General features: G+C 43.6%; 4 protein-coding genes across 6 annotated transcripts; 1 reads left to right on the top strand and 3 right to left on the bottom strand.

Moving 5' to 3' along the window:
• Nucleotides 1–13,003: 13,003 nt before the first annotated feature.
• PITX1 (paired like homeodomain 1) lies at nt 13,004–24,618 on the top strand. The gene is made up of 4 exons (XM_079143859.1): nt 13,004–13,047; nt 18,397–18,633; nt 20,904–21,136; nt 23,070–24,618. The coding sequence occupies exons 2-4, from the start codon at nt 18,465–18,467 to the stop codon at nt 23,610–23,612; spliced, it is 945 nt and encodes a 314-aa protein (XP_078999985.1). The 5' UTR covers nt 13,004–13,047; nt 18,397–18,464; the 3' UTR covers nt 23,613–24,618.
• Nucleotides 24,619–39,469: 14,851 nt separating this feature from the next.
• CATSPER3 (cation channel sperm associated 3) lies at nt 39,470–49,483 on the bottom strand. Its single transcript, XM_079145339.1, has 7 exons — nt 49,056–49,483; nt 44,291–44,473; nt 43,496–43,636; nt 43,027–43,146; nt 42,055–42,209; nt 41,000–41,105; nt 39,470–39,556 (listed from the first exon to the last, which is right to left on the bottom strand). Exons 1-6 carry the CDS (start codon nt 49,248–49,250, stop codon nt 41,003–41,005), a joined length of 897 nt encoding a protein of 298 aa, XP_079001465.1. The 5' UTR covers nt 49,251–49,483; the 3' UTR covers nt 39,470–39,556; nt 41,000–41,002.
• A 31,449-nt stretch (nt 49,484–80,932) lies between these two features.
• PCBD2 (pterin-4 alpha-carbinolamine dehydratase 2) lies at nt 80,933–127,378 on the bottom strand. Of its 3 annotated transcripts, XM_079145345.1 has the most exons (5): nt 126,225–127,358; nt 122,792–122,923; nt 102,885–102,951; nt 82,322–82,402; nt 80,933–81,172 (listed from the first exon to the last, which is right to left on the bottom strand). In XM_079145345.1, the coding sequence occupies exons 1-5, from the start codon at nt 126,375–126,377 to the stop codon at nt 81,147–81,149; spliced, it is 459 nt and encodes a 152-aa protein (XP_079001471.1). In that variant the 5' UTR covers nt 126,378–127,358; the 3' UTR covers nt 80,933–81,146. The 3 variants fall into 3 exon arrangements, with proteins under 3 accessions (XP_079001471.1, XP_079001470.1, XP_079001472.1); XM_079145344.1 differs by lacking the exon at nt 102,885–102,951 and having other exon boundaries at nt 126,225–126,990; XM_079145346.1 differs by lacking the exons at nt 80,933–81,172; nt 82,322–82,402 and adding an exon at nt 99,608–99,933 and having other exon boundaries at nt 126,225–127,378.
• Nucleotides 127,379–129,486: 2,108 nt separating this feature from the next.
• Nucleotides 129,487–143,726, bottom strand: TXNDC15 (thioredoxin domain containing 15). The gene is given in 6 exon segments (XM_079145338.1): nt 129,487–130,196; nt 131,930–132,060; nt 134,177–134,340; nt 136,709–137,196; nt 143,481–143,621; nt 143,624–143,726. Coding segments are annotated over 6 exon segments (1,209 nt in total). The 5' UTR covers nt 143,712–143,726; the 3' UTR covers nt 129,487–129,999.
• Nucleotides 143,727–144,179: the final 453 nt, after the last annotated feature.

The raw sequence follows: 144,179 nt of genomic DNA, 5'->3' as shown, positions 1-144,179 counted from the left end.
ATGCACTCTGACCACCCGGTCATTCACCTTCCAAATCTGGGACCCTCTCAGCCATGGCCCAGAGTCCCCAGTGCCTCTCACCTCTTAGGGGTTTGCCTATGCAGCCACAAGCCTCCCACCTGGCAGGAACCCAAACAACCCCCGCCCCAGGAAGTGGGACAGAGGCCAGGGGAAGTACCTCACTCTGCTTTATCTCATGATTATGAAGCTTGGGCTTGACAGGTGGGGAGGCTCAGGCGGGAGGACTAGGGTCTTGAGGGCTGTGTTTAGATTATGTCCCATGACCCTCTTTGAAAATGAATGAGATGAAACTCATAAGGAAAATCCTGTGAAGAATGGAAGGGGCAAAGAGTGAACACAGCTGTTTTGTGGTCAACAGAGGCCCCTGACAAGCTATATGACCCCAGGCATCCAGCACCTATGAGTATCCTTCCCCTTATCTGTAAAATGGGAATAATTCACTTTGCCCAAAGAGTCATTACAAAGATTAGAGACAATGGGAACCATTACAGCCTTTTGAATCCTGAAACATGCTCCACAAGCAGAAGGGATTGTGGTCGTTACATTTATAAGGCTGTGCTTCTTCCACCCAGCAGAGAAGCAAGGGGTCCCAGTTTCTGCTCCTGGTTACACTTCTGCTTCACTCTCAGACTTCATGGAAGGGCAACCTGCCGCCCCTGAGGCATCACTGGAATAATGAGAGACTTGAACAAAGCAATCTCTCTGAAGTCCCTTCAGTTCTGATGCCCTGTGACATGGGTTAACTACCAAGGCCAGCCCACGGCAAAGCATGCTCTCCCCAGCTCAACCTCTTCCCCCCACCCCATCAATACCATGGGAGTTGGGAGGATGCAGGCAGGACCAGGGTCAAGGAGATCACCATCACTCACCTTTGGGAGCCTCAACCCTACCTGGGGATGCAGGACCCCCCTGTTTCCACTTCTCATCCCTGCTGGCATCCAGGAGAAGGGAGACAAAGGTCACCCTGCTGAGTGTCTGGACCATCTCTTTACCAACCCTGTACCTGGAGGAAGCAAAAGAGCAAAGCAGCAGCGCCTGTGCTGGGAAGGAGAGGCAAAAGACATTTATAAATGACCCTCTTAGCTGTTTACGAGACACCTTCTGAGAGAAAGCAGAGGAGGAGAAATAAACTTGAAGTAGGGAGCCCTGGCGGGCGTCCGCGATGCACTTTGATAAGCCAGCTGCGCCAGCATTTCTTCTCCAGTTTTTATGGCCAACTTTACAGCCCTATGTTTGGGACTCTTTATCAGGGGCCGGAAGGAGAGAGTGAGCAAGATCCAAGGCAAAGAGCCTTCCCCAGCAACTGTGTGAGCAGATACCACCTCATCTGGAGATCAAGATAACCTGAGTCCCTCCCAGTGCAGGCAGACACTCCAGACACCCAGATCTGGAGCGGACAAGACATTCCTGAGTACGGCAGTAAATGTGCAGTTCCAGGCCCTCCTGAGACCCTAACCCAGCTGCAGTCACATGAAAATAAAAGCAGGGCTGGGACTGGGACTGAGGTGCTCCCAAGACCCAGCAGCCCACATCAGGGCATTCTGGATCCCTTAACCCAAAACCCAGTGAAGTCGGGCAGCATATCTCAGGGCTCCTTCAGCAGAGTCAAGTGCTCCTTGTTGGACCTGGGATGGCATCCAGGTTGCAGCTAGGGCTCTGTCACCCTGAATTAGCCAGCATTGTGTCGTGGTTAAAAAACATGGGGGAGAAGGGCAGGAGGCCTCATCAAGCAATCTTGGTCAGAATCCCAGTTCATCCCCTTGCTGCGTGATGCAGTAACTCCCTCTGAGCCTTCCTTTTCTGTAAAATGGCCCATGCAAAAAGTCTCTCACCTTGCAGAATGGAACGCACAGAAGGAGTTCAACAAACAGGAGCAAGCTTCTTACTGGGCAAAAGTAGTTAAGATGCCAGATTGGCTGTGTCCTTTCATATCAGTCTCATATCAGGGTCCCTAACCCTTGCCCTATATGTGTGATAAACCTTACTGAGCTCCTTTTATGGGCTCCTGTGCTGGGGGGAAGCATTCAGATTTGGAAAAGGGCATAGTCCTGACCCCCAAGGAGCTCATAACAAACCCACAGATGCGGGATACACTCAGTGCAAAACTCTGGACTGGGCCAACAGAGCACAAGAATAGATAGGATTGTGGTTAGGGGAGGAATGCCAGAGAAGAGGGGTCTCCCCAGAAGAGGCTGAGCTTGGAACAGGAGTAAGAGCATGCACAAAGAAGCAGAAAGAAGTTATGCCCTACAGAGTCTGGTACAGAGTCCATTAGTGAGCCCAGTGGTGGGAGGCACAGGTGGCTGGGCAGGGCAGCAGAGAGTGAGCAGGAACATGGACTGGAATCCAATTAGCAAAGGTCTTGAATGCAAGCTGAGCAGCCCCAGGCTGGTGCTGAAGGTACCGAAGGTGCAGAACATGGAGTCCAGGGCCAGGAAAGGGAGACATCACTTCAGAATGTTTTAGGGGAACTCTTTTTGGATGGAAGGGAAGAGCTCCTGGGAGACCCCACAAGAGAAGCAGGTGAGGAGGCCAGAGCTGGGGCTCCCTCACGATCACCTGCTTCAGCGTAAAGCCAGGCAGCCGCTGCAGCAGGATCCCCAAGAACTGTCTGCACTCTAGTATGGACACTTCTCTCCGACAACCAAGAGGCCAGAGCCGGGCTCCACAGGTCTCCAGTAGCACAGCCATTCTGTGCCTGACGACTGGACGCAGGCACCTACCGCTGGGCAACCCACAGGAAAAGGCTGAAGGAGGCGGCAGCACACCAGCGCTGGGCCTCTGCTCCTCTGAGGTCCTGGTCGTCCCCATGCGGCTGAGAACACTTTCGAGGCAGCGTCTACACATCTTCTCCCTCCCTCCCAGGCACAGATCGGCCCTGCTATCCCATTCTCCCGTCAGACAGATGGACAGCCCAGCCGCTAGTCTGTGTGTCCCACAGGAGGCAGCTCCGGAAGGCTCAGGGCGACTCCCATAGGGCTCCGTGCTCAGCAGCCCCTCATCTCTGCCTCCCATGCCCGCCAGAGCCCCGCACTCTCCTTCCTTCCCCGGGGTTCCCACAGCAGCTTCTGTTGTGCTGTGCAGACATGCCCTCTGCCTCCTAAGCAGAACCCAAAACTGGCTTTTTATTGATTTTAAGATTTTTTTCCGTAACGTTTTACTTTCAAATAATATAGACTCTCAGAAACTTCCAAGAGAGCTCAGACGGGTTCACCCACCCGCCCTCTATATTCCCCCAGTAGTTACATCTTATGTTATTAATACAATATCAAAACTAGGAAGTTGACATTGGTTTAAAGTGTGCACATAGTTTTGTGTCATTTCATCACGTATGTGAGCTCATGAAATTGAAAATGAACTAGCCTGTCTACACAAAAATCTCCCTCCCACTACCCTTGCGGTCACATCAACCGACTTTCCTCCCCCCATCCCTAACTCCGGGCAACCACTAGCCAGCTTCCCATATGTAAATTTTTGTCATTTTGCTGGGGGTATATCTCAATGACAGAACATGTGCTTAGCATGCTTGAAACCCTGGATTGGATCTCAGTACCAAGGAAAATCATTTTTGTGTGTGTCATTTTGAAGATGTTATATAAATAGACCATTCAGTATGTGATCTTTGAGATTGACTGTTTTCATTCAACATGCGATTCAGCCAGAAGGAAGCAAAAAGTCACTCCTTTTTATTGCTGAGGGTATGGATGTACCACAGTTTAACCATTCACCTGTTATAATAGGACACTTTAGGATTTCCAGTCTTTTGCTATTCCAAACAAAGCTGCTACAAAAATTCACGTACATGTTGAGAAGCCAACACTTGCCCCATTTTAAAATGTTCAACACATCTCTTCAAAATGTCACTTTTTAAAGTAGTTCATGTTTATGATATAATCAAATTTACTTATATATACCCATTTCCTCCCAAAGGGTCTTGAAACAGGTTTTTTTGTTTGTTTGTTCTAAGTCCACACAATATATTTTTTAAAATCACATCCAGATTAAGCATTAGCCAGGTGTAGTGGCACAGCAACTCAGGAGGCTGAGGCAGGAGGATTACAAGTTTGAGGCCAGTCTTAGCAATTTACCAAAATCCTGTCTCAAAATTAAAAGTAAAAAGGGCTGGAGATGTAACTCAGTGGTCAAGCATCCCTAGGTTCAATCCCCAGTACTAGAGAAAGAGAGAGAGAGAGAGAGAGAGAGAGAGAGAGAGAGAGGTTTAGCATCAGACATGCTAGTCAAACCATCCACATCTGTGCAAAGAAGTGGGCAGGAGTAATGGGAATTTTGCTTCCCTCCTTCTACTTTCCTGCCAGAAGACCTCATCCCGGGCCCCGCAGGGAGTAAAGACAAAACAGAAATGTGAACTGGAAGCACAGAACCCAGAAATTTGGACCCACGACCCAACAGAAAGCTCCACAAAGGCCAAGGCCTGTATTTCTCTATCCTCCAGGACAGGAGGGAAATTACTAATTTTCCTGTGAAGCATTTCACTACGCCCTTGTAGCCCAGCTATCCCCAAGTCCCTTCTTCCCCTCCTACAGGATGGGGTATGGATGGCTGAAGAGGACTTCCCTATACCACACCAGAGACCAAGATGGAACTCTGACCAGATGGGAGCCCCATGAGGTTGCTGAGTGAAAGAAATGTGTATGACCTTGGATGAGTCCTTGCCCTCTTAGGCACCGAGGTCCTCAGCCCGTCTCTGAAGTGAGACACACAGCCAGAGCATCTGGTGACTGTTCCACAATAACTCCAGGTGGGCCTACAACAGAGTTCTGGATGGGAGAGAGCACTGTAACTTCCTCTACCAGGCCTCCTGACCTCCTTTCCCCTTCCTGAGCCTGTGACGTAAACTCCTCGAAGTGGGCTGGATGCAGGGGACGCAGTATCTCTAAGCAAGCGTGGAGAGATGGAGCAAAGGCCTGGCAGCACAGACTACCTCTCCATTGTGGATACCAGGATCCAGAGTCTGGGCTCTAGGTGCCTCTTCTTGGGGTGGGGTGAGATCCCAACCCTGCTAAGTAGGCCAGGAGTAAAGACAGAGATTGGGCCTTCCCCATTCCCTGCCGGGGACCTCCTTTTCAAGTCCAGAGGGGAAAGTCAGGGGCTCCTGTAGAGTTCCACCAGCCCTCACCCAGACCTGCTCAGCTCCCTCTTGCACTGTCCCACTTCAGTGGGAAGCATCCTTGGTGACTCTCTGGTGCCTGGAGGACTCTTTGTCCTGGCATTCTGAGCCCTCTGGTCTTTCAGTCTAACTCCCATCAGCACTCTGGGCTCTGTCCACTGAGCTAGGTCCCCAACCCTCCCACATCCTCACCTCCATGAGGTTGCCTCTTGGGCTCTCTGCTCAACATCATTTGTGTCTGCTCTGAGCAAGGCTCACCAGAGACCCAGTGCAGAAGCCACCTCCTGTAAGACACCCTCTCTGGTCCCCAGGTTCACCATGCCTCTCCTGAGATTCACAGTAATCCCTTCTTTGGGGTAGGGGATTCTGGCCAAGTCTGAGAAGCCCATATTATGGTGGAAAAAACTGAGGCCCAAGTGGGAGGTATCTTGTCTTGCCACCCTCCACCTCTTCTGTCCCCCCTCCTTTGAAGAAGTGGGTGGCCATATTTGTTTGCACTATGGGCAGAGTAAAAGAGATGTCATCCCTGCCCAGTTTAGATGGGGAGGTATTGGGGGGGTCCTCTCAGCCTGAGTATATCCAGGTGTCACAAGCTCCTGGGCCCCAGTGCCAGATCAGTTCTGCCTCTTGGAAGCTTTGCCAATGTTGGCTTTATCAATACTTCCTAGTTCCTAGAGGAAGAAAGATCTGGGGATGGACAGGTCACACTGACATCCCAGGCTACCCACACCCCCTCAGACGACCCAGCACCCAAGGGCCCCCAGGGAGATACAACTCAGAGGACAGAAAGTTGCCACTAGCCTGGTCCAGGTTCTGAACAGCTGGTCCAGAGCACACAGGAGAGAATAGTGGCATGCTTCCACAGAGGCTAGCCCAGGGACAAGGTCCCATGGAGCCTTCAGGCCCAGGCCACGCCTCCTTCCTCTCTATTTATGGCCCCTTGGAGGCTGCTTTCCCCTTTGTTCTGCCAAACAAGCTCACTCCTGACTTCCAAGTCAGACAGGGACTTGGCAAACATTTGTCAAGACTCGTCCCCTCACCTTGTGTTTGTCTACTCAGCAGAGATCTGGGCTCTGTGCACAGACGAGCTTCGCCTCTAAGGCTCAACAGGAGCCCCCATTCTTGGTGGCCCAGACCCCAGATATGCAAGGTGGAAGCCTCTCTACCCACCACAAGTCCAGCTTCCCTCCACCTTGCTCAAACACCATCATTGTCCCTCGGGATCAGGCACCTCCCCTAAGACAAGAATTACATCCATGCTGTCATTCAGACAGCTACTCCCATGTGGTGGTGAGTTTAAGCATGTTTTGGAGGGGGAAAGAGGGGAGCCTGTAAAGACTCAAGGTCTGTGGGGGCTGAGTATGAGTTAGACCCCAACAGGAGGAGCAGGAAAGGGAGGCAGGAGCACCTCACAACTGACTTACACCCCATCCTACAGGGGAGGGGCTGATTCCACCTAGTCAGTCAGGTCAATGTGCCCTGATCTTCACTGTTGGGCAGGCAGACAGCCCCCAGAAAGGCAGGTACTCTTAGGAGATGCCAGACCCTGATTTCATAGGCAGCACCAGGGAGGAGACAGAGAAACCTGTGCCAGAAGGAGACCTCAGAGAGTAGAGAAGTTGAGAGGGGTGGGTCTGGATCTCAGTTCACCTGTGTCAGTAGTGGGTACACAGTGGGGAGTCTGCTCACCTGCAGGCCATCATGTGGCTACCTCCAACTCCACAGCCCAAGGCAGGAGGGAGGAGACGGCTGGGGCAGAGTCCAAGTAGAGCTCTACATTTGCTTTGAGAACTTAAAGAGTGGACACACAGGAAGACGTTAGCCAAGGCCTGGCACCTGGGTACTCAATCTATGGGAGCTGATATTATTAATACTATTATTTGGGATCTTGGGCCAGTCACTGGGCCTCTCCAAGTTTGAGTTCTTTATCTGGAAAATGGGCTGATTATTGGTTCTGATGAGGAAATGGCCCAATACAAAGAGTCCAGCGTAGATTACCACATAGATGGCATTCAAAATACCAACCCCTCTGTATAAAAGCAGGTTGTAGGATCAGGCAGTCAGGCAGGTGCTAGCCACCAGTTTTCTCTTCTGTGGAAGAGTCCCACCCCTAGGAGTAGAGGCCTAAGCTGGGTATCTGAAGTCCCTTACCAAGAACCCCAGGGCACCTCACCCATCAGAGGTAACTGCCAGCACACACCCTCCCAGCATGAATATTTATTTAGGATTTGCAGAGAAGAGAAAAACACAGAGTACTTCAAAATACTCTGTAGAGGAAAAAGGTGCACAAAACCCTGGCCTGAACATAACACATGATCTACAAAGGTTGCTCCCGAGGAGCATGTGAGTCTGTGGCTGAGGGCCAGTCCTCCACATATGGTCATCCCTATACGTCACAGCCCTGCAAGGCAAGAACTCAGCATCCCACATTGACCGGCTGAAAAAAACAAAGCTCACAATGCTAAGAGGGCAGAATTGGAATTGACACCCAGTCTGATTCACAATGAGCCTTCAGTACCAGGAAGAATCTGGACCAGACATGAACATACAGAGCATCATAGGTCCCCAGATTCTGTCCCAGGTAGGCCTGAGTAGTGTAGTCAGAGTGCTGTTGTACACAGTCAGGGCAGAACCCCAAACCAACCTCACAACTCCACAAAAAAATACAACCCATCTGTCCACAGGGACATCAGCCCATGGACCCCCAGGAACCACAACAGTAACTTGGAACCACCAGCCCTGTGCCTCCAGGATTCCCAGGCTGAAGGGGAACAGCCCCACAACACTGAGGAAACATAAATATTTCAAGAGTAGCTCCCTCCCAGTCAGTCTCCAATCATGTTTTCAATTGTCATGAAACAATTCAGAATTTCCAACTCAGGGCTAATAGGCTGCCATCAGCCAGTCAGCCAGTGCAGGCAGGGATAATTATTTTAAAAGCTTCCAACAGGACTGTTCACCCATATTAGCTCCCCAAATTGTCTGTCTGCAGTAGTGACTGTGCCCCTGCAGGCCCCAAGCACCCATGCAGCAAGCAGACACCTGGAAATCTACTGAGGCACTGGCCACAGAGCCAGATGGTTAAAGCAAGGTCCTCCCAGGGAGCAGCCCCAGAAAGATAGGGGCCCCTTAACTTCTCACCTCCGTATTTCTATGCCAAGCTCTCGTCTCCTGTACTCACGGTAGATGAATGGACAGGCAGATGGACTGAAGGAGAAACAGAAGGACAGTTGGAGTGGCAAAGTGAATGACATGCAACAATCTGCTCCTGTTTCACCTCATCTTGCACTCTCTAGACAGTGTGATCTCTTGAAAATATAAATCTGACCAGATCTCTCACTGTTTCAGTCCTCCCCTATTCTTCTTTGCCTTCAGGATAACACTGCCCCATCCCCAAAACAAGGATTATGAAGCTCTGTGGCATCTGTTTCCCACTTAATTCTCCAACTTCCTCTTCCCCCTTGCTCTGCTTTGCCACCTGTCCCCAGTAGTCAAGTGGCTATTACATAGCCATACTGACTTCCTTTTAGATTGTCATGTGAACCACAGTTTCTCCCACCTCAGAGCCTTTGCACATGTTATTTTCTTTCTCTTTTTGGGGGTGGGGAGGCAGGTACTAGGGATTGAACCCAGGGGTGCTTAATCACTGAGCTACATCTCTAGCCCTTTTTATTTTTTGATTTTGAGACAGGTCTCACTAAGTTTCATAGGCCCTCACTAAATTACTGAGGCTGGCTTTGAACTCTCCATCCTCCTGTCTCAGCCTCCCAAGTTGCTGGGATTATAGGCATGCACCACCACGCCCAGTGCACATGCTGTGTTCTAGGGAGGGGAGCCTAGGAGGATAGACAAACTGTTCCATGCAACTCCCTGCAACACCAAGCTGCAGATCTGCTCTCCAGCATTGAATTCCAAAAACAGTTGTTGATTTATGTGTCAGCTTCCTCTGCTCAACGCAAATGAGCAGGAACTGTTTGTTGCTGCAATCTCAGGCACAAAATATATTCTTTCTAAATTTTTGCTGACCTGAGAGAGGCCAATCTAGGAGGGTTCCAGTCCAGGACTCCTTCCTCTATTTCATACAGATACTCACAGGACTGAAATATATATATATATATATATATATATATATATATATATATATATATATATATTTAATAGCATTATATATTTTTTTAATCCCTAAATGACCTCATTTTGCTTTGGCTGCTAGAAATCTGAGTGCAATAGACTAATGATTAAACACACTAATATCTTACCTGATCCTCAAGGTTCTTATCCAATCTTATAGTCTCCAACTCCACCCTTCTCATAGATCAAAAAGGGAGCACAAAAATGTCCCCCCATCCTTGCTCTGTGGACCCAACCCTACAGGTAGTCACCAGACTCTGATCCTTCTGAGACTTTATGGTAACCTTCCATCTATCCCCACAGATGGGTGCGGGAATAATTCTGATGGGTTTCAGATTCCCCCCATCACTTTGGAGTGGAATCCCTACCCAGACCATCAGCAGCCTCCCCAGTACCTCCACAGGGCAGGGATTTCTTTGGAAATCATCTCCTTCCCTGCCACCAGCTCAGAGAACTTGTTCCAAGTAGCAGCTAGGATTCTTGGAGGAAGGTGGCAAGTATTCATTCCCATAGTGGGAACTCTTCACACCTTTTTGGTGGGAGGACTCCCTGACCTTGGCCAACCATATCTTGAGCCACTCTTCCCCCATAAAGTGATTGGTTCAAGAATGGGCATGTAACCTGCACCCAGCCAATCAACTTCACCAAACCCTCTTACATATTGTAGGGAGGGTCCTATAATTGGCAAGAGAGGATATATCCTGCTCTCAAGGAGCTAACAGCTGGTAGAAGCAATAGATTTTAATCAATAATTACACAAATATTAATTTCAATACTATTAAAGTAAGAACTACAAAGGAAAAGAGGACTCTCTGTACTTTTACCAAATATTGAGATAAATATTGCTTGAAGAATTGGTATAGCTTTCTACACAATCATGGCTAAAGACATTTTGCCTATTATGTTCAGTGTAGATCATGTAACAAATTCATCTCAGAATTGAGAAGAAAAACTTCTTTCAGAGGTAGCATGCCAGTTTGGAAAAAGAGACAAAGTAACTGTGCCAGCTAATTCTTCTGAACCCTTCTGATTAGGCCCCTGCAAGTTCAAAGCTAAATTGATCCTTAGGAAGGGGGACTATTACTGCCCTTCCTGGTGGATCAGCCCAACCTTCCTTTCTCTGTTCCTCATCCTTCTGCCTTCAAAAGAGAAATACATGTACTCCAAAATGTCAAAATCTATAGGGCAATTATAAACCCTTCCTTTTTGAAGAAAGAAAAATAAGATCATAAAAGGTATGTTTTGGCCCATCCCAGTTCACCAAGAACTTCCGGGGCTTCCAAGCTCTGGTCAGGCCCCACCCCACCAGCCTGCTCAGTTTTCCTGGGCCAAAACTTCTTAGTGGCTAAATTAGTGTAGGGGCAGTTCTACTAAATCAGAAAGGAGTCTGCTTTTGCCTGACTCAACCTGCTTGACTATGCAGGGGAAGGAAAAAACAAAAATAAGAGCAAAGCAACCTGGCAAATGTCACCATTAGCATTCAGTCCCTCTGCACACAGGATTCCTGGTCAAGCCTCAGACCTTCATCATTTCATCCATCTTTCAGGAAATGGGAGCTATTATTCTCCCATTTCACTGGTAGGGAAGCTGAGGCTGAGAGCCCTTCCATGACTTAACCAGTCACATAGCTAGTAAACACACACACACACACACACACACAAGACAAGATTCCAACTCTGGTCTCTGGTGTTAGAGTCAGCATTTTGACCACCATAGGTACTGCCTGGGAACAAGGACATACAGAGAATCTCACACACTGCCCAGTGACCCCCTGGAACAAAATCAGGAATGCAAGAATAGGAGGGTGCAACTTCCTGCCACAGACACCTGAGTGAATGCCACCCCAGTTAGGTGTCTGTCTGTGACTCCATAGTAAGGTTGCATTTATGGCTGAAGATGTTGGGCACTTGTGGTGCGTGAAGGTGGCAGAAGACAGGGTCAGAAGCCTCTGAGCTCAGCAACTCTAAAGGAAAACTCTGCCAACAGGCCATTTTCACACATAAAACAGCCATAGGAGATGTGGGGGAGGGGAAGACTGGAATCCCTACAGCGCAGGCTCCAAGTCAAAAGATGGCTTTTCATCCAGGCAGACCCCAGTCCAGGTCTGCAAGCAGCAGCTTTGGAGACTCCCCTCTTAGCCCTCAAGACTCTGTAAGCACCTTAGCTCCTCATACCCACCAGAGAGGGGCTCCTGCTGATGAGGGTCAAAGGGATGGTTGTGGAGAACCCCCTTTCCCACCAAAGGCCCGGCAGGGTACAGGGGCCATTTCGCAGGGCCTTAACACCAAGGCCTCAACGAGCCTAGGTCGGCCTGGCTTCCGGCTTTGGAGGTTGGGGCAGGGGTCCCGGGTGTCTGCGTTCAGGGCCAGGCGGCCCTGGAGGCACCAACCAGCAGGGCGCCTGTGCGGGCGAAGGGTTCCGGCCTAGCCCGCAGCACTGTGCGCGAGAATCAGGCAGGTAGGCGCCGCCGGTGACTACACCTCATGAAACATTAATGCCTGTTCGCCGCGCTGCCATCTCCCGCACCTTGTACCTAAGCGGCTGCCCCGGACCCCGCGACCGTCAGCGGGCAGGACACAGCCCGATTTGCCTTCCCATCCCACTGCCTCCAACAGCTGCTGGCTCAATCTGGGCACTTGGGGAAGCAGCAATAGTTTTAACCAATTGGTTTTCCCTAGTAGGCTTCAAGCGCAAGGTTATCCGGCCACGGAGCACTGCCCAGGCACACTGTGGGCTGCGGGTGTGTGTGAAGGGCAAGCTCTCAGTTCCACTCAGTTCTGCCCATCTCCCAACAGCCGTCATCCAGGGACAGGCTTGCGGGGCCGCGGGGCTACATGGGTCGAGGCCTCCCACTTTGCCAGCCTGGAGCAGGAAGACAGTTGGAGCGTGTTCAGGCGCTGGGGCTGGACAAGGGGTTCGCAAAAGTGTCTTTCCTGGTGGGGTCGGTCTCCCCTTTCCTCTGATGTCCAGCGTTTGAGGGGAGTGACGGAAGGAATTCCCCAAGCACGGTAAGTCGGGCGGTCGCTCCTCCCCAGCTCACCCCACCCCTACCCTGGGGTCGATCCTCAATCCTCCATGGCTGCCAAGTTCTGCGCAGCGGACTCTGCCTGCCAACAAGCAAGACCAGCTCCCACCCGCAGGCTGAGCAGAAAGGAGGAAAGGTAGAATCTAAAACCCCGGCTTGATGGTCACCTGGCAAGACCCCGGGAAACGCCCGCCAGATCCCGACTAAACGAAAATCAGGCTCGGCCGCTTATGTGCAAGGTGGGAAACTGAGCCCAAAGAGAGAAAGCGTGCTGGTCCAGGCTGGGACCCGCAGCGGCTTCGTCTGCCTGCCGCTGGCCCCTCCCAGCACACGCAGTCCCGGGGAGCGCTCCCGGGACTCGGGCTGGCCTCCAGTTGCGCGGACCTTAACCTGCGCGGGGAGGGAGGCCGGGGCCCCTAACCCGTGGGACTGCACGCCGCCCCCTCCCAGCCGGTTCAGGCGAACGCCTAGCTTCCCCTCCCCCCCCCTTCCCGCCTCCCCGGCCCGTGTCCCCGCCTTTCCCGCGGGCGACGGGCGGCGGCGGCGGCGGGAGGAGCGGATCCAACCGAGGCAACCCCGACCTTGAGCGCTGGGATGTAGCGAACCAGCGGGGATCGAAGCAGTTCACAGAGCCAGAGTCAGAGCTGGATCAGGAGCCACCGCCGAGCCGAAACCTGCACCAGAGTCCGCGGAGGGCGAGCCCGGAGCCGACGAGCAGCAGATCCAGTGCTGCCCGGGTGGGGTAAGAGACTTTGGGTTAGAGGCGCGGGGTCTCCGCGATGGAGGGGCGCCGAGAGATAATGGCCAAGTCCTGAGCTGTTTGCTCCGGGCGTGTGTGGGGTCCCGCCAGCTGAGCGGGACAGCGCAACGCGTGTAAGGTCAGGCGCCATCGAGGCAGAGCGTGGAGCTCGTTCCTGAGCCCAGTGCATGCCGTCACTGAATGTTATCTCACCTGATCTGTGGCCCACTCTGTGCCTCGACCTCAGGCACCCCAAGAAGGCAGCAGCCTCAGGGGCGCGGGTTCTGGCCCCGCGAAGGTGCAGCCCTGGAAGCCCCTCGCGGCAGCGCGGGATGCAGGGGGCTTCTGGGAGAAAGCCGCAGGCGAGAGGGGCGCCCGGTTGCGCCCAGAGATGGGGGCGCCACCACGAGTGGAAACGTTGGCCCCTTTGGACGGCCCTGGATTTTGGCCGTAGCTTCGTGTCAAGAGGGTATTTTTCCTAAACGAAACCGCTTCATTCGTTCGTTCGTTCGGGCAGCAATATCGCAGAAAAGCAGCAGACCTCGGCCAGAGCCCCTGCTCTCTTCATCCCGGACCCCGATGTTCTGCCGCCGCACTCCGAGGTGCCCCCAACCTATGGCGGCCTGCCCTCGCTGGCACAGGCTAAGCTTTTCCTTCCGCTGAGAGAATACTCAAGTCCTCTTCGCAAAGTCCAATAAAGACGTTTCCGCGGCTATCTCTCGGGTTTGGTTGGTGACGCAGGGTCCCTGAGCACACAGCCGCTTCTCTAGAACCGGGTCTCCAAATTTTGAAATTGACTAGTCTCAAATTTTGAGATGATTATGTTGTGGCAAGGCCAGGGCCCCGAGGCCCAGGTCGTAGAAATGGGAGCCCCTGGTTAAAATTCGGGTTCCAAGATTTTCCCACTTTAGGAATCCCCTGAATCTAAAAGATATTTGAGCCCACTTTTCTGACAGAGTAAGGCTTGGATATTCTCTTGGCATCCCAGTGACTTCAGAGTCACCAGGGTCAGAGAGAGGAAACCCCAGGTTGCTGTCCACTTGGTGGAGGATGCAGGTCTAGAGTTACCCCCCAGGTCTAGGGTAAGGGCCAAAGCTACAAGCAGCAGGCAGAGCATGGGAGAGGACAAGGTTGCCCATGCCCTTTCCCCAGGTTGCTTTGGGCCTTCCATCTTTGCCAGGGAAAAGCTGAGGGGGCTTAGGCTTGGAGACCAGGCTGCCTGGACTCTAGGATACAGAGGGGAAACCAAGAGAGTCTCAGAGTGTCCTCTCCCCAGGAAAGCAGCTGCTGGGAAGAAAAGGCTGTGGGACAGCAAAAGCTGGCTCTTTGCTCCCTGGTTATGTGACTAGCCACTGCCACTTTCAAAGCCTTCCCTTCCCCTCAGCTCAGTCATTCTCTAGAACTGAGACAGCATTTCGTGGACAGGAGAGCCGTGGGCCCTACCAGTAGGGAGACTTCTTGTATTTCCTTCATTTCATTGTGCCTCTCTGGTAGTCATCCTACCAAATACATCCTAGCTCTCACCCAGGACAACTTGGGGGACCCCATTTGGCAGGAAGCTTCAGAACTGGGTCCTAAGAAGCCTAAAGAATCCCAAGGAAGCGTTCTGGACTAGGAGAGCACTCCCCATTCCTTTCCCCCCACCCCGGAAATTGCTTGTGTTAAAAAAAAAATAGCTTTTATTGGGACAGGGGTATTAGATCAGGCAGAGGAGGTAGGTGGTCCCCACTGCACTCCAAAACTGGGTTTTCTAGTTTGAACTTCTCGGAAGCCTAAGAGGCTTAGGACTGGAATGTCCCAGAGAGTCAGGGATGGCCCTGGGGGCAAGCCATGGCACATTCTTTCCTTTTTCCTAAAATCCCTTGATTCTGGGAGCAAGGATTAGAGCAAGGTACCCCTGTGAGTGGGCAGAAGGACACCCCCCCATGAGGGCCCTCCAACCACCCTTCCCAAATTAAGTTATTAAACCGCTCTTGGGCCCAGAATCTGTTTTGAGTCAGCCTAGCTTCAGAAGGGTTCCCTGTGGTGACTACATCAAACCCCTACAACAGCTCAGGCCCCTTTGCTCAACTCATCCAGGACCTTAATCCCCAAATATCTTGAAAATCACAAAATTGTTGCAAGCTCTATGTGGCTAGAAAGAAATGGGGGAATAGGGCACATGGTCCCAGCTCCTCTCCTCATGCCCATCCCAACATCAAGTGAGCTGGAGACTGAAGCAGTGAGCAGAGTCCCATGTCTGACAGAGTCCCATGAGGCACAGTACAGGTCAAGCCATGCCTGAGGTGACACAGCAAAGTTGGGGGGCATCGATTCTCTGTTCCCAAAAGATTGCTACCTCCTGTTTGTGTTGGGGGGGAGGGGTCTGTGAGTGTGCCAGAAGCTCCTACACAAGTAGGACAGTAAGCCACGGGAGACTGTAGCTGGGAAAGAACCAAAAGTTTGTCTTGGTCCCTTCTCTAACTAATCAGACCACAGCCTCCTTTCAACCAGTCCCTTCCTTCTCCCTTGATCATTCAATACTGAACACCCTACAGACTCCTTAGCCTCAGCCTCTCTTTGGAGCTAAGGGTCAGCTAAGTAGTTGGGCTCAGGCATCACTCAAAAGGGTCTGAGGGTGTTTCCATCCACAAAGGTGGCATCAAAATCTTCAAATAAAGGGAATTTGTGTCTGCCTGGAGCAATGTCAAGGGCCTGGGTCCAGAAGGGCATGCACCAGGTACTCAATAACTGCATTAAATGCACCAATAGTGAAGGATGCACATCCTGGACTGAGCAGTTGTAGGTGCAGAGTCACAAAACAGTCCACATCCACAGAGGGCCTCATAGTCCCCAGAAACAGACCATTCATTTCTATGTCCCCACCCACATATGCACTGTGCTTCCCACCTAGGCCCATTTTGTGGGCTTAGAACACACCTATCCAACAGCAGCCAGCTTTCATGCCAAAGAGCACATAGTGTGTGTGTCCATGTATACAGAGCATACCTACCTGGAAGTGAAGTAGGGATGTGAACGTGCACACTCCCATGCCTGTGTGCATCCAGGTTGTCCTACAGGGTAAAGCAGACACATGGAGGACTGTGTGTGAAGGGGCACTCCCTAGCATGCTGCAGCACCTGGATGTCTCCTTGAAAGGTGGTGTCCACAGCTTAAGGAGACTCAGCCAAGGAATGTGGTAAAAGATAGAGCGGAGGGCGACAACTCTGCAGTTATGCTTCCCATGTCCTTCTTCCCCTGACCAAGGCTAATTTCATCCTGGGGGTCTTATAAGAGGAAGACCACAGTCATTGGACCTTCCCCTCCTCTTGGAAAGCATCCTCCCTCCCTCCTCACACTCAGACCCTGCTCCCTGTGTCATAGACACCCAGTGAGAACGGACCAGGCCCTAAGGCACTGGACCCTCTCTCCACAGCTCAGAAGGGGAAACTTGAGCTGAGGGTGAGGGAGTGGGAGGCATGCCTGACTCCACCCTTCATGCCTGTCCTTGCCCCCACAATCTTCATCAAGGAGCTCAGTCTGGGTGCCTCCCTCTGATGAGGGAGGGGTGGGGGAAAACTCAAAGGGAGAGCCTTTGGAGGACCCTGATGTTGACACCTGGACAGTCAGTCCAAGCAGAGACCCAAAGAGATCAGGATGTCCTGGGTTCTGGGATGAGGGTGCTGGGCCCCAAGAGTAGGGAAATGTTTCTCCCCCAGGCGACTCTCCTCTCTACCACACTGCCCCTCCAGTTACTAGGTCTAATGGAACTGGTGGGCAGGTGAGGAACAGAAGTATCTGGGGGCTGGCTGTGGCCAGAGAAGCAGGTCAGGGCCATGCCCTGCTGCCCCAGTTGCAGCCTGTTTGCTCAAGATGCTGAGGTCTCAGGGCCAGTTAACAATTGTTGAGCAAAATCCTTCAACAAACTTCACTTAAGTGGGAGGACTAAAGAAGGGGATCACTCTTGGGAGCTGGGGTGGGGGGGGGGAGTGTCTTTGCCTGTGCCAGCCAGGGCCCCCTGGAGCCACAGTTTAGCTACCACCGTGTGGGAAAGAATCTGGAAGAGAAGGCTTCCTGCGCTGCCCGCCCAGCGTTGGAAGACAGCAGTCACCTGGCCTACCAGGCCTGTGCCTGAAGTCCTGGGAAGCCAGAGCACAGGCCCCAAGCGCCAGGGCAACGCTACCCTGAAGGATGACAGAGGCTGCCAAGGCCAACCCCCTGGCTGCCAAGGCCAGGGCTTGGCCGTTGAAGGTGCAAAATAAGGGGAGAGGTAGAAAAGGCAATGGAGCCTGGCTGAGCTCTTGGGGTCTCCCGCTGCACTCGCCAGCGGCCTAGAGCCAACAGAAACGTTTCGTCTGATTAGAAGCCATCATTTCTATCCCAATCCCGGAAAATTGACTGCGGTGCAGAGAGGGAGGCCTGAGAAGCAGCCTTAGGGGAGAGGGTCCAAGCTAATTAGGAGGCAGCATCCGGGGGCCCATTAGAGCGCAAGCGGCTGTCACTCAGCCGGGCCGAGTTCCCTGGAGAAGAGGCCGGGGAAGGAGGGGCCGGCGGCCCCTCGACGAGGACACCGCTGGGAGCTGCCGGAACGGGCCCCGGGCTCTGCCCCCGCCCTGGCGCTGGCTCCAAGGCGCCCGCTCTGCGCGATCCTGCTCCTCGAACATTCACTCATCCTGGGCAGTTCCTGCCAGCGGTTGGGGACTTCGAGGCAGCCCAGACAGGAGTTGGCTCTGAGCGAAACAAGTCATTTGGGGCCCGAGGTGGGCACGAGCCGCGCGGGACTTGCAGACCAGATGCGTTTCTTTTGTAAGGCCGAGGGAGAACTCGGTGTGTCACCGGGGAAGGAGGGAGAGGCGCGGTGAGGCCGCGGGGGGCGGGGAGGCGGCGGGAAGGTGGCTGCGGAGGGGGAGGGCGCGGGCGAGGCAGGGAGGGAGGGAGGGCGGCAGAGAGGGCGCGGCGGCGCGGGCGGCTCGGGGCTGGATTCCGCCCGCGCTCCCTAGCTAGCTCGTTCGCTCGCTCCCTCCCTCCCCAGCCCCCTCCCACCCAGGCCCACCCCACCCACCACCCCTGGCGCAGGGACTGCTGGAACCTGGCGGTGCACACTGTCGCTTTAAGACTGACTCTGCCGGCGCCGTCCGGAGCCTTAGAAACCGGCCCCGGATCGGGAGCCGGAGCCGGGGCCGGGCGGGCGGCTGAGGCCCGAGCGGCGGGAGCACAGTGCGGAGCGCAGAGTTAGGCGCTCGGTCGCAAAAATCCGCCGCTGCCCGCCCGGCCCCGCTGTCCCGGGCGGTCCATGGAGCGGGCGCGGCGTCGCTGCCTGCGCGGGCAGCCCTGGGGGGCAACAGCTTAGGAGCCGTGCTCTTGTCCTCGCAGGTCGCAGCCAGGGCGGCCGGGCGAGCCCAGCCCCGGCTCCTGGAGCGCCCGCCAGGGTCCCCACCTCCATGGACGCCTTCAAGGGGGGCATGAGCCTGGAACGGCTGCCGGAGGGGCTCCGGCCGCCACCGCCGCCGCCACATGACATGGGGCCCGCCTTCCACCTGGCCCGCGCCGCTGACCCCCGCGAGCCGCTCGAGAACTCAGCCAGCGAGTCGTCTGACACAGAGCTGCCAGGTAAGCGCGGTTCCCCGCGCCGCGCGCACTGATCCTACCCGGGCGCGGGGAGCAAGGCCTGGTTCCCCGCGGCACAGCCAGATTCTCTCTCCGCCCCATGAGGGTTAAAGAGCTTTCTTTTTCCCGGTGTTGACCTGAAGGTGAAGGTGGAAATTTACACACACACGCATACACGCACACACACTAAGGCACTTTCACGCGGTTCCCACGCGCCAAGAGATGGGCAGAGATATGAGCCTATAACCAGGGGGTTGGAGTGACAACCCCTGTTGATCTCGGGCAAATAGAACAGGGAGAGAAAAAGTTGGGTTTGCGCAAGTGAGCGCTGAAATGCCGCGGGGACTAAGGAAGAGAAGCAGATCGAAGGGAATGGGACTGACGGGCGAAAGAAATTGCCCACAGAGACCGAGAGGTGGGCAGGCACCCTGACAGACAGGGTGATGCAGATTGAGAGGGACAGACCCAAGAGAAGGGGCGGGCGATCCGAACAAACTGAGAGGAGGAGGCAACGTCAAGTCAAAGGAAGAGACAGAGGACTGCGAAGACCAGCCGGCCAAGGGGCGCGGTCATACCCCCGGCAGGGTCAACCAAACCCGGAGAGAGGGATCATGGCCCACGTGGGCGGCCAGAGCTCGGGGCCACTAGGCTGTCCAGCCGAGCTCCCTTCTCAGCTCCGGCATGTATCCCACTGGGCTGTCCATTTGTCCGAGAGCTTGGGCTTTTCCCCCAGACGCGAGCTGATCCGCGAGTGGGTGGCACGGACAGTAGTGCGGCAAATCCCCGGCCAGTCCCAGCTGCCGGACTCTAGGAGCTACTCCCGCGCTCGTGATTCCAACTCTGCGTCGCCGCCGTGCTCCCGGCTCGCCACTCCCCAAGCTGTGGGTGCCTCTTCGGCCTTCATTTCTTAAACCACCGCTTAAGTGTTTCTCTTCGCGTTTTAAATATCTATTTGTTTCTGTTTTGCATCTCTAAGTAACTTTCCCTGAGCGGTTCTGTTTGCTTGGTTAAAAAACAATCAACGCTGGACTGTACTTCTGCTTTCAAAAGTTTAAAGCGCGGTGTTTGGTTGGTTTTTATTTTAAAAATCATAGAACCGTAGATTGATTTTTAAGAAACTAAATCTAGGAAGATGAATTAACAATTTTAACTATTTTTATTTGGAAAAAATTAATATACTAGATGTGTCTCTCTGGAATTTAAAATATCAACAAACAGCATTATTCTTGGAGAGCTTTTAAAAAGCCAGTCCAAAATGGCGCATTTCTCCTAGATTTTCTCTAAATCCATAGGCAGTGTGTTATTTGAGGAATTTAAATTATCTAACTATAATGTGTTTCTCTGGGATTTAAAATTTATGTCTACGAGGATGTTTATGGGAAGGGGTTCAAAATTTATCTACAATAATACATGGATTTTTTTAAATGCCAGAGAAATAAATGTCTGAGTTTATACACGTACAGCTTTGTATTTAGTATTTAGTTAGAGGTGTTTAGACGAAGATTTGATTCTTAATTTACGCTTGCTGTGTGTTTTCTACCTGCCGATTTTTTTAGGGTTTTGTTGTTGTTGTTGTTGTTGTTGTTTGTTTGTTTTGGCGACCCTTTCTGTGGTTTTTAGGCAGAGAGCTATGAAATTTTCTGAACTTCTGTGTTTTGTTTTTAAATTATTTTTCTTTACATTTCAACTTTTCTGTCACTGCATGTGTTTTGTGTAGATCTAAAGAAAGAGAGGCTAAAGCCTGAGATCACCTAGATAGAGGGGTTTTCCAGGCCTTGGGACGGAGGCCTACAAGTAAGGCCGAGAACTCGAGTTTGTTGGGACTTCACACAGCTTTGGGGAGAAAAAAATGGAGGGGTTTCAGTCCACCACCTGGTTCATGCCCCACCGACACGCTAGCTTCAGCCTGGAAGATCTGATCCTAGTTCCGAAAAGCAGAGACTCCCTCAGATTTAGACCCCCAAGCACCCGGTAAAAACAGTGTATGTTTGCCGGTGACAGCTGCAGCAGGAGCTGCAAGTAAGTGGAGCTGCGGGAGCAGGCCCTGCCAGCCAGGAACCCAGGCCCACGGCCCTGGCTCATGGGTTGTTCTCCACACGCCAGACCAGAGGTGCCTACTGCAGACCAGCTCCCAGCAGGCTCTTGCCAATGGGGACAATTCCCAGGGCCCCTGGCGGGAGGGAGGGCTGACGGCCGGCGCTTCGGTGGAACCGGGACAGGGTGCAACAGGGCTTAAGCCCGAGGTGACCCGCGCCCGTTCCTGCCTGCTGCAGAGAAGGAGCGCGGCGGGGAGCCCAAGGGGCCGGAGGACAGTGGCGCGGGCGGCGCGGGCTGCGGCGGCGCGGAGGACCCAGCCAAGAAGAAGAAGCAGCGGCGGCAACGTACGCACTTCACAAGCCAGCAGTTGCAAGAGCTGGAGGCCACGTTCCAGAGAAACCGCTACCCCGACATGAGCATGAGGGAGGAGATCGCGGTGTGGACCAACCTCACCGAGCCCCGTGTGCGGGTGAGCTCAGCGCCCGCGTCTAAGGGTACCAGTTCAGAGGGCTCCCGCCTGCCTCAGCCATAGCCCTCGGAAACTTAGACTGCACTCACACTTTCCCTCATGCCTGCTCCCTCTCTCCCTCCACTTATGACCCCCCCCCCCCAACCCTGGGTCCCGGTTACTGGCATCTGCTAGGCCCCTAGGTTGATCCTCTGGCTGCTGCTGCTGTTTCCCAATTCTTATCTGACCCTCTGGCTCTACGAGCCCCATCTCAGAGACCTGTAGCCCCAAGGGGAGGGACTCTTCCATGTTGAGGGTCTAGGATTCACTTCAGTGTTAAGGGATATCCTAGGCCAGAGATTAAGCAGAGGATTCCCTATGATTGGGGACATCAGGAGCTGCAGGGCCTTCCTCCGAAACCGAAAGGGAAAGGCAAATCCTGCCTCGCCGGCTGCCTCGAAGAGGCCTGAAAGGTGCCTGGGTTTGGGTTTCAAAACTTTTTGGAACAGTGGTCTCATCCCACACTTAACTTCTTCAAAATCTCAGGATAGTCTCCACCTTCCCCAGTCATTTACCAGGTCATGGCTGGACCTTGGCTTAATGCCCCTTTCTACTGTGGGCCTGGGGTCAAATGAGGGTGGCATGGCCCTCTCAGTCCTTTTGGGGGATGTAAGGTCTTGGGCCCAAACTTGACTGGATGCTTCCATGTCTCACTGATTCCCAGTAAGCTCAAGGTTTTCTGACCAGAGCAGCAAGAGAATCATTTCTTACCCTGGTGATCAAATATTTAATCAGATATTGGAAACGTCGCCCAAGCCAGACCAAAGTCCCACCTGACCCACAGAATCCCTGCTATAACCCCAATCCTCACCACTCCCCAGTCAGGCTGCCTAGGCCAGTAGGACTCTGGGTGAAGACACAGCAACTCAGTAATTCTGAATTTACTAATTCGGTCCAGGTTTATGGTGGGGACTGGTGTGGAATCAGGTAGTATCCATTCTGGGACCCGGGGAAAGCTCAGATGCAGGGTCCCCCCAGCCACTGATCTCTGGAAACTCAGTCCAGGAAATTCAGGCCGGGGACTGAACAAGGGTCAAGGAGGGCAGGGTACCTTCACGTGGTGAAGATCCTGAAGGACCTGACAGTTGGGAAATAAGGTCCTTACCAGTTTTTGCAGGATAAAGTGGAGGGGGAGATTAGAGAGAAACTAGTAAGCTAAAGGAAATTAAATATTTGTGGAGAAACATATTTGGCATATATTTAAGCAGTAGGAAAGAAATTAAATATTTAAGGGAGAAGCAAAAGGATCAAGTATTTAGGAAAAGAAAGAGTCATCTATTTAGGAGAAATAGTGAAGTTCAGATAGTTGGAAAGAGGAAAAAAACTAAATATTTGGAGAAGAATCAAAAGGATAAAAAAAAATGGGGGCTAAAGAAGAAAACAGACTGAGGGAGAAGAAAAAGGTTCAGATAGTGAGGTGGCCCGAACAAAAATAAACTTTGGGACAGAAATGAAAATTCAAATATTGCAACTAAAGATGAAAACAGACTATTTGAGTGATGAAAAATAGACCGGAAAGTTGAAGATGGAGAGTCACGTTTCAGGGAAGAAAAATATCTTTTGAATTTGAGGGAGAAGGGAAAGGATGGAATATTTAGATAGGGAGCCATTTGGGGAAGAATGCAAAAGGTGAGCCGGTTGAAAGAAGGATGGAAACGAATGTTTGTTCAAAGAGTGTATCTGAAGAAACGGTTTCATTTGGGAAAGAGGATAAAGATCCGAAAAAGGTAAAAAATAGTATTTTCTGGGGACAGGAAAGGAACCATTACAGAGGGAGAGAAGAAACGATATTCAGAAAGAAAGAAACGGGCGGAAAGCTCCGGGTGGCAGGGGTAGGGGTATGGGTCCTTCCTGCCCTCGACAGCCCTGACCCTTCTCCCGCCCCCTTCCCCAGGTCTGGTTCAAGAACCGGCGGGCCAAGTGGCGGAAGCGCGAGCGTAACCAGCAGCTGGACCTGTGCAAGGGCGGCTACGTGCCGCAATTCAGCGGCTTAGTGCAGCCCTACGAGGACGTGTACGCCGCCGGCTACTCCTACAACAACTGGGCTGCCAAGAGCCTGGCGCCAGCGCCGCTGTCCACCAAGAGCTTCACCTTCTTCAACTCCATGAGCCCGTTGTCGTCTCAGTCCATGTTCTCGGCACCCAGCTCCATCTCCTCCATGACCATGCCGTCCAGCATGGGCCCGGGCGCCGTGCCCGGCATGCCCAACTCGGGCCTCAACAACATCAACAACCTCACCGGCTCCTCGCTTAACTCGGCCATGTCACCGGGCGCCTGCCCATACGGCACACCCGCCTCGCCCTACAGCGTCTACCGGGACACGTGCAACTCGAGCTTAGCCAGCCTGCGGCTCAAGTCTAAGCAGCACTCGTCGTTCGGCTACGGCAGCCTGCAGGGCCCGGCCTCGGGCCTCAATGCGTGCCAGTACAACAGCTGACCGCCCAGCGGAGCCACGCTGGCCCGCGGCCGGCAAGGCGAGGCGCGGGGGCGGGCACCGAGGGCGCACGCAGGGCCACAACTCGCCGCGCCGCAGACCTCGCGTCTACGCGGACCCCTCCTTCCCACCTCCCCACCTCCAGGTTTGGTTTTGTGTTTGCTTTTCCGGATCCCACTCTGCCCTCAACAAAACAAAACTCAAAAAACAAAAAAAAACAAAAGACATGGGAGAAAAGTGCCGCGAAAAAAAAAATGGATGAGTTGCAATTTCCCTCGGGATGGCGCCGGTGGTGTGTGTTCGTTCCCACGGGCCCCAGCGGCCCACTCCGCGGAGGGGACGCGGCACCAGAAACGAGATCCGCGGCCCGGCAGCAGCGAGAGGACGCCCTTGTAGCCCGTATCCCCGCCTGAGCAGCGGCGCCTGCGAACTGGTTGTGCGGAGCCGGGACAGGCCTGGGATTCCCCGGCCCGGTACTAACCAAGATGCCACTCCTAGCTAGGTCCCGCCGAGCATAATTTAGCCCAAGCCGGATCCGAGTTGGAGCGGGCGTTGGGCTGGGAACGACACCCAGCCCGGGATCGGGCACTAGCCGTGGATTCGCACAGGCCCCGGTGCGTCCCCCAAGCCCTCGCCAGCCCGCGCTCCGGAGCCCTTTATTAAGGTCAAGGGGCCACAGCTGGCCTTGCGGACACGGCAGGGGTTGGGGTGGCTCGTGTCTGAGCACCCCTGCCCCAGCTTAGCCGCAGGCCCAGGTCCCCTGCTCCGTTCCCGGTCCAGGAGGTGGCCCCCTGTCCCGGAGAACAACCCCCCTCCTTTACCGCCCGCCGTGCAAGAGTCGAGCCGGAAGAGCGCGGGGCGCGGCCCCAGGGCCCTGCGCCCACTTTGCACACCCGCTCTCCGGCCCGCGCCCCTGTTTACAGCGTCCCTGTGTATGTCGGACTGACTGTATAGAATTATAAATCTGTCTATATCGACTTGTCCATGTACGTCTATTAAAACCATAGTACGAGCGTGCTAAGCACTGCCGAGCCCTGTGCTTCATTCGGCTGAAGAGGGAGGCAAACAGAAAGGGAACCACGCCACCCCGGGACCCATGGGTAGAAGGGAAGAACCGAGGCAACCCTCGCTAGGAGTGAGGGTGGTATGAAAATGGGACACTACCCCCATTTCCCCACCTCCGTTCCTGACCTGCTGTGCCAGGCGTTCTGGGTCCCCTCTTCTCGCTGCCCGAACCGCGAAGAGCTTAGTGTCTCGGCACAGCCCAGCCAGACAGCCCCTCCCTCCCTGGGCGCGAAATTGGGCAAGCTCTTCTCAAATTGTCCTTGGCTACCCTCGAGGCCCCTAGGATGTTATGGGGCCCTTGCCTACCCACCACGTCGGGGTAGGGGTCTCTGAAAGCCTCTTTAGGGCTAGGGTTGCCTTTTCTCCTGTGGGCCCTTCCTGGCTTCCCATACTTGGAACTGGGCCCTGGTTGTTTGGAGAGGCTGGATTGGCCAGAGTCTAGCCAGGGCCTCCTTCTGCCTTTCCCTCTAGCTCCCTAACACACCTAGATCCCATCAGGGGTGCTCAGTTGGGTAGGAAAAAGTGTCGGCCACTCAGGACTCACTTCTCATTCCCTTCTATCCCAACTTACGGGGGCTGCTGGCCGCCTCAGCCCTCCCCTGGCTTTTGGAAACTACTGAACAAGTCCAGCCTGTAAACTGCCTGTAAAATTCTGCTTCCCTTAAGTAAGTCACTTCTAATGGCAAAACAAAATGTTTGCAGCTGCAGTGGGGGAGGAAGGAGGGGTTGATAGTCTGCCTCAGAATCACCTTGTGATGAGGATTGGCACTGCCCTGGAGCTGGACTGAGGCAAGCCCTAGCTGGGATAGGGCACACCACAGGCTCAGTCATGAACTAAGAGCTGGAGAGCCCTACGCACACATTCTCAAACCAGGTCAACACTGACGGGAGGTCAAGAGTGTTATCCCTCTTACACATGGAATTGGGGTTCCATGAGACTTTGTGACCTGGCCAAGGTCACACAGAGCCAATAGGCCTTGAGATTCTAAAGCCAGATGTCTTTCCACTGCTCTTCTCACCTTCAGATGAGCGATGAAGAGAGGTTCTTCCTGGAGGATGGCCCAACCTGATGCTGTGGGCTTAAGAGTGTGGGGTTCTGTGATGGACAGGGCCAGATACACAGGCTGGAGGAGGAAGGTGGGGGAGGGAAGACTGGGGTAGGGGGCTGCAGCCTGACCCCTCCCCCAACAGTTCCAGCCCAGAACTCCGACCCTCACTCTCTGGAAACATAAACACAGACACATCTGGACTTGCAGTGCCTCCCCCAGCCCCACACATCTGCCAAGTCCTGGGGGCCCTGGTCTTAGATGAGGGCAGGAGGCAGGGGAGACCTAGGAGGAGGTAGAACTGGAAGAAAGGAAGTGGAAAGGAAATCTCTCCTGAAAGCCAGGCCCAGATCCAGGTGAGAGGGAACTATGCAGGGCTCTGGTGGAGTAGTATGGCTGTGGAGACACTGGCCAGAGAGCTGTGGACAGTGGAGGGCGAAGTAGCCCTAGAATGACCCCATGATCCATCATGGACCATGGCCATCCAGGTGAGTGGAAGGCCCTGCCTTGGCCCCAGCCAGTTGTTCTCACAGGCTGCTCTGTGGCTGGCGCAGTCCTTCAAGCTGCAGAGGTCTCTCTAGAGGGAGTAGGGAAGACAGGGGGCTCTGCAGGCCATGTCCTCTGGGGACATAAAAGCTGCTCTGCCTGAAGGAGATTGGGGAGGGGCTGTCATTCACTCACTCAACATTGACTGTGTTCCTGCTCTTGGTACCAGTGATCAGGCAGTGGAAAACAGACATGGTGCCTGCTCTCCTGGACTAGTAAACAAACACAAGTATACTGTAATTACAAACTGGGCTGAAGAAATAACAGTGCAGTGAGCAAAAATAAATGGGAATCCTGCCTTCAACAGGGTGGTCAGGCACAGCTGGGCCAGGGCCTTGTGCTAACTGTACACACCTCACCAATGAGCCTCTTGGCCTGCAAAAGAACCCTGTGAGGAAGGTCCTCATTATCCCCTTTCCCTGATATGACCTGAGGCTTAAAGATGTCAGGTCACTTGCCTAAGGTCACATAGCAAGAAGTGCTAGAACCAAATAATAAATAAAGATGAAGAAATAATGGAACCAATTCAAACCCAATCAGTGTCTACCCTCTGCATTGGCATGCCCCATGGCAACCATCATGGGCAAAAAGGGATGGTTTCTGACCTTGAAGAAATCCTTATAGGATCTCTTAGTCCCCAAGAAACAGGCAAAGCAGATTTTTCTTATCTGGTCCTGACACACAGAGCCCCAAAAAGGTGGCTACAGATTTAGAGAGGCCACAAGTCCCCAGGCACAGTGGGCACCAAAGGAAAGCAAGATCAGCCACTAAACACAACCCTAGGAGCACATAGTCACTGAGGGAAAAGGAATCAAGTGACCTCCCCTGGATTTATGGCCCCAATCAGGCTGCAGACCTCCTCCTGGAGCCTGGCTACCAGGGTTTTTTAGGGGAAGATCTGCACTGGAGGAGGCATCACCCAGAAAGACCAGGCCCCCAGCTAGCTCTGTGTTGCCCTTGAGCTGTCCTGGCTAAGCCTGCTGCCCACCCTAACCCCTGTCTCAGAGACAGCAGCCCAGGGGACTCAGTCACCAAGGGGCCAGTTTGGGAAATGAGATTGGGGTATTTTGATGCCACTAGCCCTCCCCATTTTCTGAACCAGTCACTGGACCCTGGCATCCATGGAACTTTGTCTTGGAATGCAAGAATTTGAGTTCTGGGCTGACTCTTAAGTTGCCATGGGCAAGAGACTTCATTAATATTTCTGAAACTTCCTTTACCTTTTCCACAAAAGCAAATAACAATTACCTCATCCTGTTGTTCAAAGAATTAATTGAAATGATAGAAGGTTTTAGTGGTAGTGCTGGCATGTAGAAAGCACTCAATAAATGGTTATTATTGATAGTATTACTATTATTGTTGTTATTATTAAAGTGAAATGTCCTGGTTCTTCTCCGGAGGACACCTTTCCCCCTTTCTGCATTAATAGAGATTCTCTGTGAAAGTTTCTCAACAGGGTCATATCTGAAAATGTCATTTGAGGCTCAACTGGATTTTTCTTCCTCCGGCTTCACTGGGTGTCATGTGAGTTATGATTGACAGTCCTGCTGACCAACCCTACCCCACCTTCTCCTACCCAACCCCAGGAGCCATACTGGTTTTGGGCCCTCAGAAACCTAGCCAGTTGTCCCAGAGTCCTGTTTTCCCACCATCCTCCATGGGCCAGCCCCTAGGAGATTCAGAGGAACCAGGCCCGATTCCTGCAGTCGTCTGGGACTACAGAAAGAGGCCAATCAGCCCAGTCAGTACTCAGAGATGAGTCACCAGAGTACTGGTGTACACTTGCCCCAGAATGCTCCTCTAAGGGCTCCTGACACTGGACTGAAGACACCTGGACACTTCTATATCATGTTATCAATTGCTAACAGCAGGCCCCTACAGAGCACCAGGCCCCATGCAAGCACTTTACAAGAATTATAGCACCCGTTTCTCACAGCAACCTCATGAAAGAGAGGCTCATTATCCTTATTTTTCACAGAAAGAAATTGAAGCTCAGAGGGAATTAATAACTTGCCCAAGATGGCCTAGCTAGTGAGGGGTAGAGTCAGAACTTAAACTGAGACCCCTGATCAGGGCCCAAGCTCCTACCCACTGCACTATATGCTACCCTGATGTGAATCACATTTACATTCAGACAGGAAAGGAAATTTAAAATTTTTAATTCACTACAAGAAGGCTGGCTCAACTGTGCTCTAGGAGAGAGAAAGAAAAGGTCCAGGCCCCAGGATTTGCCCTCCAAAGCTTAGGGCTGCATGACACTGCAGAGGGCATTGGCAGTGGAAGACTGAGGAAGCTCTGGTGAACCAAGGGCCCTGGAACATCACCCAGAATCTCGACCCACCTCAGTCAGTGTTACAGCTTCTCATTTCCTAGATGGATGTTTGGAGTAGTTGCCTCCCAGGAAAGGAAGCCCTCCCAGGCCTCCTCCCTGCCCCTGTGGGCCTGCCCCCTTACCCCTCTCACCATGGAAACCCCACTCTTCACAGTCCTGCACCACCTTTGCAGGCCCCTAGATCTTGCCTCTCTGAGGCTGGCATGGCCCAGCAGGTATCCAGCTATCAAGTAACTGCAGGGCACCCAGGAGAATGGCTTCCCCAGCCTAGTCAGTTGAAAGGGCTTTGAGTCTCTCAGACTGCTACAGAGGAACAGGTCAGGATGCAGGAAGCTGCATTTGGAGCAAGGTGGAGGGAGAAGACAGGAGGCACATGGAGGCACATGTCCCTGTGCTGTCCCTGCTCTGTACTTTACACATTTTATTTCTCATACCACCCTTATTTTGCAGATGGAGAAGGTGAGGCTCAGGGAGGTCCTGTAACCTGTCCAAAGGCACACGTGCCACTTTAAGGACTCAAACTCTAGCCTATCTGACCGCAGAAGCCATGGGATTAAGGATCCCCAGCACTGCCTCCTGGAGGTTGGTACTGGCAGCTGGGTAGGGTCGCTGCAGTCATGGAGAGCCAGCAAGGGGAACAGATGCAGACTGGAGCACTGCAGAAATGCTGGCACACTGTAGGCGCTCAATAAATATTAGCTGAGTAAAAAAATCGAGGGCTACTTCCCTCTCCTCCACGCTCCCCAAAACATCTCTCAACCCTTTCTCCCTCCCCTTTGCTTCTTTCTTCCTCCACTCACTCTTTCCCCCTCCTCCCTCTCAGCAGAGGCAGCTCTTGGCATTGCTTTTCAAAGTGTATCTGAACAATGGAAAATTAAACCACCCAATTCAAAATGGGTAAAGGACTTGTATAGACATTTCTCCAAAGAAGATATACAAATGAAAAGATGCTCAGCATCACTGTTTATCAGAGAAGTGCAAATCAAAACCACCATGAGATATCACCTCCTGCTCAGCTCTGTTTCATAAGGATGGCTATTATCAAAAGGGAAAAAAGCAGAAAATAATAAATATTGATGAGAATGTGGAATCCTTGTGCTTTGCGGATGGAAATGTAACATGGTCAGCTGCCAGGGAAAATGGTGTAATGATTCCTCAAAAAATTGAACACAGAATTGTCATATGACCCAGCAATTCAACTTCTGGGTGTATACTCTCATGAAAACAGGGATTTGAAGAGAGATTAGTGAACCCATGCTGACACAGTACCTAAAACATGTTTTTCACAATAGAAAAAGTAGAAGCAACCCTAGTGTTCATTAACAGGTGAATGGGTAAACAAAGTGTGCTGGATGCACTCCATGGAATATTATTCAGCCTGAAAAAGGAAGGAAATCCTGACCCATGATAAGATGACATTAGCCAGATATGAAATGACAAATACTATGATTCTACTTATATGAGGTACCTAGAATAAGCAAATTCATACAGTAGAATTGTGACTGCCAGGGATTGAGGGAAGGGGAATGGGGAAATAACAGTTTCACAGGTATAGGGTTTCAATTGGGAAAAATGAAAAAGTTCTGGAGATGGATGGTGGCAAATGTGGTACAACAGTGTGAATGTACTTAGTGCCACTGAACTATGCACATCGAAAGGTTAAAATGGTAAGTTTTATGTTGTGTATATATTACTACAAATTTTCTTTCAAAATGTCTCTGTTTACAAACCCATCTTTTCCAGAAGCATCTGAGGCTGGTACTCAGGACTCCTGGGGATGGGTCCACTACCAGAGCTGGCCCACTGCTTGTTGGCAAACCTTTCCCAACAGCTGTCCTACTGGCAGCCCCTTAAAAGCCCCAGCAAAGCTGACACCCACAGAGCCCTTGCTCTAGTTCTCCATCATTTCCCTACCCCCACCCCAGTACTGGGGATAGAACCCAGGAACGCTCTACCACAGAGCCACATCCCAGCCCTTTTTATTTTTTATTTTGAGATGAGTCTCACTAAGTTGCTTAGAGCCTCACTAAGCTGTTGAGGCTGGCCTTGAACTTTCGATCTTCCTGCCTCCGCCTCCCCAGTTGCTGGGATTACAGGCATGCGCCATCCAGAGGCCTCATTCTCCATCCGTTTAATGCAGTGCAGCAGTGGGAATCCATTAAAAACATTTCTTTTACTGAGTGTCGATTCAGAATGTATGACTTTTCTCTAAGTTTAGCATACAAGTAAAAGCTTTGCTATTGTATTTTTGAATGAGCTTCTCTTTCAAAATCTAAACAAGTGAACTACAAAATAGTTTATAAGCAGAGTCGTTTTTGTTCTTTCATATATATATACACACACAGAAATTTCTGAGTGTGTACAAAGTGTTAATACCAGCTACCTCTGGAAGAGGAAAATGAGGATTTTTTTTTTCACTTTCCCAAGTTTTTTGCACTTGCATTATATTTGTAACGAAAAATAAAATAATAAATCTATTCAAAATACGATAACCTGTGATCCACAGAACAGGAAGTGATCTGCTGCCCACAGTGTCCCTATCCTCCACCCAAAGTGTCAGTTATTACCCACCTGGGATGCATCAACTCCCTTTAGGAGTCAGCCTTGCCTGGGGAAGGCCAGTGTGACAGGTGTCAAATAAACCTATATAGATTTTTGCAGAAATGAAATTTTTGTTTTCAAATACATTCTTCTTTTAGCAGATGTCAAGCTTGGAGGTACTCTCTGCAAGGAGAACATGCAGAGAGAAGCATAATTTCTAATGATCTGATTACTAAGCAAAGGGAGCTCAGCCTTTGAGAAGGGCTGTTTCTTAAGAGGGAGTCCATCCCTCTCCCTTTTGTCCCTTAGTGCACGCCCTGCCCCACTATCCCCCCTCCAAGTCAGCAACCTATCCACACTCCTACCTGGCCTACACACACACACACACACACACAGTGCCTGCCAGCCAGCCTGATCATGGAATCTTTATTAAAGAGGTCCAAATTACCGAGGTTTTACTACACTACTAAAAATAGTCATGCTTACTTAGCCTGTTTAATAAGCACACCATTTCTAATTTTTCTGCCTGAGTAAACTGAAACATCATTCCAGAAATACATTTTTACTGCAACAAGAAGGCTTGCTTTTTTTCCTCTTCGTTCATACTGTTCTCCCTTTCTCCACTCCCACCTCTCTTCCTCTATCCATCTGTCCCCTGTGTCCCCCTCCACTCCTGACCCCTACCTTTTTTTTCTGTTTCAAACATAAAGGGGAAAGTAACAGTAATTTCAACTTGGCTTTCACGCAAAACGGACCAATTTTTTTAAGTGTTGGTAATTTGTTCTGAAAATGGATATAGGGAGTTGGACTGGAACAACTTTGAAGAATGGGGTTTTATGAGTGGAAAATGGGGCCTGAGCTTGGGGTGTGTGTGCTGCACCTCCCCTCCGTGCCTGGGATGGTGTGGCACGTGTGATAATCACAGCTAATAGCACCATTATTGCTATTATCACATTATATTATTATTAGTCATCAAAATCAGACAAAGCTTATTAACCCATTTAATTGAACCAGGGGTTTAATGTCCCACTGACTTCACGGAAAGTGCTTGGCAAACTTCAAGACATCACAGCCACAGCACGGCTGGCCACTTCACTGCCTGGGACCAACAAGGGTTTCCCCAGACTGTTCCCGCCTGTGGCCTATCTGGGAACATTCCAAGACACACTGGGTTGGATACTCATCCCCACCCAGACTCCAGCCTTTTCATGCACACCCATGCTCACTTGGACACGTGCACACACACACACACACACGATTTAATAAAGGCTACTTTACACAAAAGACCCCGGCCCACACACTGTATGGCCAAGGATCCCTCCTCCGTCCCCCAGGCTGGCATTCCCATTGAGTCATCCAGGCTGCTGTGAATGCAGACAGACACAATTCACCAAGAACCCCTGGTGCACCAGGCCCCCTCATCCTCACCCTCTAGACTCAGCAGTCCCTGGGGGCAGGAATGCCCCCTGAGCCAAGGCTGGTGGAGGGACTTAGAATAGGGTGGGGCCTCTTGGGAGTCAAGAGACCCAGATTCCAGTCCTGAGGGTGGGCTCTGCCCCATGGCGCGACTTTCCCTCACAGAGCCTGAGTCTCCTCTGTCAAACGGGTACTGGATCCATCTGCCTGCTTCTTGGGGTTTGCTGTCAGGGTTTAAAGATAACCTGGGGGTGACCAGTACATGTGGCTTTACAAAATTTTCTTCATCATCTTCCTGACCTTCTACTTCTGGAGAATTTCTGAGGACACTCCCTTGGCCAACGTGTCCAATCTCCCTCCCTCCAGATTTCATCACAGTTCATTTCATTCACAATGAGAATGAAACATCTCATTCTGTTTCCTTGGGGACAGTGGCACTCCTAGGGACACTGCATTATCCCAGGATCTTCCATGGGGGTCAAGAGCTACCACTTGGGTGAGATGGAATCACCATCCCTCCCTGAAGTCACCTGAGTCCTGCACTTCCACTAGCTGCTGCATTTCCACTTGGCTCTGGTCAGCAAGGCACAGGAAGGCCCCACCTTGACCCCACCCAGCCATCCCTACTGGGTAAGGGCCAGAGACTGGAAGATCGCAGATGTTAAGAGCATGAGCTTTGAAGATAGGGGAGCCTGGGTTCAACTCACAGCATCACCACTTAGTCACTGCCACATAACCTCTCTATAAAACAGGAATAAATGTGAAAAGGTATGTTGGTGTTTGGCACCATGCCTGTGACACGATAAACTCAAAATAAGCTCTGGAGCTCTTTGCTACCCATGTTCTCCCTCCCTCTATCAGGATTCTAAAGCTGGCTTGTCTCAGGCAGACTGGTCACTGGCATCCAGCTGCTAGGATATGACCTCTCAGTCCACAGCTTTCTCCAACTGATGCAGGGAGAAGAAATATCTATGGACAGAAGAATTAAAATCTGCTTTAAGGTAAGGGGGAAAGGTCAGATGTGAGAGTTTGAAAAAGAAGAACTCAAGGTGAATGGGAGCAATCTGGGACCGCTTCTCATTAGAGAGTTCTGGGACTAAGACTCTCGGGACAGGCCGGATTGGGATGGGTGCATAGGCACAGAGGTGAGACTGAGCCAGGCAAGGGGGAGCCCTGGGAGATACGGGGACACAGAATAGGGGAGATTGAAATGCTGTGCAAGACGGGATGGGGTGGCTCACGCCTATAATCCCAGCGGCTTGGGAAGCTGAGGCAGGAGGATTGTGAGTTCAAAACCAGCCTCAGCAACTTAGCAAGGCCCTAAGCAACTTGCTCTTGAAATAAAAAATATAAAAGGACTGGGGATGTGGCTCAGTGATTAAGTATCCCTGGGTTCAATCCCCAGTACAAAAAAAAATTTTTTTTAAAGAAATGCCATGTGAGGGAGATATGGCAAACTTCAGAGAGGCAGTGGGAATCAAACCTGACCAGGTCACCACCCTGCTTGCAGTCCTTCCATCCCTTGAAATTCAAACCACCCAGCACACAAGGTCCTCGGTGTCCTGCTCCAATCCACCCTGCCCTGCCATTTCCCGCCCCCCAGCACCGCCTCACTGCAAGCTGCAGCCTCACCAGCCTCCTGGCACTCCCCAAACCCTCTGCATGGTCCTGCCATCTTTCCATTGTGCAAATGGTTCCTTCCACCTGGAATGCCCTTCCCCCTGCCACAGGTACATACTCACCTGAATGTGCATGCACACATGCATTGCTTAACATTTTTTTTGAGTAAAACTGTATTGTTTTCCCTAATCATAAAAGACATATTCATTCTTAAAATTCAAAAATTTCAATGAAATGTGAGACCAAAAGTTAAGATCATCCAAATCACAATTGATATGTTCATAATTATCCTTCCAGATGTCCCTCAGCATAAACATGCATATGAGCACATCCTGGATGCTCACTCATGGTATCATAGATGTCATATCAGGGGTTGCTGTAGAAGCCACTTTTTCAGTCAATAAAATAGCATCTCTTTTTATAAATAAACTATTACTTCTGATAGTCATATGTATAGGATTTGTAATAATTCAGCCTGTTTTCTCACCAATGAGCATTTGGGTAATTCTGTGGGTTTTGTGTTTTTGTTTTTGTTTTTTTGTTTTGTTTTTTACGGTGCTGGGGATTGAACCCAGGGCCTTGTGCTTACAAGACAAGCACTCTACCAACTGAGCTACATCCCCAGCCCTAATTCTGTGTTTTCTTTCATCTTGTTTCTATTATAACCAGCCACAGTAGCCACAGTAAGCACCCTTATCCAGGTACTTCTGTGCATTTGTCACTGGGGCTCCTTAGAATAATTTCAAGAATTAGAACTGCTGAGCCCTAGAAATGCATACATAAAATCTAACCCATATGGCCTTTTGACAAGGCCACAACTTTCTGCATTGCCGGATGTGGACAAGGGTGCCCACTCTCCAGGCCCAGGCAGTACTAGGTTTTATTTATCATCTTTGTCACCTGAAAAGGGAAAAAAAAAAAAAAAAAAAAGAAAAGAAAAAAAAAAAAAATTCACTGCTACTTTTGTGCATGGTTTTATTTATTTATCCTTGTTGCTTTCTTTTTTTTAATTTTTTTTTTATAGATGGACACAATACCCCCATTTTATTTATTTATTTTTATGTGGTGCTGAGGACCAAACCCAGTGCCTCACAAGTGTGAGGCAAGCGCTCTACCACTGAGCCACAACCCCAGCCCCTTTGTTTTCTTTTTACTACAGATGGTGTCATATATATGCAGCTCTGCAACTGACTTTCCCACCTGACAATTCTTTCCTTCCTTTTCGACTTGCTCTTTCAAGGGTCAGGTAAAAAAACACTTGGCCAACAGCTTCTACCGCTCCAAGTGCCCCATCACTTGCCCTGCCAAGGAGTTATCAGTGGGTGCTGAGCTAGCTCCCCGTGATGCTGAGCTGCCCACGCCTGCTCAGCACGTCACTCCATGTGGGCCTGCAGTGAGGCCCTGGGAAAGGCCAGTCTAAGCCAAGCGCTCTCTCTGCCCAGGCTGTAATTTCCTGATTAGGTGCTGCAGTCACCACCCTTTCTGCACACACTGATTGCTTCCTGCCATCCTCTCAATCTCTAAGGTTCCCTGGACTTCCAGGGCCAGCAAACTTCAGAGCCTTGACCAGGCAGCAAGAAGGTTCCAAGGAACTGGCCAAACCAAGGCCATCTGAGCAGCCGCCTGCCTCCTCCCACAGTCAGGCCCTGCTCAGAAGGGAATTGTGGCTTGAACTTTAAAGTTCAAGAAGTAGCTTTAACAAGAAAGAAAAAGGTTGCTATGAGCCAGTGGAGCAGAGGGGTACATGTGTGGCCTGCATTCAAAAACTATCTCTTGTTTACAATTAAAAAATATATATAAAATAAAAAACTATCTCTGCCCTTTCATGGTGATCTTGGCCTCGTGAGTTTCTCTGAGTACCAGCTTACCCACCTACAAAACAGGAATAAGGATTCCTCATGAGATAGTTGCACTGCCTTACAGAAGAGAGGTTAGAGTCAAATGCATTTGGTTGGGAATCCTGGTTCTTACCCCTTAGTTGTGCAACCATGGGTAGATTACATCACCTCTTTGTACCTCAGTTTTGCCACCTCTTTAATGGGAATAAGGGCAATACCTAAGTGTTATTATGTGATTGAAATTGCTTGTGTGAATATATCTGATAAACAGAAATGCTGGAAAATCAGAAGGCAGTATTTCCACAGTCAATGCAGACAACTGGGCCAGGCATGGTGGTGCACTTCCATAATTCAAGCTACTCAGGAGGCTGAGGCAAGAGGATCAAATGTTCAAAGTCACCCCAGCACCACAAAAAAAAAAAAAAAAAGTTCAAAGTCAGCATGGAAAACTTATTGAGACTCTGTCTCAAAATAAAATTTTAAAAAGGGGTTGGGGGTGTAGATCAGTTATAGAGCACTTGCCTAGCATGTGCAAGCCCCAAGGTTCAATCCCTAGCACCACACACACACACACACACACACACACACACACAAAAGAAAAAAATTTAAAGAGAACGAGCTGTACCTTTGGAGTACTAGCTTGACCTCTGCTTAGGTTCTTCCTTCTCTGGTCCAGCATCAAGCTTTGAAGAGGTTTTTTTTTATCTTTTGCCCTAATCCCAAGCAATAAAGTCACCCTGGGGAGGGTGGGAGTCAGGAGCAGGGGCAGTCTCTGGATGCTGGCCTGTGGGTCAATGGGGCATCTCAGGTGTGAGACCCCCACTGGCCTGTAACTAGTCTACACAGGCTTCAGTCAATCCCCTAGGTTCCCAGAATTTCAGAATTTTAGATTTTTCATCCCCCTCTGGTCTCTTCCACACTCTCCTTTTGAGACTTCGATTTCTTTTTGCAAGAAGCCAATCACACTGGGTTCCACTCACCTCTAGAATACTTCACTTTCAAGGTCACTGGTGCAGGGGCTCAGTCCATGGTTTGTAAAGCCCTCTTAACATTTCCTGGTGTTAGCCTCAGAGATCTCTGTTATAAAGGGGCTTTCTCCCCACCAGTGCTGGGCATGAAACCCAGGGCCTTGTGCATGCTCAGCAAGTACTCCACCGCTGAGCTATTGCTCCAGGCCCAAGGGAGAGCTTGTATATAAACTAGATAAAATCCAGATCCCACATGGTCTATTCTGTTATTCATGGAATTCCATTTTTTAATGTGGCAACTTAAAGTAGTTTTTAAATAATTCCAATCATTACTTGCCTCTCCCAGAGAACATCAACAGGGATCCAATTCTTAGCCAACAAGGACACCGAAGAACCCCCTTTCTCCTCCAGGTCTCTCAGGCTAGTTGTGTTGAAGTTCCAGACTCCCAGCCCTCAGCTTTTGCCTCCTTCTTCCCTCCTCTGTCCCAGCTTCTCGATGAGCAGACTCATCAGGCCTGGTGGTCTGTCAGATTTCTCTCTGCTGGGATGGCTATCCTGATTCTCCACCATAGAGGAGATCCCAGGAGCTAGCCAAGGAAGAAAGAACAACCCATTTTTCTTGCACTCCAGTCTTGTGCTGTGCCATTCTCCTAAGGGCAGCGTCGCACAAGCCCCAAATAAAAGAGTTGGGGAAGGGGTGGCCAAGGGCTGACCAGACAAAGAGAAAATTCTCTGCAGGGAAAAGCAAAGATTCTCGCAAGTTGATATTTATCTTCCCCTACCTCACCCTGGCCTGTTTTCTGACCCTGCGACTAGAATCAGCCACAATAACCTCTCCTTTTTGAGAAGACTGATTAGGAATTCAAAATCATCTCTTTCAGAAACCTGCAGGAGCCTTGTGCAGTGGTGCACACCTGTAATTCCAGGACTCAGGAGGTTAAGGCAGGAGGATCACGAGTTCAAAGTCAGCCTCAGCAACTTAGGCCTAAGCAACTTAGTGAGACCCTGCCTCTGAATAAAATATTTTTAAAAGGACTGGGAATGTGACTCAGTGGTTAAGTACCCCTGGGTTCAAGCCCCAGTACCAAAAAAAAGGAAAGAAAGGATAATGGAGTAAGTCCATTTGGGGCCAGGAAAGAGCCTAAAATAGGTGGAGACTCTATTGAGAGTAAGACTTGACTTGTTGAAGGCACGTTTGGTCTAGCAGGCATCCTATCTTGCCCACATTTAAAGACAACATCAAGGTGTGAAGTTTCCTGTGTCTCAGTAACAGATTTCTAGGGATTATTGGAATAAACAGAAAGAACTTACATTCTCAGTCACTCCCTGGATTGCCACACTATAGAGACTGTTCTCTGTGGATGGGATTAACAAGTAGTTAAACACACACACACACGCACATAACCTGTCCGCTCTCCAAACACCTCCAGTCTTGGATTCCAGATCTTTCCCACAAGAGCTAGGAGAGGGTCTGGGCATGAGCAGGAGACTCAGACCAAGATCCCCTGCTTCCCTCTGCACCCCTCAAAAAGCCCCAAATGGGCAGTCTGGAAATGAACTAGTCACTGGGGACAGCTTGCTGGATTCCAGGACTGAGAGGTGAGGAGGAGGGTCCTGCTTCCCATAGCCAGGCCAGGCCAAGGAGAGCACTTCTGCCCCAAGCAAATCAATCGAAGGCCTTGGCCAAGCTTGTTTGAGTTGGTGAGAGCCCAAGTGGGAATTCCAATCTGCCAGTGTTTGCTCTGTTGGCCAATAGAGCCAAACAGAAATGCAGCTTTGGGACTTCATGCCAAATATCCATCAGTTTGTTCTGCCAGCAGTGCTGGGCCAGCCCCGGGCATGCCACCCACTCCCAGCTCTCTGCTCTCTGAAAGTCTTCTTTTCGTGCCCTTAGAGGTGGCTTGCCCTCTTATGATCCACAACCCAGTGGCCCATCCCCAGGGTCACCTTGCTAGACCCGGAACCCAGGTCTCCAGATTTGACATATAGCCTACCCATTCTGAACCAGTTCCATCTGGAAATCCACTCGCACCCCTCTGCAGGTCTCTGACCTCCACTTTTTCCCTTGGCTCCATCTTTTCCTCTCTGACACTTTACTGTTTGCCCCTTAGCCCCTGATGAGCACAGCCAACAGCAGCTGTCCCCAGCACAGGTAGAGGGAGCCAATGGTCAGGAAGCACCAATCATGAGTGGGCAACACCTTTGCTCACATTTTTACATCTGTTTTATTTGATCCTTGTAGCTAGTCAGTTTTATCTTCTCATTTCTCAGAGGAAATAGCTGAGGCTTCAAAAGACCAGACACCTCCCCCAAGGTCAACCAATTAAAGAAGCCAGATCTCCTGACTCTAAAGCCTTGGTACTTTCCACCTTACCCCTCTGAGGCAAATTTTTAAATCTCTTAGGGAAGCTCTTAGCCTGGAGTCATCCCCATGGTGGAAACCCAAGCTTCTCCCCCACCTACCTCAGGCCCAACTCTCAGGTATAGGCACAAATTCATCCCTAAGAAGGCACCATCCCTTGTCTGGAGAGGCAATGCTCAGCAACAATCCCTTTTGGCAATTTTCACTGTGACCCTGAGAGTGTGAACATTTGCAAATGGAAATGATTTGAGTATCTTAGAAGGTAGGTGCTCTATGCACTGGAATAATTCTTGTCACCTCAACAGGGAAATTAGCTGAATTAATGTTTGCCCCATGCATTAAGAGGGCCAGGACTGACTGAGCATGGTGGTGCATACCTGTAATTCTAAGCAGCTCAGGAGAATCATAAGTTCAAGGCCAGCCTTAGCAAATTAGCAAGACCATATCTCAAAATTAAAAATATAAAAAGGGCTGGGGATGTGGCTTAGTAATAGAGTATCTTAGGTTCAATCCTAGTACTATAAAAAAAAAAAAAAAAAAAGAGGGCCAGGGCTGGACTGTGGATTTCTCATCACTGAACCCCAGTACCCAGCACAACTCAGTAGACAGTAGTTTACTGATATATAGATGAACCACAAGGACAGCATCCTTCTACCTGCCCTTGTCCTATGGACTCGGGGTGCCATCACCCAGGCCAGGAATCCACAGGCCTCACCATAGGACCCTGTTGTCCAGCCACACGCTTTTGTACCCAGCTATAGGTACCAATCTCTAACCCCAACTCTACCCAGAACCTACCTCCCGCTCTGTCCCAGGTGACATGGCCGAGATGATAGGCTTCAGGTATACTCTCTTACAGTGGAAGCAGATAGGCACTGCCAGGGCTGTGATGGCCAGTCTGGAGCAAGGAGTATCAACTTTCCTGTCCCTCCGGGGCCATCATATAGCTCTATCATGTCTGGGCCAGAATGGTATCGAGACCTTGGCAGCTCTGGTGGTCATGTGGCCAGGAATGATGCAGAAAATAGTCCTAACTACCCCCAGGAGGAAAGTGGTCTGAAGTACCTATTACCGCCATTGCTCTGGGCCGTAGTATGTGAAGCTCTGCCCTTGCTAGTGGGCTGCTTCCCAAGCTGAGCTCCCCGGTTGCTCCCTATGCCCACACAAAGAACCCTGCCACTGTCTGCAGTTCCCTTGCAAGGAGCCAAAGGGGAAATCAGAGCGGACTTCCACAGACAGGGCTCCACAGCAGTGGGTCCACAAAGTAGCAGCCACGCGAGGCGCGGTGTCCTCACACAGATCAGCCCTCTGAGGATCCAGCATCAGCAGGGCCACAAGCTCTATGGGGCTGCTGGAGGCCCTTCTTAGCCTGCAGTCCTCCAGGAGCCCAGTGGATCCTTGCTGCTGGGTCCAGGGAGACTAGAGCCATAGTGACCCTAGATGTGGCCTCTAACCAGGGTGAGCTTCCATTCCCCAGGTCAGTTGGGTTGTGGGGGCCTGGGGAATCAGACTTCATGGGCCCCTCTCCAGCCCAACCCACAAAGACAGGGAAGCATCAGAGCAGTTGGAGTCCAGCTCCAACAGCCATTGTTTAATGAGGACCCTCACAGCTGGCAAGGTCCCGTGACCTGGCAATCCCCCTCCCCCCACACACACCAGCTACTTCTCCTCCAACCCTTCCAAGGACTGGGACTTCTTCTTGGGCAAGTCTTCGAGTATCAGGCACAGCACGTTCACAATCTCATAGTATAGCTCTTGAAGCCTGAAAGATGCCACAGGAGGGGAGGGGATCTGAGCACAGGGCAGGCTCCTGCCGCCCAGGCCCCACCCACCAGTGCTGGCACCTGTGCATTCACCACTCCTAACAGATGTGGGATCAGTGAAGAGCAAGGACCTCAGAGAGCCAGATCAGGTGGGTTGGGATCCCAGGTCTGCTACTCTGCCTCTGGCCCCCTGAAGTCATTTGTTTCATCTCACATGTCAAGTTGAGAGCTTTAAGAGCAGGAACCATACTGTGGTGCCCAGACAGTGCCGGAACCACTTTCGAGCCCAAAGTGGACTTGCCTGGTCCCTCCTCTTTAGTTTCTCCAGTCTCTGAAGCCCTCTAGAGGATTTCCAATGAGAAACAGAGCTAATTATGTCTAGCCTTACCCAAGATCCCACTGTGGTCACTAGTGCCCATAGCCAGTATTTTATATCCTTCCTGCTCAGTAATGGCCAGTCATAACCCCAGATAGCTTACAAGCCCTGGGCCTGGCCTAGCTCAGAGCTCCATGCACATTTTTTAATCTAATCAGACTGGTGGCTCCTTGTGGGACAGGTGGGAAAGGGACAGAGATCTGCCCAGGTCACACAGGAAGGTATTTGCAGAACCAGGCCAGGAGACTCCTCAGCTCCTGACTTGCCACCCAGTGCGCTTTCTCTGTCCCCTGAAAAGGGGTTAGTGAGGAGGCCCTGGAGAGCTGAAGGAGCCAACACCTATATATCTGTCAAAGAGGGTTGGGGAGGGACAGCAGAGTCTCCCAACCACAGGCCTGTCCACTTGAAGCCCAGCCCACCTATACATGGATTCCTGCACTTCCAAGAAGAGCTTTGGTCCACCCATCTGCCCTACACTTGGGTCATGAATGCTTCACCCTCCCATGGCCCTCAACACAGCCCCCACCTTGAGGAAGCCCTGGGCACTAGGAAAGGCTGGGGCTAGGACTGACTTGTTGACAGTAGCGTCCTGGTTGTCCAGAGTGGATAAGTAGACATCCATGAAGGATAGGCTAGTGCCAAAATCATCCAAGACCATGGGGTCAGTGTGCCGCAGAGTCTTCTTGAAGTCCTCCACCAACTCACTGAAACTCTTACCAACATTGTTCTAGAGAAGGAAGCAAAATAAGAGAGTAATGACAAAAAAGGTGGCAACCACACTGCAAGGAGATCTTGGGGACCCTCCATGATAAGTCCCAGGGAGAGGCCTGCTCCCAGCCTGAACCTTCATGGGTAAAGTAACCTCATGAGCCACCATCACCAATGTGAGGCAGGTGACACACAAAGGAAGCAGTGAGAGTCTCAGAGTGGCTAAGTGTGGCTTCAGATCTGGACAAACCCCAGACACAGTCTAGACAGGCAGATGTTTCCACCTCAGAGAAGAAGCTGAAGAGGGTCATACTAAAGATGAGGGAACCCAGCAGAGCACCCAAAGCTGGGCCAAGAGCACTTAGGCAGAAAAAAGAAGCAGCACCCAGGCCTCACAGTTTCATCATGCTTGACCAAAAACCTCTAGCCTATTGTGTTCATTCTTCCTCTGGCTTTAGAAGTGTGGGGAAACTGAGACTGAGTGACAACCTGTCAGAGCCTTTTCATCCTCGTCCACCCAGTGACCTGGGAATGTGCTGCCTGGCACCCAGTGAGCACAGACTGGATGACCCAAAAGGCCTCACAAGGCAGTTTTGCCACAAAGGAGAAGTTAAAAATCACAGCACTCAACACTTTAAGAGGTTCAGAGAAAAACAAACAAAAATAAGAAGAAAAGCTTGGCTCTGGAAGATACAGGGGAAGGTACCTGCCTCACCTAAGGCCACGCAGGCCAGAGGCCACCTGCTCTCTCCATGTTCAGGCCCCTCTTCCTGGCTACTACTTCACCCCTGACTGTCCCTCTATCTGTCCATTGCCCTGCCTGGGGGACTGCCTACCTGTGTCTTCATCAGACTCTCCACCTCCTCCTGCTGCCGTTTCAGAATCACCTGCTTCTCTTCCATAAGAGTGACTTGCCTCTCCAGCATCAGTTCTCGCTCAAACTTTTTAATGGAGTCCTAGTGAGTCAGAGGGTGGAGGTAAGGAGCAGGCTCTCACTGAATACTGTCCTCTACCTGGTCTTGCCCTTGTCTTTCCTTGCCTGCAGCTCAGACCTCAGCAGAAGGATCCACCCCCACAGAGCCAGCCCCCAACCCAAGCTGCCAACTGTCCTATTGGCCACCATCATGAGGCTAGGCAAATGCATGAGCTCAGGGCCAAGAGTTGGGAGGCCCAAGAAGGGCCCACCAGGCCACCTTCACTTGACTTCAGAAGGAGATACAGCTCGGGTTCCCCCCAGAGGCCCAGCCCACACCTCCACCTTCCATACCTGGTATTCCCACATTCCACCTCCAAGCACAGGCTCACCTCGGTGTGCATGATCATCACCCCCACAAACATGTTGAGAAAGATGAAGGAGGCAAGCAAAATGAAGGCAATGGTGAACACCCGGCTCAGAGTAAAATTCCTCACGTCCAACTGTTCCTGTAGGTTTGTCCAGCCATCCACCTGTCAGGCAGGGCAGGGAATACTGAGTTCCAGGCCCCAGCAGAGCAAGCCTTCATCTTACCTATGCCACGGTAGCTCCAGACCCACTGAGGGGAGGCTGCCTCTGCCCCCACCTCAGCCCTTCAGCCCCTCTACATGGTGGCTTAGGGCACCTCTGGATGGAGACAAGCTTGCCCTGGGGTCTCCCCGCTCAAGGTCTGTCATTTTCCTTGGGAGGACATTGCCTCTCACTAGGCCCACCTTTGAAAAGACCCCATGTTTTGTAAGAGTTCAACAATGTCTGAAATTCTGGACTTGGGCCTTGCATCCTGATTCTTGGGTGGGTTTGTAACAGCCAGTTTCCAAAAAGGTCATGTAACATGGATTTCATTTATAACTTAAACTTAATCCAAATGAAGTATCATTTGAGAACTCTTTGACAAGTTTTATGACCTTGTGGGACATATGGGAATGCTACAAGGAGTCACAAGATCAGAGACAGAGATGAATCTCTATCCAGGGCATTGGCCTCTGACTAGTCCTAGAAGACCAGCCCCCATCTTCTCCAGTCTCAACTAAGTACCTGAATGTGGGGAAAGCCCACATTAGGCCACTCACATCCACCTGGCAGTCCCTTAAGGCCCCCACCCTCGCCACTGTTCCCAAACACAGTACCGTGGCCAAGCTGAAGAGGGTGAAGAAAGCCGCAGCCAGGTTCCCCCAGTTATTCATGTCACCCTTCTCTACAACTCCAAACAGGCAGAAGCCCAAGATAGCAAAGATGTACATCAGCACGAAGAGGAGTGTGAGCACAGAGGCCACGGTGTAGACTGTCTGCCCCACAGCAATGATGAGCGTCTGCAAGGCAGGGACATGCAGCTAGGCCAGGGTGCCAGGCGGGGTGGTCTCAGAGAACAGAGATCCAGTCTGCCCAGTTCACAACTGGGCCAGCATCCAGTACCTGGCACAAGGTAGATGATGAATAATTAGTGGCTGAATGAATGAAGTGAATCAGAAATGTGCCCAGATTAAGGTCTGCATCAATCTATCTGATTTACCAGCATCTGACTTTCACTATTTATTTATTTATTTATTTATTTTATTTATTTTTTTTTTTGTGGTACTGGAGATGGAACTCAGGGCCTTGTGCTTACGAGGCAAGCACTCTACTAGCTGAGCTATCTCCCCAGCCCTGACATTCACTATTAGTCACCTAGGGGCAGATGGTACATGTGGATCTCAAGTCATAGATCTCAGGTCACCACTAACCACTCCACTTGAACCCTATCTGGCTCTGTGATCATCCTGGGGTGTGCTGCTCCTGTTTCTCAGCTGAGGGTCAGCTCTTTGCCCCAGGCCCAGGAGGATCAGGGGAACCACCCTGCAGGTGAGAATAGAGAAGGCCAAGAGGAATGTGGCTCCCATTGATTCTGGGCCCTGCCTTTGCAGGCAGGTCCCCAGGCTTCCCCCTGTACGATGGGATTTGGCTTGTCTTCCCTGCTTCCCCACCCTGGGGAGCACATCGCACGACTTCCCATTATTCTTCTCCATGCTCTGGAGTCTTGCATGTAGTAGGTGCTGCATATGTGTTCACTTACCTAGAATGGTTTCACAGACATAATTTCAAGGTAGATAGATAGTGTCAGTTTTCCAGGATGAGGGGTCAGAAGCTGCAAAAAGCAAACTGTCTTGACTAGGGTCTCATTCCAGTATAGCAGCAGAACTGGGACCAATTCCCAAACCCTTTGCCCCATGCCACTACCTCCAACCACCAGCAGCCCTAAGTACAGAGACCAATTAGCACACTGGACACAGGACAGTGAAGTCTGGACAGTTGGCAGTATGCCAGGAGGCAGAGACACCCCCAGAGCCCCAGGCTGTTCCACATGCAGGATGGTTTGGCAGGAATGAATACATTTCTTCCCTCTGGGGAAAGAAAAATCAGTGTTTTCAGATTCACTCCAAAAGAGATGAGCTGTTAAAACAAACAAACAAACAAAACTTGCCTCTCTGCCTGCTAGCCAGAGGCAGAACTTCTTCCCAAGGATTGGAAGAGTAAACCTGTAAATGCTCACAGGAAACCTAGCAATGGCCTGCAGATTCAGTCTGCACAGGTGGGCAGGGGGCATCCAAGTGGCAGAACCTGAGGCACGTGCAGAGGGCTGAGGAGAGGTCTGGCTGGCTGTCTCACCTCCAGGTCAGTCCATGGGCCTGAGGTCACAACTAAGCAGCCTTGAGAGTAGCAGTTGTAATAAGGTCACACTGTCCAGTGGGACCCCCACCAGCTGGCTGAGGCACAATCCAGGCAGCCCTGCTAATGAACAGGTTCTGAGAGGGGCAGAAACGTCTGGGTGCAGTGGCACACTCCTGTAATCCCAGCGACTTGGGAGGCTGAGGCAGGAGGATTATAAGTTCAAAGCCAGTCTTAGTAACTTAGCAAGGCCCTGAGCAACTCTGTGAGACCCTGATTCAAAATAAAACATAAAAAGGGCTGGGGATGTGGCTCAGTTGTTCAGCACCCCTGGGTTCCATCCCTGATAAAAAGGACAAGGACCAAAGGCTGAGCAGGGGCCTGAATTCACAAAGAAAGCCTAGCTTGCCCTGGGATACAGCCCTGGGCCAGCAGGGAGTTTCCCTGGGCTGAAAGGAGGTGCTGCCCCTGGCAGACCCTCAACCTGGGGCACTTTCAGCGCTTTGCCTTCTGACCAGCTGCCACCACACAGCCAAGATGGGTGCATTTGGCAGGCAGTTAGTGCCCTTAGCCACACAAGGTGCCCAGCTGGGTCACAACAACTTCCTTTCCAAAATAAAGCCCCTTCTGGCATCAGTCCTTTCTGCTTCCCTTCCCCCTGAGTGTCCCTGGGCTTCTCTTCCCTCAGCCCACCACCCACTGCTCTCTTCTTCATGTGACTCCCTCAGGTGTTTGGCACCCATCTGCCATGGCACCCTCTCTCCTGGCTTCATTGAAGAACCCTCTCTTACCTGAGGATTACCCCAGCAGCCCTCTCCAGGGAGGCTGCCTATCCCTCACTGACCTGGGATTCAGGGAGCTACCCTCTGCCTTGTCCTTGGAGCCCCTGCCTCCATGGGCAAAGTCCCTCTTTCTGGGCAGGGTCAAACTTCTGGCTTCCCACTCCTTCTCATGACTTGAAATCTCTGCTTCCAGGCTTACCAGCTCCTTCCCCACCCCATCTTGCTGTTAGGCTGGGGACTTCAGCATCTCTGCAGATGACACACCATGTGCCAGGTCTCTTCCTCCCTGAACTTCTTCATCTTTCATGATTCTTGAAGCATTCCAGGCCCCTACTTCCTTTGTAGCCAACTCCTGGAAAAACTGAGCAACACTTCCCACTGCCTGACCACTCCCTCACTCTGAGGTACCTGGTACTGACTCCTGGACTGCCAATCTTCTTTTCCATTCACCTGCCTTACTCTTGTCCCTACCTGACACGAACTCAGATACTCAGCACCCCAGAAATTTCCCTCTGGTCCTTCTAGGGCACATCACAGGGGCTGTCCCTAGCCTATGTAGAAGGGATTTGATGTAAAGGGTATCATGATTTAAGTTGCCTTTAGAAGATTGGCCCCTGCTGCTGAGGCATTTCTGTTCTCGGACATCTGGGAATCTAGGTGGAGACTAAAGGTGGCAGGGATGAAAAGACGTGGACAAGTCAATAACTATTTAGAGGGCCATGTGACAAGACTTTGAGAGAGAAGAGCCAAGCTGACACTCAGATTTATGACTTAGCTACTGAATAAGAATGGGGGACCCTCCTCACCAAAAGATAAATTACTAGAGAAGGAGCCAGGGTTTGGGGATCTGCAGGAGGGGGTGGAGCACATGATGAACTTGCAGTTAGGCATATGTTTGAGGAACCCATGAGATGTTCAGGAGGTGATTGGGTCTGAAGGAAACAGAGAGAGGCATGGGCGGTAGAGAGTCCTAGAAGCAGAAAAGATCACCCAGAAAAATATGCAGAGGGTAAAAGGAAAGAGAACACAGGACAAGAACCTGAGAAAACAATGCCATGAGAAGTCAAGATGGAGAAAGAGAAAGCAGTGACCAGGATGCCAAGGGAAATGGCCACTGGATTTGGCAACCTCAGAAAGGCTGGTCACTCTGGAGGGAGGGGAAGAAGCCAGGGCTTAGTGAGAGACAAGGAAGTGCAGACTGGAAGCAGACACCTTTTTCCAGGAGTCTGGCCAGGAAAAGGAGTGGAGGGAGGGCTGGACACACAGGCATGTGACCACAAGAGGGCAAGAGATGAGTGACTGGAGATGTGGCGGTTGCGGGGGGGGGGGGGGGGGGGCTCGCTCACATGCCCATCCCTTCTCCCCCTAGGACCAGGGCTTGGGGCTATCACAGCAGGATATGTGACACACCCTGACTGGACAAATAGGCCCAGACCAGCAGCTTCCTGGAGAACTGCTGCCAGGGCAAACACAGTATGTCTAGGACGCATGCCTGGCAGCCTGGGTGAGGACAAGGGGTCAGCTCCAAGGCTTGTTCTGAAGCCTTCTGAGCTCAGGCTGCAGGTGACTTGGGCAACCCAGGAAGACTTCTCAGGGGAAGCAGCACTTGCAGGTCTGGCTCAACGAAGTGAGGAGACTATTCCCATTGAGAGGAGCAGTAGACCTTCTGCTGTCTGGGCAAAGCGGCCACTGGCCAAGGTCACCAAAAAAGCTGGAGGTACCTGGGCATGTAGTTCAAAGCATCTGTACCATAAGAAAGTCAGTCACTGGCTGGGGATGGAGCTCATTGGTAGAGTGCAAGACCCTGGGTTCCATCCCTAGCCCCAAAAAAACCCAGAAGAAAAGAAGAAGGAGGAAGAAGGAAGATGGGAGAAAGAAGAAGGAAGAAGGAAGAAGAAGGAGGAGAAGAAGAAGAAGGAGGAGGAGGAGGAGGAGGAGGAGGAGGAGGAGGAGGAGGAGGAGGAGGAGGAGAAGAAAGCCAGTCTGCAACATGAGAGAGAATAAAAGTTCAGATGGCCTTTGCTGTCAGACATACCTTTCAAACCTCAGCCCTGACATTGAACTGCTGAGTGACCTTAGGTCTCTATTTACTCATCTGTAAAATGGAGTTAATAATCTTTCTTGCCATTGTTAATCTTACAATTGCAACCAAATATTCCTCCTAACCTCCCTGCTAGGATTGAACCCAGGAACAATTACCACTGAGCTACATCCCCAGCCCTTTTTATTTTTTATTTTGAGACAGAGTCTCACTAAATTGCTGAGGCTGACCTAGAATTTGCCATTCTCCTGCCTCAGCCTTCTGGATCTCTGGGATTACAGTCATGTGCCACCAGGTCCAGGTAATCTTAAGATCAAGCCACACAGAAGGGCTCATTAGTTGGAAGATTGCAGTCAAATTACCTTTTGTTAAGGGACCGGTGGCAGGTGTGGCCTAAGCCTGACCTCTCAGCTCTCTGGCACTCACCCTGATGCCTCGGCTATAGGGGATGAGCTTGAGGATGCGCAGGGACTGTATTCCCTCGGCGATGTTGAGGTAAGGGTAGTGTTCGCCCTTGATCTTGCGGAGCAAATAGGGGATGAAGATAATGATGATAATCAACACATCCAGCATGCTATAGCCATCCTTCCAGTAGTTGACGGGGTCCACATAGACCTTCATGAGGAACTCAGAGGTGCAGATGGACACAAAGATGATCTCTGAGATCTGCAGGGTGGCAAGGGTTGAAGAGTTGCAACCAAAATGCAGAGCCCTAGAGTCCTGGCCCACTCCCTGCCTGGGTCACCCAATTCGGGTCACCCCTTGCTCGAGAAACCCAGACAGAGTCCCTGGCACACAGGGGACTCTTGATGTACCCAACTCCCTCCCCCATCTGTGTCTTCCCTACTGTGACTCTGAGCCCTATGTTTGAAACAAGGTGCTCAGGAATCATTGACTGGCAGAAAGAATGACTGTACTGGCCCAGTCAGTAGAGGGGGAGAACAGGGCCAGAGAAGTAGTTGGAGGACAGACCGTGGGGCCCTGGAGCCCCAGAGACAAACAACCACGGTCATGGCAGCCTTGGAGGATTTTGAGCAAGGGAGTGATTAGAACTGATGTATATTTCTTTTCTTTCTTTTTTTTTTTTTTTTTCTTGGTAGTTCTGGGGGTTGAACCAAGGACTTTGCACCTGCTAGTCAAGCACTCTGCCATTGAGTTACATCCCCAGCCCCACTGATGCTCATTTTTTTTCAAGATTTATTTTTATTTGTCCTTGTTAGATGTATGTGACAGTAGAGTGTACTTTGACATATCACATAAACATGGAGTATAACTTATTCTAATTAGGATCCCATTCTTGCAGTTGAACATGATGTGGAGTTACCCTGGTCCTGTATTCATATACGAACACAGGGAAGTTGTGTCCAATTCGTTCCACTGTCTTTCCTATTCCCATCTCCCCTCCTTTCCCTTCATTCCCCTTTGTCTAATCCAATGAACTTCTGTTCTTCCCCTGTCCCACTTGTTGTATGTTAGCAGCCATATATCAGAGAGAACATCCAGCCTTTGGTTTTTTGGGATTGGCTTATTTCACTTAGCATGTTAGTCTCCAGATCCATCCGTCTACCAGCAAAAGTCATAAAATCATTCTTTTTATGGCTGAGTAATATTCCATTGGTATATATACCACATTGTTTTTAACTGACACTCATTTTCAAGAGATCTGGGCTGCTGCTCAGTACAAGAGACTGAGGGAGCAACTGGACAGGGAGGTAACGATGAGTAGCACAGTCATTCCTAGCAGTCATCCAGGATGAACTGGATCTGTTGGGGGGACGGTGGCAGTATGGGAGTGAAGAGGACAGGTTCCAGATAGCTCGTGTGGGCAGTGAGGATAGGACTTGCTGTTGGACTCCAAGATGCACAAAAAAGACAGAAGGACAGCAAGACTTCTAGGGTTCCAGAGGGAGCGACTGTGTGAGCAGGGGGATGAAGGGGACAGAGGGTTTCTGGAGGGAGAGGGAAAGGTTTTTGAGACACATGGTCTTTTAAATATATGTCATAGGTGGTCACTGGAAACTACCTCAGGTCACAACTCTCCGTTTGAATGACATTAGGGCAGTCGGTGTTTCTGTTTGTCCCTTGAACTTGTATTTGTAGTCTCCACATGACAACCATTTACATATACTTCTAGTTTCTGAAACTACTATGTAACATTTAACATACATAAAAAGACAGAGAATAATGAAATACTCAGCTTAAGAAATAAAGTATTACAGGCAATCTCTTGTGAGCCTTTCATTAATCAAATTCCTTTCCACAAAGGTAACCCAATTGTAAATTTGAAACTTGTCATGCTCATGTATTTTATATTTTTAGCCCATAGGTAAAATGGGGTAAAAATATAAAATAAAAAGATGTGCTGTTGTTTTGCATTTTTTAGGCATTACATTAATGGCCTATATACTAGCATATTCCTTGACAATTCTTTTTTTTTTTTCATTTAAATTATGTTTGTTTATTAGAAGAAAATAGGGGAAATACTTGTGTGTGTGTGTGTGTGTGTGTGTGTGTGCGCGCGCGTGTGTGTGGTACTGGGGATCAAACTCAGGGCCTTGTGCTTGCAAGGCAAGCACTCTACCACCTGAGCTATCTCCCCAGCTGGGGAAATACTTTTTGACACATTGGTTTAGGCAAGGACATTTGGACAAAAATGTAAAAGCATAGTCAACAAAAGAAAAAGTAGACAAGTAGGATTACATCCAATTAAATAAAGCTGCTGCTCAGCAAAGGAAACAACAGAGTGGAAGGACAACCTATAGAATGGGAGAAAATATGTAAAAGTTTTCATCTGACAAGGAATTAATGTCCAGAATATATAATGAACTCAAAAAACTCAAAAGAAAAACCAAATAATTCATTTTAAAAGCAGGTCAATGATCTGAGTAGACATTTCTCAAAAGAAGGTAAAAATGCCCAACAGTATATGAAAAAATGCTTAATATCACTAATCAAGGAAATACAAATCCAAACACTTTGAGTTGGTTTCCATGATGTATGCCTGCAATCCCAGCAACTAGAGACCTGAGGCAAGAGGACCACAAGTTTGAGGCCCGCCTCAGCAACTTAGTAAGGCCCTAAGCAACTTAGAGAGACTCTGTCTCTAAATAAAATATAAAAAGGGGTTGGGGATGGGCTCAGTGGTTAAGTGTCCCTGGGTTCAATTCCTGATACCAAAAAAAAAAAAAAAAGAAAAGAAAAGAAAAAAAAAAAAGGTTGGGGTATAACTGGGTAAAACAAAATAATATATGCTGGGTACAAAAATAATAATAATTTTTTAAAAGCACACAAACACTGGGATATCATCTCACCTCAATTACAATGACTAAAATCAAAAAGACAAAAAATTAAATAACAAATGCTGATGAGGATGTGGAGAAAAAAGAACACACTATTGGGGAGATGTAAATCAGTACAGCCATTACAAATAACAGTGTGGAGTTTCCTCAAAAACTTAAAAATAAAATTACCATTTAGGAGCTTGAGGCAGGAGGATCACAAGTTCAAGACCAGCCTCAGCAACTTAGTGAGAATGTGCCTCAAAATAAAAAGAACCGGGAGTATAGCTCAATAGTAGAGCACTCCTAGATTTAATCCTCATTTTAAGAGAGAGAGAGAACTACCATACAATTCAGCAATACTACTATGGATATATATACAAAAGAAACGAAACCAATATATCAAGGAGACACCTGCACTCCCATGTTTATTGTAGCACTAATCACAATAGTCAAGAAATGAAATCAACCGAGGTATCTGTTGATGGTAAGTGGATAAAGAAAATGTGATCTCTATACACAAGGTAATACTATTCAGTCATTACAAAGGACTCCATCTCTGAGGCAGGAAGATGACAAGTTGAGGCTAGACTGGGCAACTTAGTCTCAAAATAAAATTTTCAAAAGGGCTGGGTATGTAGCTTAGTGGTTGAGTGCTTGTCTGGCATGAGCGAGTCCCTGGGTTCAATCTCCCATATCACACACATGAAGGATTGAATCTTGTCATATGTGGCAACATGGACAAACCTGGGGATCCAAATGTCAAGTGAAATGAGCCAGACACAGAAACACAAATATTGCACGATTTCACACATGCATGGATCTAGAAAGCAGAGCTCATAGAAGTAGAGAGCAGAATAGTGGTTCTCAGAGGCCAGGGAGGGTAGGAGAAGGAGCATGGGGGAGCTGGGTTTCCAGGTCACAGCCAGAGAGGAGGAATATGGTACAGTGTCTATGACACAGAAGAGTGATCAGAATTCACAAAACAGCTAGAGGAGAGGATTTGGAATGTTCTCATCATAAAGAAATGATTATATGTTTGAAATGATGAATAACCTAAGTATCCTGAGTTGATCAACACACAATGTTTAAGTGTTCCAAAACATCACATCATATCCCATGAAGAGGTACAATCATTTTCTGTCAATGAAAAACATGTAAAATCATGTTTGTGAGATTCATCCATGTTTATGTGTATAAACCAAGTTTACTGTTTTGACCTTATTTAGCAATTCCACTTATGAGAATACTACCCTTTATTTATTCTGATTGAGTGAAATTTAGCCTGTTCATAATTTTTTTACTGTTGCAAATAGTGCGATAGTACAAAAAGTTTAAACAATTCTTTATACATTATACACATGTGTGAAGTCTCTCTGTTATATATCTAAAAGTAGAATTTCTGGGTTGAAAGATGTGAGCATCTTCAACTATATTAGATATTAACAAATTGATTTTCTTTTTTTTATTGTAAACAAATGAGATACATGTTGTTTCTCTGTACATGGCGTAAGGCATACCATTTGTGTAATCATAAATTTACATAGGGTAATGTTGTTTGATTCATTCTGTTTTTTCCCTTCCCCCCACCCCCCACCCCTCTTTTCCCTCTATACAGTCCTTCCTTCCTCCATTCTTGCCCCCCTCCCTAGCCCTAATTCTAACCCTAACACTAACCCCTCCCTCCCCCCATTATGTGTCATCATCCACTTATTAGCGATATCATTCGTCCTTTGGTTTTTTTGAGATTGGCTTATCTCACTTAGCATGATATCCTCCAGTTTCATCCATTTGCCTGCAAATGCCATAATTTTATCATTCTTCATGGCAGAGTAATATTCCATTGTATATATATGCCGCAGTTCCTTTATCCATTCATCAACTGAAGGGCATCTAGGTTGGTTCCACAATCTGGCTATGGTGAATTGAGCAGCTATGAACATCGATGTGGCTGTATCTCTATAGTATACTGATTTTAAGTCCATTGGGTATAGGCCAACGAGTGGGGTAGTTGGGTCAAATGGTGGTTCCATTCCAAGCTTTCTGAGGAATCTCCACACTGCTTTCCAGAGTGGCTGCACTAATTTGCAACCCCACCAGCAATGTATGAGTGTACCTTTTTCCCCACTTCCTCACCAACACCTATTGTTGCTTGTGTTCTTGATAATCACCATTCTAATTGGGGTGAGATGAAATCTTAGGGTAGTTTTGATTTGCATTTCTCTTATTACTAGAGATGTTGAACATTTTTTCATATATCTGTTGATTGCTTGTACCTCTTCTTCTGTGAAGTGTCTGTTCATTTCCTTAGCCTTTTTTGAGTTCTTTATAAGATTCTAGAAATTAGCGCTCTATCTCAAGTATGAGTGGCAAAGATATTCTCCCACTCTGTAGCTCTCTCTTCGCATTGCTGATAGTTTCCTTTGCTGAGAGAAAGCTTTTTAGTTTGAATCTATCCCAGTTATTGATTCTTGCTTTTATTTCTTGGGCTATGGGAGTCCTGTTAAGGAAGTCTGATCCTAAGCCAACAAGTTGAAGGTTTGGACCTACTTTTTCTTCTATAAGATGCAGGGTCTCTGGTCTGATTCCGAGGTCCTTGATCCATTTTGAGTTTTGTGCATGGTGAGAGACAGGAGTTTAATTTCATTCTGTTGCATATGGTTTTCCAGTTGTCCCAGCACCATTTGTTGAAGAAGCTATCTTTTCTCCATTGCATATTTTTGGCACCTTTGTCTAGTATGAGAAAATTATATTTATTTGGGTTTGTGTCCGTGTCCTCTATTCTGTACCATTGATCTACCTGTCTATTTTGGTACCAATACCATGCCATTTTTGTTACTATTGCTTTGTAATAGAGTTGAAGATCTGGTATTGTGATACCCCCTGCTTCACTCTTTCTACTGAGGATTGCTTTAGCTATTCTGGGTTTCTTATTCTTCCAGATGAATTTCATAATTGCTTGCTCTATTTCTGTAAGGTACATCATTGGGATTTTAATTGGAATTGCATTGAATCTGTATAGCACTTTAGGTAGTATGGCCATTTTGACAATATTAATTCTGCCTATCCAAGAACATGGGAGATCTTTCCATCTAAGGTTTTCTTTAATTTCTTTCTTTAGTGTTCTGTAGTTCTCATTGTAGAGGTCTTTCACCTCTTTTGTGAGATTGATTCCCAAGTATTTTATTTTTTTCAATGCTATTGTGAATGGGGTAGTTTTCCTAATTTCTCTTTCTGAAGATTCATCACTTATGTATAAAAATGCATTGGATTTATGAGCATTGATCTTGTAACCTGCTACTTTACTGAATTCATTTATGAGTTCTAGTTTTCTGGTGAAATTTCCATGTTCCTCTAAATATATAAACATGTCATCAGCGAACAGGGATAGTTTGAGTTCTTCTTTTCCAATTTGTATCCCTTTAATTTCTTTGGTTTGTCTAATTGCTCTGGCTAGAGTCTCAAGAATGATATTGAATAGAAGTGGTGAAAGAGGGCATCCCTGCCTTGTTACAGTTTTTAGGAAGAATGCTTTCAGTTTTTCACCATTTAGAATGATATTGGCCATGGGCTTAGTGTAGATGGCCTTTACAATGTTAAGGAATGTTCCCGCTACCCCGATTTTTTCTAGTGTTTTGAGCATGAAGGGATGCTGTATTTTATCGAATGTTTTTTCTGCATCTATTGAAATAATCATGTGATTCTTAACTTTTAGTCTGTTGATATGGTGAATGACATTTATTGATTTCCGGATGTTGAACCAACCTTGCATCCCTGGGATGAAACCCACTTGATCGTGGTGCACTATCTTTTTAATATATTTGTGTATGCGATTTGCTAAAATTTTGTTGAGAATTTTTGCGTCAATGTTAATTAAGGATATTGGTCTGAAATTTTCTTTCCTCAATGTGTCTGTCTGCTTTAGGTATCAGGGTGATATTGGCTTCATAGAATGAGTTTGGGAGGGTTCCCTCCTCTTCTATTTTATGGAATACTTTGAGAAGTATTGGAATGAGCTCTTCTTTAAAGGTTTTGTAGAACTTGGCTGAGAACCCATCTGGTCCCGGACTTTCCTTTGTTGGTAGGCTTTTGATGACCTCTTCTATTTCATTGCTTGAAATTGATTTATTTAAGTTGTGTATGTCCTCCTCGTTCAGTTTAGGTAATTCATATGTCTCTAGAAACTTGTTGATGTCTTCGAGGTTTTTCTGTTTTGTTGGAGTATAGATTTTCAAAATAGCTTCTAATTATGTTTTGTATTTCACTCGTGTCTGTTGTGATATTTCCTTGTTCATTCCGAATTTTAGTAATTTGAGTTTTCTCCCTCTTTCTCTTTGTTAGTGTGGCTAAGGGTTTATCAATTTTGTTTATTTTTTCAAATAACCAACTATTTATTTTGTTAATTTTTCCGATTGTTTCTTTGGTTTCAATTTCGTTGATTTCGGCTCTGATTTTAACTATTTCCTGTCTTCTACTACTTTTGATGTTGGTCTGCTCTTCTTTTTCTAGGGCTTTGAGCTGTAGTGTTAAGTCGTTTATTTGTTGATTTCTACTTCTTTTGTTGAATGAGCCCCATGAAATAAATCTTCCTCTAAGTACTGCTTTGATATGATGTGTCTTTGTTCTCGTTTACTTCTAAGAATTTTTTAATTTCCCTCCTGATGTCTTCTGTTATCCATTCATCATATAATAGTGTATTATTTAATCTCCAAGTATTGGAGATGTTTCTGTTTTTTATTCTGTCCTTTATTTCTAATTTCAGTCCATTATGATCTGATAGAGTACAAGGTAGTATATCTATCTTCTTGTATTTGCTAACAGTAGCTTTGTGGCATAAAACATGGTCTATTTTAGAAAGAATCCATGTGCTGCTGAGAAGAAAGTGTATTCATTCTTTGTTGGATGGTATATTCTATGTAAATCGGTTAAGTCTAAATTGTTGATTGTGTTATTGAGATCTATGGTTTCTTTATTCAATTTTTGTTTAGAAGATCTATCCAGTGGTGAGATAGGTGTGTTAAAATCGCCTAGTATTATTGTGTTGTGGTCTATTTGATTTCTGGAATTGAGAAGGATTTGTTTGACGTACATGGATGAGCCAATGTTCGGGGCATAGATATTTATGATTGTTATGCCTTGCTGATTTATGCTTCCCTTAAGCAGTATGAAATGTCCTCCTTTATCCCTTCTGACTAACTTTGGCTTGAAGTCCACATTATCTGAAATGAGGATGGATACTCCAGCTTTTTTGCTGTGTCCGTGTACATGGTATGTTTTTTCCCATCCTTTCACCTTTAGTCTATGGGTATCTTTCTATGAGATGGATCTCTTGCAGGCAGCATATTGTTGGATTTTTCTTTTTAATCCAATCTGCCAGTCTATGTCTTTTGATTGATGAGTTTAGGCCATTAACATTCAGGGTTATTATTGTGATATGATTTGTATTCCCGGACATTTGACTCATTTTTGTTTTTGTGACATGATTTGGTTTATTTGGCTATTCCTTTAGACTAGTTCCTCCCGTTGCTGATTTGCATCGTTATTTTTCATCTCTTCCTCATGGAATATTTTGCTAAGAATGTTCTGTAATGCTGGCTTTCTTTTTGTAAATTCCTTTAGCTTTTGTTTATCATGGAAGGATCTTATTTCATCATCAAATCTGAAAGTAAGTTTTGCTGGGTATAAGATTCTTGGTTGGCATCTGTTTTCTTTCAGGGCTTGGTAAATGTTGTTCCAGACCCTTCTAGCTTTTAGGGTCTGGATTGAAAAATCTGCTGATATTCTTATTGGTTTCCCCCTGAATTTGATTCTTTTCTCTCGCGGCCTTTAAAATTCTGTCTTTATTTTGTATGTTAGGTATTTTCATAATAATGTGCCTTGGTGTGAGTCTGTTGTAATTTTGTATATTTGGAGTCCTATAAGCCTCTTGTACTTGGTTTTCCATTTCATTCTTCAGATTTGGGAAATTTTCTGATATTATTTCATTGAATAGATTGTTCATTCCTTTGGTTTGTTTCTCTTAGCCTTCCTCAATCCCAATAATTCTTAAATTTGGCCTTTTCATGATATCCCATAATTCTTGTAGATTCTGTTCATGATTTCTTACCATCTTTTTTGTTTGATCAATTTTGTTTTCAAGATTAAATATTTTATCTTCAATATCTGAGGTTCTGTCTTCCAGGTGTTCTATCCTATGCTTTCTATGGAGTTTTTAACTTGGTTTATTGTTTCCTTCATTTCAAGGATTTCTGTTTGGTTTTTTTTCAGTATCTCTAACTCTTTATTGAAATGATCTCTTGCTTCCCGTATTTGCTCTTTTAACTGTTGATTGGTGTGATCATTTAATGCCTGCATTTGCTCTTTCATCTCCTCATTTGCTTCCCTGATTGTTTTAATTATGTACATTCTGAACTCCCTTTCTGACATATCTTCTGCTGTGCTGTCATTGAGTTTTATTGATATAGTATCTAGGTTTGTTTGGGACATTTTCCTCCCTTGTTTTCTCATATTGGTCAGATGTCAGTGGGACTCTGTGATATTGCAGATTTCTCTATTTGTTTATAGTGTCCCTGTAGATTTCCAGTGTATCACCTCCCAGCCTTCAGTAGCCTGAAGTCTTGGAGTAACTTGATAATGCAGTACTTCCGAAGAAAGCTGTCCCTAGCCCACTACTAGTACCAGGGCTAGGAGCTGGCTCTGCGTGGAAAGGCTGTCACTGGGGGGCCTGCTCCGAGAAGCTGGCCATGTGGGAGGAGCCCACCGCTGGAGTGCCCAGGGTTGCCTGGAGAAGACTCTAGCTGCCCTGCCCTACTCTAATAAGCCGCCCGAATCCGGGCCTGCCGCCTGGGCTGAGCTTCACCAGGTGTGGGAGACTCTCCCTGTGGTTCTATTTTAGTCCAAGTCTCTTAATGCCTCCCCTTCTTGAATCCTGGGTTCTGGAGTGACTGGAGATGCAGTCACCCTCTAGTCCACCATCTTGGATCTAAATGTGAATTTTTATATAGGATTTTCATAGGTGTCCTTAATTGCATAAAAAGAAATCCCTTCTATTCTCAGTTTGCTACGTTTTTTCATGAAGTACAATTATGATAAATTTTCCTGCATTTCTTGAATTAATCTTATGGAAACATGTACAATCATCTAGTGCAGGTTAGTTTTTATTTTTTTTATTATTTTATTTTTGAAGGTGAGATTGAAATTTGAAGGTGAGATTGAAATTTCTACTAGGTCAATGCTTTATAGCCAGTATAGGACATATATGCACATATAAAGTTCACTTCAGGCTTTTACTTTCTTACTGAAACTTTTCTAATTTTTTAAATTTATTGACTTTAATACTATATCATTTCCTTTTTTTTTTTTTTTTTTTTTTTTTTGGTACTGTGGATTTAACCCAGGGGTGTTTTACTACTGAGTTACATCCCCAGTTCTTTTTATTTATTTATTTATTTTTGTGACAGGGTCTCACTAAGTTGTTGAGGCTGGCCTTGAACTTGCAATCATCCTACCTCAGCATTTTGAGTCCCTGGGATTGCAGGCATGCACCACCACACCCAATTTGTTCTTTCTCTTTTTAATTCCTAACATGATTCAGATCTTCTATTTGTCTTGATTGTCTCATGAAGAAAGTTCTTTATTTTATAACCATTTTCTAAGATTTAACCTTTGGCTTTGATGATGCTTTCTTGTACTTTCTCTTGAATCTCTGTTTTCTATTTCATTAATTTCTGCTTTTTCTATATTTCCCTCCTTCTACTGTTTTTGGTTTTGTTTTGTTGCTCTTTTCCCAACATTTCAGCTCATGAATTTTTAAATTGAAGATAAAATTTACATACCATAAAATTCCCCCATTTAAGTATAGCATTCAGAGGGTTTTATTTTGCTTCCTTAGTTTTGAGTATGTATTACCTTTGTTTTTATTGTGGTCAAACATATATAACATAAAACTTAACATTTCAACCATTTTAAGGTGTACCATTCAGTGATATGAGTACAATCACCATTAACTCTCACTACCATTTCCAGAACTATTTCATTATCCCAAATAGAAACTCTGGACCCAATATACTACCTATTTCCCTCTACCATCACCACCCTTCATAACCTCTATTCTATTTACTATCTATATGCATTGATCCATTCTATAGGTATGTCATATAAGGGAAACAATATAATATTTGGCCTTTTGTGTTTGACTTGTTTCACTTAGTACAATGATTCTAAGGTTCATCCACATGATAGCACATGTAAGAAATCCATTCCTTGGCTGAAGAGAGGAAGATGGCGGAGTAAAGGAGGTTGCTTTCTAAGCTGCTCTATGGCATGAGAACAAGATAGTAGATAAACAGCTTCTCAGTGAGGTGGGTGAAAGAGGGATTTCACTGGGATTTAATACTGGACATTCAAGAGCAGCTTGGGGACTCAGAAGATTGGATACAATAAAATAACGAAGAAAGCCCACCACCTGCAGCCGCAGCTGCCAGAGCTGACCCACTGCAGGCAAAGCGGGAGAGAGACTGAGGAAAACCACATTTCAGGTGGTACCATGGTGTATCTTGGTATGGAGAAATCAGAGGTCAAGGACACTGCTGAACTGATCCAGAGACTGTGTTGCACAACATTCTTGTGCAGGAAAGATGCCACACATCCCCATTGTCCATGGAGAACTGAGGCATGAGCCATCTTGCTACTGTGCCGTGGCAGCTGCAGCTATGGGGACCAGGAGCCAAGACCCAGGAAATCTGAGCTGGATTCAAAAAATGGACCTGGAAGATTCTTGCCCCATGAACTACATTTTTCGTAAGAGACCAAGAGAAATTCAAATCCCAGTGGGGAATTCGAATGCACAGGTGGGTGTGACTGCACTCTTGGGGACTGAACTGGGAGGCTGGAAAGGGCACAGTTCGTGGGCTGCTGAGGGGACAAGAGCTTTGCTCCTCTACCTTAGGAATAGATCCCAGGGAAGACTCCTGGGGTGCAGTCTCCCAGCGTGGATCCTTAGCTGCAGGGCCCTGGAGGTGGGATACTTTAATTCCTTTGGGCCAATCGCCAATCAAGGAAACACCTGGGGTCATAATCCCCACCTTCAGGAGCTCTGCCTAGGGGAACTCCTCTCACAGAACTCTACAGTGACCCCACCTTGCGAGTGGAGCAGACAACACTCTCCAACCCACTCTACATCACATACTGCTGAGAGGGGAAGCTGAAAACTTTTGAACTCCAACTGGCAACTTGATGAGCAACACAAAAAGAGGAAGAATCTGACAGCTGGCAGCTACTACTCTAGTACCTCAAGAAATGGAAAGACAGTTGGGCATAGACAACAAATGTATATTTCTATTGACAATTCTTGACCACTGTAATGAAAATGATTCCTTAATTTTTTCATTAGGAACTCCCTACCCTTTTTTCTTTTTGTTGTGTGTGTGTGTGTGTGTGTGTGTGTGTGTGTGTGTGTGTACTGAATGGTTCATGGGCATTTACACATATAAATATTTGTTTCTTTGTAATTATTTTTTAGGGCTAGGATTCAAGGGCTAGGATTTTTGATTAGTGTATTTGGGGATTGTTTCGTATTGCTTTTCACTTGTTTGTTTCCCTTGATTCTCTTTCTCTTTCTTTTGCTGACAGACAAATTCTATTATTCCCTTTCATTCTTCCTTTTTTACTTCTATTTTCTATCCTTCTCCCTCATAAACATCACATCCTACATCTCTTCTGCATTCTCCCTGTTCACTTTTTGAAATTGCAAAATCTTTTGCAAATTTACTCTTTTTATTGATGGCAATTGCTGACCACACCACTTCTGTTTATTGTGCCAATTAATGTTGTAGATGTCTTGGTAGAAATTAAGTATTAAGTTTAATGCTGAATACTGTTTGCATTTGGTTGTTGTTATTATTTATCTCCCCATAAACTGTGAGGTACCAGAAAACTTCATGGATACTGTAAGTTCATTGGATAGAAATGCTGCTGCTTCAGATTCACATTGATAGATGGGTAGACACACAATATGAAAAAATCAAGGGAACAAACCATCACAAACATACCAAAGTGTTTCAGTAATAGACTCCATTGACACCATAGTGGAGGAAATGTCAGAGAAGGAATTTGGAAAGTTCATAGTTAAACTGATCTATGAGGTAAAAGACTATGTAAAGGAGTAAAATCAGAGACAAAATACAAAATGTGAAAGATCACCTCAATGAGAAGATAGGGATTCTGAAAAAGAACCAATGGGAAATCCTTGAAATGAAGGGATCAATCAACCAAATTAAAAATTCAATGTAAAGCATAACCAATAGACTATACCACTTGGAAGATTTTCAGGCAATGAAAACAAAGCACATAATCTTGAAAATAAAGTTGATAATGGAGAAAAGATGTTACAAGACCATGAACTGAATTTTCAAGAAAATAGGATAACATTAGAAGGATGAATTTAAGATTCATGAGGATAGAATCTCAAATGCACACTAAAGGAAAGCACAATTTTTTAATGAAATAATATCAGAAAAATTTCCAAACTTTAAGAATAAAATGGAAAATCTAATTCAGAAGGCATACCTGACTCCAAATATACAAAATTACAAGAGACCCACACCAAGGTGTATTATTATGAAAATGGATAGAATTTTAAATCTGCAAGAGAAAAATGACAGGTTGTATTTAAAGGTAAACCAATTCAGATCTCAGCTGATTTTTCATTCCAGACCCTAAACACTAGAAGGTCTTGGAATAATATATACCAAGCTCTGAAAGAAAATGGATGCCAAACAAGAACAGAATACCCAGCAAAATTAAGTTTCAGAATTGAAGATTAGATAAAAATCTTCCACAATAAAGAAATATTAAAGAATTCACAACTAGAAAGCCTGCATTACAAAACATACTCAATAAAATATTTCATGAAGAAGAAATAAAAAATAAAAATGAAAACCAGCAGGGGGAGGAACTACACTAGAGGAGTAGACAATTAAAGGAGAATAAAATTCAACTTAAAAATTAGAAATAAATCAAAATGACAGGGAACAAAAATCATCTCTCAATAATAATATTGAATATAAATCATCTAACCTCATTAATTGAAGACATATTCTGGCAGATTGGATTAAAGAAACAAGACCCAACAATATGCTGCCTCCAAGAGACTCACCTCACAGGCAAAGACATCCACAGACTGAGGGTGAAAGGATGGTTCAACATACAGAAATCAATAAACATAATTCACCACATAAATAGACTGAAAGACAAGAGTCACATGATTATCTCAATAGATGCACATAAAGCATTCGGCAAAATACAGCATCCATTGATGTTTGAAACACTAGAAAAAATAGGAGTCGTAGGAATATGCCTCAACATTGCAAAAGCTATATATGACAAACCCAAGGCCAACATCATTCTAAGCAGAGAAAAACTAAAAGCATTCCCTCTAAAAACTGGAACTAGATAGGGATAACTTCTTTCACCACTTCTATTCAACAAAGTCCTTGAAACTCTAGCCAGAGTAATCAGGCAAAGGAAAGAAATTAAAGGGATATGAATAGGAAAAGAAGAGCTCAAACCATCTCTATTTACCAGTGTCATGATCCTATATTTAGAAAACCCAACAAACTCCACCAGAAAACTTCTAGAACACTTTTAGATTAATTCATTGGCTACTATTATTTGTTATAGTCTCCCATAACCCACTTCATTTCTATAAGGTCATTATTGATGTACCAATTTTTATTTCTGACTAATTGGATATTCTTATTTTGCTTGGTAAATCTAGCTAAAGATTTGTCAATTTTGTTGATATTTTCAAAGCACCAATGTTTAATTTTGTTGATTTTCTCTATTGTTTCTCTGTTCTCTATTTTGTTTATGTCTAACCTTTTTTTATTTCTTTCCTTCTGCCAGTTTTAGGCTTAGTCCAATCCTCTTTTTTTAGTGCTTTAAGGTGTAATGTTAGGTTATTGATTTATTTCTTCTTTTCTAATGTATGCATTTATAGGCATGAATTTCCTTCTGAGTGCTACTTTCACTATATTCTATAAGTTTTGTTATATTGTTTTAATTTTCATTCATCTTAAGGTATGTTTTTTTTTTCTTCTTCTTCTTTTCCAGTCCTGGAGATTGAATGCAAGGGTGATTTTACCACTGAGCTACATCCCCAGCACTTTTTAAAAATTTTTTGAGACAGGATTGCCCTAAGTTTCAAATGCTGGCCTCAAACTTGAGATCCTCCTGCCTCAGCTTCCCAAGTTGCTGGGATTATAGACATGCACCACCACCCCGGCTACTCTTAAAATATTTTCTAATTGCCCTTGTGCTTTCTACTTCAACCTATTGTTTTTTGAATGTGTTAATTTGCAAATATTTTAAAAGTTCCAGTTATCCATTATTGATTTCTAGTTTTATTCCACTATTGTCAGAGAAGATACTTTCTATGATTTTAATATTTTAAAACAATTATATTGGTGTTTATACTGCAGCCTAACATATGATCTGTTTTGCAGAATGCACCATATGTGCTAGAGAAAAATTGTTTTATCTTCTTGATGAATTGACCCTTCACCAGTAGAAAATGCTCCTCTTTATCTCTTGTAATGGTTTGCCTTATCTTCTATTTTGTCTATTAGTATAGCCACCCCAGCTCTCTTGGTTTCTGGTTGCATGGAATATCTTTTTCCATTCTTTCACTTTTGAACCATTTGTATCTTTGGATCTAAAATGAGTCTCTTGTAGATAGCATGTAGTTGGATTTTTAAAAATCCATAGTTACACTTTGTCATGATATTCTGCCTCACCTTGGACCCAGAACTATGAAGTCAGCCAATTATGAACTGAAACTTGGAAACCATGAGCCAAAATAAACTTTTCTTCCTCTATGTTGTTCTTGTCAGGTATTTTGGTCACAGCAATGGGAAATCTGGCTAAAAAAGAAAATAGTACCACAAAGTGGGGCCATTGCTATGACTAACATGATCATGTGGTTCAGAAGGCTTTGGAACTGGTTTGTGGAGGGAGGAATTTTGAAGTTTGGAGATACAAGCTGGAAAATCTTCAGAATATTCTAAGTGGAGGTTAATGGGGAATTCTTGTGGGAGCTTAGAAGACCAGAATGACAATAGTACTATGGACAGTGAAGTTTGGGTTCACAAGGTTTCAGTGAAGAAAGACTCTTGAAAATTAGACTAAAGGCCATTCATGCTACATTCTGGCAAAGAAGTTGTCAATACATTATATACAATGGAATATTACTCAGTCACAAAGAATAATAAAATTATGGCATTTGCAGGCAAATGGATGAAATTGGAGAATATCATGCTAAGTGAGATAAGCCAATCTCAAAAAACCAAAGGACAAATGATCTCACTAATAATCAGATGATGATACATAATGGGGGGTGGGAGGGAGGCAAGAATGAAGGAAGGAGGGACTGTATAGAGGGAAAAGAGGGGTGGGGGTGAGGGGAATGAAAAAATAACAGAATGAATTAAACACCATTGCTCGATGTAAATGTATGATTACACAAATGGTATGCCTCTACTTCATGTACAAACAGAGAAACAAGTTGTACTCCATTTGTTTACAATATAAAAAAACCCAATTAAAAAAAAGTTGTCAACATTTTTCTCATGTCCTGAGAATTTCTGTGAGACTGAATTTGAAGGTGATGTACTAATTAATGTGGCTGAGGAAATTTCAAGGCAGCACTATATTCAAGCAGTGGCATGGATATTGCTGGCATCTTTTATCCAAGTTTACTGTGATAATCAGGAACAGAAAGATTTTAACAACTTATAGTTTTACAGAAAAGTGTGAGTCAAACTGGGGCAAAGGAAGTTGTGATTGTTAAAGACATTATAACCACTAATGAGATGCTAAGTACTTTGCACAGGATAATAGAAAAATGGCTTGAGGGCATCTCAAGAATTGACAAGTCTATACCCACCTCAGGTTCAAGGTTTAAAAGTAAAACTTTCTTTGAGAAGAAACCATGAGGGCACCTGGCTTGCACAGGACAGAAAGTTGTTTCATTATGCTCAGCTACCCAGACACTCAAAAGCTGCTACAGCCATGGTCCCAGGAGGCTTGGATACTGCTTGAGATACTGGAAGACCTTGTCATAAACCATGTGGGGCTGGTTCTGCAGGAATGCAGGATGGTGGAGTTAGGAGGTCATGGAGGCTTCCACCAACATTTCAAAGGATGGCTAGAGAGGACAGGCAAAGTGTAGTAGGATTATAATCACTGCAGGCAGCCCCTGAGAGGGCAATACCTGAAGACGTGAGTAGGAAACTGAAGCTGCAGTGGAGACACCCAAGGTTAAGAGATGTCAGTGTCATGGAACATCTGCTGAGGAAAGTTACAGGAATTGAGCAGAAACAAGCCAAGAGAGAGGCCATGTGGGCTGCAACCAGCAAGGTCATAGGATGCAGCTACAGAAACCTTTTGGAGAGAACATCACAATGTCATGTGCCCCACACACCAGTATATGGAGCTGCAGGACTTGTTTGCATAGCTGGATTTCAATCTTGCTTTAGTCTCATCCCTTCTTTCTATGCCCTTATTTCTCCCTTGTAGAATGGAAATATTTATGATATTATATACTGGATATATATGACTTGCTTTTGATCTTTACAGTGGAAAGCATTCATGAGTTTGCCTTCAGTCTTATATGACTTTTTGGACTTTTGAGTAATTCTGGAACTGTTAAGACTATGGGAACTCTTGAAAATTGACTAAATATATTTTGCATTGCTCATTAGGCATGAGCTTTTGGAGGCCAGGGCAGAATGTTACGGTTTAGATATAAGGTGTCCCTCAAAAACTCACATGTGAGACAATTCAATAATTTTCAGAGATGAAATGATTGGAATTTGAGAATTGTAACCTAATCAGAGAATTAGTTCACTATTATAGATTTACTGGGTAACTATACGCAGGAAGCTTGTGGCTAGAGGCAGTAGGTCACTAGGAGGGGATGGCTTTGTGGTTTATATTTTGTCCCTTGTGAGCAAAGCCCTCTGCTTCTGGTTTGCCATGTCCTGAGCTGCTTTCCTCCACCATGATGTTCTGCCTCATCATAGACCCAGGGCTATGGAGTTGGCCAACCTTTAGCTGAACCCTGAAACTGTGAGCCAAAATTAACTTTTCCTTATAAAAAAGTTAAAAGTAAATTTTAAAAAACTCTTCTAATCTCTGCCTTTTAATTGGAGAGTTCAATCCATTTACATTTAATTACTGATAAAGGACATAGTTCTGTTACTTTGCTATGTTTTCTGTCATATATTTTTACTCCTCAAAATACTGCTTTTTGTGTTTAATTGATCTTTTTGTAGGGCATTTTGATTCCTTTTTCACTGTTTTTTGTTGTTGTTGCTGTTGTTATATTTCAACATATTTTCTGGGTTATTTCTTAGTGGTGGCAATTAATCTCTTAAATTTACTATATTTTTACATTAATTATAAGCTTAGTTTTATTAATATATAACAATCCTGCTCCAACACAGCTCCATTTCTCTTCATTTTCACAACCTATATCTTTATACATCATGTGTCTTTTAACTATAATTACTGCTTTATGCATTTGTATTTTTAATCATATAGAAATAAAAAATATAACAATACTGGTCTTTGAATTTACCAGTATTCTTTATTTCTTATTATGGCTTCAAATTACTGTCTTATTTCACTTCCACCTAAGATTATCTGTAGCATTTCTTTTAGTTCACACATACTAGCACCAAATGCTCATTTCATTTATCCAGAATGTCTTAATTCCACCTTCCTTTTTGAAGAATAGTTTTTCAAGACATACAATTCCTAGTTGACAGTATTTTTTTTTCAGTACTTTTCACATGTCATTTCACTGCCTCCTGATTTCCATATCCTCTAATAAGAAAGCAACTGTTAGTCTTACTGAGTCTCCCTTGTTTGTGACAAGTTGCTTATCTCTAGGATTCTCTGACTTTTGATAGTTTGACTATAATGAGTCTCAGTATGGATCTCTTTGTTTTTTTTCTTGGAGTTCACTAGAATTCTTGAATGTATATATTCCTGTCTTCCATAAAATTTGGGGAGTTTGGGGCATCTCATACCTCTGAAACTCCCATTATGTGTATATTGGTATGCTTGATGGTGTCTATGTCTCTAGACTCTGTTCATTTCTGTTTGTTTTTTCTGCCTCTCAGGATGAAGAATCTCAATTAACCTGTCTTCCTGTTCATTGGTTCTTCTACCAGCTCAAGTATGCAAATAAATTTTTAATTTTAATTATTATACTTTCCAACTACATAATTTCGATTTGGTTGTTTTTCCTCTTCTTTTTCCAGAGACAATCAACTACTGAGCTTCCCACTTTTTTTTTTTTTTTTTTTTTAAATTTTGAGACAGGGTCTAAGTTGCAGAGGTTGGCCTTGAATTGTGACTCAGCCTCCTGAGTCACTGGCACTGTAAGTGTGCACCAGCGCATCAGGTTTGTATTTAGCTCTTTGTAATCATTTCTATCTATCTATAATCTCTATTTGGTGAGAAATTTTTCTCATATTTTCCTTTAGTTCTGTATACATGTTTTTCTTTAGTTCTTTGAAAATATTTATTATAGTTTCTTTTTTAAAGACTTCGTCTAAAGGACTGGGAAAATAGCTCTGTGTAGAGTGCTTGCCTAGCATTAGCAAGACCTTGAGTTCAATCCCCAGCACCACAAAATAAACAAATAAATAATAAAGTATTTGTTTAATATGTCCAACAAATGGGCTTCCTCAAGGAGAGTTTCCATTGATTGCTTCTCTTCTTGTATATGGGCCATACATTCTTTTTTATGCATAGTTTTTTGTTTGTTTTGTTTTTATTTTCTTTTCTTTTATTACAGAACTAGCAAAAGAACCCAAAGTCTCAAGAATGCTAAACAATCACTTTACCACTGAGTTACATATCAAGTCTGATATTTTTTCTTTTTAATTTACACATAATAGTGGTACATGCTAATAGGCTACAGAGTGACAGTATTCAATGTATGTATACAATGTATAATGATCAAATTGGAATAACTAGCATTTCCATCTTCTTATCTTTGTGTTTGAGGTCTTCAAACTCCTCTTTTCTAGTCCCTCATAAAATGTATAATAAGTTGTTATAAACTAGTCACCTACTATGCTGTGGAATAATAAAACTTATTCCTATTTAACTGTATTTTGTACATGTTTTCCAACCTCTTTCTATCCTCCCTACCTATAACCCTCCTAGCTTCTAGTAATCATGGTTCTACTCTATTGAGAATCAACTTTTTAAGCTTGAATGCTCATTTTTTGCATGTCTCATGATTTTTTCATTGTTGGAAAATTGACTTTTTAAATAATATGTCACAACTAGAATCAGATTCTCCCCTTTCCCCAAGGTTTGTTTCTATTACTATTGATTATTTCTTTTCAAAGTGCCTTCCTGAATTCTGTAAAGCCTATAGTCTTTGTTAGTGTGTGGTCACCAAAGCCTCTGCTCAGTCAGCTTGTTGTTTACTGCAGTGCTGGGGACTGAACCCAGGGCCTTGTACATTCAAGACAAGCACTCTACCACTGAGCTACATCCCCAGTCCTTCAGTTAGCTTACAGGCCTCCTAATGCTTGGCTGGAGATTTCTCTAAATGCCTGGAACCAATAAGCCTCCCGGTCTTTGCCAAGGCTCTTTGCTCTGTGTATTAGGGCCTGCATTCAGTGCTCCAGCAATTTGCTGATACTAGCAATTTACCCTCATTTCCTGCTTACCCAGCACCTCAAGATTATCCAGAGATGAAAGATCAGGCCCTTCTCAGGTCTTTCTTAGAACCTTCAGAGGGATCTCAAGAGTGTTTATAATTTCTCATGTTCATAGTTAACCAGGGGCTTTCACACGTTTGGCTCCATGGTCTCACAGCATCCTGTAAGGTGTGTATTAGTATCATCATTTTACAAATGTTGCACCTGAGCCACAAAAAAATTACGTAACTTGCCTAAATTTTCCCAGCTAGTAAAAAGGTAGGAGAGCTGAGGTTTGAACACAAAACTATATAATCCCAAAGTCCAAATCCTGCCCACAACACAGAACTAGGCTTGCAAACCAGGGTCCCTACAGGATACAAACCTGGTGACCATTATGGCCTCTGGAGGGCAACCAGGATTTAGGTTTCTCAATGCATCTCTCTCCCTGGTCCTTCCCAGTCTTAAACCTAACATGATCTCCCACAGTCCACGATCACGCTCTGTGGAATGGTGGTGTGGAATTTGCTACCATGCCAGCACATTCACAGAAGCATCCCCAAATGGACTCTATGAATTTCAAGTATTAATTTGTGTGTGCCACCCACCTCTACCACCTCTGAAAGCACATTATGTTGAGCTAACCATTTTTACCAATAAGAAATAAATGTGAATTTTACCCTGAACGAAGTACATTTTAATCTTTTTGTTATAAAAATAAATACACAGACGGTTGGGGATATAGCTCAGTTGGTAGAGTACTTTCCTCGAAAGCACAAAGCCCTGGGTTCAATCCCCAGCACCACAAAAAAAAAAAAAAAGAGAGAGAATAAAAAGAAAAAAATACACATAGAACCACATGAATTGGCTTAATGAATTATGAAAAGGTCACCACTCCTATCCCTACCACCCGGGTCAAGAAGTACAACTTTGACAGCCATCCCAGAGGCCTCTCAATGTACCCATCTCAATCGATTCCTTCCCTACCTACAATATTAACCATTATCTGGATTTTTATTATAATTTTTTTCTTGCATTTATGGATAGAAACACATATATGCATCCTAAGAACCAATAATTTAGTCTTGCCTTTTGTAATATTTGTAAACTTTGGTTTATCTTTTTAAATCTCCCATTCTTTTTTCTTCTTTTTTTGTTAAAGTGTCCAACTAATTTAACTGGTAGAACATTCCAGTCTGGATTTTGTTGACTGCACACTTATGGTGCCACTCAACATGCTTCTCTATCTTCCATATTTCCTGAAAATAGGAAAATGTTCTCCAAAGGCTTGATTAGATTCACGTTGGATCTCTGAGAAAGTTATAGGTGATATTCCTTCATAGAAGGCATATAACATCTGACTAGCTCACCTTTAATGATGGCAGCAGCCATTGATGCTGAATGCCTAGATCCATTACTATACTGGAAAAATGGTGATTTTCTATCAGTTTTTTTTTTTTTTTCATTTAGTAACTGGGATACTTTATAAAGATATGAACTATAATACTAAGTAGTCACATAGTAGCTGACCCCCTCAGGGTTACAGTTAATCTAAGAGAAGTTAGTAAATCTTGATTCTTTCCCTTAATTTGGTAGGTTTCAAGATAAAGAATTGACCAGGTGTGGAAGTGCACACTTGTAATCCCAGGAACTCCAGAGGCTGACATAGGAGGATCACAATTTGAGGCCAGCCTTGGCAATTTAGCAAGACTTTATCTCAAAAATAAGAAATTAAAAGGGCTGGGGGGTTGTGTAGCTCAGTAGTAAAGTGTCCCTGAGTTCAATCCCCAGGACTGGGGGGGGGGAAATGATCAAGGATTGCTCTTTTGAAACACTCAAAATGGGGTTGGGTTGTGTCTCAATGGTAGAGCACTTACCTAGCATGCGTAAGGCCCTGGGTTCAATCCTCAGCACCACATAAAAATAAAATAAAACTATTGTGTCCACCTACAACTAAAAAATATATGTTAAAAAAAAAAAAACACCCAAAATAGCCAGTTATGTTGTATATCATTATAACCTCATAGATTATTTGATGCATTTCAATCCATGGTAATTGCTGCCTTCCTTAAAGCTCAAATTGTCCCATCTTTAGCCAGTAGAAGCCTCTTCAAGTTTTCTCCTTCATCCTTTTGATATGATCATAAGTTTTTTTTATGTGAAATTATTTTTCCTGAAATTTTCACTTGATACATTTTGATAGCTTCCTTGTAGGTATATGACAAGATATTTCTGCCTCATCTGGTATATTCCCTGCCCTAGACCTGGAATAAGTTATTTCTCTAAGACACTCTGGTTTCTTTTAGTAAGAAATGACATTTCAACATATTATGGGCACTAAAAATGCATAATTGCTAAGTTGGTCAATGTTCAAAGTCATTCAGAGTATAAAATAAAATACCTCAGTAGTTTATGATGATACTTCCAATCCAAATGTACAACTACATAGTTTTTATTTAACTTTCATCTACACATCTGTATCTCCTTTCTTCCAATAGCATCCTGTTCTCAAGAACACAGACGATGAAAGAAACGATCCCATAATTACCATGTGCTTATCCCTCTCAGAATAACACTACTAATAGCACCACCAAGTTGATTACTGAAAATGGTTTTTAAATTTTTTGTGCTGGCTCTCCCCAATGCCTCCCATTTTTTGTAGTCATACTGTATTATTGTTGTCAGATGATATATATTGTTATATGCTATATTCTTTCCCTGTTAAACCACAATTAATTGGTAACTATTTATTTAATGCTATCACCAGAAGCATCAAGTTGTTTTGGTTGGCTGCAACTTTTTCTTTAGTAGATGCCTAAGAAAGGGTTCCTGGGAAGAATATTCTCCAAGTTTTTGAATGTCAATGACAGTTTGTGCTCTTTGTACTTGGAAGTCAATTTTACTGATCTAAAAATCTTGGTTCACATTTTCTTTGCTGAAGAATCTGAAATTATCTCCATTATCTTTTGGCCTAACACATGACCATAGTGAAGTCTGATGATAATTAATTTTCTTCTCCTTAGAAGCCACATTGCCCAGATGGTTAGTTTCCTCCACTCCGCTTTCCTTTAAAGTCCCAAAATTTTACTAGATGTGTTTTGGTGCTTGTTCTAAATCCATATTCTCAGGTATGTGATGTGTGCTCTTTCAACATAGAACTTTAAGTCTTTTATTTAAAGTAATTTGGGAGGGGGTGATAGATTTTAGTGTTTGTTCTGAAATTCAGGGGCTCCTATTATCTTTATATTGAATTTTTTTCCCATTGTCAATGTTCATTGTTTTCTCTTAAATTCTTTCCATCTGTTCATTTCTTGGTTTTTAAAAAACATCGTCCAGTTATGTATTTCTCTTAAGTGACTGTTATATTTAATTGCCCTTACTCTACATTAGTCTTCATTTTTAAATTATTTTTCTTTGCTTTCGAATTCTTTCTTGAGTTTTGTCACTTCACTTCTATTCTTTTCCTAACTTGATCATTTTCTTAAACATTTACCCTGTTTAAAATCATGGGCTATAGTCTATCTGTTGTGGGTGTGTCTTTGCCGTGCACTTTCCTTATTCATAGAAATGTGATTCTCCACTTTTTATTTTTTTCTTATAAAAATTTTGTTTGCTGTTTTACTTCAGTCATTTTCTAGTGTACTTTTGTATGCACAATTAATTTTCCTGCACTTTTAGAAGAAAGTATGGTTCTAACTTCACTGAGCTCTCTTCTGCTTTGAGGTTATGTTCTAAAATGTGGTAATTTGATTTTGAGGTTTCCTAGTTCAATTTTTTCTGGGACATCTTTTTCTTCAGCTGTCTCTAACTTGCTCATTATTCCACTTCCAATATGTTCCTAAATGTGCAGCCCTGCCTTTGAAGGGAGCCCTGCAGGTTTGGTCAGTTTTGAAAGTTCACTGGGTCTGGACTACCACAGCTCCTTCAGGAATTACCCAGATCTCTTTGCACTTACCCAGCATTGGACTAGGCAACACTATTCCCAGCAGCTATTCTCAGGTCAGCCCACCACACATTCCAGTGAATACCTACCAGTCCCTCTGCCCCCTCCCCCACAGAGGCTGATGCCATGTATCTTACTGGCTCTTTGTAACTAGTTTTGCTGTAAATTTTGTCCATGGTTTTACTCTCTAGTGGCTGTTTTAAAGAGAATTTAGGGAAATTTAAAATCCATGTCATCACTTCCATGCCTGTTACCATCTGCCTAGGGTTTAGAGTGTATTCTAAAGGTCCTTAGAATTTTCCTGTGGAAAATTTCTTGAAACAAAATGCCTTCAGAATTTTAGAATAATTTCCAGAAATAAAACAGAAGAAAATGGACCCATTTTTTTCAGCTTACCTCGAAAACTCTGAACAAGCGATATCTTATTTTATAACTGGTCCACAAGACTGTTAAAAAGGCATTCAATGAGATGGTGCTAATCATAATTATGTGAAAGAGACGACTCGTTACAACTTTCTTCACAAATGCCTGACATTGATCGTCTTTCCTCCTATCAAAAAGGTGAATAAGAGGTATGGTTACCATATAGCAGAGTGAACTTCCCACACAATGCACATCTTTTTGTAGGGATCATGGTCTGCTTCTCCTCTTTTGTGAGTATAAATTCACATACACTTTAAAATAGCAATGAAAGCTGAACAAATGACAACTGAAATATGTGTGATCATCACCAGTGGTCTGTTCCCCCTCTTCACAGATCTCTTTAATAAAAGAACATTTGCTCCTTCTCAAGCAATAGTCTTCATTTACTCATTCAATAAATTTTTATTGGGTGATTATTACATGCCAAGCAATACAGTAAGCACTAGAAATACAATGTGAAAAAAACAATATCGGGCTAGTAGGAAAAACTGATAACAATCAAATAATCATCCATACAAATGCTCACAAATCAATGATAAAAAATATTCAACACCCTAAGAGAAAATGGGCACACAACTTATGAAAGAAATATAAGAGGCCGAAATAACCCCCAAAATGTCAGGGAGTTTTTTTGTTTTTTGTTTTTTTTAAATCATTTTTGCTTATAAAATTAGCAAAGACTTAAACATGATAGTATTTAATGCAGGCAAAAGTGGAATATAATGGGGTATTCTCATAAGCCTCCAGGGAAATCTAGGTTGACCAGTTTTTTGGGTTTTGTTTACTGTTTTTTGAGACAGGGAGAGTCTTCCTAAGTTGCCCAGGTTGGCCTCAAGCCTGTAGTCTTCCTGCCTTACCCTCCAAAGTTACTAGGATTACAGGCATGCACCACCAGCTAAGTTGACCAGTTTTTCTAAAGAGCCCAGAACTGTTCCTATCCTCTCACTTGCAGAATCTATTCCAAGAAAACAACCTAAAATGAAGAAAGTGAATTAGCTAAAGATGTTTATCCCTGCATTATTTGTAGTTGTGAGAAATTGAAAACGATTTTAAAATCTAACAAAAAGGAGTGGTTAAGTAAACTCTGGCATCTCCACCTCATGAAATATAGACCTTAAAATATGTCTATGCACTTTTTCATGACCTAGAAAAATGCTTACAATCTGGTAGACATCAAAACAATAAAAAAACAGGATATAAAGTCCCCAGTGCAAAATTATCCCACCTGGGCAAAAATGGGTAGAAAGCACTTGGCAGGAAATATGCCAAAGTATTAACAGTGGTGAAATTATAAGTCATTCTCTTGTTCTGCAAATTTTCTCAAAGAATAGTATTTTCCCATTAGATGGACATATTTTCATTAAGGTAAAAAATAAATACAGAATGTAACCAAACATAATGGCTAGTACCTATAGTTCCAACTACTTGGGAGGCTGAGGCAGGAGGATCACTTGAGATCACAAGCTAAAGACCACCCCTGGGCAACATAGCAAGATCATGTCTCAAAAAAAAAAAAAAAAAAAGTATGATGTGTGTATGAATGAAATGTATATACCTTTGTGATTTATAAAAACAGGATGTGTAATTTTCATTATTTGGTCTGAAATGGAGTCTATTACAAAATTTTAAAAGGCTTCAAATTATCTAACAGGAAAAGACAACACTGAGGCAAACTAGTCATTCAGTCTGCAGGTCAGTTGCCAGCCTCACCAAATAGGAAAACCAACAGTCACCTTGGAAGCCCATGTGATTGTGGAAGAGGCTAGAATGCCAATGCCCTCCTGCACCCTGCCCTTCACACACTTCTTAACAATGGAGGTAGAAATATTTACTTAAGTTTCCTGAATCTCCCATACAACGCCTTTGATGCAGCACCAAACAGCGAACTGGAAGTAGACTTTAGTGGCATGTCTTCGTAAATGGCCTGAGACATTTTTTAAATTTTCAATTTTTTATTCCTTGCTTTTATATCCAACCAAAAATCTCTACTTAGAGATCCCCTTGGTGTCTGGATTCCAAGAGACAGCAGAGAAGGGTCCATGAGGGAATCTTTGCTTTATGAGGTCACTTGTGGGCATTCCAGCACATTACTGGCCTAGAGACTGCTGAGTGGGGAACTCCCCAGCAAGCTCGTCCCAGGTCCTTCTTCTCAAGGAAACTTAACTGCTTCAGATGAGGAAGAGGGTCACAGGCACCCAGCAATGGTAAAGCTCTGGACGAACGCTGGACAACACTAGAGATAGGTCAGAGGCCCCCACTTTAAGAAGTGTTACATCTTGTTAGACCCTTAATGATGTGTTAGAAAAAGTTGAAGGTCATGTAAGAAAAAAAGCAAAGCTCTCTAGTGTTATGGTTTCAATGGTTTGTCCCTCCAAAACTCACATGTGAGGCAATGCAAGGTTTGGAGGGAAAATATTTGGGTCATAGTCTTAACCCAATCAGTGATTTAATCCCCTGATAGGAATTAACCGAGTGGGAACTAAAGTGGAAGGGTGTAGCTGGAGGAAGTGGGAATTGGGGCGTGGCTTTGGGTATATATCTGTATCTGGTGAGTGGAGACCCCTCTCTGCTTCCTGATCACCATGTAAGCTGCTTCCCTCCACCACACTCTTCCACCATGATGTTCTGCCTCACCTTGAGCCCCAAGGAATGGAGCTGGCTTTCTATGGACTAAGACCTCTGAAACCATGAACCCTCAAATAAACCTTTCCTTCACAACATTTGTGCTGGTCAGGTCATTTTGTCACAGAGGCAAAAGAGCTGACTAAAATATCTAGGGTTCTGTGAGTGAATGAACACATTCGGGACCAACACTGGAAATATCTGGAAAGATTGTGATCCATTTGGGGCCAGGACAAAAGAAACAGGAGGAACAGAGAAAGTAACATAGGCCCTATGTCAGCTCATGGGGAGCACAGGATGTGTATGTATGAAACACCTAGAGTGTAAGGGATAGGCCATGTACTGGAGATGTTCTATGTATAAGAGATATTAGGATTCTTGTTCTGTTCAACTCTCAGGATTAATGTATCCTTCCCCTAGCCCATTTGGCCTTTGCAGCAAATCAAGACAGACAGATCTGCTTAGTTGTACGTTGTATTAAATGTTTAGTGGCTAACTGTTTAGTGGCTCAATTTCCTGGAAACCTAAATTCTTGGACCATAAAAAATGAGGTAACCACCCCACCATCTCTGCTGTCCTTGGTTTTCTAAAATAAGTGCATATGTCCATTCCTGGTAGGAAAATATACTGAACTAGGTAATAACATCTTATTTATCTCAATCAGATAGGAGGAAAAAGTTCTGGTGATTTATTACACAGAGAGTGATTATGGTTAACAGTACTGTATCATAAAACTCAAAACAGAAGAGAGAATTTTTAACATTCTAACATTTTAAAATGATAGATGTTTGAGATGATGGAGAATCTAGGCATCCGGAGTTGATCAACGTACAATGTATAAATGTACCAAAACATCACACTGTACCCCATAAAGACACACAATTATTACCTATTAATTAAAAACAAATCATTAAGCCAGGCGCGGTAGCACACACCTGTAATCCCTGCAGCTTGGGAGATTGAGGCAGGAGGATCATGAGTTCAAAGCCAGCTTCAGCAAAAGCAGGACACTAAGCAACTCAGTGGGACCCTGTCTCCAAATAAAATACAAACTAGGGCTGGGAATGTGGCTCAGTGGTCAGGTGCCATTAGAAAAAACAACATGAACAACAACAAAATATATTAACGGCAAAACTTTAATCAGTTTGATCACCAAGATTACCCAAGATTCATACTTTGGCTGCACCCCCTGTTCTACTTTCTCCCTCAGAGATCAGTACTTCTATGATTCCTATTGCCTTCCTTGGTCATGTAGTCCCTCTAATGCCTCAGGGGTTCCTGCTCCACCTCTCCACAGTGGCCTTTGGCAGCAGCTGCTTGGAAAGGCTGAGTCAGTTCTGCATCCCCATTTCCACCTGCCCTATGGTGTCAACACACCTCATCCCCTGCAGCTCACAAACGCTCCATGTGTGTGCTAGATGTGTGCGCCACTAAGTGGCATCACTCAATCAGCGAGGCACGGTGGGGAGTGCATCTGCAAGGACCTCAGAGGCACTCTTCTGGGCCTTCTTTAAGTGCCAAAGCACACTGTTCCGGGAAGAACAGAGAGGAGATTAAAAATGTAAATCTGGGGGTGAAGAAAGACAACCAGCTGCAGGCAGCAGACAAGAGCCCAGTTGTTCCTAGGGAACCAAAATCAGCACAGTCCATCACAGCGGAGTGCAGCTTCTGAAGCCACTGATGAAGACAGTGTGGGGATGAAACACCAGCTATGTGAGGGACTGCAACAGGAACTTGGAGCTGATAAGCTCATCCAGGGCCTCCTGAAATCCGTAACGTCTCATGGACAGGTAGGCAGAACAGGCATCCCAAGATGAGAAGCCCAAGGGCCACCTCTCCTGCCCTGTCAGCAGCAGCTTACTCTGGAGCACTACCTTAGCTGCCTCAGCAGGCACAGCAGCCTGGGGACTCTTCCATCATGGTCCCAAGTAATTGGCGCTGAAACCCAAAGTTCACATGTTGTAATAGCCAAACCCCATTACAGCTCTCAATGTTTCACAGGAAAGTTTACAAAACTGAAAGTTCCAACGATTACAGTTTTAAATGTGGATTAGAAAGCATTCAGACTATTCCATACTAATACTGTGGTCCAACTGTTCAATACAGTTGGAAGTCAGGCTTATTTCAAATATAATGTACAGGCTGCTGCTTTCTGTATATAGTGAAAATACAATGAATCATGCTTATTCTACTTATTTCCAGATTTCTTACATCATATCAATGACAGAAAGTAGCCATTATTTTCAGAACTTTCATTAACTTTATTTTAGAAAAGAACAAAGTCAAACATGGCCTTGGTTTGTTATGTGGGGTCAGACAAGGGATAGGTGATGTCTGTTCAACTCCCCTCTACCCTGGTGATCATTTAGAAAGAAAAAGGAGGGAAACCAAAGCTTACCACATCAGAGAAACCATTGTCAGCACACAAAGATTTGGAGGCCTTCAACTTTGACAAAGTCTCTTTCAAGTTGCAACGTCAGTTACTTGAAGTAAGTCTGGGGATTCATTCTGCTGGAATTTGGTACTGTGAGTATCTCCACCAACTTCTGATACAGGACCTTTAATTCTCTACTGTTTGTGAGTTCCAGCAGATGCAATCCCCTTAACATGGACCTTATGTCAACCCCTCGCATAGATGCTAATCAGTAACTGGTATTTGTAATTATGAGCTATATCTTTCTCCACTATATCCTTTCTATGCTATATGTGGCATATGTTAACACAGCTGTCCTGTCTAGCCTCAGACTTACATTCAAAATAGGGGGAAAGGCTTACATTGGCGATACAGTAGAACAAGTTAAATGACACCAGACAAAGCCAGAGGCAAATATTCTACCAGACAACTAATCCAGTTTTGATAAGTCAGTTACATGGAAAAAGGGTTGGGGGAAGAGGGGTGGCTGCTCTAAGCTCAGAGAGAATAAAGACACAGCCTCCAGATGTGATGGGTAGACTTCATATGGTGCCTAACTAAAACCAATCACTATCCAAAGACTTTCTTGACCTTCAGAGCAACTTGGTTTGGCCTGGGTATTTGGTGGTGCCAGGGAATCATGGTTTATATTGTTATATGTGATGATGGCATTGTAGTTTTATATAAGATGATGATGATATTTTCCTAGAAATGCTTACTGAAGAATACAAAAGAATAATGACATGCTATTTGGTATTTGTTTTTACAGTTTAGCAAAGAAAATGGAAATGGGATTATATGAAGGAAGTGGGCATAATCTTGATAACTGCTATATCTGGATGATCAATACATAAAGGTTCAATGTACTGTTCACTCTACTTTTGTATATGATTAAATTTTTTCACGTTTAAAAAGTTCAAGTAAAAATTGAAGCAATGGAACTAAAAATTTTTGGTAATAAAATGTATAAAAAGTTCCAAATCTGTAATATAGAAAAGAGTTTACAAAAACACACAGCTTTGCCTTTTCCTCTGAAAAATATCAGGAAACAGAAGTTGTAGTATTAATGCTTTTGCTCCCCTGGGGGCCATGGAGCCTGTGGCTGGCTCTCTTCTCTCTTCTGCTCCCTGCACATTCCAAGCCCATGGGGCAAACTGACCAAAGCTGTCTTTCCTTGGCTAACAGAACCAGCCAAGAACTGAGTTCAAAGAGAACTCAGCCTCCTTGTCCTGCTGGAGCAGGGGGTGGGCTGAGGAAGGGAAGATTTGTGTGTTATAACAGAATGCTGCTTCTGGCTGCTGAAGTAAGGTGCCATCTTTCAAAGATGGTCTTTGTTGAACCCTGAGATCCCAAGGCTGCAGACCCTTATTTCAGGGGTCACAACATACAAATGATGCAAAGAAATGACCCTCAATTCATTCTTAACCTTGTCAGTTCAATAATGGCCTAGTAAGCAATCACCATGACAGTGAGTCCTGTGTTGCCACATCTTGCAGGAAGCCACGAATGAGACACTCGTCCTCCAACTCCCTGTCTGAAAGGTAAAGATAAGACACACCAAGACAGCTCACTCAATTTTGTGACTTTCATCATCTAATTGATTACTTAAGTACTAACAGCAACCAAAATCCAAATTAACTTTAGCTTCCCATGATTTGTTATGTAAGGTTAAAACCCGTTACCTATAGAGTACCCGACTCCTGTACCTTACAATCATTCTTCAACACCATGCTTTTGTACAGCCATGATTTTGAATTTCTGGGTTACAAAATGTGTGACTACTCCCCTTTACCAATTTCTGGTTTTTAAGAATCCATTTCTCTCTTTAAATATTATTAATGTAATTACCTAGGTTGGTTTATCTTATGCCTATGAATAGATGTAATAAAAAATACCTTCGGTTCAGGTTTAAGTCATCTTGTATTTATACACCGATTATACAAAATGTAGAAGGATGAACTCCTTTACAACTTAATTTTTGTTCATGTAAATTGCCTTTAAGATATACTGCAACAGTATATAAGATTTTACATGAATTTTGGAAATCACACAGAAGCAGCCACTTTCTCAATAAACTTAGCCAGTTTCACATCTCTTTTGGTCAGTCCACCGGAGTCATGAGAGGTGAGAGTTATCTGGACCTAAGAAAGAGGAAAGCAGTTTTTAAAACCCTGAGCTACAATTCATGGAATTCTCCATGGGTGGTTCAAAAATCAATCTATTATCCAACATTCATATTTGAGAATCAGGAGCATTAAATGATTTAGAAAATACTACATTATGAACAATAAACACAGCATTTCCAAAACCCAGTGAACTCCAGGGCCACAGTCTTCATCAGACTGGGCCCAGCAGCCACCCAGGATAAAAAGTTGTCTCATACGGTGAGGGAATTTAGCCAGAATCTCAAACCTTGTTTCTCCAGAAAAAAAGAGAGACTAGGGTTCCATTCTAACTCCCATTACTTTGATTACACCAACTATTTTCCAGCCACTGAGAAAAGCCAAGCTATCAAATGTAATATTTTAGCAGCGATGTTAAAAAAAGCACACTTCCAAATTAGGGAAGGGGTATGTGTGTGGAACATTGCCTCTTAAACTGGTTAAAAAGTAAAATCAAAATTATAGGCAAAGAGAGGCAACTAGGAAATAAAAGTTGATCCTAGTATGGGGGAGCCTTGAATTATTAAAATACACAAGAATGGTGATGTTTCTTTTTTTCAAAGAGGACTTCCAAAGAGAAAATAAACTCTCACAGAAGCCTGGATGGTAAGATATTTCAAATGGTGTGACCATAAAGACAAGGACACATTGCAGGGGGTGGATATGATTCTTCTCACTGTGGTCCCTAAATCTTTAAATTTTGAGGATCCAGAATTTAATGAACTGTTATTTTATGAAGTACAGTTCCTGAGAAAATATATTTCAATGAGATAATTAGGGCATAGCTATCTTATTTGCAACCATTTCTTTCAATAAATTCTTTTCAATTTAAAAATTAACCTGCATGGCCGATATCCAAGTTTAATTCAGGAACCTAATTTGGCCCAACTTTCTTTTATTAGTTTCAGTAGAAGACAAGCATAAAAATAAAGAGCTTATTCACTGTTCTCAAGAGCAGACCTGAAATTTGTTACTAACTGGCACACAAATTTGAATACACAGGGATTCTAAGAGAAAGAAGAAAAATACTTTCTCAAGCACAATCACATTCAGTTGCACAAGATGACGAGAAAGAAGTTTCTCAAACTCCATAATTAAAGTGATCTCAAAGTAAAGCAATACGTTTACCTTGTTGTACACATTGAGCCACTCCGGGTGGTGATTCATCTTCTCTGCTTGTAGGGCAACTCGGGACATAAAGCCAAATGCCTGTATAAGACGAAGTCAAGAGCAATTACTGATATTGTCCTCCACCCTGTGCCTGAGAGAGACTCCAGAGCACTCAAAGACATGCTAGGGTCTTTAGGAAGCCTGGAGAAATCAAAAATGAAAGGATTGCTCTTTGCAGGCCTCGCTAACGGTGTAGCAGACTATGCCTGCTGCTCAGTGGCAAAAACAATCAGGCTCAAATAAACAAACCAGGAAATTGGTCTCACCCAGTGACCTGTCTGGACTGTTTAATTGTCCTCAGGACAAGAATCTCCAAAATAGCACAGGAATAATTTCCCCAACTCAGTGCCCTGGGTTTCACTACCTGGCCCCAAATTTTAGGAGCCACTCTGCTTACAGCTCTGTTTCATTTGTTTTTAGTGACGGGGTTGCTAAGGCATCAACCACAAGACTGGGAAAAGGTCTTCTGAGTGTGACTTGAACAAAAGCACTGGCAGAACTGAATGACTTCCTCTCCCCACCCTTCAGGTGGGAGGAATGAAGGACTATTTTTCACTGCACTCTAGAACAAAACAGAAAAGAATAGCTTGCCTGCTCTGGGTCTTCTTGCTACTGCCCTGTACTGCTGCTCTGAGGTAACAGTGCATATGCTGTAGGACACAAGACAAGCCTGCAAATGAGCAGAGGACTGAGAACCAGTCACAGGCTGAAGTGTGAATCTATGGGGTTCTGTCTTCCTACCATAGGAAAGATGGAAATTTAAGGCAGAAGACAAATTTCTTGCTTGCTTTCAGATTTTTATGAGGATAATTGCAAACAATAGCAGAAGTCTATTTCTTGTGTGCAGAATGCAGAAATACTTAGGTTAAGGCAATGGCACATTAATTACAAAGTTAGAGTGGCATTCACAGGGCAGTACCCAATACACCCACATAAATAAATATTTAACTTCATTACCCCATCCAGAAAAACCAATACAATGTTGGCTGGGCAATGTTTTTTGGATCACCAAATGACACAAGATCACGTTTCCTAGTTACAATGAGAAATACGTTTGATGCCGTTTTAAACCATTCTATACTGTTCATTACAGCTCCTGTCCCTTTATTTGGGATAAAGATTTCCATCTTTGTAGAGAGAAATGAGGGGAAGGGAGGGGATGCAGGGAAGGAAAGATGGTGGAATGAGACAAACATCATTACCCTATGAATGGTGTGATTCTACATTGTATAGAACAGAGAAATGAAAAGTTGTGCTCTATTTATGTACAATGAATCAAATTGCATTCTGCTGCCATGAATAACTAAGTAGAACAAACAATTTTAAAAATTCCCATTTAAAAAAAAAATTTCCATTTTGACATTTAAGACCTGAATGTTGGGACTGGGGTTGTGGCTCAGTGGTAGAGCACTTGCCAAGCACACGTGAGGCACTGGGTTCAATCGTCAGCACCACATAAAAATAAATAAAAGTATTGTGTCAATCTAAAACTAAAAAAATTTTTAAAAAAAGAACTGAATGTTTTCCCCATTAGGAAAAGGAAGTTCAAGCAAAATCCACCTAACCATGTATGGAATTATTTGTGGAAAAACAGCATTCACTCTCCCAGCCCTTCTCAATCCACAATCCAGATTATGTGTAGGGTACAAGCAGGAGGGGAAAGTCTGTTTTAATTTTCAAACACAGTTAACCTGCATTAAATAATGTATAATGAAAATTTCTACTCTGCCAACAGTGCCTTTTCTTGTTAAGCAGTAGCAGAGGTACAGTGTATAGCTCTTTAGATGTATTTTTTAAATAAATTGTATTTACATGATAGAATCTTTTTCTTTTATCAATATGGCCTATAGGCATATATACACAATACAGCTCTTAAGGGACTGGTCTTTGGAGCCAGGGAATCCTGGATTGATACTGACTCTACCATTTAACTGTCATGTAACCTAACTTCAAGTCTGTTTTCTTATTAGTAAAATAGAGATAAAACTCATGCAATCATTCTAATAAAAAATGACTTAAGTATACACAGGCACTTAGCAAGCATCTGGCACAGAATAAGAGCTCAACAATGGCACATACTGCTACCACCACTGCTTCTGATCAAGCTGAATAAATAGGCTTTACAAAACACAATGAGCAAAGAAAAGTTTTCTACTGGCCTGAGAATCTAAGATTCAGTTGTTGTCTCTGGGAAGAATGGCCTTTGTTTTCCCATTTGCAAAAATAGAGACCCCCACTCCCAACATACATGAATCAAGCAGATAACACACTGTGGGCAACACCCTGATGCACAATGTATGGAGAAATAAGATTAATGGCAAGAAATTATGTGTACACAGTCGGTCACTGCCCAAGTTCTTAAGCCCTGTGGCCATAATTTCTTTGAGCCATGTCATCCTAAAAGGTTCAAAGTGATGCCCTGTTATGATTTGGATGTGAGGTGTCCCCCAAAAGCTCCTGTGTCAAAGCAGGAATGTCCAGAGGTGAAGTGATTGAATTGGAAAATTGTGACCTTTCCTTCAGTCCATTCCTAGTTTGAATGAACTGACAGGGTGGTAACTACAGGCAAGTGGGTCATTGAGGGTATGCCCTGGAAGTGGGCATCTTCCCTGTGTCCCCATCACAGTGTGCTCACATGCACGCACACACACACACACACACACACACACACACACACACACACAGAGTCTCTTTCTCTCTCTCTCTCTCTCTCCCCTTCCTGACCCTGCCATGAACAACTTTCCTCCACTGGTCGCTTCCCCCATGATGTGTTGCTTCAATTTGAGTTCAGAGAAATGGAGTTGGCTGGCTATGGACCTCTGAATCAGTGAGCTCCAGATAAACATTTTCTCCTCTAAGTTGCTCTTGTCAGGTATTTTGGTCACAGCAACAAAAAGCTAACTAAAAACATGACTAGAATCCCTTATCCTTTCCTAAGAGCCAAATGGATAAAGTAGATGACCCAAACATGGTCAGAAGTGCTCTTCAAATCTTTGACTATCAACCTGCTATCAACAAGTAGCAAAGCTATTCCACCATAGATATGAGACTTAAAAGGGTATTTCCAGAGCCCAAGAGGCACAGTGATCAAAGAAAAAGTGTCTATTCTACCACATCTAAAATATATTCAAATACATATATATATATATATATTTTTTTTTTTTTTTTTTTTTTTTTTAAAGCACACATCTAAAGACCATTCAAGAACTGAAGTTTTGTTATGGCTGGGCCAAGTTCCAGAACATGGATTTTTCCCAGCTTCTGGAGCTACCTCCCCTGCCCCACCCGCTCCCACCAACCCCGACCCCTGAGATGCTGCAGAGTGCTGACCTCCTGTCACAAGCTCCCTTGCTTAATAACTGCTGGAGTTGCCAGATGCTTTCTGATTGGAAAGGCTGCAGGCCTTTCCATGTACTTGGTGGTGCACAAGGCCATGAAGCTGGTCTATACCCCGGGACCAGGTCATCAGAATGACTTGTGGGTATAGCTATCCTGACACAGCCTACCAAGAAAGGCCTACCAAGTCACTGATATACCAACAGTGAATCTGTCACCTCCTACCGCTGGACCCATAACAAAGGAAACACGGGTTTGTGGCTGTTTTGGACAGATATGGATTGTCTTCACTATTGTGGATACTACAAGACTGAAAAGGCAATAAAAACATTGGTTGTCATACTTCGGCTGTGAGTATGACTTTTTCTTCAGGTTACAGGCCAATAAACCCCTCAGAGGAAAAATAAATAGACCATTCAAAATTTTGTATCTTCCTCATATTTCCTTTCAACTGACAGAAAGTAACACAAGTAGGGCTGGCGTTGTGGCTCAGTGGTAGAGCGCTTGCCTAAATGAATAAAATAAAGGTCTATCAACACCTGAAAAATATTTTTTAAAAAAGTATCACAAGCCTGATAAACCATTACATAGGATCTAGTCATAATTCTTCCTTAAGGAGAAGAATATTCAGTCTGATTTGGGGGCAAAGAGACAATTCCATAATCTTCCTTCTACATAAAAGAACCAATTAATTTCCAAAATATTTATTTTTAAAACTACAAATCTAAAACATACATAAGAATATACATTCAAATTATAAGAACTACCATTACAAGGAATTTAGATGAATAGAAAAGAGGAAAAAAGAAAAAATTCAAAGGGAATTTTGAGTATGTGGAATACAATGAAGAAACATGACCAAACATCTCAACAGATGATGAAAGGCATCTGTCCCTTCTTTAAAATATTTATTTTTATGGTCCAAGCTATTTGCTTGCAAGGACTCTAGCTGAAATGGAAGGGCCTGAGTTACTGAAATATAGGCCTCTAAAACCACTGCCTCTAAGAAAATTATAAATAGCTCTAGGCAGATTAGACACCACTAACAACTCGGTAAGAGACTTAGAGGACAGAACCAAGAAAGTGGGTAAAAGTGAAATAGAAAACAAGAAGAGGTTAGAAGAATTACACAATAATAAATATACAAAGCAAATAAAGGAGAACTAACAAAGTCAATTGTCACAACAGAACAAAAACATGGAACAGACAGGTGTGGTGGCGCACACCTGTATTTCCAGCAGCTCAGGAGGCTGAGGCAGGAAGATTGGGAATTCAAAGCCAGCCTCAGCAACTTATCAAGGTCCTAGGCAACTTAGCAAGACCCTGTCTCAAAAAAAAAAAAAAATAATAATAATTAAAAATAAAAAGGGCTGGGGATATGGCTCAATGGTTAAGTTAAGTACACCTGGGGTCAATTACCAGTACTAAAAAAAAAAAAAAAAAAAAAAAGGAACAGGAAAAAAATGAAGACAAAATTTAAATTTTTTCCAGAAATAAAAGATATAAATTTTAAGAATTTAACCAGATTTGAGAAAATTTTAAAACATCCTTTGGAAGCTAATCAAAAAGATTAATTCATGTGTAAGGATGAAAATAATCTGCTGACCTCAACTTCTATACACCAACATTCATTCACCATTAGAAGTCAGAGAAGCAATAACCACAAGGACTTTTTAGAAAATGAAAGTGCAAACAAAATTTTATACCCAGCTAAACTGTTATTCAGAAAATAAATACAATAGACATTTTAGAAATGATCTCGGGAATATTTCCCATTCGTCCATCTTGAGAAAACTTCACTTAAGGATGAACTATAACTAAGAGATGAATGAGAAAACTATATCAAAGGCACTGGCAGTAAATAATAAATTCGTTCAGCTCCAGGAATTCATTTAACACAATTGTGGGGAATAAAGTTACAGAATAAAATGTAAACGTTATAAACTATTAAAGGGGTTGAAACAAAAAGGGAAAGAAATGAAGAAGATAGATGAGAGTAAAATAAATTTTTTGAGTACAACAAGATTCAGTGTTAGAGAAATAAGTATATTAAAGGTTATAAAACATAAGCACTAAAATAATATAATTTAAAATAATATAAACTAAAATTGAAGAGTAAAGAAGGATACAGTAGAAGTATAATTCTGAAATTGCTTAATGGGAATGCTATCTAAAAAAACAGGACAAAATTTTTATGTAAAGTTATAATAGTAACCACAATATTCGAAATAAAAATAAACATTCCCAACTAAGTAAAGGCCAAAAACCATTAAAATTTTAAAACATACCAAAAATGGATTTTAAATAATATAATCTATATCATGATTTAAAATAAGGAAGAAAAAGTATTGGTTCTGTGTTTTTTAAGACCAAATATCTGTCTAATAACAAACGTAAAGAGACTAAGTCCAGCAATTAAAAAAAAGAAAAAAACTTTCATACTAGATCACAAAGTAAAGTTCAATGGATGAAAATAAAAGCACATGGGCAAGTACAAAAAAATTTTTATAAAATGTGATACATATACATTCAGCCATAAATGAGAATGAAATAATGGCATTTGCTGGTAAGTGAATGGAAATGGAGAAAATTATACTAAGTGAAATATGCCAGACTCAGAAAATCAAGAGCTGATTGTTTTCTCTCATATGTGGAAGCTAGAGTAAAATAAGGGAAAGAAGGTGGCAGGGGAGGAAATTGGATATGATAAAAATATAAGATAGATCAGTGGAGTAGAAGACCAAGACTGAGAGGGAGGGAGGAAAAAACAGAAAGGGGTTGAAATATGGAATGAATTAAACAATAGCATGTTATATATATATAAATGTACCAAAAGAATTCCACCTGCACGTATATATAGAAAATACCAATCAAAAATAAATAAAGAGCTGGGTGCGGTGGTGCACACCTATAATCCCAGCAACTCAGGAGGCTGAGACAGGAGGGATGGCAAGTTCAAGATAGGCCTCAGCAACTGACCAGGCTCTAAGCAACTTATCGAGACCCTATCTCAAAATAAAAAAATAAAAAGGGCTGGGGATGTAGCTCAGTGGCAAAGCCCCTGTGGATTTAATCCCCAGTACCAAAATATATAAGTAAAGGAATGAAAGGAAAATCAAGGGAAGAGGGAAGAGAGAATAGGGACAGGGAGGAGGGAAGGGAAAGTGGGGGCTATGGGAACTGAAATCAATTCCTTGCATGCATTATTTTGTCAAAATGAACCCAAAGACTATAATAATAATGCTCTAATAAAAAAAAGTAATGGAAAAAAATAATTTGGACAGGCTGATTTAGGACAAAATACTAAAAGTTACAAAAGAAGGGCAATTAATATTTATAATGTATATTCAAAATGAAGGCTGAATAATTATAAATTCTATACTATAAATAACAGCATCAAAATAATAAGACCAAAAAATAAGACAGAAACTATAGAAAATATAGGACAAATAGAAACATTTATGGTTGGTGACTTTAATTCCTATGTCTTTAACCTAAGACAGATTAAGGAATCAAAAAGATATGGACTATTTAAATAATAATAAAAGGTAGACCTAACTGGTTTATTTTAAACTCTAAAAACTGAGAACATAGTTTTTAAAGTATCCACTGAACATTCACAGAAATTAAACTTACTTATTAGCCCACAAAGAAAATCTCTTGCAATTGCAAAAAGTAGAAAGAATACTGGCAACATTCTATGATAAAATTAAAAATAAAATTCAGACATAAAGCAATAAAAAAAACTACCAGGAAATTTTTTCAAATCCTTCTTTTAAAACTCTTGGGTCAAGGCAAGCAGTGGCGCTTACCTGTAATCCCAGCAACTCTGGAGTCTGAGGCAAGAGGATCACAAGTTTGAAGACAGCCTCAGCAATTTAGTGAGGCCCTAAACAACTTAGGGAAACCTTGTCTCAAAAAATGAATAAACAGCCAAGTGCGGTGGTGCATGCCTGTAATCCCAGCGACTCAGGTGGCTGAGGCAGGAGGATTTTGAGTTCAAAGTCAGCCTCAGCAAAATCAAGGTACTAAGCAACTCAGTGAGACCCTATTTCTAAATAAAATACAAAATAGGGCTGGGGATGTGGCTTAGTGGTCAAGTGCCCCTGAGTTCAATCCCCAGTACCAAAAAAATAAACAAAAAGGGGTGGGTATGTGGCTCAGTGGTAAAGCACACCCCTGAGGGTTCAATCCCTCTTACAAAAAAAAAAAAAAAATTAAAATTAAAAAAAATCGCAGAATATAAAAAATAATCTAAACAAATAATTATAAGAGAAATGTATCTAGAAATGACACCCTATCAAAAAATAAAAAAGAACAGAAGAACAGATCCAGATCATTTCACAGATTTAGATTCTTTGAATACAAAAAAATTCGAATCTTCAAGAAATAGTTGGTTCATTCTAACATCACTTAAACTATTCCAGGTCATAGTTAAAGAAATAATCCTGAATTATTTTTATAATCCAACATAATATTGTCTCCATGATCCCCAAAAGATAGTTTATATAATGAAACTGTAGAGTGATATTATAGTAGTAAAAATCCTAAAAAATAAAACTGAATAACATAATAAAAGAACGAAAGAACATGATCAAGTAAGATTTATTGTAAGAATTCAAGGATGGATCAATATTAGACAATATATTAACGAAATTTACCATAGTAAAGTCAAGGGAAAAATCATACAATGAGTCTCATAAATTCTGAAAAGATGATGGATAAATATTTGTTATTTTTTAAAACTCTCAGAATTGAGCGTGAACCTATAGTCTCAGGAAGCTGAGAAGGATACAGTAGGAGGAGCACTAGAATCCAGGAGTTTGTGGTCAGTCTGGACAACACAGGTTCCATCTCCAAAACAAATAAATAAATAAATAAAACTATTTTTAATTATAGGAATAGGTGGACTCTTCCTTAATGTGATAGAACAGTCCAAAGGCAGCATCATTCTTGATAGAAAAACATTAGAGGAAACCTCATTAAAGAATAAGACCAAAAACAGTCAACAGCATTCTTGAACAAACAACAACTAATTAGAAAATATATTGGGCTGGGCATGATGGCACATGCCTATAATCCCAGTGGCTTAGGAAACTGAGGCAGGAGGATCAAGAGTTCAAAGCCAGCCTCAGCAAAAGCAAGTGCTAAGCAACTCAGTGAGACACTGTCTCTAAATAAAATACAAAATAGGGCTGTGTATGTGGCTCAGTGGTTGAGTGCTCCCAAGTTCAATCTATGGTAACCAAAAAAGAAAGAAAAAATATTTGGTAGAAATATCCTATTTAAAATGATACCAAAAAATTACTTAGAAATAAACGTAAAAAGAAATGTATACATTTTATAAGCAGAAAACTTTAAACTACTACTAAACACTACATAAATCTTACTACATTGAAAATATTTCTTTATATAGCAATACAACCCAACCAACAAAATCAAAGACAAACAGGGCATTTGCAGTTTATATTTCCTGAGGATAAAAGAACTCCTGCATAAGTTCAAGAGAAATCACAAGTTCCAGGTCAGCCTCAGCAATTTAGTGAGACCCTGTCTCAAAAACAAAAATAAAAAAAGGACTGGAGATATAACTGAGTGGTAGAGCACTCCTGAGTTCAATTCCCAATACCAATAGAGAAAAGGGGAAAAAAGTCCATACCCTTAGGGAAAAAAATATTCAGGCCTTTAAACCAAACAGGCCTGTGGACTCTGTCCTGCAGACACACACATACATAATTACAAGAATGGTCACTGCAGTACTGCTTCTAATAGCTATAGACTTGAAACAGCCAAATGTCCATCAACAGGAAAATAATTAAGCAGATTATTCCAGATTACACTGGAATACTATGCAGCCATTAAGCAAAATGAGGAAACTAGCATCTGACATGGAAAGATCTCCAAGATAAATTACTAAAAGAAAAAAAAAAGATGCATAACAACTGTCTATGAAGTGCATAAAAGGAAAGAAAATCTCTGGAACAATGTGCAAGAATGATGGGGTAGCAGCAAATGATGCAGGGAATAGAGAGTGGGAATTGGGTAATTATTAGAAACAAGAAGAGACCTACTATACACTTTGGTACCTATGTCAATGTATGTACCATGTATGAATTTGTACATACATGACCTATTTTTAAAAATTAGTTTGGGGAAAAAAATGAACCAGTCATGCAAATGAAGTTCCCACTGCAAAGAGAGTCAGGATCCTACAAAATATGTAATATGGTTCATATTAAAATATTTTGGCTCATGTTAACTTCTTAACATATGCCTACCTGTTTAGGTGGGTTTTTAGTGCCAATTTACAGCATAGTTTGTCTATGAGCCATGTTCTGTTGAGCTACGGCCATTTCAAACAAACATATGGCCAACAAATAACATATAATGGCTGGTAATAGTTTCAGTCTTTCCTCTATTGCAAATTACAAACATTTTATGAACAAGTCAATGAATGCATGATGAAGTATGACTTTTTAAGTCACTCTGCCATTTTCAGGAATGTAAGCATTACAATCACAGTAAATTGGGCCAATGAAGTTTGTCATTTGGAAATCTCCAAACCATCAGCAATTAAAGATTTTTCCATGAACCCCAAATCAAGTATTCTTTGGGAACTTTAATTTTTCTTAAAGTTCCTTTTGTTTCATTTTATTCCATGGAACTATGAAAGACTATCAGATGCACAAACCAAAACAAAAATCCTGTATCAGTCTGTGAAATGTTTAACAGCACCCTGAATTTAAAATGCAGCTTGAGTCCAAATAACATATATGATTTATTAAAGTTCTGAGACTTAACTTGTAGCACATATTTACAATACAAATCTTTCATTACTCAGAGCAATTCTCTTTGATATATGCTCTTTAAATCAGCTGCCTTTTATATTTTGATTATAGACTATTTTAATTATGTACTAAAAAAGAACATATCTCCCACTAAGAAAATGAGCACCAGCTACTCCAAAGTAATTTCCCCAGTACAATCTCCATTAAGCCTCTAAATACTTCCTTTACTAATTCAATGAATTAGAACTCTATTGTTTATGAATCACCTCTATGTTTGTAGGCCTATAACCCTTCTTTTCAAAAACACAATTGCTATGGAAGGAAATGATATTTATGTCTGATTAGAAATGAAAACACTATTACATAAATCAGTTTGGGCATTTCTTCACGTCTTGAAACATGATCGGCAATTTACTCTAATTGGTGATCAAGGAAACTATCTTGTGATCAATTAAAGTAATTACCAGATTCCGGCAACACAACCTACCTTAATTTCAGCTAGAGTCTGCACTTCTTCAACTTTAATTAAAAATAATGAAAATTATTAAGCAAAATGCAAGGCAAGATCATTGCCAAGCACGCACATGTCACAGGACAGGACCTTCCCTTGGTGTTGGTGACTTATCAATCATATAAACATTGCTTGGTGCACTGAGGAAAGGCAATCTTTGCCCCAAAATACGATTACATGTCTCACCATGACTTTCACGTGAAAAACACTATTCACTGTTCTAGCCACTACAAAGGAAACATCAGATCTTAATTTGCAGGTAACACAGGAATATTCTCAACTAGAATTGTGAGGAACAGATCCCAGCCAAAGATATATTTCATCCACGTCCCCCACCCCCACCCCACCTCTGACTCTGAGCCATATTTTGAGCCCAGAAGTCAACTGCAGAGACTTCAGAATCAGCGACCTGGGTTTAATTCCTAGCCCCACTAGTCACTAGCTATGTGATCTCAGAAAAGTTACTCAACCTTTTAATCAAGCTTCAGTTTCCTCATATGTAATTCATGTAACATCCCTTACACTCTGATGATACTCAGTTAATGTCAGTATCATCATCATCATCAACACTTCAACATTAAAGTATTGTGGCCTGAAAAGGAATTCTTCCTTTCAAACCTAGCAGAAGACCAAACTGAAGGCCAAAAAAAATTTGCAAGAAAACCAAAAACATCTTTAGAATTATTTCTTTGAGTGGGTGGCAGCACTGGAAGATTTCCTTTCGGAAATCTGTCAGTGAACATCTTAGCCGAGCCTGTCTCCTTGAGGAAGCAGGACTAAAGGCCTGTCCTGAGGCCCACTGCCTGGACAGGCCATCATGTGGATCTGGGAGCAGAGGCAACCCCACCAAAGCTGGGTTACTAATTTGCCTGCCCTCTATTGGATCCACTACAGAGCTCAACATTTCAGTAATTCAGGATAGAACATCCAACTCTAAAACTGACCTGGCTTTCCCAGGCACCAGAGATAATGTCCACAAGCCACTGTAAGAGAAGCATGCTCAACCATGCCCCAGGTTGAATTAGTTCCCCCTCAGCTACTGGAATTAAGGATACCACCTGTGACATAGCATGCACACTTCTAAACATTTCCTTCAAACACTGTGTTCACAGACCATAACATTTTAGAGCCTTAAAAAGAAATTCTTAAGTCACCATTTCTGGTAATTACCATAATATCCTAAACAGCCAATTGGCAAAACAAGGCAGCTCTTTAGCTAATGACATGATACCATCCTCAATATATACTGTTACATGAAATAGCAAGGCACAAAACAGTTTTCCTTTGCAGGATTAGTACTTACCATTACACTGGTAAATTCCTCTTGAGTTCCCAGGTTAGGGGAGCTCCCCTTTGACAGGTTCTACTCATTTAAGTCCACCTTCTGCAAGCAGCAGAATAAGCATCACAAAACACAATTTTACCTATGAGCTCTTTATTTCTTCTCCATTTTTAGTGAAAGTTCTCTAACTAGATAGATTTCAACACAGCTAATGTGTGCCAAAAATATTCTGGCCAAGAGGATCTTTTCCCTGAAAAGACACTACTCATTTCCGAATTCCTCTAAACATAAGTTTAAGTTACATTTTCCTGTATCTTCATCGGCTACTACTGGACAGACCAACTACCCAGTCCGATTATCTGCTTCTTGGATTTCTCACAATCCTTCAATTTTCCTCCCTTCGAATCAGCACATTTCACCAGTTCTCTGTCCACTCTTTCCTTCTAATGCAGACCAAAACACTGGTTTCCAAACCGCCCCAAGAGGAATCCACCAGAGAAGCCACTTACCAGAGTTGCCTTACATCAAAATAGCCTCTGAAGCCTTGCTGGTCAGGACAGGACGGAGGGGGGCTGCTGCTCTTTATCACCAACCCACTCCTGGTGGAGGCTTTCTTCCCTAATCTGCTGATAATCCAATTCGTTAGCTTTCAGGGTCTCATGAGGTGAGAAGTAATTCAAACACTACCAAAGTTTTTTTGTTTTAGCAGTCCCTTTCAGAGTTTAAAATTTAAGCTCCTTGGTATTTTCATCATTATAAAATTCATAAAAATTCAACTCTATATAGAAAAATATCCCTAGGTTTCTACTCCATGCATCCAAAAGGATACAGAGAGCATGTGATCAAACACATCTTTAAAAACTGAATGATATGCAAAATGGCAGTCTACTTGCTGGCTTTTCTTCTTTATAATCAACTGGCTCCTTTCAAGAGACACAACTACTACTAACATCATGTAATTCCAGTTTATATCTGACATGAACTGTCTTTCCCTGTTATCATACTGCAAAGAACCTTAGTGCATCCACTTTAAAAGATCTGCTCCACTGGGACATGTTAAACTGAAAGTCAAGATCCTGTAATGATAATCAAGAGGGTATAGGAAAAGAACCAGGTCTCAGGGCAGACAGAACACCCACTCCCCGTTATCTGTAGGGCAAAGGCGGGGGACAATGCTCAAAAAATATTTTAAAGAACCAAAGTAACACCTAATTTGGCTTAATGGTATAGTAAATACATTTTCTGCAAGCAGAACACCTTTTGAGCATCATCACAAAATAGTGATGTGTGATGTGTGTGTATTTCACATCACAAAATAGTTCATGATATATAAAGAGGTCTGCAAAACATCAACGAATCTGTATTTATCCTTTCTTTTATTAAGTCTTAACCTGGGAATCAATTCCCCTTTTAAGAGTTTTTAAACACGGTTGCTGCAACATTTGACAATATTTTCTGTAAGAAAATACATCACCCAAATGTTGGAGCCCAATTAGAAATCCTGATAACTCCACAGAGGACCTCCAGTGACAGACAGTAGCAAAATAAACTGGAAGAGAAAATTTTGCCTGCCAGAGCCATGTTTCAAAAAACTATGCCAAGCAAGAAGCAGCGCAGGAAAAAGACCATCTCATAAGCTGTCTGTGTTTTTGTTTCAAAGTGCACACACAGGTTGTGAACTTGGAAAGGTCCCTGTGTTCAGACACTGAGCTGATGCAAACCACAAATATATTCAGAATTTATCACAACCTGTTATGAGGAGGCTTAAGGAGAGTTAAATTCTTACCCTTATAGACTGAAAAAAGGGACTTTTTTGTTTTTATGTTTTAAATGGTATTACTAAATAATTAAAGAAAGATCTCCGGCTTAAGGCCACATGGAGAGTAAAGTAAGCTTAGCGTTTAACTCTATTTTTGGTATCAGACTCACAAGTCTCTAGTGGGTGGTAACATAGTATCCAAAAATTCCTAATCTCAGTCATGTCCGGATCCATGGCATTGAGAAAATCCCAGACCCTCTCACCTTTACTAGTCTCTCTAAATCTGAGACTACTTCAGAACTTCACTGTGGGGTGTAAGGAGGCCTCATAAAAAATGCAGAGTGCTGTGCACAGAAAATATGCCACTATGAGGTTCTAAACAGGTTCCCATTTGCTTGAATCAGACATGAAGCGATTGTGTGCCATTTTTTTAATCTAGAAAATTTTTTCTGTGCAGCCAAATGAATTTAGCTGCATACTAAACACAAATGAGACATTATGTCTGTCAAAAATTCACAGATAATGCTAATAACTCAGAAAATGACAAATAATAGAGAAAATGTAAGAAGAGTTGTAAGTCCATTTTTTTCAATATTCCTATAAATTATCTTAATTTTGGCTATTGATCTGTTGGGTTGTTTTTTGTGTTTTTTAGTTTTGTTTTTATTGGTTTTTTTGGTTTGGTTTGGTTTGGTTTGGTTTTATAATTCCCAATATCCTGAAAGAAAAAAATTGTTTTTTCTGAATGTATATAAACAAGAATGTCTGCTCTCCTCCTCAGGACCGGCTCCCACTCAGTTCCCCACAGAGCACTCCCTTTCTCCATGCAGGTGAGGCTGGCGGCAGGCCGCGTGCAGTGGAGCCCCTTCACATCCCGCCACAGCCAAGGGCTGTAATGCAACCAGCTCTGAAACCCCATGGCAGAGACCATGTGATGGACTGGGAGCGCTCTGCCATTTCATGCAATTGCTACACAGAAATTCTTCCCTTTTGTTTTTAAAAGTTTATTATTTCATACCTTATGCAAATCATACTTTATATATTAGGCAATAATATTTGAGAAATACTCAAGTCAAATTAAAGGCTTCAATAGCCTTGCCAAAAGCACTGTGATTTTCCTATAAAAAAATTATTCCAATTTGTTGATCTTACATAGGATGAAACATACTGTAACAATCTTCATAATTTATGTCCTGTTGGGACACAATGATTTAAAGTAACATAATACAGAGCCGCATCACAGCTAATCTAAACCACCTGACCAGATAAACACCAGCTTCCCTTCTCTCTTCAGCAAGGGCATTTCTGTTTATTGTCATATCATTTCCTCATTCTAGGAACATGCAGAATAAATGCAGCCAACCTGCATTTCAGTGGGAGGCTGAGCCGTCCTTTCCCATGTCAGGGAGTCTGTGAGCATGCAGGTACCAGTACAATGTCAAGGGCTTACAAGACAGAAAACAATCCAAGAATTCCACCCTCAAAATCATTTACAGTGAAGCAACTATGGATTCATCCAGTACAATCGGGACCAGGTGCAATGTTATAAACCACAGTCTTTTGGTTGTTTTTTGCTTTTTAATGTCACTGAAAAGGTAATTCTTGAAAACAAATTATGAGGTTTACCACGAGCCAAATTTTTGTAACTGCTTCTTCAATCCTGCTTCTTACCATGCTCACAGGGACTCATGCTTTGATTAACCAAACTGAGATGCCCAAATTAACCAGTATCTTTTAGGGTGAGGAATCCTGGTGGAAGAAAAAGACAAAGAGCTCAATATGGCACTGGCCATGTTCATTTCTGGCACACAACCATTGAGGCAGATTTCAAATTGCGAGGTTCCTCCAAGGTCTGAATCCCTTCACCGGCTTCACATGTGCAAAACCCTACTAGGCACAGGGAACTTTTTAGAGGAACTTGAGGGAAGGGTTTAAAGTTTCAATCGTGAAAGAAAAAGTGCAGGAACACATGTGCATTCGGCAGATAACAATTCACTGAAAATATTTTAAATCAAAACAAAACGCCTGTCTGACCAAATTTTTATAAACTTGGTTGGGGAAGAGGAAAACAAACAATTGTTTAAGGGTGGTTTCAAATATTGCTTTCTGCTGTTACTGAGAATTTTCAAAGCTTTTCATGCTCCATTGGAAATGGCTCTGCTTCACAAGCTGTTCTGGTCGGTCCTGCCAAAGAAATGGTCTGATACACTTTATTACAAGTTTATCAATTTGCTTACCCAGGCAAATATATATATAATTATCTTTGCCCAAAAAGACCAGTGTAAAATAGGACTCCTCCATTCAGCACAATGAGATTACTAAAACACGTGCAGATGAGACAGGACCAGCGTGTGCCAGGCATCTGCTCTCCAATCCCTGCTCCACTGTGGTCCACCTAACATCACTCTGCCATCCCCGAGGGCACAGAACCCAGGAAACCTGGCCAACACCATTGTCCAGCCTCTCACAAGTATTTGTACAGGAATGGAGAGAGGAAGTAGTGACTCTTCTGTCACAACCTACAGCCTTTTGATTTGGGAAGGTAAAGAAGAAAATCTAATTTTGGAGTATTATTTTTCAGGGGTCGAGGGGAGCAATACAGGGGATTGAACCCAGGACCTTGCATATGCAGGCAGGCACTCTACCACTGAGTTATGTCCCTCGCCCTTTTTATTTTTTATTTTTGAGATAGGTTGTCATTAAATTTCCCAAGCTTGGGCTGGATTGTGACTCAGTGGTAGAGCCCTTGCCTAACACATATGAGGTACTGGGTTTGATCCACAGTATCACATAAAATTAAATAAAGGAAATATGTTCACCTACAACTAAATTTTTTTTTTTTTTTTTAATTTCCCAAGCTTGCCTTGAACTTGTGCTCCTCCTGCCTCAGCCTCCCAAGTACCTGGGACTGCAGACATGCACCATCACACCCAACCTCAGACAACAGACATTCACTAACTTGGGTTTGAGCTTGACATCCTGTGCATTTGTAAAAATTTAAGGCAAGAGATTACAAATCTGTTGTATTGATAACATTCCAAGTTTAGTGATATCAAGAGTGAATTTTTGTTAAAAGTGGGTCTTTTTTTTTTTTTTTTTTTTTTAACCTAAAGCATTCATAACCTGGACTGAGGCCCCACTTGCTAATTGCTTCCATGATCTTTCTATCTTACATACACCTTCCTGCTTGTTCAAAACCACTTCAATTTCAGCTCATATTGCTCTGAAATGTCAAGGGCTCAGGTTACCATGGGTTAGCTGGCCTTGTGCATAGGCAGAGGTTCTCTGATGATATAGAGCCTAGCCCTGAGCTACAATGTAACTGTCAACAAGTCCTGTAAACTTTCATTTTTATTAATCTGTATACCAGAGAGTTGCCGCAGCAATTCCATTTCTATGTTTATGCCCTATGGAAACTCTCATACCTGTACACAAGGAGACAAACTCCTACACAAGTTGTAATCATTTATTAATGGAATTGACAGTAATAGCAAACACTGGAAAGAATCTAAATGTAGATCTGAAATCCAAAACTTGTGCTCCACACCTTGAGCAAGCTAAATCACTCGGTTGGGTAAGAAAAGGTGATGTGTACCAATCACACTGCAATCACACTGCACAGATCCCTTACACACACAGTAATTAATGTTCAATTAAATTTTTTTAACTGGGTAGTGATATCATCATCTAGTAAGCACAAAAAACAGAGTATTCTCATTTTTTTCTGTGTTAACCATAAATTACTTTTTAAAATTTTCACCATTTATATGGAAACACCTGAGTAGACTCTTCTGACCAAGAAGTTCTTCTTCTGAACATAACTGATTCTTGCTGACTGCAGATCTACTGGATTTCAGGGCTATTGATCTGACGACTGATTCTCACTGTTCAGGTCTGAGGATTAAGGGAAGGGAGAAATACAGTAACTATTTATTTAAAAATCTAATCTACACCAGGTCATATGTGCAACTCTGTGGACAGGTTTACCATTCCTACTTTACAGAGGAAAGGACTGCCTCGGAGAAAGTGGACCATTTGCCTGGTCACACACTGTGTAAAACAGTGAGGCTGGGATTCAAATTCAAGTATGTTCAACTCCCAAGCCTGTGTGTGCTTTGAGGTACAAATCCCTTATGTCAGATTGTACTTTTTAAAAGTTTTCCTTTCTCTAAAAGTAAATTATAGCCAAAATAGGCTTGCAGTGAATTTTATTTTAAAATTTTAATTACAAGAGAAAAGTATCATAGAAGATTTAGAAAAAGGAAAAAAGCTATTATATATTTTGTTTTTATTGCTTCCCTGTGCCTTTTTCCCCACAATTGTTATAACATTCACTTATTTGTGTATCCTGAACCAAACCACTTTATAGCAAAACATCCTACTCATTTTCCATGTGGCTCCATGGTTTTCTTAACTTTTAGACTCTGTGTAATCTCAAAGTGGGTAACTCTGTTTTAGAAAGTATTTCATGTAAATGGTTCAATCAAGTAGACAAGAGACATGTATTCCAAATATATCTTTTAAAACCGGGCTTTCTGAACATAAAGATTCTTTGAACTCTTCACCAATATACATTGCAGAGTTTCAGGGACAAAATTAAAAGAGTAATTGCATAATTGGGGCTTTATGGAATGAATGAAAAGTCTTTTTAAATCCTTTTCTCAATGCCCTGTGAAAACCTTATATAACATGATAAAATCCTCCTTACCAGGGCACCTATTAAAGCAGCAAACTATTTCAGGTATTAATAGTCTGTTGTGCCAAAACAATGGGACAAATCATCTATCCACCAGACTTGAATCAACAGGACCCTGTTTTCACATCCTCCAAGGTGCAGGCAGAGTATGTTGTGGAGGGATCCCCAGAGCAGACTGCTCAGGGGACCTAATGAATTCTTGTAGTCATGTGTATGACTGTGGACCTGCCACCCAACCTCCACACCATCAACAAGAGGCATTAATGGCGGGGCTGAGACGGTGGGGGAGTCAGGAGGCAATCAAGCTTTCCATGTTTCTGTCTTTCGTGTTCAGAGAACACAGTACTGCTCTAAACTAACTTTCATCTTAAGTTTTCAAAATTAGGATATTTGGAGAGTTTCACAATGAGGTCGAAGCCTTATGACTCCTGGTGGTCTGCCTAATCTTACCACAAGCACCCAGTGCTAACTTGGGAGCCATTCTTACCTTGGAGTGCTGAGATGCATTCTTCCTTGAAAGCCTCGGAACTATGACCAGTTGCAAATCCAGGGTTAAAATAAAAATACACTGTGCTGTGACCGTGAGGTGCGGGCATGAGTTCACACTAGGGTGGCTCTCAGGGAAATGTAGAATCCAGAGACCACAGGGTTGGAGCTGGCAGAGACTACATGAATTACCTGCCCCAAATTCCTGAGGCTCAGAAGGGCATGCCTGACAATTTTTAGAATTTGAATTCATTTTATCTACAAACACGGTGTTCTACTTTAACTTTAAATCTTTCCGGACTCGTGCAGAATGTAATGGAAAAGTACCCAGAGTCCTGTGACATAGGGAATCCCACAGACTGGAAAAGGAAAGGCCAAGTTCTCTCATCTTGGATGGTTACTGCTCCCTCTCAGCCTCAGCTTCCCCATCATGGGAGGAGGGGTTGCCCCAATGATAGGTGGGGTTCCTCTCACTGTGTGACCACCATAAGAAGGAAAGTATATGTTCCCTAATGACTTAAAAAAGATTCTTCTTAGCACAGAATGGGATCTCTCAAAGCCAACAATCATATTGTTTAGGAAGTGAGGGTTTTTTTCAGGGTAGCTGGGACAGAATCCAGAGTTCTCTGTCTGGCCTGAAGGCCTATGTGTGGCCTGAGAAATGTTTTAACAAGCTCCTGCAAAACTTTAAGATAGCCAGGCATGGTGGTGCATGCCCGTAATCCCAGAGACTTGGGAGGCTGAGACAGGAGGATCGTGAGTTCAAAGCTAGCCTCAGCAATGGTGAGACACTAAGCAACTCAGTGAGAACCTGTTTCTAAATAAAGTACAAAATAGGGCTGGGGATGTGGCTCAGTGGTCAAGTGCCCCTGAGTTCAATCCCCGGTACAAAAAAAAAAAAAAAAAACAACTTTAAGATAGCCAAGCAGCATTCAACTTATCTTTCAGATTTATATACTGTGAGACAGACCCAAGTTACAGACGTCTCAGTCTTTCCAGAAAGAGGATTTTTTTAACCTTTGTGTATATTTCATGTGAAGCTGCTGCTCAAAGTAGGCAGAAGGCTGTGCCTTCTTTACATGAACTTAAGGTTTTTAGGCCTGGAAAGCTGTCTACACATGATGGGTGCTGTGTAGAATTTTAGTGGTCTCTGTCTTTCTGGTAGAGTGGAGCACTCCTTCTCCTGATTGCCCCAGATTTCCCTAAAGACATCCCCCAAAGAAGATGAAGACTCCTCCTAAGACCCAGCAGATGCCCCATACACATTAACATGGACTTCTCAGGTTATGAATACAAACTTCTAAAATTTTCAGAATGTCAAAAAACCTGAAACTAAGAAAATGACTATATTAGCATAAGCTTTTTTTTAATTTTGTTTATTTTTTATGTGGTGCTAGGATGGAACCCAGTGTTTCACAAGCGACAGGCAAGCACTCTAGCACTGAGCCACAATCCCAGCCCTAGCATAAGCTTTTAATCGAGTTACAAGTTCTGAGTGGCAAGAGAGACTGACGACAGATAAAAGAAACTTAAGTATGCCTGCTGCATACACCTAAGACTTGCATGCAAGTTAGTTTATTCTCTAAATTTAATACTATTCATTGTTTTCCTTAAGCATATTCCTTTAAACAGTAAGAATGGCATTGGGTATGATGAGATGCACCTGTAGTCCCAGCTACTTCAGAAGCTGAGGCAAGAGAATCACTTAAGTCCAGGAGTTTGAGGCCAGCCTGGGAGACAGAGAAAGACCCACTCTCAGAAACAAAGAAGCAACAACAACAAAAATAGTAAACATGGTAAGGCATATTCCAAATATGGCATTTTAATTATAATAATGGGTTTAAGAAAAGTCTGCTCACAAATTTGACAAGAAGGAAGATGAAGGTTACAATAATATAACCCATGCTTACAGTATTCAATTTATTTATATGTGCAGCTAGGACTACTTTATTGAAACACTTAAAATATCATAGCTAAATAAAGAGTGTTTTTAAGTGCAATGCCTTTCTTTTGCCAGTTGTAATTTAATACACTACTAATAAATGAGTTTGGTTATGCCAAAACAAATGAGAAATGGATTAGGTTTTAATGCAATACTTTAAAAGTCTGATAATAAATTCCTTCAATGGCATACTAAATATATACATATATATGTATACTTATAATACATATATGTATATTTTTAAGTAATTAAAATTTCCAGGGCTGGGGTTGTGGCTCAGAGGTAGAGTGCTTGCCTAGCACATGTGAGGCACTGGGTTCGATTCTCAGCACCACATAAAAAAATAAAGATATCATGTCTATCTACAACTGAAAATATAAAAAAAAAAAAAAATTCTAAACTTCTCAGACATCATTGAAGCTTTTCTAATTTCACAGCCTCCTAACTCCATCCCTCTCCACCTCTGCTCTACCTCAGGACCAGCTTCCCAGCCTCTGCTCACACAAAACTAAGTCAAAGGTTAATTTCCATTCTAAGTCACACTCTAAAATTCCTATCTTGTGCCCCAAAGGATCCCACCCAATATACAAACTACCAAGCAAAAAGACTCCTCCAAAATTAGTAAGGTCACAAAAGGGTGAAATGACACCCTTGTCAGAGAGGGGGAATCAGCTGTAAAACTCAGAAGTTATGCAGATACACACATCATTTTTTATGGACAGAAATTGGTCAGTTGGTGCAAAAGCTCCTTTATTATATCTCTGCTGCCATTTCTTAGAAAATTACTTTTAAAAGCAAGGCAAAAGAGCCTCGGGAGGCAAGCATAAGGGAACCAACGCTAGCTTCACTCCTGGCACCAAAACACATGGCAATGGTGACAGACCTGGAAATGTGCATGATGACAAATGCTGAAAGACAGCAGCATCATGGCACAGAAACCGCAAGAACTGTGGACCAAGAATCAAGTCCTCAAACCCCCACACTTGTGAGCTAAAACATTTCCTCATGTGCGAAACAGAACTACCACTAACAATTTTTGGAAATAATATTTGAGTCTTGGCTCCCAACTGGATAATTTTGTTCTGCACCAAAAACAATTCCATTCAAATTCCCAAAGTCTTCATGTAGCTTTGTGCTAATTTCAGGACAGTGTTTCCTTCCAGACCCAATGAAATGAAAGGCAGAAACAAGGAAAAGAAAAAAGAATTAAATAACGTACATAAGATAGCTTGCCGTTTTATGAAAAACAAATGAAGACTTACACCCACATCACACTGATAAACTGAGAGACTGCCAGTGGTTCTCAGGGCAGATGTAACATTTTAACAAATGTGATTGTTTGTGAACGAAATAATTCTGATCAAAAACTTAATTGCAGCCAAAGTGAGCCCTGGGCTGTGTCACCATAATCCATTCTGACAGGAAGCAGTGAGTGGAGATTCCTACTGTGAACGGAGCACATGTGAAAGGTCAGCTTTGGCCTGGAACTTCAAAACCGTTAACGTGTAAAACAGTGTGCATTAGGGCCCGGAATGGCTAACCACTGGATTAGCGGATGTCCGCTGTGTGGGTCTGATGTGCTTTTGGCAAGTAATGGCTAATTGGTAAATAGGCAATGTATTGTAACTTCCTTTGCCTTGTCCCAACATTTACCAGCAGAATCCATTCTTAATTATAGTCCTAGAATATTGCAATATTAGATTTATTACATGGTCTTGGTATAACAAAGTAATTTATTTCTCAAATAAAACACATTTTAAATAATTTAGTGAAGGAAAAAGTTGCATATATTTAGGAAATAAACGTTTGTGCATAGGAATGGAAATTTTTTCATATAAAATGGATATACATTTGCTCATCAAATAGCAAATAGAACAACCAAATTTTGCCAAATAAGGATTTCATTAGAAGAAATATGTACTTTACTCTCATACAATAATCTGAAAACCCAATTTTACAAGAGAATTTTACATGCCTTAAAACAAAATTCTAAATAAAAATGCAGTTAATACCAGTTTTCATTTTTCAACATGGAATGTTATTTATGAAAGACTCAACTTAAATATTGCCTTATAAGTCAATGCATGCAATGGTATTTTGTACCTATTTATTGCTATAACATTGGTCTATTTGGTTTTAAATTACAGTCATTTCTCCTCTATCTAAACCACTCAAGGTAATATGGCATTAATGAGCGATAAAAACTGGTACTGGACACTTCAGTGATTGTTTTAGGATTCAGACTCATTTCTGAGTTGTTGGGAAATAATACTTCTCTCTAAAAATACGCAGGTCTTCTATAGTAAGTTTTATTTCCATCCTCAAAACCAGCCTCTAAGGTCATATCTCTGGTCACAGGGCAAAGAGAACTCTGGGCCCAACGTAGGTCAAAATGAAGAAGGCTACTTGGCGAGGGAGCCTCATCCCCAGCAACTTCATGATTCCTGTTCCTATCAGAACATCAAGTGATACCTTTAGAAACAAAATCATACATTTGATTCTAACTGCAATGGACGGTTGAGGAGAAAAAGAATCCTGGTCAGCAAAACAAATCAATTTCTTAAGTTTCTGCTTTTTGTACAGGATCTGAAAACATCAGTGTAATTGGAAATTCCAGAACCTTTCCAACAGTCTGTTCCTGAAAATATGTGATATCCACAGTTACCAATCTGCTGCTGGTCACAGGGGCTGTCCCTTAAGCTTTCAGTGTGGTGGGAGAGCCCAGAAAGTTCAACCATGAAGAGCCATAAAGAAGTAAAGGAGTGGGAGGCAAAAAATCAAGAAGGGCTGTGTGAAACTGCTGGACACATCTACTTGATGTTTTCACTCCTCTCCAGCAATGTCCAAATAGAAACTCCAACAGCCATCTAGATTCACAAATCAGGCACCTAAGTTATCCAAGGGAATCGAGTTATCCTAGGACACACAAACAAGATGTCATAATTCCCTCAAAAAATATTTTACAAGGTTCCAAACTGGTCATTAAGAACATTTTCTGTTAAGTGATTAATTATACCTGGTAATACACTAAATCATCATTTAGCCTCTTTCCTCATCATTTCTTTCATCATCACAAGCTTTCCAGTATAATTCTTGGCTGCTGTTCCACTTCCTTGGTGATGCTTAAGCTCAAAAGAGCTTACAAACTTCCCTCTAGAAAAGTGATCAACAGCAGAAAGTTGTTCTATACTAATTCCAATTTAAAGTAAGCATGTCGACTCAGGGTTACCGACACGGTGCAGAGAAACTGCACCCTGGCCTAACCTGGGTGCCAACACTCAACATCACCACTGTCTCGTTCAGAAGCAAGACTACTGCCAAGCCAACCGCAACTACTAATTAAGAAACAGATTTTGCTTATTTCTTAATTGGTTTATATTTGTTTACACATTTTAAACTACAAAATGTCCCGAAGGTTGAATTTAATCTTTAATTCAGTTCTGGTCTATGAATTAATTTTTGCAAATACAAAGAAATATGCTATCAGTTTCTTTTTAAGGAACCATATGAAATGGGAGGACACCAAAGAAATTCATCATTCAATATTTATTTGTAGGAACAGATTCTCTGTTATAAGTAAATTATTTTGATTTACAGTGAATCATTATTGTATTCATAAATGCTAGAAAGTTGGTGAACAACATGATATAATGACACCCCAAAATAATCTTATAACTGCAGGTGTGCAAATCGTAACACGTGGAAGATGACTCAAAGGATAATTGGGACTAGGGCAGTTTAGGAAGGGTCACATAAAGGAGGAAAAGGGATAAGCACATATGGCCCAATTTTCTGAGATGTCTTTAAAAACACACCACTGCAGAATAGGAAGATGCAATGGAGCATGGGCTGCAGAGTCCAAAGACACACTTAAACAACCAAAGGCAAAATGCTTCATAATTTACAACAACCCAATCATGCTGCTCATTCTTTTGAGGTTAAATGCTACTGACATAAGCTACACCTGAATCCAATCAGCGCAGAGACGTTGAGAAGATTCACACGAAAGGACTAAATTTGTCACAAATGGGTTGGTTTCCGATCTTAATGTAGCCAAGTTGCTTTACTCTGACCTCCATTGAACAAATCAACTTAATGGGCACTAGGAGTGCTATAAAACTTAACAATGGAGTGATTTTTAACTTTTAAAATATAGTTATGAAGCAAAATGTTGGATAGCTTCTACAATACTGGAAATCAAATTAAATCTAGATGTTTTTTAACAGTCTTGACAGATATAATCCTAGTTACCATGTAAATTTATGGTAAGCTGCTGTGATATTAGCCACAGGTGCTACTTTTAATATATGAGCCGCATCTGGCTGGGAATAGAATTTCTCAGAGGACTGAAAATGACCTCACTATCAGACAATGGAAGTGGGGGGAAAAGAGCAAGACCACTGTGGCATATAAAAAGCTGAAGATGTGGCCCACAACTAAATATTTCACATAAAATTCATTTTAACTCTGTAGTTGTAGGTTAAAGGATATTATGCTTTCAATATTTAAGAGGCGTAGATATATTTCAACCAAATAGCCAAACGATTAAGAATGTAAGACAGTTATGAATACCCTAGCTATGTATATAATACTAGTTTGCCAACCTTTGATCAATGTTGGAAAAAATTATGTGCTAAGACTTGAAAAGAAAATTCTTTCACGGTTCCCAAGCATATGACATGATTGGACACCACTGAGCACGGTAAACTAAGATGTTACAATTACAGATCTCTAGGCAGAAGCAACCCTCCAACGCCTGGCCAACAGCATTGCTGTGTTTTTAGTTCTTTAGAGTCATTCATCACACCCAAGGAAATATTTTCACCAAGTAAATCTGATTTTTAAAAAAAATCACTACAAGTAATTACCATTCTGGGTTTAGGAACTAGTAATATCACCCAGAGACAAATACAAAGGGAAAATGCAAGTTTACTACCTACAATTAAAAATTTTTAAATAAATATGTATAAAACAGAATTGTTTGCTTTTAAGAAACCCTTCCTGAACCATTTGAAAGCCATCATTTGCCAGATAACTGGCAAGTGTGGAAATGTGATAGAGGATTTACAAAGACTTTATTTCCTATGAAATAACTCTTCCTGAATTAAACAAGCCTTCTTTATCTGAAAAAAAATCTCAAAAAGTGAAACCTTTCTATGAAAATATTTCCTACACCCTTGCACTAAGCTGTGAGAATAGTAGCTACAAAGCCCTATAACATAATATTTTCCTTCTGGGCTTCTCAAGTAACTTGAAGGACTTGATTTTTTTAGCTTTAACAGATCAATTCTATCTAGGTGATGATTTTGGTTTACTTTTTTAACAAGTGACTAGATCTATGCCTGATTTTAATGGCATCAACATCCTGAGTACCTTCAGCAAGAAGGACATGGTGGCTCCCTGGCATCTGTGTGTTCAATCAATAGCATTAACACGTAGCATTCACAAAAGGGAGGCTCACAAAGCATCTCCACCATGATCATGCTTACTTTATAAAAGTACTGGCCAAAATTACACATCATCTCTCTGTTCAATGTGATACTATGTACCTCCCACCATTAAAAATCCATTTAAAATGCTTAACACAGGGAAATGTTTACCACACAGGAAGTGAACAAAGAAACTGGCTAAAAATTATCTACAATATGACCCCAAATGTACATTCACACACACAGTCATTTATTTTTAAGTGTATCCTTCTGCTTCCCAATTATAAGACATACTATACAACCAGGAAAAAGACACTTATTAATCAGCTGAACATACCACATGGTGGTATCACTCCTGTAAAAGAGAGAGGCCCCACTGATCTCTGTGGGGTTGAGTAACCCACAAAAATTAAAGCCTCCAGTTTACAGTTTGCTGTTTTAAACAAATAGAAGATGTAAGGGACATACCTTCAAACGTACATTAGAGAATCATACTGTAAGACAGAATTACAATGGCCCTCTCTTCTACACATTTGTATCCATGGCTGTATACTCAGTGGCTTAGAAAGATGGATCTCCAATGCACAACATGTGTGTCTCTCTGCAGAGTTCTATTACTCTAAGTAAAGTTTACAGCTGCTTTTTGCAGACCTTTTATCTGGAAGTGACTTTCCCCTTCAGATTGAAGCTGACTTCCAATCTGTAATAGATTTAAGACTGATAACTGATCAATTGAGTATTATAAACTAATGTTTTCCAGTTCCAGCACAGGTGACCATATTGTAAGTTTCAAGTCAAATTCCTATCAGTAGCTGGCTACCTTTTTGTTCAAAATATGCAAAGAACGCATAGCCTCCCATGTGTAGAAAAACACTCAATTTGGAATAACAGATTTGTTCATTCAAAGGTCTAAGACATTCATTAACAAAACTGAAATCCACATTCTGAGTCATTCTACAATTCTTCAAAAGATAGATTTGTGTTACGAGCCATCACCTTAGGGTAGGAAGGCTGGCTTGAAATTATGTCTCCACTGCCTGCTTTCTTTGTAAGTTTAAGCACATTCCTTAACTTCCCTGACTTTTCCACCATTCGCAAAATGAGGATTACTTTTTTTTTGGGGGGGGGGGGGCGGTGCTGGGGATTGAACCCAGGGCCTTGTAAATGTAAGGTAAGCACTCTACCAACTGAGCTATATCCCCAACCCAGCAAAATGAGAATCCTAACACCCATCCTGACAGGGCTGTGGGGATGTTATTTCATGGGGCAGCTAATAGCAAGCTACTGACACCTAGCAGACTTCACTCACTCACTAGTCCATAAAGTACTTTATGACTCTCCAAACTGTCACAAAGAAAATTACTCTGGCTGTTTCAGGTAAATAATGCAACATGAAGAGTCACCTGGTAGCTGGGCTCGGTGTCGCACACCTGCAGTCAGCTACTCGGGAGGCTGAGGCAAGAAGCTCACTTGAGCCCAAGAGTTCAAGACCAGCCTGGACAACCGAGAGAGACCCCCATTTCAAAACAAACAAGAGTCACATATATAGAATTACCTTAAAGCAACAGTTTTACATTAAAATTTCTATAAATAATTTCCCCCAAATAGGTTCAATATATTTTTAAGTTTTCTATACAGAACACCATCAAGTTATGATGAAGAGGGAGAAAAAAAGAAAGAAAGATCAGCCAAGAGTGCTGGACCAGTAGTCGCAGAAAAGAAAATAATCTGAGATTAAAAGAACTGTCTGAACAGAAATGAGTGCCTAACAGATATAAGGTCGACAGGCAGCCTCCCAGGGTGGTACTTCATGGAGTCTTGGAAGGACCTGCCCTGAGCCCCAGGACACCAATATTCACAACAGCCTGGTTGTGGTTGTGGGTGGCTGAGGCTGTGATGTGAAAATACTGAGTGAATGCCAGTGTAAGTCCTTTTTCTTGAAGCAACTGACTAGAGGTGCCAGGAGGGGCCCAAGTCCTTTTCTACTGCTTCGAAGCTACATGCAGAAAAAAGGCTCAACCAATGCCATTCTTCAAGCGCCCAGTGGCACACAGACCACCCTCTCACCCCTGTCAGTCACTTAGCGGCCATCTCAGGAACCATCTGTGGCTAGGAATAAGGAGACCGGAGGAGAGGAAATGTCCCTAGTGAGAACAGGTTCTAAGTAATAACCGTAGCAAACAAAAAGAAGAAAAATGCTTCATCCCTTTTAGGCTAAGAGTACTGACCCACAATGAACCAAATCAAGGAACCCCATGTATTCCAATACATGTAGGTAACTCTGAGCTGGGTCCTATGGGAGACGTACACAAGCACAACCAACCCAAGTCTCTCCATCAAGGTGCTTATACCTGAGCTACAGAGACTCAGGTGATAGTTGTGTTGCCCTGTTGCATGATTTAAAGTGCACTTACTCTGAACCTAATTCTGCAATTGATACACTGTCACCCTGGCAAATCCTGCATCCCTGGGTCTTTTGGTCACCTCCTCCTTTGCTCTGACATTCATAGGATCAATATCAACTCTAAGATTCACAGTTTTAATATCAAAACATGGATGAAAGAACTTCACAAAATAACTAAGGACCAAGTCCTAAAAAGAAAGAATAGATAACAAACCAGCATCTGAGGCATGGGAGGATCTGTATAAGCCATATGAGCTCCTCTTCCTCTCCAAGCTGGCCTGCATCCCAAAACCATCCTCACTATTGTCACCAATGACCTCCATGCTATTTGATCTAATGGTTTTCCTTTAGTATTCACCTTACCTGGCATCTCAGCAGAACTGACCCTCCCCTTTTAAAATGCCATCTTCTTTTTTTTTTTTTTTTTTTTTTTTTTTTTTTTGCGGTACTGGGGATCAAACTCAGGGCCTTGTGCTTGCAAGGCAAGCACTCTACCAGCTGAGCTATCTCCCCAGCCCACCATCTTCTTTCAAATTCTGTGGTATACCACTTACCTCATTTTCTTATTTCTCTAACAGGTCTTAGTCTTTTGTTAGCCCCTCCTCTTCCATCCAGCCCCTAAACAGACTGAGTCCTGAGCCATCTTCTCATGCTATAACTTCTTCCTGAGCAACGTCATCTATTACTTCAACCTTTTTCCATACATACATATGACCCTCCCATTATCTGTGACCCAGACCTCACCTCTGATTCCTAACTCAGGCATAAAACTACCTTCTTGAAGTGGACATTAGATGTCAGCAACTCACACTTAACAGTGTACAACACAGAAATCCCTGTGCCCCAGTTCTGTCCTCTCCCATACTTCCCACTCAGTAACAGGCATCTCCAATTACCCAGCTCCTCCAGGCCTGAAATCTGAGAGTCATTCTTAGCACCCTCTGCTCTTCTTCTATATCACCTATCAACTTCTCCTCCATAATCTTTTTATATTTGCATTTTTGATAAAGTTAAGTGTGCTACTAACTCTGGTTTTTCCTCATGTGAACTCCTAAATCTAGTTCCAGCTCCTGTACTGGGTCACTGCCCCAGTCCACCCCAGCAATGATGTCTCACTTGAAAGAATGCAACAGCCTCCTTAGTATTCTCCCAGTTTGACTTGGCCTCTTCCACTCCATCTTCTACACCCTCTGATTGGTCTTTTTAAAAAAATGCCTCAGCTATCATGTTCTTACTGAGGCCTTCCCTGACTGCTCTCCTCAAACAGAATTAGGTCTCCCCAGTATCTCCTCAATAATATTAGGTCTCCCCATTATTCTCTCTTTAGCACCCCTTCCTGTTGTGGTGGTGATCCTCTGGGCTGGCTCATGGTACATATCAGGTAGAGTCAAATCCTGGCTCCCTGCTTATAGGCTGTGGGACTTTGGCCAAGTCACTTAGTCTAAGCGTCAGTTTCCCCATCTGTAAAGTGAGGGAAATATCTACTTCACAAGGTTTTGTGAGGATTAAATGAATAAGTACATGTAAAGTTCTTAAGTGTTCATTAGGCATTAGCTATTAGGATTTTCCTTCACAGCACTCACCATAACCTGTGATTATACTTCCATTTTTTGTTTGTTTATGCTCCTTCCCCAACTACGTTGTAAGCTCCATGGAGATGGGGACAGTATCTGCCTTGCTAAATGCTGCACCCCAGTGTCTAGCACAGTGACTAGCCTAAAGTAAGTGACTATCGGTCATTGTGTATTAGCATGGAGTAGATAAAAACATAGAAGTGGGTGGAATGTGGACAGAGAGGGGGCAGGATAGGCTGGGATGGGGGTTAGTAGGGAGAACAGTTTGAATAAAAGTAGACAAGAATAGAACTGAAATGCCAGGGGTCTTGGCTCAGTCCCAGCACGGCCACTAATTTTCCGTGGCCTTGGTCAAGGTACTCTCCTGTCTGTGGCCCCTCACTTCTTCAGTCAGTGACCTCTGGGTAACCTCTCAGCTATCTTATAGTTCTAATCCCTAAATAAAGAGACTTTTTACAGGATCGATGAGAGGCAGGGTTAGGGAAGGACTGTGGGCAACTTTCAGAAATTCTGAGAAGATGAAACATATCCTGTAAAACTCAACAGAAAGACACTGGGGTTTCTGAGCAGAGACCAATGAGTCACAAGAGAGTACATGCAGGCCAGTTGGGAGCAGGGAGTGTCTAAAAGTGACAGTGAGAAAGCTCTTGACAAAGCTCTATGGGGAAGGCAGGGGCACCCAGACCAGGGCAGAGTCCTAGGAAGACACTGAAGAATGACTGAGCAATTCTTGGTGACTGGTCACCAAGACAATTCAGCTTCAGGTCTGAGTGCTTGAAAAGTCAATGGCATTGCTAAGAGAAACAAGCAAGCTGAAGTACAGAAGGACAACTGTTAGCTTTCAGACACCCCAAGCGGGAGGCGATGCTGAAAGTGGAGGAGACTGCCCCACAAGGCAATCCGCAGCCCAGCTCACAGAACCAACCAAGGACCCCATTTCCCCAAAACACTCCCTCACAAAACTTATCAGATCTCCAAGGACCAGCTTAAAATTCCCCTTCTCCAGGCAGCCACCCTGGAGTACATCTCCTTCAGCTTACTCGCATTTCACATTTCAGTGCTGATTAATAAGGCAACTTGAAAAACTTAACCACCTTGCAAAATTCAGATGCACCATCTCCCCAGCAAAACTAGAAGCTCTTGTAGGCAGAGGCAGAACCACGTACTTCTCTTACATCTTCTTCCTTCCACACCTTGGGCTGGATTGTGCCAGTCTCTTGACAGCTGCCAACTCAAGTGCCTTGTAGCACTCACTAAGCCGGACAGAGCCAGACCATGCGGTTCCTGGCCTGCCCACCTGGTGCGTGTCCACAGCCAGGACTGCAATGGCAAGGGCAGAGCATTTGAAGCTGGTTTGATGAATGATATGGTAGAAAACCACAATCCTGCCCTGCTGGCTAAGAGCACACAGGCAAATAGATTCATTAGCAGCATTTGCTGTTTTCATAGGATTGATTTTGATGACACAATTAAACGACCTCTGGTTGCTCAACAGTGATACCTGGGTTACTCCCAAACAAGCACAGCTTTGTTTGTGTCAGGTGGTGAGTATCCCCATTCTCAGGGAAGTATGGTGAAACCCATTTAAGGAAGGAAAGTAATCCAACAGGTAGTCCTTGGAAAACGAGATATCTGCTAATAAACAAAAATAACAACAATGAAAAAAAAACTTTCTGTATCACAATAAGATCTAAAAGTGTTGTTAGCAGAACCAGGAATGTGAGTCTGGCACCTGCTAACTGTGACATGAGCCAGTGTGACCACATGCAATCCTATGGTCTCAGTCTGGTTCAGTGTTGTCCTATAAATTCCATGAATGAGTCAGAATGCCCTATCAGTGCACATAGATGACAAGGGCAATATGATGGTGAAGTAACTGCAACACAGAGAAGAGGATGTTATGCTGTTTTCTTTAAAAGAAGACACAAAAAAGAGCAGAATGCAGAAAGCTCAGAGCAAGGGGGAAAGGACCTCACCCCACCAGTCCACACCGTTGGACCAAATCCCTCTTGTGAACAGTCAGCAACTGGACACTATCCAGTCACCAGAAGGTGAGTGCAGCTGAGAACACTGAGTAGCTAACGCGGCTGCTGCATCAGTACCAACATCCACATTCTGAAGCACATGAATGCAAGTTTCTTTGTCAGAGTTCAAATGCACCAAAGCTTGCTGTGCAAACCTGAACACTATTGATGACGGCTATACTGAAGCCATGGGCAGCATACCAAAGAAAAACAGAAACAGAATGGAAAAGAGCAAGACCGCAATACTTTTATTATTTAGGGTCTCCTTCCAATTATTTTCTGCAATTATTGAACTGGCAGTCTGTTGTTATTAATTCATATTCAACCTATTTAAGCGGTACCAGCAATGTGGGCTGGAAACAAATGCCTCAGTAATTTCCTAACTCTTGAGTGTTATTTTCTTGTCAGTTAAATTTAAAGCAACCCATTTGTGACCACTTTATACCAAGCTAATCTCATCTAAAGTGCTTCACAAACCCTAACAACTACACTAAGGTTTTATACTAATGAAAGCAATTTACATAAATGAAATTTATGTCAATGCACTTCATGACAAATTTTTTATTTTATAATAATTATGGTACTTATATGATAACATCTGTTGATATTCACAGTCTAAACCTGGCAAAGATTTAAACTCACAACATTTTCCAAGGATCATATACATTATCTGTGAAAAGCAATAAAAAAAGCAATGAATGCATTAATCATACCAATATCATCTGCAAAGCATAAATCTGAAATACCTTTCACGTCAGCTCAAACTGCTTTTTTTATTTTTTACACACCTGATTTTACACCATCTGTAAAAGGGCAAGACAAAGACTGTTGAGGAAATTATATGTCTTGGCTGTTTGACTTTTACAAAATACTCCGGCTAAGTTCTGTAAACAGAAGATTTACTACACGACTAAGAAAAACTGATGCAGTTAAAAGTCCATTTTTATTAAAGGACGGTGTAATGACCACAGTGTTTTCACACTGCAGTGTGGCATCATATTTGCATCGTTGACACCTGTTTTACATTTCTCCTCATCTATCACTGGGTGTGCTTTTACAAATGCACGTCAGGTTTAAACCAACTGTAAGGCACAAACAACAGAAGCAAAACTCCAGATGATAACATTCTAGGCTCTAGTTTCCCCACCTGGGTGGACACTGATACTGATGTTTCGCCCACCACATGACATCACCAATGCAGTCCTGCCTGGGGCTTACCAGGACTTCAGAAACAACTCCAAAGTGAATGTCAACATGAACACCACACAGAAATTTTTATTATCTTCTCCAATTCTAGGTAATGTTTGCTGAAATACACTCATCTCTACTCTCCATTCCAAGGAAAGCTATGGACACTTTCTCAGGTTTCCATTCTGCTATGGTTACAAAGCCCATCGATAAGCACAGCAAATGCAAGCTACTGTATGTGATAACCACATGAGTTTTCACTTTACCTGCTTCCAGACACACAAACATTAGCCTGTACCTTAAAGCAAATGGCACTTTCTAACCTACACCATGCCCAAGTCTTGGGCACCTCCTCTCTGGGAGTCCCTCCTACCCTCCACAGGCGAAATCTCTCTTTCAAGACTGCTCAGATTCACTGCTGACTCATAACTCTGATGTGCACAACAAACAATAATAAAACCCAAACCAATTCAGTCACAATGAGACCTCCTCTAAAAGCCTGTAGAGAATTGTTAAGATTCATTAATGGTTGTCTTTCTTCTGGTATCATCAAGCCTCTGACTTCACTAAACATTTTCAAAATGTAACCATAAGCCTATTATCAAATTTCTCAATAAAACATTTTTATAAAGTCAGCAACAGTAACTTTCAACTGCTCTAAGGCAGGAGCCTCTCTGGGCACAGGAAGAGAAACATTTTACAAACCCCAAAGCCAGGTGTGGTGCTACTGCTGCGAGGAGCACAGACCACCACCATGCAGCCGCAGCCATGGCCACACTAGCAAGGCATTCAGGAGGCTCCTCCTCACTCCCACACCAGCTCCAGAAGTCTTTCCATGGCAGCAGTTAGAGACCTGAATATGACGAACGAGCTGGAGAACATATAAAGCTTGGGCCTTGCCTTGCAAAAGGCACTACACTTGGACAAGCTATTACACTGAACCAGGAAAAGTGTCCCTTTGAAGGTGAAAGCTGGTGGAGTACCAGACAGTTCATATGATTCAGTCTCAGACACCCAGAAGGCCCCTTCGGAAAGGAGAGACAAGGCTCCAGGAATACAGGGAACTGGAGCACCTCCTCACAAAGCTTGGGCCCTCTCCATGACCAGCAGGGAACTCCTTGTAGCCTCCACCCAGAGTCCTTCATTCACCAAAACCAACTTGGTACCAAACCAGTCCAGTGCCCAGCCACAGCTGCTTACCTACTCCTGACACTGAGCTAGCTTCCCTGCCCAACAAGGGTGGTCCCAGGTACCCAGGAGTGCAGAAATGGGGACAGCTTGCCCAGGGGGCTTGTGTGGCAAGCTAGGCTCCTGCCCTGGAGGGCGCCACCTGCTGGTACCTGGAATTGCTGTTTCCTGAGTTCCAGAGCCTCACCTTCTGCACCTACTTGTAAAGCTTAAAACGTCCTGATTTTGTAAGCTTCCCATTTATCCCTGTACATGACAATACAAAACAAAATTTATCTTTATGGGACACTCACGCCCACATTTCTAACATTTTGTTCTTTCAATGCAGACACCCTGCATTTGCCAAACACCCAAGAATAGTTTATATGTCAGTTACAGACCTCTCCCTCCTTATGTCTACATGAATAGAAAAGGAAAGTCAAACTCCTTTACAAATGCCAACCCCACCCTGTCTGAGTCCAAGAACTCTGAGTATGGAAACTCCCTGCCTCAAGTCCCAACACTGTCATGCTGTCTACCCTCAAAGGGTCACCATCTGTCACCATCACACTGCTCATCAACCCACAATGCACTGCACAGCCTATGCACCACGGCCACACCCATGACTACTTCAGCTACCTATGCTGAGAGAATCCCTTGAGAATTTTCACACTTATCATCTCAGATCTGTACCCATCTGAGCTATCAAATAAACCTGGGTTATGTGAAATCAACCATATCTTGGAATAAAACCTCTGAAAGAAAAGAAGTCAAACATTTTGCTGGCTATATACAACCTGAAAAAGCCCAAAACTCTGAGAAATAGGTTTCCATCCTGGATCCCTGAAAATGCTCCTAAAATATACAGTTCATTTTCCAAAGTAATATAAAGAAATAAAGACAGAAGCAAATTCGTGATACCATTTTACAGACACTACATAAGCAAATCATTTAAAAATTACAATGTCCAACCAAGTGTAATCCTACTCCTGAAGATTTCACTGAAAGCAGAAGAGGACTGCAAAGAACTGAAAATTTTCATAACCTGCCAAGCAAAAGAATGTATTTTTATGCATACATTCAGCAAAGATTTTTTTTTAAACTATGTCCCCAAGGTTCATCCTTGGGGACAGGGCCATCAGCAATGACTGTGGCTTCCTCCAGTTTGCAGAGCTGAGGCCAGAAGAGAGCTGCCATTGCCCTAGCACAAGGAGCACAGCAGGCCTCCCTTAACTCCTGCTGAGGGCAGGGCTGTACTAAGGGAGATGTGGTCTTACCACAGTGCACATGTGAACACCCAAATGCCTGCTCTCCATCACACATACCAATAGGCCAAGTTCAATGGACATCTTCACATATCCAATTTGCATACACACAGGACTATATCTAGAAGACATTCTTAGATTGGGACGATAGGCATGTGGATTTTAAAAACTGACAGGCATGGGGGCTGGTAGACAGCTCAGTGGCTCTTGCCTAGCATGTGTGAGCCCTGAGTTTGATCCCCAGCAACCACAAAAAACAAAACAAACAAAATGGTTAGCAGCCATTGCCAAATTGCCCTCCAAAAGATTACATCAAATGACACTCCTAGCTCTTCACCAGCCATCTTCCCGTCATAGTGCACACCCCTCAACAGCCTGAAATCCAAAGACCAATGTTTTAATCCTCCTTTGCACACAACCTTCTTCCTGTGTGCCTTTTTTCCTTCACTACCTATTTGACAAAAGTTCAGCTCTCCTTCAGCCCAACTCCACACCTCCTGCAAGCCAGCATCTAAGCAACTGAACGTGGCTGGACAAAAACATACAAAATCTTCACTTTAAATGTTGATCAAATATAGAAGGAGAGACCACTAAGAACTTCACAGCAAACTGCCTACACCTCCCTGGGGAATTCACCATCTTGGTCTCCAAGATGATCATCCCCTTCTGCTTCTCCCTGACCTCCCATCCACCTCCCTTCTATGCCCACTTGCTCTTCTTCCGAAGACAAACATCCCTTTTACTTCCATCTGTACTTGTCACTCTTTCTGCTTCCTATCACAATGGACCACACCATGCCCGGGGGGGCCTGCACTGCCACTTCAGTCCTGTCCTTCTCTTCCCCATCCAGGACTGTGCTCTCACAATTACCCCCTCTGACAATTCTCCACTGGTCTCTCCAGCCTGACCTCTGATGACATGTATCCAACTGCTAACCTGATTTCTCCACTTGGATGACTAGTAAGTACGTCAAGCCCGAAGTGTCCCAAGCAAGGTTCATTCCCTACTCCCCTCCCCCATGCTGTCTTCACAGCTCAGTAAGTGGCACCAATGGCACCATCCTTCACCCTACAGCTTGAACCAAAACCTGGAGATTATCCTTGATACACTTCCAGTCTATAAGCAAGTCTTTTGTTTTGTTTTGTTTTGTTTTGTGGTGGTACCCAGGACCTTGCAACATGCTGGGCCAGTGCTCTACCACTGAGCTACACCCCCAGCTCTCTCGGCAAGCCTTGATTACTCTGCCTTCTAACACTAGGAGGAATCCCACATCTCTCTCCACCTCCACTGCTTCCTCCAGGTTCCTGCTGTCTCTTGCTTAGACTACTGCAATAGTGCATGTGGTCTGCCTGCTTCCACTCTTGCCCTTCTACCACCTTTTCTCAGAACAGCCAAACACGACTGCTTAGAACATAAGCCATAATAATGGCATAAATAATGACATTTCTCTGCTTGAAATACTCCAGCAGTTTTCTTCTACAGAACAAAATTCAAACTCTTCACCAGGCCAACAAGGCCCCAGAGCCTTTTCTTCTCCTCTCTTTGTCTACTCCAGAACACTAGCTTTCTGGCTCCTGCTCATGCCAAGATCATCCTGCTTCAGGAACTTGGTATTTGCTGTTCTCTCCATCTGGAATTTTCTCCCCTCAGATCCTCACACACTAACCTCCTTTGCATTACTCAGGCCTTACATATCTCCTCCCAGAGAGACCACTTCAGACCATTCCATCTCAAAGAGTGTCTCCCCTTCACCTTCTATCCCAGTCTCCCACATAGTTCTTCTTCATGGCACTTATGGGTTGAAACTGCATTATCTATTTATTTGTCTATCTTCCCCACTGAAATAGAAGCCAGTATCTCAGAGAAAGCTGTCAAATACAAGACCCTGGGTTCAATCCCCAGCATCATTAAAAAAAAAAAAAAAAAAAAACACATGAGCTTAGAAAAATGTCCAACATAGAGAAAGAAGATGCTTAACAAATATTTGGTAAATTAATGAGTATCATTTTTATGATAAAAATTCAAGTCTTTTTTTAAAAACCTACCTGCATATACAACACATTGTGAATAACTTATACCTATTATACCTATGGAGAAAGACTAGAAGAAAACAAGGAAAAAACTAAAGTAGTTATGATGGAAAATCTGTTTTTTTTTTTTTTAATTTATACCATTCCATTTTAATATTATGTTGTTTCTAGAAAAAAAAAAAGGTAGTGATTTTTCTGAAGATGAGTGAGGATCTGTCAGTGCCAGGGAGTCACTACCCTACATAAGGGTTGTAAGCAGGAGAAAGCAGCTCCTGGTGTCTGGGAGCTGGCCTGGGAATATTAAGTAAGCCTTGGTGCTCTCTTGTTGAACACAACATCAACAGCAGACAGAGCCACTCTGTAACCATGATAGATTTAGGACAAAAATAGACCACTCTGTATGATATCTGAACACAGACAAAACAGAAATGCTATCCAAGCCACAAAAACACGAAAGAGCCCCCTTTCCCAACTAATGAGGAACTATTGCTTCTTTCCCAGTTTCAGCTTTGGCCCCACCTCGTCTATTCTCCATAGGTAAGTTTGTTAAATGCGAAATCATAGAATTCTCTATTTCCAAGTGGCATCCAGTTCAGAGCAAAGTCCTGATTACTTCAGCACCCTCCAAAACCACTCAGCACAAGCCCAAATCCTGTCACAAGTCTTTGCAACACACTGTTTTCCTGAGATGCCCCACAGTTCCCTGTAGGGTGTGCTCTCCCTCACTGCAATGAGCAATAAAGCCAACTTGTTCAACTAGATGTCTCTTCCTGGTTGTCTTTGGCTGGACTGCAGTGACAGTTGTCATGACATCAGTGCCATTACAGGAAAAGTCACAGGAGACTGCTGGAAAAGTGACCCCGGGATGTAATGTCAGTGCTGCTTCTCTGAATACATTCCCTGACACCAGTCGATTTTCTGAGCATCTACCTGCTTCTTTTTCCTAAAAGCTGAGTGAAGGCAGCCGGAACTACTTAATGAAATGTCCCAGTGAATAATGTTAGTTAATCAAGGATGCCCTGAAGTTTCCCTTCCCCCATTTCTGAAAGTGGTCCAGAGTGCAAGGTTGGAGTGGTGCTGGAGGACTGACTCATGGGCAGGGCCTGAGGCAACACCACTCAAGTACTTTAAGCCACATGTTCAAGCCCAATAAATTAGCCCAGGCTTAAAGAAGTCAAGCTGTACACATGTAAGAATTTTAATAAGCTTGGAAAATGCTACCTAGAGCTTATGCACAAGCTTACTGTACCAATGGGATTCCTTGCCACCAGCCACAGAGTGCTAAGCCCCTGACAAGAGCTGTCGAGCACGTGGGGCAGCAGGGACAGGGAGCCTGCTTGGTCCAGGTTTCCTCAGGAGTTGGGGACTCAGCGCGGATGGCTGGCAGCCAGATGGATGGAGAACAGAATAGGGCAGGCAGCTCAGTGGAGCCGACGGCATTTACTAGGAAAACATGCCGAGGGTTTCTTTGGTGGAAATCTGGTCCTCACACACCCTTCTAGAAACTAGCAAACACTACAATCAATGTCTGCATTTATCAAATGCCTGTTTGTACCAAGAACTGTGCTAGGTACAATAGAGAGTTATTTAAACAAACATGGTCTCTGACTTTTAGTTGCTGACACCTAATATAAATAAAAACAATAAATCTGTCCAAAGGATTACCAAACTAACTGAACAAACATGAAATAGTCAAAAGCATTTGCCTTATATAAATGCAGCAGAGTAATAATTGAAGGGTAAGTCATGGGAGATGACTCTCTAAACAGGGTGGGGCCTAAACGGAACAGTTACCTTGTTAAGGCTGAGTCTCCAAGAGGGAGGTCAGGTTTTAAGAAAAGCTTCAGGATTGGCTACTGGGCTTGAGGAAAATGGGCCAATTAGAGAAGAGGGTACAGCTTAGGAGATGATTTAGAAATACAACTATAGAAAGAATGAAAACTCACTAACTGCCCAGGAAAAGTAAAAGTAATCAGTCAAGCAGGTGTATGTTTCTCAATTGGTCTTATTCATGCCCCCTTCTGATAAATATAAAAACCTCTTTCAAGGTTATTTAAATTCCAAAATTAAATATCCTATCCAACTCTAAATCACATCAACACTAGTTTCAGAATTTGATTTTCCAAACAACAGAAATTACCTCTTGCCCCAGAGATGAGAATTACCCAGCTGGGCAGGAGCAAATATCAGCAAGGATGCCCTCTATCACTGAATTTTTTTTGGGGGGGGGAGGGGGATAATCAAGGATTTAACCCAGGGGCACTTAACCACAGATCCACATCCCCAGCCCTTTTGTTTTTTATTTTGAGACCGCATCTTGCTAAGTTGCTTAGGGCCTCACTTAGTTGCTGAGGCTGGCCTCAAACTTGCAATCCTCCTGCTTCAGCCTCAGGAGTCTCTGGGATTACAGGGGTGTGCCACCACATGCAGCTTCTACTAATGAATTCTTAGGGGAGAATGTGGATCCCAGAACCACATGAACCAAACAATCAGTAGTAACAAAAAGAGGTACAGCCTGAGATGACAAGAGCCAGAATTTATAATTACCTGATTAAAATTTTTGAAGGCAAACTCCTTGTAGATGGCATCCCGCTCACTTAATTCCGACCATCCTGCTGCTTTGAGGTCAAGTATAACTTGTTTCCTCTCCTCTGCTGCCAACAACTGGGCATCTGAAGACTACAAGAGAACACATTTCATATCTGAAAATGTAGAGTCTTATTAAATTCTTTAAATAAACTCATAGCTCTCTATCTTAAGAACAGATGTAGAAAAGTCTCAAGGGCAACAAATTCTAACCAAGCTTTCATTTCTTTGTTCTCAAAATCTCAGACAAAAGTTCTATACAAAATAAACCACCTCCGTGGTATGGATCTCCTACCCCTTTACTCCTGCCTCAAACTTCACATTTTGGCAACTCTGCTTTCTTAGGAATGCCCCTGAGACTGACCACTGCCACTAGCCTTCAGAGACAGTTTGCAGAATTCCAGGACTTGGGAAACTGAGGTAGAAACACCACTGAAGGAAACTCTGCAAGTCCATTGGCAGGAGCAGGATTAGAACTCAAGCTCTGAACTCCTGTACTAGTGCTTTTCTGGATGGTCCTCTGTCACCTGGTAGCCTTCGCCACCTAGTCATATGGGTTTAACTATTTTGATTAATAATTCCTTTCACATTGATAAAACTCAATCTCCAGAGGGGAAAACTAAATGTACATTTACACAGAATTTGTATAATAACTTCTGGGGTTCACAGATCCTCTACTATAAATAAAAAAGCCTTGTCTTAACAGAGGAGTTTAGGACACCTTTCTCAGAGCATCAATAAGAAAACCTCCCAGGAATGATACTGGTCAAATCACAGTCTACTGTGTACTGTATGCATGTATGAAACATAACAACAAATCCCATAAGTATGTACAACTATAATACACCAATTTTTAAAATGTGTGGAAAAAAAGAAAAGAAAATCTCCTTCCACGAGTTTGCTAGAGTACTTACCCACTCCAAACAAAGCACATGAGTGCACGGCCCACCTTGCGCCTACTTCCCCTGGTGATAACATTCACAAATCCCAGGTTCTCTTGGTTAACATACCCACATTTCTTATGTCATTGCTTTTTAACTTAAAAAAACTCTAAACCTTGCTGGGCACAGTAGCATATGCCTATAACCCCAGTGGCTCACGAGGCTGAGGCAGCCTCAGCAACTTAGGGAGGCCCTAAGCAACTCAGTGAGACTCTGTCTCTAAATAAAATACAAAAAAGGGCTGGGGATGTGGCTCAGTGGTTAAGTGCTCCTGGGTTCAATTCCTGATACCAAAAACATAACAAAACAACAACAACAACAAAACTCTAAACCTCATGGCCAGAAAGAAGCGATGACCACCATACTAGAAGTTGAGAAAGTTAGGGTCTCACTCCAGTATAAGTGCCAACCAATATCTTATGCCTCACCTACTTGTAGGGCTACCGTAAGCTCAGGTGGGAGACTGGCACCAGAAAGTCTGAACTAATGGTAAGGGTTCATCATCAAAGGCCAATCAGGGATTCTCCAGATTCTCTATGAAACTGCAACTCAGTCCCACTTCTGAAATACTAAAATCTTTTATCACTAATATTAATATAGTTAATACTGTTTTGCCAAGTGGTGGCACACACCCCTAATTCCTGCGACTTTGGAGGTTGAGGCAGGAGGATCTCAAATTCAAGGCCAGCCTCTGCAATTAAGGAAAGTTCTGAGCAACTAAGTGAGACTCTGTCTTAAAATAAAAAATAAAAATGATTGGGGATGTAGCTCAGTGGTAAAGCATCCCTGAAGAGGTAAAACAGAGGTAATGAACAAACTTTCTAGTTTTTCATTCCTTGCTAGGTCAACTATCTTCCCCACAACTAACAAAAGGAGGAAATTAGAATACCTATTAAACAAAAAGTCCTGTTGATTAAAAATCATTAACTATTAAGAGCCAAAAGAGCTATTCATTAGTCTTACACCAAGTTCTGAAAAATTTCACACCAAGGTCTACCACAGGAATTAATCTAAAATTTCTATTGAACACAACTATTTTAAGTCAACTCAGAGAATTTCAGAAAAGAATCAGAATCTTTGTCCATCTCGCATAGCTGATGAAGAAAACTACTAAATAAACATGCCTTTGGTTGCACAGTAGTCACTTGAAGGCTGTGGAATGCACACTCTCTGCACCGTTTTTCTCTGGTGCCATCCACAACCCCACTGAGATCAAGGGATCAGTGATGAGCACTGTGGCTCATCCGAATGTCTGCCCCCCCCCCCCGGCCCCCCAGGAATCATGTCCAGGACTGTGAAATGGGGCCACTTCATCTAATAACACTTACAGCTCTCTTAAGGACACACCCTCAGCAGAACCCTTCCACGGAGGCCTCAAAAATTTTTAATGGGAGTCGGGGTAGAGAAAAGCACTGGATTCGAAAGAGTAAACTTGACTCAAGGGCTAGCTTTGTTATTTTTTTGCTGTGGGATGCTGAACTTGGCCTCTGAATTCCAGTGACTTTGTGTCTGTAGTGGGGATATTACAGTATCTACCTGCCAAGATTTTTTGAAAGGTTTAAAGAGAGCTTAAATATGAAGGCAACCAGAAAAGAGCCTGGCATGTGGCAGTCACTCAAATCAAATCTATTTATTCCTTTCTTCCCAGACACCATGATTTTAGGTGTTCACCCGCACCCAGGGCAAAGGAATGCCGTGAGACATGCCTAGGTAACAGTAAGCACTCAAGTCGCGTTCTCGCCTTCGTGGTTATGCAAGCAGAGTACTTGTCTCCCTCCATCATGAAGCTATTTTAAATTTCTTCTATTAAAGAAATTTCAAACGTGCTCTAACATGCAACCTGAGGGAATGAAAAGGTGAGTTTAATGCAAAACTTTTCCACTAGGTGGCGCTGCATGTTAAAATTTTCCCTCAAGTTAATTTACTCCAAAATATTAATTTCTACAGCAAGAAAACTGAACACCGTGTCGGAAGTGAGAAGAAAAATGTGGGTCGGGAAAAAAAAAAAAAAAAAAGGCAATTCATTAATAATTCCTCCAACAACTCAGCACTAGGACAAACCAGCCGACTGCGAGCCGCCCCGGAAGGCCTGCTCGCCCGGAGCGTACCATCTCCAGGGCCCACCAGCGCCTCTGGTCCTTAGCACACCGAGTGGCCGTGAACATCAGTTTTGCAATTAATTTTCATGTTTACTTAAAAAAAAAAAAAAAAAAAAAAAAAAAAAAAAAAAAAAAACTCGTCCTCGTTTGTTTCCAGTGAGAAAGTTCGTAAGCTGCGTAGCAATTTTTTAAGCCAAGTTAGAAGTGGCACTGCTGAGGACAGCCTTCCTCCAGCCCGCGCGTCCGGCAGGTACCGATGTGCGCCCCGGCGACCCCGTGTCTCCGGCCCGAAGGCCCGGGCCCTCCCGCCCCTAATCCGGCGCCGCAGCATTGCCGCGGGCGCTCCGCACTCACCAAGGCCGCTAGACTCCGGCTCCGCCTCCGCAGCGCCGCCAGCAAGTGCCGCGTCGCGCCCCGGACCCCGAGCACCGCAGTCATGGCGCCGGGCGCGCTGCCTGCCGCCGCCCAGGCCGCCTCTCCCGGGGTCGGCGGTGAGTCCTGGCGCATCCAGCGCCAAGCCACGAGCCCAGCCGCCGCGCAGGCCAGGCGCGCGCCCCGGAGGCCTCCAGGAGCTGCAATGGCCGCTAACCCGGTTGGCTGCCCTGTGGACGGACGCGGCGCTGCAAGTCCGCAGCTGCGGGCGTCGCGCTCTGTCGGTGTGGACCCGCCGGGTGTCGGCTCGCCGCGGCAGGCAGCAGGCGGGAGCTAGGTTTGCCCAGCCTCCGGCCCTCGCCTCGGGCCTCGGGCTGCCTAGGAGCAGCTCACCATCCGACTTCGCCGGACTCCCTCGAAGGCGATAGGGCTCAGGGCACGCCGGCTGGAGAAGGCAAGGGGGTGATGAGCCGCGGGCACATGGGTGCTACCTCCTCGGTGGTTAATTCAGTACTGGGGGGCAGCGAACCATAGAGATTCACGTCGGAAGCTTGTAAATCAGGCAGCCGTGGATTCGAATCTAATCTGTGGTCAACCTTATCTGTCTTGATAAAAATCTGAAAATTCTGGTTTATGGTGCAAAAAAAGAGCTGCATCGTTAGCCTACAAACTGGCGCAACAGTGGAACCTCTCCAGAGACAGGTGAGGACAGACTGAAAAACTGTCTCGTGTATTGGGAGGAATTCTTTTATGTACTGTATGTGTGTATTTGTTAATATTTTGTTCTTGCCATTTTTTCTTTTTGAGATGTAATTGACAAACTATCAAATTTGCCCTCTAAAACGTTAATGTTTTTAGTATATTAACTTGTATTTGAAGTAAGCAAATTAATGACATAAGTGGTTTTGTAGAGGATATAACAAAAGAATAGACATATACAAAAGATCAATTTATCAGTTGTTAGCAGTCAGTTTTATATCCCATATGAACTTGGAAAAAATAAAGCCTTTTGCCTCAAAATGGTCCAAAATTCATGGACTTCTAGCTTGACCTGCCTTCGTCCCTTTTGCCCACTTGACAAGATAAGCTATCTGAAAAGCAAAATCCAGGGGAATGTTCAAGCAGGGGTGGGGATGGGGGAGGCCTGATCGCATGTCACTGGCGGCAAGGCATTTAAGATGCTGGCTTCTTTTGCAGGGTGCCTGAGGCAGACAGACTACAAGTGAAATTAAAGTTTGTATTTTCAGTATTTACACTGGGTGTTTATGATTATGAAAAGTACTCTTGAAATTTGCTCATTAAAGTGAGAACTGAAAAATGAACTGGTATGTGTGATTTAACAAATTAGTGACCCTTCATCCTTTTCCTTCCTTAACACTTTACAAAACTGTGGCAACTCATGTCTAGTCATGAAAACAGCAAAAGAAAGATGGTAGGGGTCAGGGGAGTGATGTCATCCAGTAGGAGCTTTGAATGCTCTGCCCTTACACATAGCTCCCAGATTAATAGGATTTAAGCCCCTTAGCAAAGACTCAACTGGATGCATCCTTTGCAGTGGTCACCATGTTTGGCTTGCAAAGGTTAGGACCACTTCCTTTCCTCCTGCTACTTCCCCTTCCCTCAAAACCAGTGTTTCCTGACAGATCTCTGTATCTCCTCTGGAGGAAATAGCCTTGCTCCTTACTTCCCTCCAGGGGAACCCCATATAGCTGGTCTTAGCCAAGTGTTAAGGCTAACAGGATTTGTTGGTCATCCTGGGAGCCTTCCCTTACCTTCCAGACTAGAATAGCAACCCAGTATACATCACAAGGTATGAAAACGCTTTTATCTTCGTGTTTTTTTTTTTCTTCTGAGGCGCCAGGGATTCGAACCACAACCCTTGCGCATGCTAGGCGAGCGCTCTGCAAAATGAGCTATTTCTTCAGCTCCCGCTTTTATCTTTAATACATAATTACAATACTGGGAATTTAACCCCCCCCCAAATGAGAGTATATACAATTATATCCAGCCAAAGAAGACAGGTGAGTATGCTAAGGCTATTCAAAGATCTGTTATGCAGCTAAGGTTAGGAAAACTATTAGCAACAGTGAAATGTTAATCATTTGTTAAGCAAAAAAAAAAAAATCAAGGCACTGAATTTTAGCAATATTATGACTGACTACAACACACAGGAGAAAGACTAGAGGGAAAAGCTTCCAGTGGTTACCTGGGCCATGGCACAGAGCTGGGCAGGGTGCCATCTCTCACAGCGGTTCTAGAGTAAGAAAGCTTAAGTTTGAAGCTTGGTCCCACCCCTTGAAGCTGCAAGTTCTGTGGGGCCGCCAGTAGTTCTTTGAAATGAGGCTATTTAATAGTATCCATCTCATAGGGTTATTTTATGGATAAATGAAACAATGAGTAAAGCATTTAAAGTAGTACCTAGCACTCAAAGTAACAACTCAAATGTTAGTTACTATTACAGATGGAATCACTAAAGGTTTTTTTGTTTTTTGTTTTTTTAAAAAACTGGAATTACAGGTATACTTGTGAAGGTTCAAATCCCAGCTTCATTAACTTACTATCTATGTAGCTTCAGCAATTTATTTAACCTCTATGCCTCAGTTTGCTGATTTATAAAATGGACACCATAATAGTACAGTTCTGAGCTATGGTCCCCTCCTGCCAGTGGACATCCCAGCCACGGCTGTTCACAATATGACACATAAATATAAAACTGTCAACTCTCATTCAATATAACACTTGGGAAACTAAAATTTAGAGTATAATGATATACACATTAAACTAAACACTGGAAATAAGTAGTGAGTTATAAAAACATTTACTTTGAAGGTCATGGTGGTGCATGCATGTAATTCCGGCTATTCAGAAGGCTGATACAAGAGGACAAGATGATCACTAGTTCAAAGTCAGCCTGGCAACTTAGAGCCTGTCTCAACATAATTTTTTTTAAAAAAGGCTGGGGACGGGCTGGGGTTGTGGCCCAGTAGTAAAGTGCTTGCCTAGCATATAAATAAATGAATAAAATAAACATCCACAACTAAAAAAATTTGTTTTAAATATTTTATTTTTAAAAAGGTGGGGATGCAGTTCAGTGGCAGAGTGCTTGTCTAGTGTGTGCAACGTCTTGGGTTCAATCCCTAATACCAAAAAAAAAAAATTTATTTTTTCTTAACATCTGTCTTGCCTAGAAACAACTGAAATCACTTTGAATTCTTTCAGTATAAACAGAGATCACAAACACCAAGGTATTTGACTTTTTTATTTTCCATCAGTTGCTGTTTTAGAGTTACACTTATCAATTCTAATTATTCTTCCAAAAACAAAACATGCTCCTGCTTAATCAACTCTGGAAGAGAAACTGCAAAGAGAAAACCAACCTTAGACATACACAAGGAACCAAGAGTTTTCTCTTTTTGCCTTGTACACAGGAATCACGATGGCATTCTACTTACTATTCTACCATAATATGTCTTCACATTTCAAACTGAATTATTCTTAAAATATTGGATTATATTCAAGTAATAAAAACAGGAACAGTGAGTTCTAATGAGTATATTTGCATCGGCTTATTCCAAAACTAGTTAAAACACCAGTTTATAATTCTTTTACCCATTCAGTAGTTCAACTGCATGATTCTTTTAACTTGACTGAAGTTGCAAGCCAGACTTCACTGGAGAAAATGTATGCAATTGCAGCACTAATTTTTGAAACGAAGGGCTGAAATTCCTCCTCTTTTCAACTTTTTTTCAGTCCATCACTATTCTGCATGTTCCTGCTCTTGTCCTGGAATTAGCCACCGAATACTCTCAGTTCTAATGGTAGCATACATAATAAAACTAATTAAAAAGAATAAGGAAAATACAAGCAACCAGTCCACACTTTTTATCAAAGTGCTGGGAAGAGGACCTATTTGGTCAGCTTGAGTTACCACCACATTTTTCTTGGCTTCTATACCTGAAAGAAAAATCAATTGTTTCAAATCAGAGAGAAAACATATCCGCCACAGATTTTTCTGAAGTATGATGCATGGTATGCAAAATGACATGCAATCCTAAAATAAACACCACCACTATTATATCTGGGATGAATTTCACCTGCTTGTCAGTATAATTTGTAGCTTGCCTTTCTCCCCACCACATCAAAGGATCAGGAATCCATTCAACTATTCCGAGCTAAAACTCCAGAATTTCTGTGGACTCATCAGAGCTTTCTTAGTCAATGCCTTGTTAAGAGCTGCCTTTTGTTCTCCTGAGACCAAAGTTTAACAAGCAACTAGTAAAGCTACTTTCAGGAGTTCTCAGAATGTTTTCACATGTTTAAGTAATGCTGAATTCAAAATGCTTTTAAATAAGTTACTGAAAAAATTGGTTGAACTAGCAACTATTAGGATTGGTAATCACCAAAGATGCTAGGAGTCCTAGATTTTATGTGTTCTACAATTTTCCTAGAGCAGTGAAGAAAATGGCTTCCTCTTCCCACATCAGTCTGGGATCCAGTACAAGACCTAGAATTCCTAACCACCTGTGGCCCACTTTCACCCCTCCAAGCTAACTTAGTGCTTTGCTCTTTAGTGTTAAAAGAAAAGTGATTGCATGCAACTCACGATATATGGGAAATGTGCTCTAATTTGTACTTACTTCCACTGAGTACACATCAGGAAGAAGGGATGCTCTTAGTTAAAACGGAAGGTTCTTTAGTAGTGAAATTTTACAATGGAGGAAATTTTCAACGTACAGTGCTCAAATTCTTAGAGTAATAAGTGAGGCTGTTTGTTTGATTTTATTTTGATTGTTGGCAGTGCTGAGAATAAAACCTAGGGTCCTGCACATGGTAGGAAAGTGCTCTACACTGACCTACACCTCAGCCCTGGCCATATATTTTGGCAAACATTAAGGAATTAAAGAATTAAAATAACATCTGCAAATGGATTAATAAATGAATGACAACAAAACAAAAACAATGCAGACACATCTTGTAAGCACAGTAGTTGGATGAAATAAACCAGACACAAAGGAATATATACACTACATCTACACTAATAGAAAGTTCAAAACAGTCTATGGTATGGAATGGAATCCAGACTGGCTATCTTTGCAGAAGGGCTATCTTTGCTCATGTGTTTCTTATACTGAGTACTGGTTACCCCAGGTATAGATACCTTTTTACATACATATTCAGTTGTATGTAATGCTGAAATTTCACTTTGTGAAAATTCATCAATAATGACTTATGTATAGTTTTGTGTAAATATTAAATAACTAAAAATGCCTGTAAAGCATCTGTAAGTGAAGTGTATGATATGTGAATAATATTTTAATAAAGCTTTTTTTAAATGGTTAAAAAAATCATTAAAATTATAATAACTAAAATTACCTACTCATGGGGCTGAGGTTTTAGCTCAGTGGAAGAGCGCTTACCTAGCAAGTGTGAGGTACTGGGTTTGATTCTCAGCACTGCATATAAATAGATAGAATAAAGGTCCATTGCCAACTAAAAATATATTGTTTTAAAAAATTACCTACTCATGTTAAGCTTACCACTGATGGAAAGGTACTTAACAAAATCATAACAGTTCATCAGAAAAGAAGTTTTACACTTAGAAGTCAATCTAAGGATTTTAGCAGATCAAAAGGCATACACCCCCAGCAGTAAGATACCTTCTTCCCCAGCATATTATTTCTACATACCTGTCTGATTAAAAATGAAGATTTTAAGTGTTTCCAATGTTCGATCTGTATGATTAAATCTCGCCATTGGTTTAGCTCCTTGAAATAACAAAATGTTAGGAACAGCTACGGTGCCAAACCTAGTAGAAAGGCTGTCAGAGAAAAGTCAATTAGAAAACCTGGTTTTCTCATATCAGAATGGTTGGAAATAAATCAGAAAGGATCAGTTCTGTGTGACCTGAGGAGCTTTCTGATATTCAAACTTGAAGCTTTCAGTTTTTTCTTGATCTCTTTCCTTATGGGTCAGGGTTGGGGGCATTTCTATTCTGCAATCTGAATTGCTTTCTTACCTGGATCTACCCCTGACCCAATTATTCCTCTATTTAAGTTCCTAACTGTCAAAACAGATCAGACCAGAAAATTCTAATTCATGGACAAAGCACACTGTGTCAATTTATCTGACAGAAGAAATTTCAAATTCTTCAGAATTCCCAATTCCATCCCTCAAAAAAATAAAAAATCAACTTATAGTAAGCAATTAGTTTGGTAAGTTGGTGCAAGGGAATATATGACCTAATGCACTGGGAAGTTCACAATTAGGGCAGGAGGACTTGGAAGTAATCTGACCTGTGAAGGATTATTTTTCCTCTACAAAATACAGACCAGTCTGAATTCTAGCCTCGGGCCACTGAACCAGCTGTGACCTATGGTCAGATTATTTAACCTCCCTAAAGCTCAGCTTTCCCCATTAGTGAAATAATAATACTGGATAATCAAAATAGTCTCGACAAGTAACATGCTATAATTTGGAGATTAGTATATGTGACCCCTATTTTATGGTTTAGATCTTAATATCCCCAAAAGCTCATGTGTTCAAGGCTTGGTACCCAATGCAGCAGTGTTCAGAAGTGGGGACTTTGGGAAGCAACTGGATCATAAGGACTGATCTCATTAATTATTGATCCATTTCTGGATTCATAACAATGTGTTTTGGAGCCAAGTCTTTGTTGTATAAGAAAGCTCCCTCTCTACTTCCTGGCCACCAAGAGCTGAGCAGCTTCCTCTGCCATGTGCTTCTGCCATGCCTTAGCACACAGGCAGGGCCTGGACTGACCATGGGCTGAAACCTCTGAAACCCTGGAAAAAAATAAATTTCTATTTCTTTTATTCCTTTATCATTTTTCCATAAACAGTTTCATGTAAACATTGGCAGTTATATTCCCACACTAAAAAAAAAAAAATCAGTAGAGTGCAAGTTAATAGTTTTGCCATCAACTTGATCATGTTCCCAACATTCTAGACTGATTCACATACAATCTCTTGTGACCTGGTAAGGAACATCTGATTTAGAACACAGTTTATAAACTGGCCATGATTACAGCACTTAGGGTAAATGCAAAATATCTGAAAAATTTCTCTGTAACTTATTTTAGTGGACATTTTAAAAAGACAAGCCAGGGGTGGTGGCACATGCCTAGAATCCCAGCTACTAGGGAGGCTGAAGCAGGAGGATCATTTGAGCCTAAAAACTCAAGGTCAGCCTGGGCAACACAGCAAGACCCCATCTACCCTCCCTCCCAAAAAAGACTAAAACCTAGTGAGCAATATAAAAGAAACATGAAACAAGTAAATGTTATTTTAATGAACTAAATTAATTCATCACTTTATTGAGTGTTTACTATGGAACTTGCATGCAAGAGTAGATGTAAGAAAGAGGAAAGAAAAGAAAAAAATCAAAGGAAGAAATTCTATGTAAACATAGAACAAGGGTGTTAGGAGTTAGGCTGCCAGGATGAGGACCTAAAATGAAGGTTAAAGTCACAAGAGACATCATGCTGTGGCAGTTAGTTGCCAGGACCCTCCAAAGTCCTCTGGACCTTCCTCTGCCATCATCTGCCACCTTTAAACCCACCACAGTGAACAAGCCTCTTTTGTCAAGGGTCTTCCAAAGAGTGATGCCACTGGCTCCCTCAGAAGTTTGACAATCTTGCACTATTCACTTTTTTTTAGACAGGATCTCCCTGTGCTACTCAGGCTACTCTCAGATTCCTGGGCTGAAGTGATTCTCCCACCTTAGCCTCCTGAGTAGCTGCGGCTATAGGTGTGTGCCACCACGCCTGGCTCACACAACTCACTCTTGCTTTTTCCTTCCTTCTGTTCCATTGCACAGTTCCCGCCTCCTCCTCCACTTCTAATTTGACTGCAGCTTCCACATAACTGCAAGCTCAGTCAAAAGGAGGAGCCACAAACCCCACCACGGAAAGATACCTGCTGTGCTGAGACGCATCCAGTGCCAAAAAGTGAAGAGCTGGAAACGCCCGGGGCAGAGAATTAAAATGAGGGGCCAAACTGGCAGAAAATCGGCACCACGGAGTGTAGAATAGTACCAGGGTGCAGTCACTGCCATTTGGGTTTAGAAAATCCATAAGGTCCTGTGATAAAAGAAACAGCATTGAAGTTAGCAGTAAATGTACATACACATGCTTCTGGAAGGATACCCAAGAAAAAGAAACCCCTCCTGCCTCCAGGGAGAGGAACTGCAACTGGGGGCAGGGAGAGTTGGGAAACTTCCTCAGGAACCTTTGGGATTTTAAACCATGTGAGTCCAGGAATCAGTAGAGAAGTACTACCAAATGATATGGTATAAACTCTCCTCTAAGCTTTTCTAAAATTACTAGAGAGCTGTTTTAATATTTTTCTTAATTCATCAATTCAAATGCTAAGTTCTCACAGGGTATAGGCCACTGCCCAGGCCTTTGAATTGTGCATCTCAAATGCTATGATTTAAATCTCAAAAGGTTCCCAAAGGCCTATGTGTGGGAGACTTGGTCCTTAGCCCATGGTGCCACTGGGAGGTGGTGAAGCCTGTAGGGATAAGACCTAGTGAAAGGGCTTAGGCATTAGTGGTGTGCACTTGAATGGGGTTTGGGGACCTTGGTTTCTTCACTCTCTCTCTTGCTTCCTAACGTCCATGAGGTGAGGGCTTCCTTCGCCACACTCCCAACATGGTGTACTGCTTCACCATAGACCCAAAAGCAAAAAGGCCAAACTGACCATGGTCTGAAACCTCCAAAACTGTGAACCCAAACAAACCTTCCCTCTTTTTAAGTTGACTATCTCAGGTATTTTGTTAGAGTAATAGAAAACTGACTAACATATCCACCAGACAATCTCACATGGTATTTAGACCGCTATGATACCAGGTCCAAACTATCATTTTAGCAGAGCTAAGTCTGTACCAAGCAACTGGATCAATGTATGAGACCAAAGGTTACCTCAAGTCCGGGGTGCACTGTCCCTACCATCAGCTATTTAAATTGTAACTCAGACTGTCCTGGTTATGTGTGTGACACAGTGAAACAGTCCTGCAGGACTGAGGCAAAATGTTTACCAGGCATTCAGGAGGGGATGTGAGTTCCCCATGCTGACCCTTGGTCCTAGAGAAGCTACATGCACAAACTGTACCATACCTTCCCTGACAATAAGCAATCACAGCTTTCAGAGCTAGGATTTATTTCTCTCATATAAGCAGCCTGATTTCATCCTGCTCTTCTGGCTTCTTGATCCTTCTACAGAAATTGTCAGCCACTGTCCCAGAATCCCATCATTTATACAACTCTCTGGAAAAGCATGGCTGGGTTTGGGACAGTGATCTCAGCTCTCACTCCAGAATAAACACTGGTCCACATTCTTTTTATTATTATTATTATTTTTTTTGCGGTGCTGGGGATCGAACCCAGGGCCCTGTGCTTGCAAGGCAAGTACTCTACGACTGAGCTATCTCCCCAGCCCTGGTCCACATTCTTTTGGGGAAAGAAACTTTCCATCAATATGACATATTTTCCAGGGACACTACTCATCTAAATAATGCTAAGCTATAATTTTAGGTTCAGTTTTGTTTTGTTTTTTTGAGAAGGGTCTTGCTACTTTGCCCAGGTCAGTCTTGAACTCTGGGCTCAATAGTCCTCCTGCCTCAGCCTTTGGAGTAGCTAGGACTACAGGCACAAACTACTGTAACCAGCTATAACTCAGGTGTTTTATGTTGCCTCCATAATAAATACTTCATTTGAAAGCAAGGCAAGTGCTGTACCACTGAGCTGTATCCCCAGCCCTGGAAGTCAAATGCTATCTATGATTCTGAGGCTAAGCAACCATCTGTCCCCTGTGGTTTTTATCATATGGCATGATAGCAAGATTACCCCAAGAATGACTAGATTTTAGCCATCTAAAAAGCATAATTGAGCCAAGCAAAGTGGTACACACCTGTAATCACAGCAACTTGGGAGGCTGACGCAGGAGGATCACAAATTCAAAGCCAGCATCAGAAGCTTAGTGAAACCCTGTCTCAAAATAAAAAATAAAAATGTGCTGGGGGTCTGGAGTTGTGTCTTAGTGGTCGAGCACTTGCCTAGCATGTGTGAGGCACTGGGTTCAATACTCAGCACCACATAAAAATAAAATAAATAAAATAAAGGTATTGTGCCCATGTACAACTGAAAATTAAAAAATAAAATAGAAGGCTGGGGATGTGACTCAGTGGTAAAGTGCCCCTGGTTTCAATCCCCAGTACCAAAAAAAAAAATAAAAAAATAAAAAAAGCATAATTAACATTAGTTCTCTTTCCTTCTTTTTATATAAACATCATCAAAAGCAATTTTCACTAACAGGGCCACTCAATGCTGTCCCTCACTCACTTAGAACATGATAAAGATGATGGCCCTCCATTTGAGAGCTGATAGAGTATTTATCATCCGATTAATGTGCTGAAAGGAGAAAAGTGCTAAATGATTTTTTTCTTACCTGGGACATATTTAAAATTTTCAGAGTAAAATTTTCCAGCCCTGTCACATTTCTCTCCTCACAGTTCACCTTTGGGGACTTCAGACTCTCAGTGTTATTGGAGTCCTCTGCCGGTGCAGGGTCAGATTCTGCTACCTCGGGCTCAGCATAGTATTCCTCTTCTCTTTCAGGCAAGTTTGCCCCACCACTGTCCAGAGAAAAGAGGCTCTCTCGGACGCTGCACCTCGAGTCTTCCTCCCCACCAGCACCACAGGTGCCACCGCTGGGCTCCGAGCTCCGTTTGTCTTCAGCTTCCCCAGGAATCACAGACAGCACCACCATGGGGTCTCCACTGGTGTCCAGCCCCAGCACAGCATTGGCCTCTTCCGCAGCCCTCTCCTGGCCCGTAGGGTCGTGTGGGGGCTCCTCCTCACTCAGGTACACAGCCCCCACCTGGAGATGGGAAGCCGTTTGCTCCTCTGACCATATGTGACCATTTTCCTCTGCAACTAAAACATGCCAGCATGTTCAGTAATACATGACTTGAAAATAAATGAACTCAAAAAGTGAAATTTTGTCCTACAGAGAAAAAGTTATGCTTCCCATCACACTATCAGAGATGGATCACCATTTTCCAATGTAGGAAGATTGTCACAAAAGAGTTCTAGATTAATGGATACCAAATAAGTAGACAAATATGTAGGTTCACCTGGAACCCACTACCTGCCATGTGGATTATAACCAAAACATTCTGGTGCAGACATCAATTAGGAAAATGTAAACACAAAAATTTTCATTTATTTGATGAGAATGCCCAAGAAAATAACAGGACTTTTTTGGAGGGAGGTAATGGGGATTGAACTCCAGGGGCATTTAACCAATGAGCCACATCCCCAGCCCTTTTTCATGCTTAATTCCGGAGACAGAGTCTCACTAAGTTGCTTGGGGCCTCTCTAAATTGCTGAGGCTGACTTTGAACTTGCAATCCACCTGCCTCAGCCTCCCAAGCCACTGGGTTTAGAGGTGTGCGCCACCAAGCCCAGCAGAAAATAATACTTTTATGCAAGACCCTACTAGGTCAAAGCATCTTTGCACACACTGGGACAGCTCTATGAGATGTGCCAGACAGGGTTATCAAGCGTACATAATAGATGCCCAAGATGAGACAGAAAAGCTCAGTGCAGTGCCTGATGACACATAGCTAGTGAGTGGCAGAGCCAGTTCTAAGGACAAAGGTTTTTGGTTGCTACTCCATAATGAGCCTTAACCCTCCCCACCATGAATCCTCAGAGGGACACTCTGCCTAAGGAACACTGCTTAAGCCACAAAGCATCTCCTTCCTAGGGTGCCCTTGACAGCGGGACTCTGCTGTCCTACCTGCCAAACTTGAGCTGCTGTTAATTGGAATGCTAGGAGATAGGCCCAGCAGTGCAACCACAGCAGCAGGAAGGAGAGGAGAACTTTCCTCCCACTATGGAGCCAGAAGGTGGGTCCTGGGCTAAAAGCTTAGAGAAGGGAAGAGTTCCGGGCAATCCTGGATGCCCATTTAGCAATTGCCATAGACCTCTGTAGATGACTCCTGCTCCCCAGCTCTCATCAATTCAATGCCAGACACCAGACACTGACCAGAGGAAACAAATGATGCTGGCTGCCCTCAGGAAAGCTCACCATGTGACTTGGGAGCCACCAGCTGTGGAACAAGCCCTGTATGTGAACAGTGTGTCACCAGAGTGAGAATGAGGGGGGAAATTATATATATGGATATATAAAATATGATAATACAATATATATAAAATGAATGAATGAATCTGGCATAATGGCACATGCCTGTAATTCTAGCAGATTGGGAGGCTAAGGCAGGAGGATTGCAAATTCAAAGCCAGCCTCAGCAATTTAGAGAGGCCCTAAGCAACTTAGTGAAACCCTGTCTCAAAATTAAAAATTAAAAAAACAGCTGGAGAGCCAGGCATGGTGGCGCACACCTATAATACCAGTGGTTGGGGAGGCTGAGCCAGGAGGATTGAGAGTTCAAAGTCAGCCTCAGCAAATTCAAGGTGCTAAGCAACTCAGTGAGACCCTGACTCTAAATAAAGTACAAAACATGGCTGAGGGGGGATGTGGCTCAGTGGTCAAGTGCCCCTGAGTTCAATTCCTGGTACCAAAAACAAACAAACAAACAAAAAAAAAAAAAAACAAAAAAAAAAACAGTTGGGGATGTGGTTAAGCACCTCTGGATTCAATTCCTGGTACCAAAAAATAAGCAAACAAAAAATGAATGAATGAAAAATATTTTTTAAAAATAGGGCAGGGCTGGGGTTGTGACTCAGTGGTAGAGCGCTTGCCTAGCATGTGTGAGGCACTAGGTTCAATACTTAGCACCATATAAATAAGTAAAATAAGGTCCACTGATAACTAAAAAAAGTATTTTAAAAAAAGTAAAAAAAAAAAAAAAATAGGGGCTGAGGGCTGGGGTTGTGGCTCAGTTGTAGAGTGCTTGCCTAGCATGTGTGAGGCACTGGGTTCAATTCTCAGCACCATATCACCATATAAAAAAAAAAAAAAAAAAGGCCCATCAACAACTAAAAAAATATTTTAAAAAAACAGGGCTAAGGATGTAGCTCAGTGGTAGAGTACTTGCCTAGCATGCATTGGGCCCTGGGTTCAATCCTCAGCAAAAAAAAGAAAGAAAAATTCTCCAACTTGAGGAAAACTATAAATCCATACATCCAAGAATCTCAACAAACCCCAAGCTCAACAAACTACACCAAGGCACATCATAATTAAATTGCTCAAAATCAGTGACAAAAAGAAAATCTTAAAAGCAGAAAAAAAGCCAGAAAAAAAAAAAAAAACAGATACATGAAGGAGAAAGGAGCAAAGACACAGATGACAGTGGATTTCTCATTGGAAATAATATAAGCAAGAGCAGGATTTTAAAGTACTGAAAGAAAAAAATTACAAATCTAGAATTCTATATCCATCAAAAATATCTTACAAAAACAAAGATTAAAAAAAAAAAAAAAAAAAATAGCCCTGCAGTGGTGCACACTTATAATCCCACTACTCAGGATGCTGAGGCAGGAGAATTGCCTGAGTCCATAAGTCCAGGACCTGACTGGGCAACAAAAGAAGACTACTCCTTTAAAAAGAAAAAGAAAAAAAAAAAAAAAAGACATCCAAAAGCTTGGGGATGAGACTCAATGGTAGTATGCTTAGCATGCATAAGGCCCTGGGTTCAACCCCCAGCACTGAAAAGAAGAAAAAACAAAAAAGCTGAAATAATTCACTGCCAAAGACTCACACAGCAGAAATCTTAAAGGGACTACTTCAGGCAGTAGAAAATTAATATCATGGAAATACAGATCCACATAAGAATGCCAAAGTGGTAACTACAGGGATAAATACAATTCTTTGTGAAATCTTGTCATGAAGGGGACAAGGAAGAAGAGGTAATTGCTATAAGCAAGCAAACAACTAAGAGAGGTTTTCATTTGGGTTTTTAAGACACAGGAACAATCAGAGGATATAAAATACCAATGGAAAAACAGGTAAGGAAGGAAAGGTGACAGTGTTAAGCAGCAAGGTGAGTCTGGTCAAGCACTTCTGTGACTATAACACGGAGAAGGGGCAGGGTGCCCGGGCAAGGAGCTTTTGGCAATTTGGTGAGAACAGGATCATATTGGTGGTCTTTCTACAGCATTTGGTTGACGAGCATGTACTGAGTGTATAGACAGAAGAAAAGACAAACAAGTTTGCTGTGCAGGAAAAGAAACCAGAGTTTGGAGAAGAAAGGAGGATGCCAGGTTTGGGGTCAACCCTATACCAAAACCCCCCAGCTCCATGGAGATCTGTCCTTAGATCCCAGGAGTAAACAGAGAATGATAAAACACTGAATCTCCAGAGGAAAAATCTCAGGGTACAATTTTTCGTTGTTGTTTTGTTTTAGGTACTGGGATTGAACCTAGGGGTGCTTATCCACTGAGTCACATACCAGCCCTAAAAAGGGCTTTATTTATTTATTTATTATTTATTTTTTAATCTTGAGACAGGGTGTTGCTAAGTTTCTTAGACCCTCACTAAATTGTTAAGGCTGGCCTCAAACTTGCAATCCTCCTATATCAGCCTCCAGAAACACTGGGATTACAGACAGATGTGTGCCACCGCACCTGGCTCAGGGTACAATTTAACCTCCAGATAAAATCCCAACATGCCTATAATCCCAACATCTTGGGAAACTAAGGTAGAAAGATGGTAAGTTTAAGTCCAGCCTAGGCAACTAAGATCCTACCTCAAGATAAAGGAAAAAAATTGTTTTAATTTATTTTTAAAAGAACTAGGGCTATAGCTCAGTGGTAAAGCACTGGGTTCAATTTCTAGTACTGCAAAAAAGAAACTTGTACACTATGCCAACAGGCACAATTTAGAATCCAGCTCTTTCTGATCATCCTCAGATGGATGTTCCCTGCAGAAACCTAGAGAATCTCAGCCATGCACAGAGTTGGTATTTTAATATAACCCCTTTCCCCATGAAGATGTGTATGTAGTACAAGTTAGGAACAACAGCAATCTTATTTTGTCATTTAGCTATTAGGAAGAAAAAGAAACAATGATGGATGGGTAAAGTGGCCCACATCTATAACCCCAACTACTCCGGAAGCTGAAGCATGAGGATCCAAAGTTCAAGGCCAAAGCCAGCGTGGGCAACTTAATAAGACTCTGTCTCAAAATTTAAAAAAAAACAGGCCCCACATGATATGGCTCTGTCTGCAGTCCCAGTCCCTACTTTGTCTGGTTTATCACTGAACCCTCAGGGCCCAGATGTGTCTGGCAGTAAGCATCTGCTAGCTGCCAGGAATGGTAGCACACACCTATAATCCCAGCAGTTTAGGAGGCTGAGGCAGGAGGATTGAGAGTTCAAAGTCAGCCTCAGCAACTTAGCAAGGCCCTAAGCAATTCATGAGACTTTCTCTAAATATATATATATATATATATATATATATACACACACACACACACACATACATACATATATGGCCATATATATAAGGTGCCAGGGATGTGGCTCAGTGGGTTCAATCCCCAGTACCAAATGAAAAAGAATCTGCTAGCTGACTGCCTAGTGAAGGCTGGGTGGCAGGTATCTTGAGGCCAGGAGTTCACTCCCATTCTGAGGCACTGCTACACCAGTTGCTAATCTACCAGTGGTAGAGAAAGGCCTTAGATTTTCAGCCACTCTGGGAAGAAATTCTGGTGAAGTTTCCTCTGTCCTCACCCTACTCATGAGCAGTCCACAATGACAAATGGTCCACCTCATAGCTGGTGATATTCTCAGGATCTGCATGAATGTGACCCCGACTGTAAAATGGGCTCACATTGACTCCAACAATAAGTCAGTCCCCTGAGTCAGCCAGGATTCGGCCAGGAACAACACATTTAACTTGGGCAATTTGACAGCTGAATAAAGGACCACCAATATGTTGGCTGGGTATAGAGAAACTAAAAGCAGTGAAGCAATCACCACATGGACTTGACAGGCCCAGAGGCAAAAGGAGTTACTTTGAACAGCAAGTGCAGCACAGAGAAGGCAGCTTTCCAGCACCATAGCCTTTTGCAACCTGCCTGGGCTAACCAGGAGGGAGAGAGCTGAGAAAATAAACATACTGACCTTACTATCCCCCACCCGCCTCCAACCCAAAGGGAGCAAGAAGGCAGAACAGCTGTTATTCTAAACATACCTCTGAGGTTGGTGGCTAAGGGTACTGGGAATACAGAGGTTTTGGCTGTGAGATCAGGCAGATGTGACCCTTCAATTTCTGACTGTACCACCTTAGCAAAGGACTTACTGGCTCTTAAGTCTCAGTTTACTCATCTATAAAATGGGAACAATTATGTATACTGCATAATATTTAAAGATTAAATAAGATGATGCTTAGCACTAAGAGCAGTGCCTGGCACACAGTGAGTGCTTTTATTAATGGTAACAGTATTACTGTACCTCACCCTTCCCCTGGCTCAGCATTAGTCAGCTGCCTTGCCTCTGTCTGTTTTTGTTAAGGTCTGAATCCAAAGCAAGACCACAGGTCCTGGACTGTGAGGACTGGGGCAGAGGAGCAATAACAGTAAGGCCTCCACTGCCCACTCTAGCTATCCTCCAGGATGGCTGCCTTCCCCCATTTAAGGGGTCCCTGCAAGCATGGCTCTGGTAGTTCCCCGTGGTTTTTCTGGTTTGTCCTTCATGCAGACACCTGAGACTTTCTTAAAAGTGGTCAGGCACAGTGAACTCCAGCGTGGGCTTTGGAGTCGGAGAAGGTTCTGGCATTTACCAGAAATGAAAACTGGGGCAGATTGCTTGGCCACTTTCATTTCAACTGTGAAATGGTGACATTAATGAAACCTATGTCATAGGGTTGCTGGGAGGACTAAATGAGATAAAGGTGCACAGCACGAGGCACGGTTCCTGGCTTCTAATAAGGCCACAATAAATGTCGGCTATTCGTTATGATGATGGTTATTAATAATTAAGAGTTCGTAGCAAGAAGGTATACCTCGATCGGCGTTTAATACACAATTCCTCCTGACGGGGTCACTGCCGGCGATCCCCGCCCCGCCGTCCCCAGCCCCGGACCACTGATCTGCAGCGAGCCGGGGGAAGGAGGTCGGGAGCAGCGCACTGGAGGGCGGGCATCGTGGGCCTCGGCGCAGGTAAAAAGCGCCTCCCGGGCAGACCTCCTTCTCGCCCCCTTTTTACACACCACCGCTTGCCGCCCTGGTCACTGCCCCGGCCCGAACTCACCCTCCAGGCCACGGGCCGGAAGCCCCAATAGCCAAAGCGATACCTGCCACCAGCCGAGGAGCCGCATAGCGCGGGGCGGTGGGCGGCCGTCACCACCCAGGCCGAAGGGCAACGGGCGCACCGCGACGCGAGCCGCGCTAGTGTGGGAGGAAGCCAGAGGGAGGAGAGCCGGGAGCGCGGGCGCGGCCCCGCGCCGCCATCTTGGCTTCTGGAGGCCGCAGCGGGCGCCATCTTGGAGTCGGGCAGGCGGTTTCTGGCCGCTGATCTGTGACTGGCGTTCCAAGCTTCGCGTTAGGAACCCAGTCCCAGATGTCGCCGTTCTTTTTCAACTCTGCTGACCCCCAAGTCCAGAGCAGGGCTCCAGCAGAGGTCTGTGGCCCCCATTCTTTCCGCGCAAGTCAGCAGCTGTTTGTAACAGGCACTTCAGCCCAAGGAGTTTCCACCCTGAACTTCCAGAGAGAGACAGGCCTAGAAGTTGCCTTCAGGCACCTCGTGGAGGGGCAGAAACTTTGGAGGCTGCAGATCTTCATATCTTACTTTACGTGCTACTCTAGCAAGGGTTGCCGGCTAGAATACAGAATAAACCCAATTAAGTTAGAATTTCGCATAAACTTAGAAATGTCCAAAGGACAATACTGAATTCCTACAACTTTATTTCCTATATTTGCTGCCTTGACCCTACCTGCCTACTCATGGTAG

The sequence above is a fragment of the Sciurus vulgaris genome (genome assembly GCF_902686455.1).
Source record: "Sciurus vulgaris genome assembly, chromosome: 6".
In the NCBI taxonomy this organism is placed as follows: Eukaryota; Metazoa; Chordata; class Mammalia; order Rodentia; family Sciuridae; genus Sciurus; species Sciurus vulgaris.
The sequence above is the reverse complement of the archived record's forward strand: the minus strand, read 5'-3'. Positions and strand labels throughout refer to the sequence as shown.

Coding starts and splice junctions, on each gene's coding strand:
- PCBD2 (XM_079145344.1), bottom strand. CDS start 126,377: ATGCGCCAGGACTCACCGCCGACCCCGGGAGAGGCGGCCTGGGCGGCG. Junction 82,403..122,791: donor CCTTCAAAAATTTTAATCAG/GTAATTATAAAT, acceptor CGTCTTATACAG/GCATTTGGCTTTATGTCCCG. Junction 81,173..82,321: donor GGCTCAATGTGTACAACAAG/GTAAACGTATTG, acceptor CCTCTTTCTTAG/GTCCAGATAACTCTCACCTC.
- PITX1 (XM_079143859.1), top strand. CDS start 18,465: ATGGACGCCTTCAAGGGGGGCATGAGCCTGGAACGGCTGCCGGAGGGG. Junction 18,634..20,903: donor GTCTGACACAGAGCTGCCAG/GTAAGCGCGGTT, acceptor TGCCTGCTGCAG/AGAAGGAGCGCGGCGGGGAG. Junction 21,137..23,069: donor TCACCGAGCCCCGTGTGCGG/GTGAGCTCAGCG, acceptor CCCCTTCCCCAG/GTCTGGTTCAAGAACCGGCG.
- CATSPER3 (XM_079145339.1), bottom strand. CDS start 49,250: ATGAAGGTCTATGTGGACCCCGTCAACTACTGGAAGGATGGCTATAGC. Junction 43,637..44,290: donor CCCTCTTCAGCTTGGCCACG/GTACTGTGTTTG, acceptor CCTGCCTGACAG/GTGGATGGCTGGACAAACCT. Junction 41,106..42,054: donor CAGGACGCTACTGTCAACAA/GTCAGTCCTAGC, acceptor GGCATCTTTCAG/GCTTCAAGAGCTATACTATG.